The sequence below is a fragment of the Eumetopias jubatus genome, unplaced genomic scaffold (genome assembly GCF_037043125.1).
Source record: "Eumetopias jubatus isolate StellerSeaLion01/CBP00866 unplaced genomic scaffold, mEumJub1_p1.0 scaffold_3, whole genome shotgun sequence".
Classification (NCBI taxonomy): domain Eukaryota; kingdom Metazoa; phylum Chordata; class Mammalia; order Carnivora; family Otariidae; genus Eumetopias; species Eumetopias jubatus.
This window is the reverse complement of record NW_028274809.1, coordinates 34,892,749-34,994,200: the sequence shown is the minus strand read 5'-3', so window position 1 is coordinate 34,994,200 and position 101,452 is coordinate 34,892,749. Positions and strand designations below refer to the sequence as shown.

Here is a 101,452-nt window from a genome sequence, read left to right as displayed (position 1 = left end):
GAGAGCGAGAGCAGGAACACAAGCAGGAGGAATGGGAGAGGGAGAAGCTGGCCTCCCGCTAAGCAGGGAGCCTCCCGATGTGGGGCTCTATCCTAGGACCCCAGGATCATGACCTGAGCAGAAAGTAGACGCTTAACAACTGAGCCACCCAGGTGCCCCAGGAACTTAGATTCTTGTTGGGTAGAAAGAATCAGGTAATTTCATTACAATAAGGTTTAAGTGCAAGGATAGAATTTGCAGAGATCTACTAGGACAATGACCACTTAGTTCAGCTTAGCTAAGCAGAGGAAGGGCAGCAGAGGAAAAGCTTATCCAACTACAGATGATAGAGAATAGGGGTGGAAAAGGGATTTCAGGAAGAGAGTATGGTATTACGAACTGGGTGTGGTAGTACAAAGCAGTTTGGTGTTCATTTAAACCTTAAGTAAAAGTTAAGAATGATAGGAGATGGAATGGGGAAGTCTGAGGCTGAAGAACAGAATTTATCTCTATGATGGAACCATTGAATAATTGTAACCAGGGACTGATGGGTGTTTTATATTAATCACCAATGAAGGTAAATTTGAGAGGAGCAGGGGTCTAGTTAGGAAGCTTTCAAAGCAGTCTGGATATGAAGATGAAGACAGGAGTTTGAACTGTAGTAATAAAACTGGAAAGGAAAGGATGAATTTGAAAAAAAAAAAAGGCAAAGTCAGCAGGATTTGGAAACTGGATATAGAGGTAAGGAAGAAGGAAAATATAAGTCCCAGGTTTCCGGCAAGGTTGTCTGGGTATCAGCTCCCCAGGGTGCTGTGAAAGATTACAGATAGAGGGAAAGAGTTTAGCTTGAGGCATCTTTACTTTGAAATCCCTTTGAAAGAGAGACATCAAATTATCCTGCAAACAGTGGATATAAGAGTTTGAAATTCATTCAAGAGATGGATAGAGATCCAGGGGTCATCAGTGTAGAGATTAAAGCCAAAGGGAGAAAAAAAGAATTTGCCTCAGGATGATGAATAAAATAAGAAATGAAGTGAGTTACCTCATCTTCTGAGACAGGCAGCCAGTAGATGTGCATAGTTGTAGATACAGTTGTTCTTTGAAGTGGGAGAAAACAGGAAATTAAAACCTTCTAGCATTATGGCCTGCCTTTGATGAAGTAAGAGCTGAGGCTCCTGAGAAAGTAGTACTTAAAGTAAAGAAGCTTTGGAACAGAAGCTGAAGGGAATGAGAAAGCAAGCAGGCCAAGAAATAGAAGGACCTCAAAGTGTTGGGGGCTTAAGGTTGGGGCTAGTGAAGTTGTATTGATGCCTATAGTGTTCAGTGAACTGAGTAAGGGAATAGAAAAGGTGGAGTGTAGCATTGATATGGACAAGTTATACACACACACACATTGGATTAATCTCTTTCTTATATTGGCATTTACTGTTTTATATATTTCTCTGGGGGAAAAATTCTTGAGTCAGTGGTTCTGGGTGGAAGAGGAAAGCTTAACTATGAATGCAAATGATTGTTATAGGATTAAAGAGAGTTTTCAGTGCTGATTGCACATGAAAATTACCTGGGGAGGTGGTAAAACTGCTAGATCCCAATCCCAGAGAGCGTGAATGTGGCCTATGAATATGGTCATAAGCAATGTCCCAGATGATTTTAACGTGCAACTAGGGTTGAGAACCACCGAGCTAGGGAGAATGAAAATTTTTGTCAAATGTGAAATCACCTAGATGCTATGCATAAAACACATACTTGCTAAGGGTATGATAGATCTAGAATGGCAGTGGCAAATGCCTCAGCAAATAATATCTGCCCAGAGGTTTTAAGATACCAATTTGATTTCAATCTTGCTCAGGAGAAAGTAATTACTTCTATCTGAACACTTAGGAAAAAAAGAGAATACAGTAGTGAAATCCTATTTTATCTCCAGGATTTTCTCATACCAGGGATGATGAGGCCCTCATAAGGCACAAAGTAGGGGCGCCTGGGTGGCTCAGTCGTTAAGCATCTGCCTTCAGCTCAGGTCATGATCCCAGGGTCCTGGGATCGAGCCCTGCATCGGGCTATCTGCTCAGCGGGAAGCCTGCTTCTCCCTCTCCCACTCCCCCTTATTTATCAAAATAAATAAATAAAATCTTTTTAAAAAAATAAGGCACAAATTAGTAATGAAAGATTTGGCAGCTTCTCCTTAAAAAATACATAATAATTTAAACTTTCGGAAATGAGCCTTAGAATATAATCTGCAATACAGAAAGTTTTGCTGTGTACATAAAGCCATTATTTATAATAGTTGTTAGTAAATTTCTATTGATTTTTTTATTAGATTTTATTTGAGATAGTGAGAGAGAGAGAGAGAGCACAAGCCGGGGGACAGAGGGAGAGGGAGAAGCGGGCTCCCCACTGAGCAGGGAGCCCGACGTGGGGCTTGATCCCAGGACCCTGGGACCACAACCCAAATCAAAGGCAGACGCTCAACTGACTGAGCCACCCAGGTGCCCCAAATTTCTATAGATTTCTTAAAATTGATTTTCTTTGAGGAAATGGGGATATTTCCTGCTGAATATTGATTGGAGAGAATAAAAAATATTTTTGAATTGCTTTTTAAATTATACGATTCAGAACTTAAGCTTGTATTGGGTAGCATGACCTGGCCATAAAATAATTGTTTTCATTCCTAATGTGTATTAAAAAAGCATTGTTAAAGTGCCAAAACTGGTCCTTCAAGAGTTATAGAAGTGAGACCCCCCTTTTTTTTAAGAATTTATTTATTTGACAGAGAGAGACAGTGAGAGAGGGAACACAAGTAGGGAGAGTGGGAGAGGGAGAAGCAGGCTTCCTGCTGAGCAGGGAGCCCGATGCGGGGCTCGATCCCAGGACCCTGGGATCATTACCTGAGCTGAAGGCAGACGTTTAACGACTGAGCCACCCAGGCGCCCCAAGCCCCACCCCTTTATGATGTAACATTTGAAGAAAACTAGGGCTTTAACTTCGGACTATTATCCATCTTATTTGGATTAGGACCCAGGGCCAGATTTAGACCTTTAGAAACCCTAAACACAGACGACTGTATTTGTACCCTCTCCTGTGTTGTTCAAAACAATATTAAATCATAAGTCAGTCCAACAAAATTCTGATTTCCTCCCAAGCTACCTGGCAACATTTTTTGCAGGGGAGGGATGGGGGTAAGGGTCAGTAAAATATTTTTAACTTTTCTGAGAGCTTTCTCTGCTTTACTATACTCTAAACCAGGTTTTCTCAACTTAGGTTCCTCATATAAACCACAGAAAGACTATGTTTTTTCTCTTGAGAATGGTACACAATTAAGGATAGTACACAATTGGAACCATACATGGAGATAATTTATAATTGTGCATTCCTAGGTTATTAGGGCTTATCTTTCATGGGTTTAATTTGCCTATTAGTAATCTAGCTGTACTGAGATCCAATCTCCCCTTCCTTCCCATCCCCTATACTTGGCCTTGTGGGGATAGGACACGTTTACCAGTAGTTGAGAATAATCAATACTGTATGAAACAGCATCTTATGATAGTTGAGTGCACAAGTGCATGAGCCTGAGTGTTTGGTTCAATCCTAGCTGTACCACTTACAGTAAGACAGTTAAGATAATAGCTCTGTGACCTTAGACAGATGAACCTTCCTTTTCTTATAAAAGGAGAATAATGGTACTTATCGGAGACTATTGTATTATTGAACTATTGCATAAAGTGGTTAGAATGGTGCTTGGGATGTCCTAGAACCCAGTAAATGTTATTGTTTAATTCAGATAAAGACGACTCTCTGGACCATAAATTGTGACCTTGACCACAGTTGTATATGTTAGCAGGACAGTGTCTCTACTATCTTAATATTTACTATTTTATTACAATACCTTAAAGTGGATTTTCCCTTTGTATTTGCCCTCTATTTTCTAAGGTTTTCAAAATGAACAAATATTACATTTTTAATAAAAGGAAAAAATGGAAACTTCAAAAAATTCAAACTGGTGAATCTCATCCTAACTAATGCACATCCAGAGTCAAGGCAAAAACAAATTAAGCCAGGCTTCATGAGTTGCCTTAAGCCATTCTCTTCTGGAACTGCTAATCTTTATCAGCAATTTTGGATCAAGACATAATAAAAAGATATTTTAAAAAATGCATGACTCTGAGAAACAAACTGAGGGTTCTAGGGGAGGGGGGTGGGGGGATGGGTTAGCCTGGTGATGGGTATTAAAGAGGACACATATTGAATGGAGCACTGGGTGTTACACGCAAACAATGAATCATGGAACACTACATCAAAAACTAATGATGTAAGGTATGGTGATTAACAACATAATAAAATTTTTTAAAAATGCATTTTATATTGCTTGGATCTGAAATAAAAGGGAGAATAAAGCCTTGGTCCATAAAAAGGAATAATAGCTATGGGGGCGGGGGAAGGCCTGAGACTTTTTTAGAAAGTACATGTAAAGAAAAGAAAAGAGGGCCTGGGGCTACGGTCTTCATTCAACCCATATTCTGAGAGAAGACTAAAGTATATCTTTAGAAAACACAATGTGGGAAAGACCAAAAAGTTTACTGACTAGAGAACTAACTACTGGTAAGAGTACAGGGAAACAGGCACTTTCATCCATTGCTGAAGAGAGTGTAAATGACAGTAGTAATGCTGGCTCCTCTTTATAAGGACCTTAGGAGAGAAAATTTTCTAACATTTCAGTTTTAGAAACAGTTGTGCTTCACCTGAGAAACTGATTTGTTTTATATTAAGGATTCTGAAGGTCATGTAATTAATCTCTTTACATTTGGCTGTTTTAAAGTTCAGAGATAAATTTGTATCTCAACAGTAACATACAGAAACGTATGGCACATATTTTATGTATTAATTTCACTTCTGCCTTCATGTTATTTATTATTTTATGGTAGTATGTGTAATTTTATATACAGCTTTAATTAGTTCTATGATTGCCTTAATAGGGTTCCTGTAAATAAAAAGTTCAGACATACATAAGTAAAATGGCATGCTTTGAAAAAAAAATACAACGAAGGGCTGTATAAAATTTAGGTAAGATATAAAATTAACTGAAGGGAATCCGGTCAAAAGCCAAATAAAGCTGTATTTTTATACTGTACAAAAGAAAATTTACATTCTTAATGTAACTAGATACATCTAGGGGAAAATTACACAACTCTCAAGAAACACAATATTTAACATCTTAGATATGTTTCTGCATTGCAGACTGATAATGAATTTTATACATCTTTATTTACAATAAATTAAAATAGTTTTTCATCTCTGGCAGATATTTACAAGGTCAACAGTGACTATGTTTCACATTTCAACAATCAACAGCATTAACCAATTCAGTAAGACAGTTAAGATAATGGCTTACATGCACCAATAAATATGATCTTAAATGTGCGTTTTTTTCTTCAGCTCTGAAAAAATGAAAGTTTTCACTAGTCCTAAGTTGAAGGGACGTCAGTCAATAGGAATATTTTCTTCATGCCTATCCTATTTCAATTTTCACCAGCACGATTCTCTGAATACTTGGGAAATTTATACCAAGCTGCAGGTTGATGCTGGTCTAAAAAAAAAGAGCTGATCTATACATTCCATATCCTTTTATGAAGCAAACATGTGAAAGTGGGCTATCTCCTGTTTACCTGTAACAGAGATCAGACTACATAATGCTATAACAAAAACCGTCAGAAATTGTAACTAAGAAGAGCCAAATTATTAATGAGAAAAATAATGGGAAAATAATCTTTGCACCAAAAAAAAAGATTTCTCTTAACCAGTTACAATGAATATAAAGTCAGCATAATTTTTAGAATGAGAATCAAAAAGATTCACTGTAAAGTAGCTGAACTTATTACAAATATTTATTTATTCATTTTTTAATAGATTTTAAGTAATCTCTACACCCAACATGGGGTTCGAACTTACAACATACAAGAGTCGCATGCTCTAAGGACCGAGCCAGCCAGGCACCCCACAAATATTTTTAAACAACACATGGAACATTGAGCTTATCTCTCAATTCAGTCTGGATGATAAAACTTAAAAAAAAAAAAAAAATCCAAAACCTACATTAGTTAATTGTTAGCCAATCTTCTCTTTCCAAGATAGCTGATCAATATATTCATTACCTTTTAACTACCACCTGATATGAAAAAAAATACACAAAACCTGTTTGCAACATTAGTTAATATACATTTTGTGTTTTTCCCAAAGAAATCGTTAAAGTAAATCCATTAGATTTTATTGGTCTATACATTTAAAAAATGAGTATTTTAGCTGTTTTCTGCAAAGAAAAAAATACCCAGAGTAATCATGTACATAAATTATATTAAAACATACCATTTTAGCCAATATCATACTTACTGGAAATAATTGCCATTACTTAAGAGGTGCATTTCCATAACACCCCCCTCAATTTTATTTTTTAAAAATCCATGATATCATACAATATACCAATTTTAGGAGTTTCCCCTCTTTTTTATTCAATACTGAGAAGTAGAATCCTTAATTTGAGTTAAGGAGACATGAAAATGTGCCATTAAGGAATAATATTTGGCCTTCTTAACTGGTACTTTTGTTGGAGGTGTAAAATGTTGACATAAGAAAACCTCAAATGGAATCCTGTAGGAACTGTATACCTATGTTGCAGATCAAAGAATCTTATAGTATTTATTTCCCCCAGGGCTAGAAAGCAATTCTTTATGGTAAAGGGACCTCATTCCTTCACAGTTAGGAACTTTAAAAATTCTATTTGGTTGAGACATTTTCTTTGGTAAATTTTATAATCAACAAAGTTGTAAAGAATTTCCTCTGATACAATTAACACTGACCTGTTGACACTCAAATACAGCAAACCAGTTTGATATCAATTCTGTAGTTGCAGATGGATTGTCCAATTCATTTCTCTTTCAAAATAAAAATTTCCTTATTGAACCTACCTCCAGATACACAATTATAAAAAAAAGACTCATATATACTGTAAGCTACACTTAATTCTATCTTTTTGTAAAATCTTTAATAGCATAATAGCAGACATATGAATGTGCCTTAAATTGTAAACATTTTCTCAAGATCCAAAGTAAAACATAGAACCTACATTTCTGTACTATGCTGCCAGTTATTTCACATCATTCCCAGCTTTCTGCTAACTTCTATCTGTTTGCTCTTGTGTATATTTCTCATGTGACTAGTGGTTAAGAAATACTGAAGCGATTGAAGTTTCCAAAAGTCTGTAGTTGTGTGGACAGGTTTAGAAGCAATGTGCCTACACGGGTAGGGGAAGGTTGGGTGATGAGGACTCCTCTAATTCTAATGGCAGGATCACCATACAGATTTCTGGCACTGCCAAAAATCTAATATAGTTTAAGTGCACATTGGTTGACATTATGAATATTACTATCCTATGTATATTCAGTGCCAATATGATATACCCATTAGGTACACACACAATGCAGGTAATACTAAAATCTATGCCTTATAGTATCAACATGACCACCCTGGAAATGGAAAATTGTACCAGTCTGGGGACTCATGACTTTATTAGCACTGTTAACAATTTTACACTGCATTCCATCTTATAACCTGGCAAATATTCTAATTTTTGAGAGTTTATCAATTTCTAGTAGGTTTTCAAATAACTTGTTTCTAGAAAGCACTTTAAAAAAATTAAAGTATTACAAATAAGTGTCTCAACCAACTTAGTGGTTTGAAACATGACAATAATCATTCAATTTCAAAGATAAAAAGTTTCATATTCAGACTTTAATACAGCCATAGTATAGAAAAGTTGCTCTAAAATTCTTAGATTTTCTGACCACTGGTATGACCTATTAAACATTTTTAACCTGAAAAACAAATACATAACTGAAATACTGATTAAAACAAAAACTTACTTTGTAATCCAATATCAGAAATGGAGAGCTCCTCCTTGCCAGTGTTTATATAAACAGTATACTACCCCCTAACAACAGATACTAATTTTTTAAATTTACAAATGAACATGCAGAGAATTAAATAAGACAACTGACTGTCAACTAAAGTACTCAAAAATGGACCCATAGAAACCTCACAAAGTGAGGTAGCAGAAACACCCCACTTCATTAAAATACTCACAAAAATAGTGCAAAAAAAAATTCTGAAAGAAATATTCTCAGTATTCCAGTGTCTAATAAATAGTTACAATTAATTTAAAGCTACTAAGTGGAATTTGAGAATATACATTGGAAATATTGAGCTTATATAGCTGAGACTACCGCATTTAAGACATTTTATATGGTATATACACTTTAAATGACATAATGGTCACCATTCCATTATGGAATCAAAGCTTTACTCTATAAACTGTTATCAACCACATAAGGAAATATTGCTTGTTATCTATCTATTCTAAAGCACAAGTAAGGTTCAATTTTTTTCAACATTAGAAATCAATGGAATAAAATTTATTTAATCTTTACTTTGCAAATACTCCATTGTGCAACACAATTAACTTGCTACCTAGGTGACTGTGAAAGCTGGCGGATTCAGTTACTTTAAAATAGCTAGAAACACTGATCAAAGCCATTTCTTTGGGTTTATTTTTGCATTTAAATAAATCCCCAGAAATATAATCAACTACAAAATGGCAGCATACAACTGTTATGTGGCAGAAAATAGTAAGGCATAAATTAGAATAAGAAAAATGTATCTATCCTTACATCTGTGGTATAGATACCTACATTTCCAACACTTCCCCATCTATGTTTATTACTCTACATTTTTTCTGGATTAAGTACTTTTTTTAATGTGCTGTATTCACCAACTACTAGACCAGAACTGTAAAGAAACTGCAGAAATGGAGAGTGTTACGTACCACATTTACCATAGTATGAGTACAGGGAGGCAGTGGGGTGTTAATATGCATTTGACGGGAGACAGGAGTTATATTCTGGCTCTGCTTCTTAGTTATGTGACTTTGATCATGTCACAACCTTTTGAGCCTCAGTTTCCTGAGGATAGATATTTGGGGAGGGGGCACTGCGTGACTAGCTAGATTATTTATAGGGTCTTGTCTAGCACAAAAATTCTGACTCTATAATAAACAGGCACAGAAGAGTAACTGGGAGAATAAGAGTGGTGGCAGAGGTCAGGATTTTAAATTATACACTTCTCCCTCCAGCTTCTCAAAATATTTTTATATTTAAAAATCTTACTGCTAAGTTAGCTTTTCACACTCTACATTTTAGGTTGATTTCTAGTAACATAATTTAAAATTAATATAACAGAGAAGAGTTACCAAACGCTTCAGATATTTCTTTGTATTTCTTAATCCAACCTGGCATAGATGGCATCAATCCAATTGATTTATTATAGAAAACAAATATTTTCTCTGTAATGAGCTTTTCCAGAGGGAAAGACCTTTTCTTATGAAAGGTAATAAGTATAAAACAACAGGTTGTTAAAGAATAAAGTATGAATATTGCTGGTATATATTTGTAACAGCTGTTGTATATCTGAAAACTATTTTGAATTAAATGACAATAATGCAAATAAATATTAAAAAATCTCTTAGAAAATTTGACTTATGATTTATTAAGCTAAATTTTAATTATATCTTGCACAGGAAATCTGTTCTAAGACCCTGAATGCACAGTTTGAGCTAAATGAAATGTTTCTTCATTAAGGCCAAATCACATAACTTAAAAGAACAAAATGTTACAGGGTTATGAAACATTAATGGGTATGTATACATACAGAATATGTATGTATATACACACAGATAAATGAAATCCTCTAACTTCCAAAACCAACTTTTCAAGATTTTTAACAAAAGGGAGATTTATTATATTTATTACAGCTTTTGCTGTAATTTGGTATTATTTGGGGTTTTTTTTTGGGTTTTGTGTGTGCTTTAACTAAGTCATGCTAGATTTAAATGCCAATAAACACACAACCTGTTGAATTCAAAACAACCTGCCAGCCTCCTAAATGAACCAGGCATTTCTGCCATAAAGTGAATGACCTCCAGCCATGGCCAAGATTTTATCCCTTGGTAAGAACAATGCTCTTTTCTTTTCCTACCTGAAACTTTGCTTTCCTTGGTATGTTATAGATCTCTAGACCTCATTTATTTTGGCGCTTTCAAACTCATTTATCTGACATCCCTTAAATTAAAAGGGACATCTAACATATGTCTTTGTGATATATACATATACACACCACACACGCACACCCAATACATTTCTATTTCTAAACTTTTACTTTTATCCCAGACTTTGGCAATGTTCTAGTAGTGGTACTAGTTGTACCAGTTCAGGTTCTAGTTTTCCATTTTCTATGAGCTGAGAAGTGTTACAGACCACCAAATTCAAACAAGCATCTCATTGTTCTTATAAAGATTCTAAAGAAAATCCCCTCCAAAACAAAACAAACCCTCTTACAATAAAATAAGAGGAGGAGTGGGGAGGTTTTCAGATGTGGAAAAAAACAAGAGGCATTTTTCTGGTTACTTTATTTATCAAAATCTATTGTGATTTTAATTGATAGAGATAATATTTTAAACTTTGTTAATTAGAATACTTGCTTTCTATAAATTCAGTATATTTTTCTTTCACAATAAAATAAAAATGTCTAAATGTACAAAGTACTAATATCTCTGATGTATTTTGTGGAAGGATAACGCATAGCAGTTCAAGTCACAATACACTGATTTCCAAAAACTAATATATTTTCTTTTTTTTCAATCAAGCATTAGAGCCTGAGACCCAAAAGAACTTATACTGAAATCTTACCCAACCAAATCAGAACTAAAAAATTTTTTTTTACTAATAATGCGTTTTTGTAGCCTCTTAGCAGTTACCAAATGCTACTCACATACATTCAACATCTAGCTTACTGGCATGATTTCAGAGTTTTATAAAAATGAGAAACTTTTGCAGATATATGATTAGAAGGTACACAAATTGCATTACATTAAACACAAAGGCAGTGTGGTCCTTGTAGGAGAAATCAAGTCAGTACCCCCTGGTAGAAATGTTCTATAAAAATGTGTCATGTTGAAGCATCAGTGTTTTCAGCCAATTATCTGTCCCTGATGTATTTCCTTGGAGTATATGATCTATCAGGACTTCAGGTTTCTTAATCCAAAATATCTGACTGAATTTAGGTACATCTAGAAAGCAGCTGAAAGGGTTTCTCCAATAGTCTAACATCACAGAAAGTGGGTTGAGAAATCCCTCTCTTTACCTGAAGACGTACTTGTTCTACTTCAGTCATCATCAGCTCACAAAGGAAAAGAAAAAAACCTATCAAAACTTCCCCTCACACACACAGTCCCACACAAGCTAAACAAAAACCGCCCCCTCCCCCCCCACAAAACCCCAGCACCAAAGTGTCGATCATTCCTGGGAAATAGAACATGCCCCTTGGATTCTCTGATTTGTTAGTTGTTTAAACTTTAAGGACAGAAATGACCTATGTCCTTGTGGGGAGGAGGGAAGACATGTTAATAATGACTGTAGAGCCATTGAGAAAGTGCATTATCAATTACACAAACAACTTTGAGCCCTGCCCTCCAAAGGAGGGGGCCACAACTTGATTTAAATGCCTCAGTAACTGAACATTTGTGTCCTTGAAATAAAGGAGATGGGGGGGAAAAGAACCACCCTATTTTAATGGAAAAGTGCAGCAGTCTACCACCTTCCCCCATGCTTCTCAAGAAAATGATTGCACAGACTCAGAGAAGTCCAAAGTCATAGCAGAATCTCTGAGGCACTCCTGGTTAAAAGAGAAAAAAATATGATCCAGTAATCTCCATAGTTCTATAGATTATGAGAACAAACCCGTTTTTTTTTTTTTTTAAAAAAACAAAAGCCAAAGAATCATTTCATAGGGATCATATACACCATTTCCTCTAACATATCCTCAGTCTCACAGTGTTGAAATGGGACCGATCAGCCTACGACGAATTGCACATCACCCAAGGAGAAAGGAAGGCATGGAAAATGCATACATTTTATACTGCTTCACAAACACATTTACAAGGAATAAGGTGAAGAGAAGATATAGGAAGGAGGAAAAAGAAAACCTTATTGCTGTTTCCATACAAAATACAGTATGAAGATACCTAAACTAAATCAAATCTGATTACGATGACCAATATTTTCACAATGTGGGATGAAGTGTCTTCTTATACAATGAAATGTTCAGTTTAAAGGGTAAGCAGAAAGATGAGAGAGGATGTCAGAACTACACCTGGGATATTAGCTGCATATTGAAACTTGGGGATCGAGACTGCTTGGTTAAGGGAGCTCCTGGGCTGAGGAGCTCTTTACCTTCTCCAGCTTGACCTAGCCGGTCTTCCTGTAGACTGATAGTTGAGTATCGATTAACATTGTTAGCTGCTAAATTAGTAACTCCCTCAGTGCCAACCCCAATGCTGGTACTTGCTTGACTGCCATTTACATAGTCAAATGATTTGCTTGAGGAAGCACTGGCTGTCCGGATTAGACTTATACTATTGGTTTTTGGCACCACCTGGCCAGCAGGCAGGCTCAGGTGTTTCTTCATCGGTGTCAGCTCAATTGAATCTACACTAAGATCAGTTGGTTGCTGTACATACTGCCTGCGAATGACTGAATCTCGAGGGCTCTCACTGGATTTGATGACAGAGGCTGTTTCTTTATCCTTAGCTGAACGCCCAGTTGCTACTTTCCTTAAGCTTCCCCTCTGAGAAGAGGAGGATGGTTTGGTCCCAATTGGCTGACTGCTGAGGGAAGCCCCTGATGAAAATCCTTCATCTGCATCATTTAGGTTTACCGACTCTTCTCCATTTACACCCTCAGCACCTAAAAAACAAATCAGACAGACTCAGCAATAGCTAAATTAAAAAAGAAGGAACTGTGAATAAAAACTCAACTGACCTTATCTCTTGGGTAATGTTTGCTGCAGTTTGGCAATGGCCCTGTTGTCAACGCTTCCCCTAAGTAATTTAGGGGAAGAAAGCTTAATCTACACAGAATTCTAATATGTTATTCACTGTGTTCGTTCAGCTTTCATTAGTCCAGCTTCTGTAAGACTATCCACAAACAAACTTAGTATCTCAATATTTAGGCCTATAAAACAACTTTAGGTAAAATACATTTCATTACAAATCTTTATAATATACCCTTGTCTATTTGAGGTGATCATATCTGTTTAAAAAAAAAATCAAAAATTTTTCCTCATATCTTCCTTAGCCCACCATAAAACAGACTGTACAAAAGAGACTCCCTTCTGATTGCAGTCACCCAGAATAATGCCAAATTCATTATCCCTACAAGCCAAACCCTTTTTAAGGGCAGTACAATTTTACATTAACTCAACAGCTAAGTGCTTCTACATGGCTTTAAAACGTTTAACGTGGAATTACTTTATTTTCTTACTCAAAAAACTGTACATTGTTTCCAGTAATTTCATACTTATATTTTGTCTTATGGGGATATCTACTCACTGGTTTCCGTATTTTCTTGACCAATTAATGTGAAGAAAACATTTGATTATCAGAAAGTAACTAGTAGGGATAATTAAGAAGGATTTTTACTCTCTATATTATGTAGCTGTAATAATTTAGATTTTTCATCTTGAGATGTATTATTGTCATAATCACAAAATACTACGATGTCCCATTATGTTTTCTGCAGAAACTGCAGTTAATGAGATAATCCTTATCTTGGGATTTTTGTTAGAAGGGGAAAAGCTTATCTAATATATTCAATTTGAGTTTTCCAGAAAGCCTAATTCTCTTACTGAAAGTATGATCAACTCTCTCGGAAAGTAATATATTTGCTTCTTTTGAAACGAAAGTTTCAAATGAAAGTTTGCTACATTATTATGGATGTTTGCCAGACTGCATGAAAGTTTAATCTGAATCTACATACAGATATCAACATTACAGTTAAGGTAAAATATTAGGAAAGAATTTCTAAACAAATATTACTTTGAGATACAGGTTATCTAAGTAAAATATACATAAAATATTTAAACACAATCTTTATTTGACATAGTACTTGGAAAAATAAAAAATATTTTCTTAGATATATTTTCTCATATGGATTAGTTATTTCCTTGCTTCAAAAGAAGAATGAAATAGGCTATCTTTAAAGCAAAATGCATGTTATTACATCTAGCAGTTTAATAATCTTCAACCATCATGCAAAGCCATATGAAAATGCAGCTGACACCACTTCTCTCAACCCCTTCTTCAAAATAGTATATAATGTAACTCAAAATGAAACTTTAAATTATATTCATATGGTATCATCTTAGCAATTTACAGTTACTATAAAGAACTCCGAAATGCCCAAGAAAAGATATTTACTGGTCCACAATTGGTATCAGTAATATAAAACTGGAGTGAATAGAAATGTATCATCAGATATAGATATATACTGAGGAAAGGAGACTTGAGAGACTTAGTGCTAGTGTCTAAATCTTGCCTCATGCAGGTCTGATGCCCAAGCAATATGGCCATAAAAGAGATGATAACATAAAAGCCACCATGCAAGAGAATCTACTGATATTTTATATACTAAGAAATGTTGTTTCAATACAGTGGGACACTGACTATACTTTAAATACAGGCGATGTCCTCAGGTTAGCAATAATTTTAAATCCAACTTTAAAAGTCACAAACAAGACGTTACTTGACCATCAGGGTAAGGGTAGGTGATGCGCTTATATTCTCCCTTCAATTTCAACATAAAACAAATATAATTTTAACTGTAAACTGATTTAAAACCATCATACTAGAAAATTCTTTTAATAGGCCACATATTAATGTCAATACAAAAGCTCCAGCTGACTTCAGATTTACTAAAACTTTTCATAGGTTTTAGTAATTTCCTTCCTTCTATTTAAAAATCCTTAAGGAATCAACTTTTTTCCTTTCTAATTTTCTCCCTGGGTGATACTACTTCTCATGATCTATAGGGAAGATAACCAAAAAGGATCTTTAATGACCTTACTTTGATTCTTTATAAAGATTTATTTATTTGAGAGAGAGAGAGTGCAAGTGGAGGGAGAGGCAGAAGGAGAGGGAGACAAGCAGACCCCCCACTAAATGGGGAGCCTGATACAGAGCTTGTGCCCAGGACCTTGAGATCATGACCTGAGCCAAAATCAGGAGTCAGGTGCTCAACCGACTGAGCCACCACACACCCCTTTAATGAACTTTTCTATTCAGTCTGCCTTTCCTTATAAATTTGGCTCCTACTAATACTGATTTAATGATACAATTAATCCAGATTAAAAGTCAAAGTAATTTTTGAGAAATTTCAAACACACTGATGGAACTTATTCCTCTTTCCTTGTGGTGATACCCCACGCTCACAAACTGAAATTTTTACCAGTGATAAGAGATATTAAAATGTGATATTTTACTATTAACTTAGATATTTTATTTATTTTTTTAAGGATTTTATTTTTAAGTGATCTCTACACCCAGTGTGGGGCTTGAACTCACAACCCCGAGATCAAGAGTTGCATGCTCTACCAACTGAGACAGCCAGGCACCCCTTAATAGGATATTTTAAAAGAACTACTATTTTGGTTCCTTTTTCAAAGTGTATGACTTCTAATGAACTGGAAGAAGTGTTTCAACCTAATCCCACACTCTAGAATTTTATCAAGTCTTAATTATCATAACACAGTACTACACTTAGCACAAATAATCCAACATTCTAACAGTGGTGGTAGATATATCAAGTGGCTCGTTTAGTCATCAGGAATGTTGAGAAACAGGCTGTTATTCAATTTAGGCCAACTCTGGGTGTGACATCTATTCACATACTTATGTTTTATGCCTTTTAACTATCTCAGGGATAACATAAAGAGATAGACAATGAAAAGCGAAGGCTACATCATTCACAGGATCTCTGTAAAACAGCACCAACTCCTTTGGGTCCCTAGATCATGCACATGCAACATTGATAAATGAAGTTAAGGTCAATGTGAACAAATGGGCAGAAGGTAGATTTAGATTCTTACTGAGCATGCTCAAATTTCTAATGCACCAAAGAGCAAGAGACTTCCTTAAGGTGTAAGGTAACTGCTTCATACATGTTTGGTCTTAAGTAAAAATATATAATCTATTTTAAAACTATTTGCTGTATTTTATTAATTAGTTTAAAGGTTCCACAGTAACAATACATTAAAAAATGAAAAACTATTAGGCTACAGTTCCCTCTTTCACAAAGTCAACTCCTATGGGCATCACATGTAAAAACAGCAAATAAACAGTTTTCTATTGGAGAGAAGTGTTCTTTTACAGGTGGTGGTGGTGGTGGTGGTGGTGGTGATTTGGGGGGTAAAAAAATTCTCATTTTGAGATACCTACATTGTAGAAACAAGGATCTACTAGGATACCTGAACTCTAATACATTTCAACTCTGAGAGCTACAGAAGACAATGATTATTTACAATAAATGATAAAATGTAGTGTGGACCAGTACAGCATATTTATAGAGGAAAGAGGCTAGTAGTTCACTAGTTAGACCCAAGTAACCCAAGATCCAAATATAACCCACAGATTATAAAAAGTGATAAATACTGGTTTACTCTGTCAAAGAGGTAAGAAATACTTGTTAACTGACCAACCTGGAATTAGAGATAAATCGGCCAGCTCCACTTTAATCATATTTCTCAAAGATAACATATTTATGCTTTAAAATTTTCTTCACATATTTTTAAGGAATAAATTATTATATAAATGAAATCAATTTATATTGACTAAAAGGCTCATGTCCATTGGGTGCATTTTTCCTTTCCTAATATTAGAATAAACATGCTCAGTAATGAAAAAATCCCAAGCATTTGCAGACCTTTTGGAGAGAGGCCCCTGCCTTGTTAGTAGCCATGCCAAGCTGTTCTTTGATTACACAGAATGCACACTCTAGGCCAGCACAAATGGTAACTAAAGATTGTACCTGACCTGGTGCTAGGCATATGGGGAGGTGTGCTTTGCAAGGAGGAGCTAATACACCCTGGGATAGTGGAAACACACACTAGAATGAAAAGATGTTCTGCTTGGGGACAGAGAGCCAGGATCCTTCTCCAGCAACTGCCTCACTGACTTCTGCCTCCTCATCTCTGTCCTACCCTCTGTTGTGGCTGCTGCTGAGTTGGGCTCCGGTGAGCCGTGCTCAGGGGTCCTGCGCACCAGCACCTCCCCCTCTTGAACACGTTTGATCCCTAGGTCAGTGGAGCCGTGTTGGATCGGGGAGCCAGGAATACTCGAGTCAGCCTCGTTTGAGAAGTCAAAGCCATCTGGGATTCAACATATAAAATTTTAGTGCTTTTGTGCTGCTCTATTCTTTTCTGAGCATTTTGACCCAGGCAGATAAGAGAATGTATATATGGATATGATAAAAACACAAAGACTATTTATATAGTTACATGTGTGTGCACAGCATCCACACACATAAGGCGGCAGATGAACAATGTGAGGTTTGCAAATGAATAGCACAGGAAAATAGGGATCATTAAAGTGGCAATTAATATATTTCAGGCAAGACAGCTTGACTATTCAAGTACCATATGCCTATGAAATACTGCTGGATTCAGCACCTCCAAAAAAAGGAAAAGCAAAGATAAAAATTGAAAATACAATAATCAACTTTTTTATGGATAGCTTGTATTTCACCATTGGTCAGTTATATAATTTTTTCCCACAGTGCTCATACATGCACCTTTTTTCCCATCCTATTCTTATTACTAGTTCAAAAAAAAGACAAAAATTAACTTGATCTTATTTTTTGCTTTAACATTCATACAGCAGTCTAAATAATATCTTTCTACTTTATAAAAAAATATTTTTATCAAAATAAATTCAGGCATTTAAACATATTTCTAGTGCTATATTTAAAAACTAAATAATTTTAATTATATAGAGTACAAAATATCATGTGTTAACCTAGTCTATAGAAACAGTGATAAATTTGCTAGAATCCATGAATGAGCAATAGGAATTTTATACTCACCTTCTCTCCTCCATCTATGACGACGGATTGAAGCTGTTGTAATCGCTGTCCGAGAAATCCTCGGCACTGTTGGAGTGACTTCCACTTTAAGTACTTTCTGGCCTTCTTGTGAAGAATCAGGAGCATCAAATGGTAATGAGTTTTTCATGGCATTGGCAACCTAAAATGATAATATAAAGTCTACACATATTTACACCGAATATATAATTTATGCTTATTTTACACTTCACATTTCCATAATTTTTTGAATATGTATATGAAGTGGTACTATAAAATATGAAAGTACACAATGTGTCAAAAAAGTTTGTACCTCGGGGTGCCTGGGTGGCTCAGTTCGTTAAGCAACTGCCTTCAGCTCAGGTCATGGTCCTGGAGGCCAGGGATTGAGTCCCGCATCGGGCTCCCTGCTCAGCAGGGAGTCTGCTTCTCCCTCTGACCCTCCCCCCTCTCATGCTCATTCTATCTCATTCTCTCTCTCAAATAAATAAATAAAATCTTAAAAAAAAAAAGTTTGTACCTCCACTGTTCTGTTGGTTTTTTTTAATGGGTGAGCAGAGGGGGAGGAAGAGAGAGAATATTAAGCAGGCTCCATGCCCAGCGTGTGAGCCTGACACAGGGCTCAATCTTACAACCCTGATGCCCTGAGCCAAAATCAAGAATTGGACGCTTAACCAACTGAGCCACCCAGGCACCCCTGTTCTGTATTCCTTTAGGCAGGCTTCTGAAATGAGAATTTACTTTTAAAATGTGAGTTGCATACCCCACAGATTCCTTAAAGTTGTTCACTTTCAAAGAGAAATGGCATTCCAAAGAAAAATTGTCTAACATTTGAACCCTGTTAAAGAAAATTTAGAAGTTTCTGATTCTTCAGATGAAAAATAACATGCAAAATTTCATTTCTCATAAAAAAAAAAAAATTAGCCTTCTTTCCACTCCTTTGTTTTCTTAAGGAGAAATTTTCCCTAAACATGTCTGGCATTTTGTCCCACCACTTTCTGTTCCCTCCACAAAAAGAGGAAAATATCTGGCTGGCGAGTAATTATCAACAACTGGTGCATGTTTCTTAATTGGGTAGTGCTAATCTAGCAAAGATCCTGAGCTGGAGAACTGTCTTTCTCACTTCTTCTCCACTTGGAAAGGACGAGTAAAATGCAGCAACCTGGACAAGTGTGCCAGCTCTGCCAACTCAAACTTCTCCAGGGGGCTGTTCCAACATCTAGACCAAGGGGCGGGGAGGTAAGTCTTTCAATTTAGCTTTTATCAGGAATAAAGATGATGCCTGTTTCTCTACCTGTCAACTGTTCTGTTTATCACCTGGCTCTAGATTTTAATAAAGAAAAGGAGTGTTGTTTGTTGGATCCCTCAAAGACCCTGCACAACAAAAGACTGCTCTAGGCTAGAGATTCTCTTTACCTATATTACCTTGGAAATGCCATCTCTACTTAATTTGTAAAACTGTTAAAAGGAGAAAAGTATGAATTTAAAGAGTCTCACAAATACACAGTATTATTATGATGATGTAATTATTTTATCTTGTTTTCCATTTGTTTTAATATAACCCTTAGAGTAAAATTAGTCATGCTGACATGAGGAGAAAAAATGGAAATTCAAATAGCAAAGAATTACTGTAAATGTTACCTCAATAAATTTATAGTTAGCTTAAAATATAAAATATAATACAAAGAAAATGGCCTTAAAACTTGTACTCTTGGGGCACCTGGGTGGCACAGTCAGTTGAATGCCCGACTCTTGGTTTTAGCTCAGGTTGCAATTTCGGGGTCATGAGATCGAGCCCTACGTTGCACTCTGCACTCAGCACAGAGTCTGCTGAGAATCTATCTCCCTCTCCCTCTGACCCTCCCACTTGTGCTATCTCTTTCTCTCTAAAATAAGTCAATAAATCTTTAAAAAAACTGTAAGCTAATATAATTGCAATTAAAATCTACAATATGAAATACGTATCTGTCAAATAAATCTGATTAAAAAACTGTACTCAAAGTGTTACAAGCAAAAAAACATAAATGTTCTTTTTTTTTTTGACAGAGAAAGAGAGAGATCACAAGTAGGCAGACAGGCAGGCAGAGGGAGAGGGAGAAGCAGGCTCCCTGCTAAGCATGGAGCCCGATGTGGAGCTCGATCCCAGAACCCTGGGATCATGACCTGAGCCAAAGGCAGATGCTCAACCTAATGAGCCACCCAGGCGCCCCAAAAACCAAAAATACTCTTAAAATACCATTATAACACTACAAAAAGCTTAGAAGACATAAAAATTGCAAAGAAAAACCATCCAGTTGAACCACCTAGATAACCATTAGCATTTGTATGTTGCTTCAGTCTTGTCCAGATTAAAAAATAGTTGTATACTGCTTGACCACTTAACATAAGCCAGCATTTTCCTTTAGTATAAATTTTTGAATATATAATTTCATCAAGTAAACATAAACTTAATCATTCTCTGCTGTGAAACACCTTTTGTTTTGATTCCTCTACAATTAGAAATAACACCAATGTTGTGCTTATAATACATTAAAAAAATTCAAAATAATTTTCTGGGATGTGTTGCTACACATGGATGGTGGGTAAAGAAAACAAACACACATTACTGAACTGCTTCTGCAAAAGGATGTTCAGAGTTGTGTTATACTGCTACTAGTAATGGAAAGATTTTTTAGAAATACATTTATTTTTTAGAAATATATTTATTTTGTGGAAGAGTATGAAATCTTTTTATATAGAATAAAATATTAATTGGCTTTCTTGTCATGCCTGTTGAGAATCTTTTTCTCAGTTTGTGCAATACATATTAATTTTGTTTTAAAAAAACCGGAGGTTTAGAATTTAGATACTCATATGGTCAAAAAAAGGAGCCCAACTTTTTTTTAGTGACTTGTCCCATCACTTAAGCTTAGAAAATCCTTCCATCTCTAGAAATCTGAGTAAATGTTTCTAACCTTTTCCTCTTTCTTTAAGGATTTCAAAACATTTAATTATTTATCTGAACTTTATTTTGATATGTGGTAGTAGAGGATCCAAATCAATTTTGTTTTCTCTCCAACAGTTAACCAACTGTTATGGAATAAACCTTTCTTCTTCAATGATTTAGTTTGCCTCATATATTATATACTGAGTATTTTCACTCACTAGTGCCCCTTTCAGGCACAGATATGTTTAATAAAGAATAATAACTTACCAATAGTGGTTGAGAAAAGAGTTCTAGCTGAGCTCTATAAATGATGTCATCAAGGACTTCTTGGCCAAGGTCCCACTGCCCATTATACCTGTGGAGAAGCAGACTGTTAATTATCTCTAGCAAATATTTCTGATCTTTAACAATAACGTTTTTATTGTTCCAAGTCCTACTATTTTGGTTCTAAAACAAGATTTTCACATTTATTTTTGCATCATTTCATTTCTAAACTATCCCACTTTTGGGTAAAAGAACAAAATGAAGAGGGGCACCTGGGTGGCTCTGTCAATTAAAAGTCTGACTCTTGATCTCAGCTCAGGTCTTGATCTCAGGGTCATGAGTTCAAGCCCCACATTGGGCTCCACACTGAGCGTGGAGCATACTTATGAAGATTCCAAATACTAATGTTTAAAATAGTTTACAGATGTCTCCTCACAAATTAGTTTTTATCATGTGTTGATATTTATAGTAATCTATTTAAATGCATTCATGAAAACTTGAGTTATGAACCATGAAGAGAGACAGTTTTCCAGAAAGAAAGCCTGACCAACTTTCAGACTCCAATTTATTCACTAGTTATATTTTGGCTATTTTAAAAAGTACCAAAAGGACTATGAACAGTTATACACCAACAGATTGGACAACATAGAAGAAGGATAAATTCCTAGAAACATACAACCTACCAGGACTGAATCACGAAGAAACAGAAAATCTGAATAGACCAATTACTGGTAAGGAAATTGAAGCACTAATCAAAAATCTGCCAACAAACAGAAGTCCAGAAGACTAGAAGGCTTCACAGGTGAATTCTACCAAACATTTAAAGAAGAATTAGTATCAATCCTTCTCAAACTATTCCAAACAATAGAAGAGGAGGAAATACTTCCATATTCATTTTACAAGGCCAGCATTATCCTGATACCAAAACCAGACAAGAACACTACAAGAAATAAAATTACAGGCCAATATCCCTGATGAACATAGATGCAAAAATCCTCAACAAAATATTAACAAACCAAATTCAACAATAAAAGGATTATACACCATGATCAAGTGGGATTTATCCTTGGGTTCAAGTATGGTTCAAAATCTGCAATTTAATCAACATGATATACCATATTAACAAAATGAAGGATAAAAAGCATATGATCATCTCAATAGATGCAAAAAAAAGTTTTGACAAAATTCAACATCTTGTTCATGATAAAAACTCAGTGAAGTGGGTGTAGAGGGGATATACCTTGACATAATAAAGGCCATATATGACAAGCCCACAGCTAACATCATACTCAATGGTGAAAAGCTGAAAGCTTCTCTAAGATCAGGAACAAGACAGGGATGCTTACTTACTCTCCTACTTTGAAAAATTCAACATAGTACTAGAAATTTTAGCCAGAGCAATTAGGCAAAAAAAAAAAAGGCATCCAAAATCAGAACAGAAAGAGTAAAACTGTCTCTGTTTGCAGATAAGATGATATTTATAGAAAACCCTAACAATGTCACTAAAAAACTGTTAGAACCAATAAATACAGTAAAGTTGCAGGATAGAAAAATCAATATACAAAAATCTGTTGCATTTTTATACAATAAAAATGAATTATCAGAAAGAGAAATTGAGAAAAAATTTCCATTCACAATTGCATTAAAATAATACCTAGGAATAAATTTAAACAAGAAGATGAAAGATCATATACAGTACACCTGAAGTTTTCATAAAGACACTAATGAAAGAAACAGAAAAACACACAAATAAATGGAAAGATACTCTGTACTCATAGATCGGAAGAATATTGTTAAAATGTCCATACTACCCAAAGAATATACAGATTCACTGTAATCCCCATCAAAATTCCAATGGTATTTTTCACAGAAATAGAAATAATCCTAAAATTTGTATGGAACCACATAAGACCCTGAACAGGGAAAATAATCTTGAGGAAAAAGAACACAGCTGGAGGCATCACACTTCCTGATTTCAAACTATATTACAGAGCTATAGTAATCAAAACAGTATAGTACTGGCATATAAAACACACATAGATCAGATGGAACAGAGAAAGCCAAGAAATAAACCCACACATACCTGGTCAATGAATTTACAACAAAGGAGCCAAGATTATACAACCAGGAAAGGAGAGTCTCTTCAATAAATGGTGTTGGGAAAACTGAACAGCTACACACAAAAGAATGAAACTGGACCCCTATCTTGCATCATACACAAAAATCAACCTAACATGGATTAAAAACCTAAATGTGAGACCTGAAACCTTAAAACTCTTAGAAGAAACACAGGGAGTAATTTCTCAGACAGCAGCCTTAGCAACATTTTTTTAGGTATGTCTCCTCAGGCAAGAGAAACAAAAGAAAAAATAAACTACTGGGACTACACCAAAATAAAAAGCTTTTGTATAGCAAAGGAAACCACCAACAAAACGAAAAGGCAATCTACTAATGGGAGATTGCAATGATACATCCAATAATGGGTTAATATCCAAAATATATAAAGAACTTCTATACAACTTAACATTAAAAAATAATCTGATTAAAAAAGTGGGCAGAGGACCTGAATAGACATTTTCCAAAGAACACATACAGATGACCAACAAGTACATGAAAAGGTACTTGACATCATTAATCATCAGGGAAATGCAAAGCAAAAGCACAATGAGATATCATCTCATACCTGTAAGAATGGCTTTTATCAAAAAGACAAGAAATAAGTGTTGCCGAAGATGTGGAGAGAGGAAATCCTGTATACTATTGGTGAAAATGTAAACTGGTACAGACAGTATGGCAAACAGTATGGAGGTCCCTCAAAAAATTAAAAATAAAACTACCATATGATCTAGCAATTCCACTGCTGGTATATATCCAAAGGAAACAAAATCACTAACTCAAAAAGATCTGCACTCCATTCATTGCAACATTATTTACAATAACCAGGACATGGAAACAATCTAAGTATTCACTGACAGATGAATGGGTAAAAAACCCAAATTCACAGATACAGAAAACAGACTGGTGGCTGCCAGAGGTGGGGGGTGGGGGTGGTATAAAGAATGCAAGTGGTGACAAGGTACGAACTTCTAGCTGTAAGATAAATAAGTCTGGGGAGGTATGGTGACTAGAGTTAACCATACTGTATTGTATATTTGAAAGTTGTTAAGACAGTAGATTTTAAAAAGTTTGCATCACATTCATAACTGTATGTAGTGATGGATGTTAACTAAACTCATTGTGGTGATCATTTCACAATATAAAATATATCTAATTATTATGTTGTACACCCAAAATTAACACAATCTTATATGTCAATTATATCTCAATTTCAAAAATTGTCTTTAATCATTATTATACTGCTCTCAAATAACAAATACTGCTCTTGTTATTTGCTTGCTATGTAAGCATAGCAGCATATTTTAATGTATATTCATTAAAAAAATACAAAAAAAATTCATATTAGAAAAAGAAGATAATGGTGCACCATGGAACAAAAGAGTCAGTGTTGTGCACCTGATTAGAAAAAAAGGAAAATATTAAGTTTCCAAACGTTATAAGAATTCACTCAGTTTCACAGTCTATCTACTTACATGGCATAATAAACCCCTGTGAGAAGTTGCACCATGAATTCGGGATCCAATACTATTCGACCACAGAGTTCTTTCCAGTGTTTTTCATGTTGCCGTGGAAACCCACTCACACAAACCCTAGGAAAATACGGCATTTGCCATGTGTGACTTCATGATTCATTAAACATTTTTCCTTTCATAAATTCATTTATTCAGTTATTCATTCCTCATATTTATTAAGTACCTGCTTATGTGCCAGTCACTGTCCCGGGCCTAGGCATACAGTTATGAACAGGCAAAAAGATAACAATAAAATCCATGCCCTCACAAAGCATACACTCTAGAGGACTGTATCAATAAAAGCAGTAACTTTTCTCAAATAGCTATGTCTGTCATCTTCCTCCGTCTTTAGAAAAAAATTGTATAACTTTTACACGTCCCAAATTTTATCGGGATGAATTGGTGGGAGATACAGAAATCTCAAAACAAATAAAAGGACATTTCAAAATACCTGATGTCTATGAGGCCATTTTTTTTTAAGATTTTATTTTTAAGTAATCTCTATACCCAACATAGGGCTTGAACTCACAACCCCAAGATCAAGAGTTGCACGCTCTATCGACTAAGCCAGCCAGGTGCCACTGTGAGGCCATTTTTAAATTAAAGTGCCACAACAATTCTCTGTCTTCATCTCATTAAGAGATGCTTCTAGAAAAGTTATGTTGAGTAATTATCAAAAGTTATAATGTACCTATATTATTTTAACCAATTAATTTGTTAGAATAATTGTAATGGTAAATGAGTCCAAAAGAAATTTTTCAGTGTTTGGTGCATTATGATATCTGAGAATTTTTTTAAAATCTCAATTTACAGGGGCGCCTGGATGGCTCAGTCGATTGGACGTCTGCCTTCGGCTTGGGTCATGATCCCGGGGTCCTGGGATCGAGCCCCTCTGTTGGGCTCCTTGATCGGCGGGGAGCCTGCTTCTCCTCCCACTCCCCAGGGCTTGTGCTCTTTCTCTCTGTCTTACAAATAAATAAATAAAATCTTTAAAAAAGTTTAAAATCTCAATTTACATATATATTTTTGTAGCAGAGATATACAACTAAGAGATCAATAAAAGGACTTGTAAGCATAGCAGCATCTGGCTGGCTCAGTCAGGAGACCATGTGACTCCTGATCTTGGGATTGTGAGTTAGAGCCCCATGTTGAATGTGGAATCTACTTAAAAACAACACCAACTTCAAACCAAACCAAACAACCACAAAAAAACCCAAAAGTACAAAATAAGACCTACAACAATGGTTAAATTAAACAGAAAAAAAAGACTTGTAAGTATAATATGGCATTAGGATAAAATTATGTGAGTAAAGTGGTAGGAAAGATCAATTTCAAGGAGAAAAAGGAATAATATAATGTCAGACTATTAAAAGCCTGTTCATCTATTCTTCATATGGATGATGGTTGGTATTTACATTATACACATTTAAAATACTAACCTAACAATTATTTTATTATGTCAATACTTACATACTAGAAATCATACCATTTGCAACTATTTAAGATAAAATGAAAAATTTTAATGTTAACTTAAAATTTGTGAGAGCTACACAGATTTTTAAAATTCTTTAGGGAATATATGAACAGAAGTGTGAGGATTACTAAACTCTATCATCATTTTTGCTGTTAAGAAAATCTATTTTAGGGGCACCTGGGTGGCTCAGTTGGTTAAGCGACTGACTTCAGCTCGGGTCATGATCCTGGAGTCCCAAGATCGAGTCCCACATTGGGCTCCTTACTCAGTTTCTCCCTTTGACCCTCCCCACCTCTCATGCTCTCTCTCTCGCTCTCATTCTCTCTCAAATAAATAAATAAAAATCTTAAAAAAAAAAAGAAAAGAAAATCTATTTTAGGGGTGCGTGGGTGGCTCAGTCGTTAGGCATCTGCCTTCGGGTCAGGTCATGATCCCAGGGTCCTGGGATCGAGCCTTCACATTGGGCTCCACGGGAAGACTGCTTCTCCCTCTCCCACTCCCCCTGCCTGTGTTCCCTCTCTCGCTGTGTCTCTCTCTGTCAAATAAATAAATAAAATCTTTAAAGAAAAAAAAGGAAAAGAAAATCTATTTTAAAAAAAGTCTACCAAGCGCCACAAAAATTAGAGATTTGGCAGGTTTTGTTTTAACGAATCAACAATAGTTACTTATAGACTTATCTATGGATAGGTAGTAAGTGTTTAAATAGTATACTCTCTTGATAACAGTAATCAGGTTAGAGACAAAAATTTTGTTAGTCATTAATCATGTTATTACAGGCAAGTGAAAATAATATAGCTATATTAAGAGAATCTACAAAATCAAACTTATAGCTAATTTAGATTGGCCTTTCCCCAATTAGCAAAAACAGTTTTGTTATAAATAGAACCTTACTCTCTTCCCAGTAACATAATAGCATGAACTTGAACAAAACATTTGTGGGTGGACAGTCTCTTGAGGGGGGCATGAATCCCCATGATCCCTCTGTCCTGGTATTCACACCCCGTATATCCCCCACTCTTGGGTGTGGGCGGGACCCATGACTTGTTTCCAACCAACAGAATATGGCAAAGATAATGGGATTTCCATGACTACATGTACATGATTATGTGATTATGTTATATAACAAAATTGTACTGCAGGTCTTCCTGGAGTCTCTCACTCTTTCTCTGCTTAAAAGAAGTGAGCTACCATGTTGTAGGCTGCCTATGCTGGGGAGACAAAGAACTGAGGCTGGCCTTCAACAGAGAGCCAATAAGAAACTGAAGCCCTCAGTCCTGCAACTAGAAGAACTGGATTCGGCCAAGAAAAGCGTATAATACCTCAATTAAGCCTCAGATAAAACTGCACCTCTAGCCGACATCTTAATCACAGCTTTATAACACCCTAAGCAGAGGACCCAGCTAACACATGCCTAGACTCCTCACCCAAATTGTGGAAATAATAAATGTGTGCTATTTGGCTGCTAAGTTCATTGTATGTGGCAATTTGTTATGAGGCAACAGAAAACTAATACAGCATTTAACCTTTTTGAGGGGCTCAGTTTCCTCAAGTAAAAATCAGTTGGATGGAATGAACTCAGGGTTCCTTCTATAATGGAAATTCTCTGATTCAAAGGCTACTCTGACTCGAAACTAATTTATATTAAATTTTTTTTCTATACTGGATGTTTAAATTTCAGCTCAGCTCTGTCCGAATTATTAGAAATTCTGATTTAGTAAAGACTAGAACACACAGGGGCGCCTGGGTGGCTCAGTCGTTAAGCGTCTGCCTTGGGCTCAGGTCATGGTCCGAGGGTCCACGGATCGAGCCCCGCATCAGGCTCCCTGCTTCTCCCTCTCCCACTTCCCCTGCTTGTGTTCCTGCTCTTTCTCCCTCTCTGTCAAATAAATAAATAAAATCTTAAAAAAAAAAAAAAAGACTAGAACACACAAATACAAATGAGACATACAGATAATTGGCGCTATTGCTAAACTTATCCAAAGCACAGTTATTTGTGAAATATGTAAATGAAAAAATTCACATTCCTTTAGACTTTTTCCACATATAGGACTATTTATTCAAAGCTCTCAAAGTGATTTACAAAACTTGGCATACAGGCAGTGATTAGGTGTTTCACTAAACCACCCTAAACTTACGACATCTTGGCTTAACTTAATGTTCAGCTAGAAAATAGTTCTTTAATGCTGAAATATTTTCAAAAGTCATGATACATGAGGGATGATAAGGATTCCTATAGGAATGTAAGCTTCCTGAGTTTTGTTTACTGCTCTATTGCAACAAATTAGAACAGCACCTAACCAGAGAATATGTGCTCAATAATATTTGTCAAATAAATGAATGTGAAAGCTAACGATAATTATTCTTCTCACCTGGAACCCATCCGACAAAGAGACTGGTAAGATGAAGCAGGCATATACACAATAGCAGAATTATAACATAACATGAGAAAACTCAGGACTTCAAACCTAGAAAAAATAAAACAAAGGTAAAGGGTTACAAACAATTATTTCTACTGGAGACTATGATTTCTTTGTTGGGTAGTTATAATAAGAATGTATATAATAGTGACTTTCCTGATTTCTCAGATTGCTGTGATATCCTACTCAATGATCTCCATTTTCATTTTCTTTATTAAAGGTCACATCCCTTGCTACCATCTATATTTTTATCAAAAATAAACCATTGTGCTTGAACTGATGACTCCCTATTACATTAATCCACCGTTCCCACTGACTACATGATAAAATCCAAACTCATCATGGCATAAAAGGCCTTTAAAATCCACCCTTGGGGTGCCTGGATGGTTCATTTGTTGGGCGTCCAACTCCTGATTTTGGCTTGGGTCACTGTCTTGGGGTCCCGAGCTTGAGCCCCACATCAGGCTCTGTGTTCAGTGGGGAGTCTGCTTAAGGTTCTCTCTCCCTTGGGGCGCCTGGGTGGCTCAGTTGGTTAAGCGACTGCCTTCGGCTCAGGTCATGATCCTGGAGTCCCGGGATCGAGTCCCGCATCGGGCTCCCTGCTCGGCGGGGAGTCTGCTTCTCCCTCTGACCCTCTTCCCTCTCGTGCGCTCTCATTTTCTCTCTCTCAAATAAATAAATAAAATCTTTAAAAAAAAAAGGTTCTCTCTCCCTTGCCTCTCTTCCCTGTGCTCTAAAAATAAATAAATCTTAAAAAAATAAATAAAATCCATCCTCAACCTACCTCTCCAACCTTACTTCCCTCCACTGCCTACCATATACACCACACTACATCGATCTTCTTACCACTCCATGAGTATATCATAACTTTTCATAACTCCTTGCTTTTATGGAGGCTGCCCTTTCTTACTAGAACATACTTTTTCGCTTGGGAAATTCCTGCTTAGGTTTCAAGTGTTGGCTCAAATTTTTAACTTAGACATAAAACCGTTCTTAATTCTCCCGGCTAAAGGAAAGAGTTCCCTTTGTTGTGTAGCTCTAATACAGCATTTATCCCAGGGAATCATAATTCCTTGTCTTTACCGATGTTTTACCTATTTAATAATAAGCAACTTTACTCATTTATCATCTCTATCTCTAGTGTCCAGCACCGTGTCTAATACATTATAATTGCTCAATAAATTTTTATTGAATGAATAAATGATTTTATTTAATGAGTAAGGATTTCTTTTCTTTCTTTTTTAAACCAGGGATTTTTTTCCTTAGGATTTTATTTGAGAGAGAGAGAGAGTGCACACAAGCAGTGGGAAGGGGCAGAGGCGAGAGGAAGAAGCAGACTTCCCGCTGAGCAGGGAACCTGACGTGGGGCTTGATCCCAGGACCCTGAGATCATGAACTGAGTCGAAGGCAGACGCTTAACGGACTGAGCCACCCAGGCACCCCTGAATAAAGATTTCTTAAGCTATACAGTCTCTAAGGAATGTGGTTCCTTAACCTGGATGCACACTATTTAAGGGCATTCTGGAATGATATATTCCTGTGCTTCAACCCAGACTGACCCAATTAGAATCTAGGAGGGCATGATCCAGGGAAGTTGTTCTTCTAAAAAGCTTCCCATAGGTGGTAAGGAGTATATGGAAACTCTTTGTACTATTTTTGAAACATTTTTTATAAGTCTGAAATTATTTCAAAATAAAAAGTTAAAAACTGACTTGAAAGTCTGACTTGAAAGCAGTCATATCTTCAGATCCCTTCTCCTTCTCTATGCTGTAAGGTTTATTGAAGACTTATTATTTTAAGGATAAAAGAAAATTCTACTTGAGAACCACCAAGCCCAACTGTGGTTTGGAGTGAGGGTTGGAGGGAGAGATACCATACTGAAAACAGGAAAAATAAATATTTCTTACTGGATATTGAAACCTGAAGCTCTCCTTCCCTTCTGGGCCACAAGAATGCTAGGCCACCCCACTAGTTGAGAGACCAGAAGAGCTTTTGATTACCCTAAGAGGAAAGACTTAAGAGGTATAGACTTGGGAAGTTCTCCAACTGAATAGCTCAGTGAAGTTCATAGTCAACTAGCCCTACTCACAAGGTCAGAGCTGTTCATATTTTATTTCCTTTCCTTCGTCTTCCTTAGTATAAGGGGGTGGGGAGGATTATCAGACATCTGAGGAACTCCACTAACGTGAAAATGAGATCAAAATAAAGAAATACAAAAGGGGGGGCACAATTTGGAGGAAACACAGAATATATAAAGAGAAAAAAAACTTTAAACAGGGGCGCCTGGGTGGCTCAGTGGTTAAGCGTCAGCCTTTGGCTCAGGTCATGATCCCAGGGTCCTGGGATCAAGCCCCACATCAGGCTCCGTGCTCAGGGAGAAAAAGAAGTAATCTTTTTTTTTAAAGATTGTATTTATTTATTTGAGAGAGAGAGATACAGCGAGAGAGGGAACACAAGCAGGGGGAGTGGGAGAGGGAGAAACAGGCCTCCCACGGAGCAGGGAGCCCGATGCGGGGCTCGATCCCGGGACCCTGGGACCATGACCTGAGCCAAAGGCAGATGCTTAACGACTGAGCCACTCAGACGCCCCTAAATAAATAAAATCTTAAAAAAGAAACCAAAAACTTTAAACAAGTAAATTATCATTAAAATTCTTAAAAATACAAGAGATGTGGTTTCTAGGGAAAAAAAACACAACCACCAAGATCTATTTAAAAAAAATACTTAGAAAATCAGAAAAGCTAGATATACAAAATATAACGGCAGAAATTAAGAACTCAAGAAAAAGACTGGTGGATGAAGTTGAGGAACTATCACAGAAAGTAAAGCAAAAGGAAAAAGATACGGCAGATGGAGAGAAAAGAGGACCACTCCAAGAGTTCCAACATCTAAATAATAAAACCACCAGAAGACAGATAGTAAAAGACAGATAATAAAAGACAAATAATAAAAGACCAGATAAAATGGAGAGGCTTAACTAATTAACAAAAACAATTCAAGAAAATTTTCCAGTCTAAAGGACATGAGTTTCTAAATCAAAAAAGTCCACCTAGTGCTCAGCACAATGGAGGAAATAAGCCTATACCAAGAAATATCACAGTGGAATTTCAGAATACTAGTAAAAAAGAATGAAGATATAGGTACAGGAAACAGATCCATGCAGGAAAAGGACAAAAGGAATCCCAGGATAAGAGTGAAGGGAGATCCCAAGATAATAAGTGTACACCAGGTAAAGAGGGTGATACAGTCCAGATTGGAGTAAGTCAAAAGGCTCCAGGAACCCCTTTTGTAGAAAAATGAAATTGAGAGATAACTGATATGAATGAAGACTTACAAGGAGATTTAGACAACTGATAGAGAATTTACAGTTGAATTATAAAGCAAATAATAAACAAAGGAAAAAAAGACAATTATGACCTTCAAGTAAATCAAAAAGGTGTGCAGGAAAGGAAAAGGAATCATTTAATCACAAACCTCAGTCATATAAAGGGAAGGAAGCTTCAAATGAATTGTGGTCATTCAGAGTAATAACAAATTTGAAAAATGAGTTTCCCACAGTTACAACAGAGCTACACTGAGAGGACAGGAGAATGAGAGAAATAATGAGCTAAACCCCTATCTTTCAAAGGGATAAGTTGTTAGATAATGTCCGAGACTGAAAAATTAAGAAGCAGCAAGTTCCTCAAAGATGTGGAAGTAAACATTAAGAGAGTCAGTTAAAAGCAAGATTTCTCAACCTTGGCACCATTAGCATTTTGGGCTAGACAAGTGTGGGAGATTTGGCCCAGCACTGCAGGATGAGCAACATCACTGACCTCTACACATGAGATGCCTATAGCAGCCCTCCCTCCCACACCTAGTTGTGACAATCAAACAAATCTCCAGATATTGGCAAATGTTTGCTGAAGGCAGAAATGCCCTGGTTGAGAACCACTAGTTACAAGTTGTTATAATATGTGGGAAAGGAAAAATGGTAGGGGGGAGGGGAAGAGCTGGAGATTGCAGTTTTTCTTAATAAACTGTATAGAATGAATGTACGTTTAAATTTGAAAATATATATCTGCCTGTGCATATGAGTGTATTCCTGATACAGTTGACAAAAAATAAAACATACAGCAAAAACAAAACAGTAGCACAGTGAGATACCACATTTCACAATCAGTATGATGGCTATACTCAAAAAGATGGACGCTGCTTGTGGGAATGTATAATGGTACACTTACTCTAGAAAACATTATGATAGTTCCTCAGAAAGTTAAGCATTGAATTCTCATATGACCTAACTATAATGGAATATTATTCAGTCATACAAAAGAAGTACTGACACACATTACCACATAAATGAATCTTGAAAGTGTGCTAAGAAGCCAGACACATAAGGCCACATATTGTGTAATTCTATTTACATGAAAAGTCTAGAACAGACAGAATTCTACAGACAGAAAAGTGAGATACATGGTGGCCAGGGGCTGGAAAGAAGGAAAGGGGAATTTCTCTGTGGTGTGATAAAAATGTCCTGGAATTAAATAGTGGTAGTGCACAACCTTATAAATATACTAGAAATCACTGAATTGTACACTATAAGGGGTTAATTTTATGGTATACGAATTATACCTCAATTAAAAGTAATTTTAGGGGCACCTGGGTGGCTCAGTCAGTTAAGCATCGGCCTTTGGCTCAGGTCATGATCCCAGGATCCTGGGATTGAGTCCCGTATTGGGTTACATGTTCAGCAGGGAGCCTGCTTCTCCCTCTGCCCCTCCCCCCGCTTGTGAGCACACATGTTCTCTCTCACAAAAATAAATAAAATCTTTTAAAAAATAATAAAAATTTTAAAAGTCAATAATTAACTGAAAATGTGCAAGGTGTAAAACACAGTGCAGTTTTCTTAATATTTTAAAAACTCAGCGGGAAGCCTGCTTCTCCCTCTCCCATGCCCCTTGCTTGTGTTCCTGCTCTCGCTATCTCTCTCTGTCAAATAAATAAAATCTTAAAAAAACAAACAAAAAAAAACCTCTTGGAAATCACTAGGAAAAAATATACAGTTCAATATGAAAAATGGACACAGGACATGAATATACATTTCACAGGTCAGGAAAAATAACTAGTAAATTAATGTACTAAAAGTGTTCATACCTAGTCGTAATTAAGGAAATGTCAAGTAAAACAATGTAACATCAATTTTTAATGATCAGATTGGCAAAGATTAAAAAATTTGAAAATACCCAATATTGGGGATTAGTATAAGGAAATAGGCCTTCTCAAACTACTGGTAGGAGATTCAGTTCATGCAGATGTTCAGGGGAGGGTAATTTGGAAGTATGTACTCAAAGTGAAAAAAGGAGATACTCTTTAGCTTAGCAATTTTTTTTTAAAGATTTTATTTATTTATTCGAGAGAGAGAGAAAATGAGAGATAGAAAGCACGAGAGGGAAGAGGGTCAGAGAGAGAAGCAGACTCCCTGCTGAGCAGGGAGCCCGATGTGGGACTCAATCCAGGGACTCCAGGATCATGACCTGAGCAGAAGGCAGTCGCTCAACCACCTGAGCCACCCAGGCGCCCTAGCTTAGCAATTTCATTGCTAGGAATTTATCTTACGGATTAACTTTGGTGCTCCCATGCAAATATATATACAAAAAAAGTAAAACAAACTGAGTTCCTTGCAATATTGTTTATATTAGCAAAAAATTGCAATCTAAATTTTAGTTGATCTAAAGACTGGCTAAGGATCTAAAGATCTTTAAGACTGGCTAAAAACTGATGGTACATACATAGAATGAAATACTAAGTAGTCATTAAAAAAGAATGTGGAGACCTCTATATGCTGTTAGAAAAGTAAGTCTAAGATTTATTCTTAAAGGGGAAAAAGTTACAGAATCCAGTGTGCATGGGCCTGCATATGCTTAAGATCGAATATATGCTTTTGCATGCATTAAAATTTTCTGAAAAGACACACAGCAAAATAGCTAACAGTTTAACTACTGAGAGTGGAAACGATGGTGAGAGGGAAGAGGACACATACTTTTCTCTTTGTACTCCCATCTATTTTCATCTATTTATATTCTGTTCTATTTAAAATTTACCACAAGTATATAATGTTCTACATTTAAAAATTAAAATTAGAAAACAAAAAGGGAACCAGGTAACCAGATGATTTTTATGCAGTCTGCAGACTATAGTATGAGCCACTCTTTTTTTTAAATATTTATTTGAGAGAGAGAGCGTGTGAGCAGGGGGGGAGGAGCAGAGGGAGAAGAAGACAGAGAATCCTCAAGCAGACTCCCTGCTGAGCACAGAGCCCAATGCAGGGCTCAGTCCCAGGATGCTAAGATCATGACCTGGGCCAAAATCAAGATTCAGATGCCCAACCAATTGAGCCCCCCAGGCACTCCCATGAACCACTTTTTTTTTTTTTAAAGATTTATTGATTTGAGAGACAGAGAGCACAAGCAGGGGAGAGGGGGACTGGAGAGGGGAGGGACAGAGGGGAGGGGCAGAGGGGAGGGGGGAGAGAGAGAGAGAGAGAGAGAGAGAGAGAGAGAGAGAGAGAGAGAGAGCGCGCGCGCACAAGCAGAGGAAGAAGCAGACACCCTGCTGAGCAGGGAGCTCTACATGGGGCTCGATCCCAGGACCCTGAGATCACCACCTGAGCCAAAGGCAGATGCTTAAATGACTGGGCCACCCAAGTGCCCCTCTTTTAATGTGAATTTTATATTGTGAAATGATTTGAATAAACCAATATAACTATATAAAAAAAAAAATTAAACCGTTACTTCAAGTTGGGATAAGGCCTTCTCCAAGTGTTATATAGCACCCTGCTGGCTAATAGAGGATGATCACTAAAGCTGAATTCCAAAACAATGTGTTAGAATGCAAGGAAAGCCAATGCATTTTCTATCACGTGTAATACTGGAAAGACCCATAAAAAGAACCAGAATTCCAGACTGAAGCACGATCAAAGGTCAATGACCATGGAAATTTGCTTGAGTCTATATTCCTTCCATAACTCTAATATTATAACCAACAAGATAAGAATACTATTTTACTACAAACATTATGCAATAATAGTATCACTAACATTTACTATATACCAGGCACTGTCCTAAGCATGTTTCAGATGTCGCCTCATTTATTCCTCACAACAACCATGTATGTTAATATGTGGTAAGGAATTTGGCCTTGCCCAAAGAGAGGTCTGGCCTTTGCCCTCAGCTGCCCTCAACTTCTGGGAAGTAACCCATATCATACCTGACAGCTTTGTTTCAGGTGGGGGCTGGTAACACAGAAACATAAAATAATCCTGAAATTTGAAATACCCATAACATCTTGGGTGATGTAAGAAAAACACAGGCAGTGCCAGAAGAATTCCATAATAAAATGGAAATGGTATGTGCAGAAAAGTGCTACCAGGGAATGCAAAGAGGTGCTCAGAGTACTCATTAACAGGGAGCCTCTTTTTTCCCTAGGGTTAACTCTGGCACTACCCGACAAGCTGCTAGATTCTACTGTCACCTAGACAGAGTGATAGTCACTCACTGACCAACAAAGAGCTATCTGATTTAGGGATGGCAGTTCTAAAATGAATGGACTATATCTTGTTTGGAAGGCTGCCACTCTGATTGAAGAAGGTTAAGAACAAATCAGGTTGGTAGGTGGACTTAACTGCATTCTGTTTACCACAATGAGTTTTTACCAGCTCATGGGTAGTGGCCAATGGCCTCCACATATGGTCCTGCAGGAGGGCAAGGGAAAACTGGCCTATTAAAGGGATGCCTGCAAGGGGAATAACCCTATGGAAATCACCATGGGAATTTGAGGAGTGTATTAAAGTAAGATTATGCCTATACCTATCAGGGGAATCAGAAGGCAACTGGTATCAATGAGTAGACATCCCAGTGTGCTTGAAGTGACCATCTGTGTCCATGAAATGAGTGGACATGGTGGTACTGCAGCGATGCAGAGATGGGCTGAATTCAGACATATTCTTTTTACACCCTGAGGTAAAAGCTGCTGGTAAGAACTGTTGTTTGCCAACAAGAGAGACAAAGACTGCAGATGGCTATGGGGCGGATTACCCTGGGGTAAGGCCCTACACAGCTGACAGCTGGACTGATGCCAGTAGCCCCTGGAAGATACAAATGGGTCCTGACAGGAACAGACACTTACTCTGCACTAAACTTTGCTTATCTGATGGTAGGTCAAATGTTCAGAGTACTATAAAATGACCAGAAGATATTGTACCAATTTGGACTGCTGAGTCACATGTTTTTCAGAGCAAGGAACACACTTTACAGCCCATTAGGTCTAACAATATGTAAAGAGATATCCTAAGCATAATGGTTTGACAGGTAAGTGGAACAAGCAACTGAAACATCTCTCATCTAAAATGGGACAGGGAAAAGGGGGTGGGAATGAAGCACGAAGGGCAGGTTTACACAGGACAGTCACCACTAGACAGATTTCTCTGCTTTTCTGGGGATGTGGGAAGAGGTGGATAGACAATGTTGGTAAGACTTCGCAATTCTTCCTAACATAATGGTATAACTATACTTCTTTCTTCCCCACAACTCAACTTTTCTTTTCCTATCTAAAGCACTGGTCTTGGGGCACCTGGTGGCTCAGTCAGTTAAGCGGCTGCCTTCAGCTTGGGTCATGATCTCAGGGTCCTGGGATCGAGCCCCGCATCGGCTCCCTGCTCAGCGGGGAGCCTGCTTCTCCCTCTGCCTGCTACTCCACCCCAATGTGCTCTCTCTCTCTCAAATAAATAATTAAAAATAATAATAAAGCACTGGTCTAGGACCAGGGCTGTAACTGCAGGTGCCAGAAGCAGAGGATTTCTAAGCAAGAAATAGTAACTGTATCTTTAATTCCCAAGAGCCTGATGGGATGAGTGGTACCTTCATCCCATCTGGCAAAACTGGGGTTGATACTGAGTGCAGATGTATCACCTAGCGGTCAAGAGCTCACTAGTTCTTGGGGCGCCTAGATGGCTCAGTCGGTTAAGCATCTGCCTTCGGCTCAGGTCATGATCTCGGAGTCATGGGATCAAGCCCCGCATCAGGTTCCCTGCTCAGCAGGGAGTCTGCTTGTCCCTCTGCCCACTCCCCTGGTTCATACTCTTTATCTCTTAAATAAATAAAAATAAAATCTTTTTTTTTTTAAGATTTTATTTTTATTTATTTGAGAGGGGGAGAGAGAGGAAACAAAACCACAGAGCAGGGGGAGGAAGCAGCAGACTCCCCGCTGAGCAGGGAGCCTGACGTGGGGCTTGATCCCAGGACTCCAAGATCATGACCTGAGCTGAAGGCAGATGCTTAACCGACTGAGCTACCTGGGCACCCCTACATCAGAGTCTTAAAAGGGTGAAACCATTTGTTGGTGAGACCACTCCTGCTTTTAAACCTGATAAAGTCAAAAAGAAGCCTGCAAACCTGAGTGACATTGTTCTAGGAGACATTTTGGTAATACAGATGATAATGAACTGCAATAATAGTTAATGACTGAGTAAGACTCTAGTAATATGCCAGTATCTTTGACTCATTTTTCAGGTCACACCTACTGGCATTCTGTGTTTTGCTATAACACTGGCATGGTTGTTATTAAGGTTATAATTCTCATATTGAGGTACTGGTAAATTGAGTTAAAGTCTCCTTAGGAAGAATGCTAAGAAAATGACCGGCTTGAGGGAAAAACTGGACCTAGCTAACCATCAGCTAATTTCTATGATCAGTATTTCTGCTCAAGTTTATCATAAGGTACAAACAGTAGATGATGGGGTAGGGTGGGGTGGAAAATAATCAAAAATGGTACAAAAATACAAAAATGTATATAGTGGCTTTGTAGAAGAAATTAATTGTTTCTTCAAATCTATTCCTAACTTACAATGGCTCTTCAAATGTTGGGCATATTCATAAGGATCATATTGATGTCTGTGTCTGTCATATAAATGCTATACTAAAAGTAGATGCCCAGGTAAGCATGACTTTTTGTTTAAAAGAGCCTAGGCCTGGGGCGCCTGGGTGGCTCAATCATTAAGCGTCTGCCTTCGGCTCAGGTCGTGATCCCAGGGTCCTGGGACTGAGCCCTGCATCGGGCTCCCTGCTCAGCAGGAAACCTACTTTTCCCTCTGCCGCTCCCCCTGCTTGTGTTCCCTCTTTCACTGGGTCCCTCTCTGTCAAATAAATAAAATCTTAAAAAAAATAAAAAAATAAAAGAGCCTAGGCCAAAGGCCAGGGCATGGTCTGTGTAGTAAAGAATTTGGCCTTGCCCAAAGAAGTCTGGCCTTTGCCCCTCTGCGAGGAAGTAACCTATGTTATACCTGACAGAAGTGTCTTTGTTTAGGATGGGGACTAGCTACACTAGAAACAGCCACCATGGGTGCCTGGGTGGCTCAGTCAGTTGAGTGACTGAGTGGCCAGCTCTTGATTTTGGCTCAGGGCATGATCTCGGGGTCCTGGAATTGAGCCCAGTGCTCAGCAGAGGAGTCCGCTTGAGGATTCTCTCTCTCTCCTTCTGCCCCTCCCCCTGCTAGTGCTTGCTCGCTTGCTCTAAAATAAATAAATCTTTGAAAGAAAGAAAGAACAAACAAACAACATACCATGTGATTTACGGTGGGGCTTTGGGTCACACAGCCTCAACCAACTGGGAGGCTGAGATCAACCTTGTGAGCAACCAATATAATCAGTCATACTTATAAAAATGGAGCCCAGGGAAAAATGTGGACACTGAACCTGACTCTATGCATACTGTCACACATTAATGCTGGGAGGGTAATGCATCCTGACTCCATGGGTGAGGACAACAGAAGCTTTGCATTTGGAACCCTCCAGATTCTATCCTATGCATCTCTCCCTTTGGCTGACTTTAATCTGTATCCTTCCTTGTAATAAACCTTAACTCTGAATATAACAGCTTTCATTCAGTGAGTTCTGAGTCCTTCTAGTGAGTTATCAAACCTAAGAGTGGTTATAGGAACCCTCCAAACTTGCAGTTGGTGTCAGAAGTGAGGGCAGTCCTGGGGACCATGCATTCAAACTTTGTAGTTCATCTAACTTCAGGAAGGTAAGTACTCTCATTAACCCATTCTGCAATAAAGAAAGCAAAGTGAAGAGAGTAGATAAACTGCCTGAGAGGGCAAGCTTCTAAGTTGTAGTGCTAGAACACAAACCTTGGCTTGGAAGACTTTATGCCCACACTTTTAGTTTTTACATTACTTTAAACAAGATGACCATTCACAGTACCATGCATTAGATGGATAGGTATTTAACCACTATAATGTATTTCACAAGTATGAGATCTTAAACCTTTTGCCTCTTCTCTCATCAAACTTGAACCAAAGTAATTACAGTTAACTATTAAGCACAAATTAATAATTATTACTATCTACAGTTTCAACCATTACCGGTTTTGTGCAGTGAATGTTTCCCTTTGAGGATGAAGATCACTATAAACAACCCTGATGAGATCATGCTGACACAATGCCCCTTCTGTCAAAGCCATGGATCCAATTGTTGAGGGCTACAAAAAAAGATGAAGTATCTTTTAGAGACACTGTATCTCTAAAATGAAGTAAAAATCTGTATCATGTAAGGATATTTAATTTTGTTTTAACATTAAGGCCATTTCTTCTTCTCATTCAAAACCCTTTGCATTTTTCAATTACATACATTCCATACCTCTTTTTGGAAATTATATTTAATATATAAAACTAAAAATGTACTGGTTTATTTTTTGAAAGATTATAGAATGAATCTATATTTAGGACACAGAATAAGAAAAGTTGCTGGAAAGACTAAAGGTTACAAATACACCACTTTCATTATTTTTTATTTTTTTCAAATACATCAATTTTAATTTGTTTGTACCCCAGAGCACACAGCAGTTTTGAGACTGTGCATTTAAATTTTGCAGTTCGTCTAACTTCAGGTAGGTGGATACTCTCATTAACCCCATTTTATAATGAAAAAGAAAGGTGCATGGGTTAAATGGGTGATGGGGATTAAGGAGTACACTTGTCATGATGAGCACGGGATGGAGTATGGAATTGCTGAGTCACTATATTGTGTATCTCAAACTAATAACACTGGATGTTAACTAACTGGAATTAAAATAAAAACTTAAAAGAAAAAAGAAAGGTACAGAGAGTTATGTAATACAAACAATAATGAAGACTATGATCAAATGTTTAATAGTGACATAATTTTATGTTTCTGAAGTTAGAAGCATCCATTCATAAGTGTTCCACTATCCTCCATTTTATTACATAATATGATATACAGAACTTAATTAAAATCTATTACTCAGAAATATTCTATGCTAAAATGAGCCCATTCTATTGCAGGTATTCGATTTCCAGTATAAAACGAAGTCCCAGGGGAATTAATTAAGAAAATAAATAGCTGCATGGAGCTATGAGACAACTGGATACTGTCTGTTGATAAGAAAATGGAATATAATTTTTGGCCTACTGACAAGTTTCTTTAAAGGTTTTCCTTACACTTTATACACTAAAGGTCACTATAGACCAGAAGCTTGATTCATAACATATATCCTTAAATATAAACAATAGTGTTCTCACATTCTTCAACCAAATAAATAAAAGCAAAACTCAGAAGCATAATGTTAATGAATAGCTACAGTGCATCAATTACAGACTCCTTTAAATAGAAATAATTTGTGTTAAAATCCTTCTAAGTAGACATTTTCCTAAAAAATAATAAAAAATTAATCTAACACAAATTTCCAATTATGGGATACTTTAAAAAAATGAAAAAAGATTTTTATGAATTCATAAAAGACTAATAAAAAAGGAGTGAAAATGATAGTGGAGGAATAAGAAAGAAAGAAACAAGAACTAGAGGAAAATTTTCCATTAATTACTTTCTGCCTCTCTTGATAAGAGCTTAGCTTTACATCACTAGTTACAAACACCTACTTTTAAGAAGCATATCAATAAAGATGCGTTAGGAACATTTATCTCGGATAAGAAATTAACTTTCATCTCTTACTCAGTATAATTTTAAATAATTCTACCTTTCTAATCTTACTTACCTCATGGTATATTGAGGGCTTGGATAAGGAAGGGATAGTAAAAGATAGAACTTTATTGTTTCCATCTTTATCAGCAATTTCCTATAGTTAAAAAAAATAATATACAAAGATAAATAACCACAGGACTATATTGTAAGAAATAATTTCTTAATTTACCAAATATATCATTGGCAACTGAGGAAAATTTTTAGAAATAGTAATATATAAAGACTAGGGATGCCTGTGTGGCTCAGTTGGTTAAGCATTTGCCTTTAGCTCCCTCTCCCATTGCCCCTCCCCCCGTCCTCTCTCTCTCAAATAAATAAATAAAATCTTAAAAAATAAAAAAGACCCTCATTTGAGAGGTGCCCCCCGCAGAAGAAAGATGCATCCTTTTCTTTGAAGACTAAGAAACTTTAAAAGGAATCCAAACGGGCCTTATTAAGTTTCTCCCAATTTTACCCTTAGCTCATTCCCTTTAAGTCCTATCATATTTTTCCACAACTTTCCACTCTTCATCAAACCTAGTATAAAAATACTCAGGCTTGGGGTCCCTGGGTGGCTCAGTTGGTTAAGCGTCTGCCTTCAGCTCAGCTCATGATCCCAGGGTCCTGGGATCGAGTCCCGCATCGGGCTCCCTGCTGAGCGGGGAGCCTGCTTCTCCCTCTCCCACTCCCCATTTGTGCTCTCTTTCTCTCTGACAAGTAAATAAAATCTTAAAAAAAAAAAAGAGTATTACTACTCTAGTGTATCTTTTCTAACCAAATTTACAGTTTAGTAGTTGAGTTACCCTTTGAGAGATATGGAACACAATACTATAGCTAAATCAAATGCAATGTGACAGCAAAGACATGAAGCAGGCACACAAATCAATTTTCATGTTAAATATACAGACAGGACAGGGAGATTACAACTGATTATGTCTGAGTCAAAACAGATATGTTTTAGCCAAGAAATACACTTATTTAATAAGAAAAACAACATTTTAACACAGAATGAATCTTGACTAAAAGAAACTATCACAATTATTTAGCAAAAGACTAATGACCTGAATTAAGTTACACGTTAACATAATAAATATTAGTCCATGTGATTAAGTTCATATTTAGGTAATTTCTACTGAACTGCCAGAAAATTCTTTTGTTTTCCCTTAAAAGCATTTTATCTGGGATGCCTGGGTGGCTTAGTCAGTTAAGCGTCTGCCTTTGGCTCAAGTCACAATCCCAGGGTCCTGGGATCAAGTCCAGCATCAGGCTACTTGATCAGCGGGGAGCCTGCTTCTCCCTCTGCCTGCTGCTCTCCCTTCTCTCTCTCTCCCTCTGACAAATAAGTAAAATTAAAAAAAAAAAAAGGCATTTTATTGTTCAATGAAAAGGACAATGGTGTCCTTCATTTCTACAGTCTCTGGCACTTCCACTGTTCCACAGGTATCATTAAAAATCTGCCTATAAACGCTAGCAAACAGAGGGGTGAAATGCTCCTCTGGCATCACTCCTTTTCTCCACTGCCTCATTTTAGTCTGCTTCCTTTACAACTCATATTAGTATACATAACTAGCATAAAACCCAGACAGAGAAGGCTGCCCCCCCTCAGTAGACCTAGCAGAAAGGTCAGAAAGAGACTGAGTAGTTATACAGCACAAAAGGAAGAAACAACAATAAAAACAACTATTGTCAGCAAAACACAAACCCAAAAGAACCTCCCTGTAGGGCTCATTTCTGAGTTTAATATGTCACAGGAGAGTACCAATTATATGTGAACAATGGCCGTAACTCTAATTTTGGCAGGAAAATGGGTTTAAAAATTCCTTATGGAGGTCATTTTACTACTTTACAGTTAAACTAGATACTACCACATTTGGGTCATTATGTGTCAGAGAAAGTCTACAAAAGATGAATGAACCTAATGTAAGTTATAGGCAATAAAACCTTTTTATTCCTAAATTTCAAATTAAACCAAATAACTTTTATTTATATTTGTGTGTATCCCTAAAGAAGGATGTTCTGAAATTTGTTTAAGCTGAGGGCAATATAAACTTCCCCTGGGGCTATCTATGTGAAGCAAGGGAGAAGTTCTGGAGGGGGTGGAGGGGGGAGAGAGAAATAAATATATGAAAGAAACCCAGTGCAGTAAGAAAAATTGAGAGCCACAGAGAAGAGAGAACACAGAATGAAAGGGAATTAGACTGAGGTTACATTTCTGACATATAATTGAGCACTTACCTTATAGTAACTTTCTGAGATGCTAAAAGATAATTAAACCATAGCACCAACAAGTACTGTCAAGAACTTGTCAGTATTCTGCTATAAAAATATTTTGCTTCATTTGTCCCACTACTGAATTTTATTAAACAAAAAGACAGCTTAATTTTCAACTTAATCTAAAACACTAAATTCAATTATTAAATCAACATCTATTAAGTGTGCTAAATACTAGAGAGAGTAATATATGAAACAAATTTCCTGCTTCATAAAGATTTTATTTATTTGACAGACACATACACACACACACACACACGGAACATAAGCAGAGGGAGTGGGAGAGGGAGAAGCAGGCCTCCCACTGAGCAGGGAGCCTGACAGGGCTGGACCCCAGGACCCCGGGATCATGACCCAAGTTGAAGGCAGACGCTTAACAACAGAGCCACCCAGGCGCACCTAAATTTCCTGCTTTAAAAGAAAAAACAATCAGGCAAATTAGCAACACAATTTTATACCTAGACCAGTTTTTATGTAAAAAAAACCTCACCCTTAATTTTGATACTACTACTACTACCGCTAAAGACATTTATTAAACACCTCAGGCAACAAGCAGATTCTCCTAATTGTTTTTAATTCTACTAACAATGTTTTATTTCTCTTTTACAGATGAGGCAACTGAAGTCAATGTATTAAGTAGTGTGCCCAAATTTAAAGCAGCCAATAAATGCCTAGACCTGGTTTTAAACAAAATACAAGTGATTCCAAAGGCCATACTGCTTCCTTCAGATATATGTTCCAGTGGCAGAAATGTTTTCTCATGACTTTTTAAGGGATAATACTTCGAGGACTGAGCAGTGGTACAGAAGAATATTTATTTATACTGAGACTCAATGCTTTGTGAGGTACTTTACTACCTCTCAACTATTAAACTTAATTTTATTATGTGGAGTGCTTATTTACCATGAGTACTGAATACAGAGAACATAAGAATTCAAAGAGCAGGAATTTCAATACCAAGGTTCTATCTAACTGGACACTGTGGGGAAAAAACCCAGAATAATGTTTAAGTTACTTAAGAATCTCTTAGAAAAAGAGTTTCAAACAGTACAGTACCAAAAACAAATTATCAAATGATTATTAAAAATAATTTCAAAAATTTTAAATGTAGCACATTCATAAACATTGGTCAAATAAACTTAAAGTCACAAAATATTAACAATACTATCAATTATAATAGTTTCACCTACTTTATAAAATGCCATTATCAGCAATTACTTATTAAGCCTCTCTATACTCAATTATATTAATTTAAATAAATTATTTGGTAGACCTTTCAATTTTTTTTTCAATAAGTATTCTTTTGTTGTTGTTTTTTTTTAAGAGAGACAGAGAGTGCATGTATGTGAGTGGGGGAGTGAGGGGCAAAGGGAGAGGGAGAGAATCCTACCGACATGTGGCTTGATGTTATGACCCCAGAGATCATGATCTGAGTCCAAATCAAGAGTCGGATGCTCAACACACTGAGCTACCCAGGTGCCCCTAAGTATTAAGTATTACCTCAGAAGACTTTAAATAAAAGATACTTAAAATTTCCCAAACTACCATTTTCAACTTACCAAATTGTATATTCCTAACAGAAGTGCTTCAATGCAACCATTACTCTGTCTGTCTCGGCTAACTGTAAGCCGTAAATAAACCCACATCAATTCTGGCAAGAACTGCAGTGTGAACCTCTTAAGTCGAACTTCAGAGCTACGATAGAGCTCAAAAAGCTGGTGGCAGACAGGCTCCAGAAGCTAAAAGGAAAATAAAGTGCATTAGCTATTTCCATTCTTTTGGCTGTCACTGTGTTTTTTTTAATGCATATGTACTTGTATAATATTTTAAAAATAAAGTCTCAATATTAATTTTTGCATTTTTTATCAATGTGACCCAAACCTTATTCTCTATGTACAGACTACATATTAAACTGACCAATCTACTAACTATAAGAATTTTGCGCCTGTATAATATCAACATATTTTTCAATACACTGTATCATTAAATTTATTAGGTAATTAATTCTTTAACCAATGTACTACATTTGTATTTAGTAAGTTTCCTTTTCTATTATTACTAGCCCTTACTATCCTCCATTTGGAGGATATTCCATATTGGAAGAAAATAACTTCAAATGCTCCTGTTGGAAATAACCTTTAAATCTCAACTTAGACTACGATTTAAATAAAATCAAGAAAGGGATTTTGCAATACATAATATTTGGACATCCAAAATGCTAGCTAATATTTTAAATACATACAAGTAAAACAAATGGATTACTTTTATGTTTTAAGACTCATTTGGATTCTAATTACATTTATTTGAAATATTTTTGAAAAGGAGGCAAGTATACAGAAACAGCTTTTTCAGTGTTTAATTTTTCATATATCCCACAGTATGACTTACGAGGATCTTCATCACCTTGAAAACTAAAGAAAATGAGTAGTTTAAATAAACCTCTCCCTTTTTCTAATCATGTACTACCAAACTAGAATGGTTTTGCTGAAATAACTAGTCTACACAAAACTGGGTATGATTTTAAAATGCAAATAAAACACTGCCAGGAAACTATAAAATCATGTTTAAAATTTAATACTAACTTTTAAAAAAAATGAATCGTTCAGTATTTATATGCTTACCTCTATTCTGAATGATTAAATAATGCATATGCATTTGGAAATCTGCTTGAATGTAGTTATATATGTCTGTAATAACCTAACACTCTAGAATAAGTCACTACTTTCACAACTGTAAATTAAAAGTCAACAAATCCAATATTAATCATACGGTTAATATATTTAGATGAGTTAAGCTTAGCTCTTAAGGAAAACTAAAAAAAATTTACACACACTAAGCCCTTTATTTGAAATCATTACCATAGTATTTTTTTTATTTTATTATGTTATGTTAATCACCATACATCATTAGTTTTTGATGTAGTGTTCCATGATTCATTGTTTGCGTATAACACCTAGCATTCCATTCAATATGTGCCCTCTTTAATACCCATTACCAGGCTAACCCATCCCCCACCAGAACCCTCAGTTTGTTTCTGAGAGTCCATAGTCTCTCATGGTTCATCTCCCCCCCCCAATTTCCCCCCCCTTCATTTTTCCCTTCCTATTATCTTCTTCTTTTTTTTAACATATAATGTATTATTTGTCTCAGAGGTACAGGTCTGTGATTCAACAGTCTTACACAATTCACAGCGCTTCCCATAGTATTTTTTTTAAGAGTTTTTTTTTTTATTTTTAAGTAATCAGTAATCTCTACACCCAACATGGGGCTTAATTATAGCCCCAACATCAAGAGTCACATGCTCTTCTAACTGAGCCAGCCAGGTGCCCCAGTAATATTTAAAATCTTAAAAAAATTCCAATTTTCCCCTTAAGCAGAAATCTAGACCAGACAATTTGCCCAAAGTCACAGAAGTACTGGTGGAAGAAGACACTTAAAATTCAGGTCTTCCAACACCAAGTTGATGCTCCCATTATACCACATTTCTTTTTTGTAATCTTTTATTTTTTTGTTTTTAAAGATTTTATTTATTTGACAGAGAGAGACACAGTGAGAGAGGGAACACAAGCAGGGGGAGTGGGAGAGGGAGAAGCAGGCTTCCCGCTGAGCAGGGAGCCTAATGCAGGGCTCAATCCCAGGGCCCTGGGATCATGACCTGAGCCGAAGGCAGACCCTTAATGACTGAGCCACCCAGGCACCCCATCCACATTTCTTATACTGGAATGAAGGTGGAGGGCAGGAGGTAAGGATTGTTTAATTACAGATACTATATTCCACGTAGTGTCAATAATGAAGTAATAAACTTCTGAAAACAGTCAACTGCTGGCATCTTTTTAAAGTACTGACAAAAACAGTCAGCTCTTTTGGGGAATTAAAGATCACTGCTCTCATAAATGTATTTATTAAAAATACATATCCATGTTTCTTTTTTTTTAAAGATTTTATTTATTTATTTGAGAGAGAGAATGAGAGAGAGCACGAGAGGGAAGAGGGTCAGAGGGAGAAGCAGACTCCCCGCTGAGCAGGGAGCCCGATGTGGAACTCGATCCCGGGACTCCAGGATCATGACCTGAGCTGAAGGCAGTTGCTTAACCAACTGAGCCACCCAGGCGCTGCATATCCATGTTTCAAATCTATTTTTCTCTTTAGTAAAGACTCCAAAACTGCTGTCTCTAAATTTTATTAGCTATGGTACAATTACAATTTGTTTCTTTCTTTTTTTAATTTTTAAGTAAACTCTACACCACACGTGGGGCTCAAACTCACTTTCTTTTTTAAAAAGGAGGAGGAGGAGGAATAGCTGTCAATCCAATAACTTTTGGTCAGAAATCAATGATGAAGGAAAGAGAAGGTATAACTTCAGGAACAATCTTTGAGGTGGCTAGAGAAGATGTGATCCAGGCCTAAGTGGAAGACAGCCTTTGATACAACCTGGGACACTTCATCCACCGCAGCAGAAAAGGCAGGAGAATGTAGGTGGAGAAGCTGGTAAAGTGGTAGGTATGAATGGGAAAATAAGAGAATTCCCAATTATCTTCTTTTTTAATGACATAGAAAGCAAGCTGAAGATGAGGGAAAGGAGGGTTAAGACTAATGAGGAAAGGGAATGTGTAAAATCTACAGTGGGGATAGTGTACCAAGAAAGTAAAGCAAGACTGCAAGACAGTATTATGTGACTGAGATTTTTAGTCCTGCATTTTTTTAAAAAAGATTTATTTTAGAGAGAGGGAAATGGAAAGAGAATCCTCAAGCAGATTCCCCACTCCCCACTGAGCACGGAGCCCAATGTGGGGCTCGATCCTAGCACCCTGAGATCATGACTTCAACCAAAATCAAGAGTTGGGACACTTAACCAATGAGCCACCCAGGCGACCCTGACTTTCTGCACTTTAAATGCAGCACTAGGGGGTGCCTGGGTGGCTCAGTTGGTTAAGCATCTGACTCTTGATTTCAGCTCAGGTCATGAGCCTCGTATCTGCCTTGCGGCAGGCTCCCCGCTGAGCTGGAGTCTGCTTCTGATTCTCTCTCTCTCAAAAATAAATAAATAAAAGATAAAGTGGAGAAAATCAACAAAATTGTTGTTGCAGCTGATTTCTCCAAGTATGTTCAGCTGTTCAGGTACAAGTGTGAAGATGAACAGCAGGGTTTTATCCAGTGTTGAGATTTTCCCAAAGAATTAGAACTAATGGAATGAGAAGCAAAGGAGCTAACAATGTTTGCAAGGAAACAGACTATGATGTACTATGAAAATTTAGCTGGGTAAAGAGAGAAGTGTGATATGTAAGGGAAGAAGGAAAGACAATCAAATCATGAAAAAGTGATAGGATTAATAGACTGGATGGAGAACTGCTTGAAAATGGAAGAACTGCTAGAGTGTCCAAAGGATCTGGAACAAGGGAAAGGAGAAAAATTAAAGCAATATGTTGGTCTAGAGATTAAAACTTCAGCTGCAGTACAGGTTGGCCATAATATGTAATACCAAACCAGGAATACATTTTAAGAACTTTTAAGGTCTTTAAAGCAAAACTGTTCATAAAACTGTCATAAGTTACAACAATACTATATATGGCATGTGACAATTTTCTGAAATAATTTCCTGTTAACTAAATAAAACAGTTGATTGTCTTTCAGAATATAACAAAATCAGGACTACAAGGGGCTTCCTTCTAGGACTAAGGTCCAGAATTGGTTTGAGATGCTATAGAGCTAAACATTCTGCTTTTCTGAAATATGACATGGTTAGAACTTTATGACCTGACAAGAGAAAAGATGGAAAGACAGATCTGCTCTGGCAACTGGATGATTACAATGACTGCTGTTGAGCCTGAATCTCTCAAGCTGTAATTTTTCTCAGTTGTAGTCATGACAAGGTCTCATACATGAGTATTATGAAGTATTACAGTTTAAATAATATGAATAACTTTTTTTTAATGTCATAGCTTCTAAAGTATAAAGGAAAAAAGGAAACTAATCCTTTTTATATACTTGTGACTCCTAATGAAAATGACAGCATTTCAGAGTGTCATTTTGTGTTTTACTGTTCTTCTAATCAATATTTATTAAGTGTTCACCATGTACATGACAAAATATATTCTAGGGAAGTTACAAATATAGAATATATGACCAGTGCCCATGAAGAGCTTACAATCTAAAGAGAAAGCATAAAACAAATTATAATAGGCAAAGCTTAAACGTTAAGACAGAGCAAAACAATGGGTAGGAAATACACATATTCATTATTCAAAGAGAATTTTGAAAACTCCTAACCAAAAAGGATGAGTATATGTACATGTGTATACACACACACACACACACACACACACACACACACACACCTAAAGTTATAAAACATTCATAAATACACAGCAAGAGAAAAAAGAAGCAAATGAATCCTGCAATTGCTGCTACAAACAGCAACAGATGCAAGCCTAACTGATAGCCAATCCAAGTTTAGGAGACAGGAAAGAAAGAGGTCAATAAGCAAGCTTTTAGTGATAGGACAAAAATTAAGATGCACTTTAAATTAAGCTGCTGGTTAGGAGATGATTACCTGAACTTCTTCAAACTCACTCCAGTACACAGCAGAGGCACTCTTGGAGGCTGTATCTGGGAAGATAAGAAGCTACTTTCCTGTGTGTTCCTTTCATTTTCATTTTAAAGCATACACGAATCCAGTGATCATAAAACTGTATGTCATACTATTGTGTTAATGGAAAGATAATGTGTGTATTTTGCATAAATTAACATATAGATACAATAGCTGCATTTTTCCCCCTTCTATCGCAAAGCTGAGTAACAGGAAACTCTTTTTCTAAGTTTATTCATCCTGACTACTTATGCTAAATAGTGCTTTCTCCAATCAGTTCAAGCTAAATTTACTAGAAGCATCATTTCATGTCACCAGTTTGAGTTCACTCATTAGAGAATACACAGTTCTGTATCGTCAATAGAATAACTGCAAACAATACTTAAAATAAAAAAGTCTGAATCAGTGTATGGCTAAAATTTGGATTCCAGAAAAGGAAACATTCCGAACAGGAAACAGAGAAAAGTTTCAAATTAAATAAGTAATCCAATGAGATGATGGTCATTCAAATCAACAATCAAAACATACAGTCCTGAACAGAAACAAATCTGATCAAAACATTTAAAATAAGAGGGAGGGCAAAGGGAAAGCCAAAGCAACTATCAGAATGAAACACAGCAGAAAGACAGTTTTCCAGTCCCATAAAAAGGATTTTTAAAAAGAGAAGGGAAAACTACAAAACTTACATATGTGTTTTAGTACACATATTTCATTTTACTATGTTGAAATTATTTTTCTTATAAACTTTCCTACCTCATTATTCGAATCTTGAATAACTTTATAGAGGGCCGGTACCAGTGATTTTTTCCGGTGTAAAGTTGCTGCATAATTGGTGATCTGAGTGTCAGGTAATGCCTAAAAGAAACATCCAAGGAAATCAAAAGCAAACTTAATATTTGGGAAGTCAGGAAATTTATTTTACCTGAGTTCCTCTTGAAAAGAATTATGAATCAACTAAGAAAAGTAAAAATAATACAATAACCATGAGAGTTAATAAAACAAGTTAAGTTAGAATGTTATAGACAGTTCTTCAAACTACTCAACCATGAAAAATGATTAGAAATCACATACCAAGATCTGCTGCAATAGGTCACCTTAAACTAATCTACTCTAAAAAAATAAGTATAGGATGTATTTTAATTCTTGCATTTTATGTTTACAAAACATTTATTTCTATAGTATTCAGAAATTATATAGTTTTAAATCAAATCAGTGGGTGATTTTTAATTACAGGAAATAAAAATATAAGGCACAAATCCTATGTCCGTGCCTTATTAAAGCTTGGAAGCTTCCCCTTTTATTTAATGTATTTAAAAATTCATATATCCCCTCATCAATCCTAACAACTATTTTCATTTTTACATATTACCTTCTAGTCATTATTCACCTTAGTGCCTTTTTAAAGACTTACATGTATAGAAACACATTATTTCGTATTTTGCCATTTCCACTTCATATCATAACATTTGTTTCAGTTTCTCCAGAGAACACATATTCATTGTCTGTCTGAATTACTGACATATGGAATCATATGACACATTCTTATCCCCAATCCAATTTACCTTGAATTCTGATAACCATTCTTCCACAACACCACGTTCAGATCCCAGCATCTTCTTCTACCCTCTATTCCTCTTTTATCTCTGAAAGAAAAAAGCACTGAACGTGAGGATAGCATTATGTACTTAAACTACCAAAGGTAAATGATGTGCACCTTTCACAAACAAACTAACCCAGTATATGTTTCAAATAAGAAGCCATAGTTTTAGACTAGAGCTCAATTAAATTTATATTTATATTCATATTTAAGAAATAAATTGTTTTTAGTGGTACATTTAAAAACCTATTTCCCTAATACTTTTTATATTTTCCTCAATAATTATATTTCAAAGAGGCAAAAACAAGTTTAGTGAAATCAAACTGCACATTACCCAAGACAAACGAACAGTCTACGCTTAGAGCTTTTACCAAATATACAACTGGAATTAGTTACATATCACAGAACAAACCATGTGACAGATTATAAATGACAAAGACAGAAAAGCTAGAAATCAAGGTGATTAGCAAGTTGTACAATTATGTAAACTATAATTCCATTAAAAAACTATATAAAATATGAAAAAAGCCTGGAAGCACATATATACCAAACTAGAGTGTCTACCTCTGGAATACTGAGGATATTCTAATTATGTAACTTTGAATTATAGAAAAAAAATATAAGCATGTATTATTTTTAAAGTGAGGAAGACAGGGCGCCTGGGTGGCTCAGTTGGTTAAGCGACTGCCTTCGGCTCAGGTCATGATCCTGGAGTCCCTGGATTGAGTCCCGCATCGGGCTCCCTGCTCAGCAGGGAGTCTGCTTCTCCCTCTGACCCTCCCCCCTCTCATGTGCTCTCTCTCTCTCACTCTCTCTCTCAAATAAATAAATAAAATCTTAAAAAAAAGTGAGGAAGACAATTAAAACGTCTTGGGTTTTAATTAGATTTAAAGGCTCAAAAGGTTAAGAACTAGAAGAAATAAAGAACTTCTTCGAGGGGGAAGGAAACATCTTCAAAGCAACTGAAAAATTTCTTTATTAAAAAGATAATTATTTCCTAAGAATGTGTCAAATTTCACACTAAATTTCTACCTACAAAAAGGAATCAGATTTTCTAATTCTTCCCTTCAATTCCAAAAGGATTCTTTAATGTCTCTATATAATGCACTACACCAAATACTATATAAGGAAGGAGTACGAAGAGGAGTAAGACATGTCCCTTATTTTCAAGTAGCAAATGCTGTTAAGATAGACTGATGAATTTAGTCAAAATACATTGCAAAAGAAAAAAGAGATAGTAGGGAAACCTACAGATTAAAAGAGATTAAAAAATCAATAGCCAAAGTATGAATCTCTTTTGGACTCTGATTCAAACAATTAAAAAGAACATTACAAAACTGGAAAGACCTGAACATGACTGGTTATTTGATGATATTAAATTAAGTAATTATTATAGGTTATTTTTATACTTGATAATGGAATTATAGTTAGGCGTTTTTTTTTTAAATAGTGCTTGTCTCTTAGAGTTACATACTGACATATTTACTGGTGAAATAATGTGTGGGATTTGCCTTAAAATAATCAGGGCAGGGGCAGGGGGAACCAAACAAGGCAAGTGAATTAGGTATAGATGAAATACGACTGGACATGAATTGATAACCATTCAAGCTGGTACACAAGTTTCATTACACTATGATCATCACTTTGTTATAAGTTTGAAATATTTCATAATAAACTTTAAGAAAAAAAGGATTAATGAACACTACATGAGAAGAAAAATGCCATAACTACACAAACTAAATTTGGCAAACAATTTCTGGGAGTTCAGACCAACTAAAGCCCATTATTAACAGACATTGATACCCAAGTTACAAACTCTTGCTGAAGAAATGAGACTCTTAAAAATAACTTCACAAAATAGAGCACAACCATACATCCAAATGATAATGCCCTTCAAAGAAGTCATTTTGTAAGGTTCCTACATTTATTACAACGATTGTTGAAATCAATGTCAGAATGCCTTCTTTTCTTTTATACCAATTAAGTGCTACTAAATACTTTCTGTGTTTTTTTTACAGTTTTTTTTTCTTTAATATTTTATTTATTTATTAGACACAGAGAGAGCGAGAGAGAGAGCAAGCACGAGCAGGGGGAATGGCAGGCAGGGGAGAAGCAGGCTCCCTGCTGCGCAAGGAGCCCCATGCAGGACTTCATCCCAGGACCCCCCAGATCATGACCTGAGCCAAAGCAGTCGCTTAACTGACTGAGCCACCCAGGCGCCCTGCTTTTTGAAACCTGTTCTTCACCTAAAAATGCATTCCATGATATAACTATGATTAATGTGCTTCTTACTCTATGCAAATTATACCTCAATAAAAAAATTTTTGTGAACAATTGTCTAAATATCCTAAGGTAGCTGCCTCTGAAAGTTTCTCGGAACCTAAGGAGGCAACTAACTAAAAAGCAAAGGCAAGGTTCAGTCAGAAATTCATTGATCTGTTCCATAAATATTTCTTAAACACCAACTTTAACAGCCATTATGCTAACAGCTGGAAATACAATGATAAAACCAGCTGTAGTTTCACTATATAACAGATCATTTATCTAGTGAAGGAGACTAAACACATTTTTGCAAAGAGATGAGGAATACGAAGAAAAGACACACAAAAGCATAATAAAAGAAACCTAATATTGATGAAGGAATCAAAAAGGACTTCTCTAAGGTAAGCTGAGGTAACAAAGATCAACAGAGTTAAGGAATTAAGAAAAGAACACTCTAGAAAGAGGCAATGGCCTATATACAGGCCCTGTTGCAAGAAGAAGACATAGGAAGTTTGAGAATCTGAAAGAAGATCCAAGTGACCAGGAACACAGAAAGCAAGGGACAAGAGTTGAGGGTAGAATGGTAGGCATGGACCAAATGAATGGTATAAATGGGAATTTTTAGTCTGCATTAAGTATGGAAAGGACAAGCATTTTAAGGAGATGAATAATAAGATTCAAAATCTGAAAAGCTCACCTGGCTACAATGCAGAGAAAGGACTGGTATCTATTTTCAGAGCTAGCTACAAATTTCCCAATAGCATGAGGACTAAAAAAAATTCCAGGGTTGCTACAGCATTTGCTCTGAGAGTTCCTACCAAGTCTCTGGAAATTAAAACACCTGAACAGCTACTGACAATAAAAATGTTTTTTATTTACAAAGTACCTGGAAAATAAGTAAGCTAGGTTACATTTTTATTAAGCTTCAAATAAAGTATAGTAAAGCAAAAACTACATTAGTCTCTCAGGAAATAATTTTTTTTAGGGATAAGTTCTAATATCTTGATCTCCCTAACATCTCCATTCCTCTCAAGTCTCTTATGAAGGTATAAACAAAAGGGGTTGTTCTGTTAACATAATTTATAACACCTCTTCTTTTTATCACTTCATTATTTCTAATGAGCTCAGTGGACCACAAGATTAAGAGGAAAAATAGAATTTTACACTCTTTGAAAAGTGCTCCAGAAAAGGAGGTAAATACTTCTGATAAATTTATTACCATGGAAGGAAGAAAAGCATAATTTCACCATAGTGGTGACAGAAAGGACTTATTTCCAATAAACAAAATGGAACTTAAAAATAAATTCCTATATTTCTATTGTTGGATTTCAATTGATTTTTATTTTTTATTTAATGGACAATTAAAAAGCTTTTTCTGCTCTGTATATCAACTGTTATCTCTATAATTTTACAAATATATTTAGCTACAAATATGAATTAATGGTTGATATTCTATTAAGTGTTAAAATATTGTAAATATATACCTGTTAAAAAAAAAAAAAGGAACTTAGCCCAACTATCTACTGCACCTATGAAGATTAAACAGAGTCAACCATTTGGTATGTATTTTCCTTCCAGATATATATTTATGTACATGCATGTTCATAACTATATACACATACTATATAAACACTATATACATACATATACACATGTGTGTATATAGTTTAAATAGTCATTTGTTCATCATACATAATATTCTTCAACACGTTTTTTTCAATTGCTAAAAATATGAAAGACCTATAGATCTCTTTTTACAGCCGTCGTGTAATTGATCCAAAAACTTATTCGTTTAATAAATTACCAGGATACATAGATTGTTTTCAATTTTCTATATTACAGAAAAAATGCAGCAATGAACATCTTTATACACAGTTAACATTTCTGTTGTTCTTTTCTATAGTATAAATTCTAAAAACTGGATTTGAACTTTTAAAGCCACAGAAATATTATTGATAGCATATCTATATATAAACTCTCAAAACCATAATTCATCATATATTTTCTTTTTTTTTTAAGATTTTATTTATTTATTTGACAGAGAGATAGAGAGCACAAGTAGGCAGAGGGGGAGGGAGAAGCAGGCGTGGGACTCGATCCCAGGACCCTGGGATCATGATCCAAGCCGAAGGCAGCTGCCTAACCGACTGAGCCACCCAGGCGCCCTCCATCATGTATTTTCAAAACATATGACTGTCATATGTACAGAGTAAGTTCTCACTGCTCTACTTATAAAGCTAATACCTCAGCATAAAAATATCTAATCTAAATAAATCTAAAAATAAAACCTTTAGGGCGCCTGGGTGGCTCAGTTGGTTAAGCGACTGCCTTTGGCTCAGGTCATGATCCTGGAGTCCCGGGATTGAGTCCCGCATCGGGCTCCCTGCTGAGCAGGGGTCTGCTTCTCCCTCTGACCCTCTTCCCTCTCGTGCTCTCTGTCTCTCACTCTCTTTCTCAAATAAATAAAATCTTTAAAAAAATAATAATAAAATTAAATTAAATAAAAATAAAACCTGTAATTTTCCTACATTTATTAATATGATGTATCCATGACTTTTAAAACTAGGATCATGAAAATGGTATAAGAATATTCAACTGAGTACCTATTGCCAAAACATTAAAGATTTAATACACAAAATGCTGTGATGTACTTGAAAGAGACATGGCAAAAAGATACCAGAATATATTTTATAGTATTTTAAAAGCCACTCTGCTTATTTAGTTAAGGTGTGAATCTTCTAAAATTAAAAACCACATTTATAGTTTACTCTTTAAACAATCTGGAAGTTATTTTAGAACGTGATATGAGATTAAGATCTAACAATGTTTTTCTCCCAATAGTTCTCAATTGTTCTAATACATTTTATGTCCATTTATTTCCTCAGTAACTTGAAATGCTATTTTATCATTTACTAATAAGTCTTACATACATTTGAAACTATTTCTGAGCTACTCTTCCCATTAATTTTGCACTGGGACTGTTTTAATTACTGTGACAGTAAAAAATATTACAAGTCCTATCATTCACATATATATATATATATATATATAGCATTCACATTCTTTTCATAAAAACATGTTTCACTATTATTGCCTTCTTCATTCTTCCAAATGAATATTACCATTACATTGATGAGTTTCCTTCCTACATTCCATCTTCATGGGAATTAAATTTACAGATTAATTCCAAATGATATCTTCACAACACTGAGTTACCCCATACAGAAGCACAGCATTGCTCTTTATTAAAAATCCTCTTCTAGGAGCACCTGGGTGGCTCAGTCGTTAAGCATCTGCCTTAGGCTCAGGTCATGATCCCAGAGTCCTGGGATCCAGCCCCACACTGGGCTCCCTGTTCGGCGGGAAGCCTGCTTCTCCCTCTCCCACTCCCCCTGCTTGTGTTCCCTCTCTCCTCTCTGTGAAATAAATAAAATCTTAAAAAAAAAAATTCCTCTTCTATATGTCTTAGTATAAATTTTATTTTTTTCTTCATATACATCAACACACTTCAATTAAGTTGATTCCTTCAATTAAGTTAATTCCTATATAGTTTATATTTTCTTGTTGCCACTGTGATTCTTTTTCATTATGTTTTCTCTATATTGTTACATGTTTCTCTGGCTATTGTTACACAAAATAAACACTTTAAAAAATCAAAATGAACAAGTTTTTAATAAATATTTAAAATACTGAAAATGGGGGCGCCTGGGTGGCTCAGTTGGTTAAGCGACTGCCTTCGGCTCAGGTCATGATCCTGGAGTCCCGGGATCGAGTCCCGCATCGGCCTCCCTGCTCGGCAGGGAGTCTGCTTCTCCCTCTGACCCTCTCCCCTCTCATGTGCTCTCTCTCTCTCATTCTTTCTCTCAAATAAATAAATAAAATCTTAAAAAAAATAAAATAAAATAAAATAAAATAAAATACTGAAAATGGTTTAAATCAAAATTTATGTTTTAGGAAAAACTTATGAACTAGTAAGTTCTCTTTTTGCTAACTACAAGGGATAAGAAGATTTTTAAAATGTATACTACTACTTTATAGAAAAGGGAAAGGAAAATAACTACAATTAATATTTTTCCAATTCTCTACAAAGAACTGCTTTTAAAAGAAAAAAGAAATCCAAATATTATTTTCAAAAAGAAACACAAATCTTTTTAATCTAATATATATTGTATCAGAATCCCTATTTGATATGGGGCCTGGAATATATATTTTGAAAAGCACCCCAAGTAATCCTTCAGTTAAAAAAAAAAAAAGTATCACATCCAGGTTACATTTCTTACTTTAAATTCCTGTCTGATCTCTCCTATAACCACAAGTTTGCTCATCAAATCACTTTAGCTTCTACCAATACTATTTTAAAAATGACTGCCTGGAGAATTACAGATCTGTACCCATGAAACAAATAATACATTATATGTTAACTAAAATAAAAAAATAGGGCACCTGGGTGGCTCAGTCGTTAAGCGTCTGTCTTTGGCTCAGGTCATGATCCCGGGGTTCTGGGATCTCAGGTCATGATCCCAGGGTCCTGGGATCGAGCCCCACAGTGTCAGGCTCCCTGCTCAGCAGGAAGCCTGCTTCTCCCTCTTCCACTCCCCCTGCTTGTGTTCCCTCTCTGTCTCTCACTCTGTCAAATAAATAAATAAAATCTTTAAAAAAATAAAAATAAATAAAGACTGTAAGGTAATACCTTTAAATACGGAAAGACAGTGCTGTTAATAATTATAATCAAGCACCACCGTATTTCCTCAACTCTATAATACCAATTTTTTTAAAAGATTTTACTTGAGAGAGAGAGTGAGAGAGAGAGCACAAGAGTGGGGAGGGTCAGAGGGAGAAGCAGACTCCCCGCTAAGCGGGGACCCCGATGCGGGACTCAATCCTGGGACTCCGGGATCATGACCCGAGCTGAAGGCAATCGCTTAACCAACTGAGCCACCCAGGCACCCTACAATACTACTAAAATTTTAAGACTGTAATTTATTAACAAATTTAAGTAGAAAATGAGAAACAAATCTTTATTAATAAAACAAAAAAAGTTTAAGGGACAAAAACATAAGCTTATCCATATAATCATATGACTTTTAATCATCCTTTACATTTCTGGACATCTTTGTTCTTTATACTAGCCATATGGCACACTCTCCCAGGCTCTTTCTATATATGTCTGGATTACACTCAGTTCAAATGTCACCCCCAGAGAAGTCCTCTCTACTTACTATACTTAAAATGGCTCCCCCAAGTTCCTCCTCCTTCCAACCCCTACCATTCTGTCCATTTCCTTCATAGCATTTAGCAAAATCTGTAATTATCTTACTTGTTTATGTAATATTGTCTGTCTTTCCCACCAGAACCTGTCTTCACAGGGACAGGTTTTGTATCTCAAGTACGAGGCACATAACCCGCACTCAAACATCTATTGATTTAGTTGGGCTCATGAACTCAATTATTTAGCACCTTTAACAATGACAGTTTTATTTTCAGTCATAATAAAACCTGAGATTTCTGCCTGCATTTTCCATGTGATTAAGCTTAATAATTTTATTTTCCCAAATTAAATATAGTTGGAGGTTAACAGCTTCTTTAAAAAGCACCTGATTTCAGAAATGTTAAAAGGTGAAAAAAATTACCTTAAAAGTGAGGAAAAAATAAATTATCAGTAAGCCTATCAAGTATAAACATTGTATCAGCTGTTTTCTATATCTTATCTGATTTAATAAGGCAACAGAATCTGGTGGTTTAGAGCAGCAGTTCTCAACTTTTTGTCTCAGAACCCCCTTTCACTCTTACATTTAAAAAGTCTATTAATTCATTTAGGGGCGCCTGGGTGGCTCAGTCGTTAAGCATCTGCCTTTGGCTCGGGCCATGATCCCGGGGTCCTGGGATTGAACCCCACATCGGGCTCCCTGCTCGGTGGGAGGCCTGCTTCTCCCTCTCCCGCTCCCCCCTGCCTGTGTTCCCTCTCTCGCTGTGTCTCTAGAGAGAGTCAAATAAATAATAAAATCTTTTTTAAAAAGTCTATTAATTCATTTAAAAAATAATAAGCCCATTACATGTTAATATAAATAACATTTTTTTACAAAAATGTTTTAAATCAAAATTTTCTTTTTCCATAACAAAAACAAATTTGGTGAGAAAAGTAGTGCATATTGTTTTACATATTTTGCAAATCTCATAATTCTGCATTTAACTAGTTGCTAAGAACCTTCACTCTATATTTATCAGAGAATGACAATGAAGGCAGCAAAGGATCCCCAGGACACACTTTGAGCATGGACTCTGGAACTAGATTGTCTAAGTTTAAGGTCACTTACTACAGCTATGTTTAAGCCCTCTTACCACCCCCTTCCTAGCTATACTTAAACCCTCTGTGCCTCATTTCTCTCATTTCAAAAAGGATAACAGCAGCACAGTAGTAATTTCATACAATTATTGTGTACTTAGGACAGTTCTTATCACAAAGTAACCACTATAAATGTTTGCTACAAATATTATATACTTAATTTTCCTGATACTATATACTATAATATAGCCTCTGTTATTCCCAAATAATAGACAAGAAAATTAAAGGGTAAAGAGGTCGAATGACCCACACAAGGTAACACGGTTTAACTGGTAGAACTCAGAATTTAATGCCTATTCTAAAGTGAACAGTTGAAAAATGAACCTTGGCCCCTTTCGTATGTCCTGGCCATACTCTCCTTTCCATTTTTCCATAGCCTTGTGCACCCCTTCACCCCAGGGATTCTGTATAGACTGTTCCTTCCTAGAATGCTGTCCTACTACTGTTATTTGAATAGCTGGTGGCTTCCAGTCCTTTTAATCTCAGCAGGCCAGTCTTGACCACTTTAACTAATAAACAGCATCCCCTTCTCCCTTCTCTAGTATTTTCCATTCCAACAAATATGTTCATTTCCTTCCTAGTGCTTTGGATTTCGTACCTTGCTTTTTTTTTTTTAATTTTTTTTTTTATCCATTTGTCAGAGAGAGTGAGTGCACAAGCAGGGGGAAGTGGCAGAAGAAGAGGGAGAAGCAGGCTCCCCGCTGAGCAGGGAGCCCGATGAGGGCCAATCACGACCTGGGCCAAAGGCAGATGCTGAACTGACTGAGCCACCCAGGCGCCCCTTGTACCTTGCTTCTTAGATCTTATTACTTATTGTCTATCTTCCCCATCAGACTGTGAGTTACATGAAAACGAAATCCATTTCTGTTTCGCTCACATTTGAATGTTCACTATGTACTCAAAGCTAACAAGCATACTATGGTATCCAGACTTATGGCAGGTACTTATGTGTATTTGTTGAATCAATGAACCACACTGCTTATGTGACCTTGGACAAATCATTTAAACCCTCTGGGCTTCAGTTTTCTACAAGGGTAAGTTACTTACTACATCTAAAATCCTAAAAATAGGGGCGCCTGGGTGGCTCAGTCGTTAAGTATCTGCCTTCGGCTCAGCTCATGATCCCAGGGTCCTAGGATCGAGCCCCGCATCGGGCTCCCTGCTCCACAGGAAGTCTGCTTCTCCCTCTCCCACTCCCCCTGCTTGTGTTCCTTCTCTCGCTGTCAAATAAATAAAATCTTTAAAAAATAAATAAGTAAATAAAATCCTAAAAATATGTTTTAGTACCTATATTTGAAAATAGAATAGTACGGTTACAGAGAAATTTGTAAATATGGATTTCTGAACTATTCCTAGTATCTTAGTATCTAGAGGTAGCTGTGAACATAGTTATAAATGTACGGCCAGTTTTCTTTTTACTTACCCATACAATATATAATTCTGAAGGTTTTTTCTACTACATATTATACCCATCCCATTACCTGGGATATAAAAACTATATTTAAAAGCAAACATCAAGGAGTGCCTGGCTGGCTCAGTAGAGCATGCAACTAGATCTCGGGGTCACGAATTCAAGCCCCATGTTGGGCCTACAGATTACTTAAAAAAAAAAATTAGGGGTGCCTGGGTGGCTCAGTAGTTAAGCGTCTGCATTCGGCTCAGGTCATGATTCCAGGATCCTGGGATCGAGGCCCGCATTGGGCTCCCTGCTCAGCGGGAAGCCTGCTTCTCCCTCTCCCACTCCTCCTGCTTGTGTTCCCTCTCTCACTGTCTCTTTCTCTGTCAAATACAGAAATAAAATCTTAAAAAAAAATTAAAATCTTAAAAGCAAAATTCAAGCCAATATTCCAGCTTGCAGCTCAATTCAGGCCATACTGTCTCACTTTCAGAGTATTTAACAAACTAAAAAAGGTATCACAGAAAATAATTATCTTTTTGGTAACCATGGTAATGGCAACTTTTATTAGCAAGCCCTGAATACAACATAATGAACAAAATAATAAACTGCTGGAACATGATCTGATAGAAGTCAATGATTACTTGCCAGGAAGCAAACTCACAGAACTCATCCAAGTACAATAAGCTTTCCATTGCCTACATGGGTAGAAACTGTGTCTTAGCTGACAGTAAGCATGTATTTTTTCTTTTTTTTTTTGGAAACTGTAGACCAACATTATTGGATAAACAAAGCTATACAATTATCAGGGAATCATACAAAATAGTAAAAAATGGTTTTACTACTGCGAATTTTCAAACTAAGCCAAAAACTATGAAAATATTTCAAGGTATAATTCTGAAATTTAAGCACTCAAGACGTGTGGTTATTAAATACCAACTTCTCTAACAAATAACCTAGAGCTGCACCATTCAGTATGGTAGCCACTAGCTACATGTGGCTATTTTAATTTAAATTCATTAAAATAAAATAAAATTTAAAGATTCAATTCCTCAGTTGCACTAGCTACGTCTCAAGTGCTCTGTAGCTACATGCAGCCATTACCTCCCATACTGGAGAGCACAGACACAGGACGTGGACATCATCAGAGAGATTCCACCACACAGGACTAATCTCAGTGTAGCCACATAATATGATTATGCTGAGCATATCTGACTATTCAATAACTGTAAAGATCAGGCAGCAAGGTTAAAAGGCACAACAATTCAAAAGGAAATACTTTCAAAAGTAAAACTCAAAGGCAATAATTAAGATGTGATTATTTCAAGTCTCTTAGGTAAAATTGCCAAATAAATAGAAGCTACCCACCAAAGATAACCAAAAATTCTAACATGACTAATTGTATGGAAAACTCATTCTTTATCCTTTAAAAAGTTAAGTTCCATAATTTTACCTCTGTTCTAAGATCAGTTTTCTAAAGGAGGAGGTGGTACAGGAATGCGGCAGAATTCAAGTGTGGAATTCATTTGTTGAGACTTAAATATTTTCCAGCTCTATAAAAAATAAAAATTAAAAACTATGAAATACTGAGATAATATTATTAAAATGTAATGAAAAGAACTTTAATAACACATCTATAACACAATCTATTTTTAGAAATAATTAAGAATTAAAAAACTTTCTATAATAACCAGCATATACTTGTGTACCCTCATCAAACCTAATCTAAAAATTTCAGATTTGGGGAATAGGAATCCCACTTTTAGTTTCAAATTTCCCATTAATTATCTGTAAGACCTTGAATAGGTAACTTAAATATTCTGGAGCTTCACTTGAATTATCTATGAAATTAAGTCCTTTTCAATCAAAAATTCTATGAATCCAACTTTTGGAACATGTTACAGTGATATCACTCTCATACACGCATGTGCAAACAATCATTAAAATTTCAATATGCTGTGTAACATCAAACTTAAATAAGAAGTAACAATGGCTATAAAATCATTTTGGTGAGATTCAGAGAACTGAACATTTTATCATTTTTAAAAAGCACACAGAAAATGCTATTATTTGAAATCTGGGTACAAAACATATTAAAAGCTTTTTTGATCAGACAGAACCCTTTTCAGATGGCTAAAAGTATACCTTCCTCATAAAGTAAAAACTATTTTCAAGTAGTTGCTGACCACATTATGCTCTACCATTTTGATTCAAAACTGTATCACAACTTTAAAATCTAAGACCCCCCAAATTAACAATTTTAAATATGTTCATTAACAAAATGTGATTTAAAAAAATACAAATAATACAATAAAATTCTCTTGGAGTTAAGTTACATTATCATTTGCAAAATCTCTGATGTTTTTCAAACTAAAGATATGTTAGGGCCTCCTAATACAACAATAGCAGCTGACTTTTTAGCTCTTATCTACTATCACATGACATTTTCATTTCCTGAGTTATGCAGTGGGTTAAAAAACTTGAAAAGGACTAACATAATATCTCTGGAAAGATACACCAGGAGCTGATCATACTTTGGGAAGGGACATTTGATGTAAAAGAAACTGACTCCCTTTTTTTAATATTTTATTTTTAAGTAATCTCTACACCCAACATGGGGCTCAAACTCAACTCCGAGGATCAAGAGTTGCATGCTCTACCAACCGAGCCAGCTAGGCACCCCAAGGGAACTCTTGTTTTAAACCCTGGGAAATCTGAGCCACCAAGACAATTGCCAGATTTTGAAGCAGTGTAAGCAGGCAGTCTTGAAAGCTATACTGGGAGTCTCTGTAGAGAGGGTCTCCAAAAATCTTTCAGGGTTAACGAAACAGATATTCACTAGGTTCTCAATCTAAGAAAGAGGAAAAAAAAAACCCAACACGGCAAAGGATAGGAAATGGAGATTTATTAAACTTTAACACAGCTCAACTCTTGATAAACTGGAAGAAATAAGCCCCTCAGTCATTTGAGCAACAGAAAAAACATGAGAACCCTGTCAGGAAGGTAACATTGGAGCCTCTATGGTTCTTTCATACACAAGGTCTGGCACAAAATAAAAAATTATTAAATATGCTAAGTGACAAATATATGACCAATAATTAAGAGAAAACTAGACAGAGTCAGATCCACAGATGATCCAATAATAGAGTTCACACACAAGGACAACAATTTTAAATAATTCTGAATAACATACTAAAGAAAACAGAGGGGAAAATGGACAAAATTGTTGAGACGGAGAATTTCACCAATGAATTAGGATCTATAAAAATAATTAAATGTACATTCTAGAACTGAAAAATACAATATATGAAATTAAGAACTCAATATATTGGTTTTATAGCAAACTGGACACAGCAGACCATACAATTAGAAGACTAAGTCAGTAAGAAATACCAAACTATAGCTGGAGAAAGAAAATAGGAAAGAAGACAGAAAGAAGAGTAGAAGGTACAGGAAAAGTTAGAGAAGAGGCTTAAGAGAAATGGAAGACATGCTCAAAATGTCTAGTATACATACAACCAAAGTCCCAGACAAGAGAAGAAAGAGATATAAGCAATATTCAAAGAGAGAATAACAGAGTTTTACAAAACTGTTGAAAGAAATCATTTCAGAGATTCAAGACACTCTGCCAACTCCAAGCAGAATATACTCAAAGAAAACCATGCCCATGATATCATAATCAAACTATGAAAGGAAGGAGTGAAGGAAGAGAAAATTCATAGAAAAAAATTAGCTGACCTTCAAAGAAACAGTATGACTGACAGCAAATTTCTCAATAGAAACAAAAGAAGCCAGGACATAACAGAATGACAGTTAAAAGGACAAAAGAAAATAACTACCAGTCTAGAATATAGTAAATATCCTCTAAATATCCAGCAAAAACATCCTTTAAAAATTTAGGTGGAGGGGTCCTAATCAGAAAAATATGCAGCCAAGAATACTTTATCCAGCAAGGCTGTCATTCAAAACAGAAGAGATAAAAAGCTTCCAGGACAAACAGGAACTAAAAGAATTTGTGATCACTAAACCAGCCCTGCAAGAAATATTAAAGGGGATCCTTTAAGCAAAGAGAGGGCCCAAAAAAGTAACACAGACCAGAAAGGAAAAGAGACAATATACAGAAATGGTGACTTTAAAAGGTAATACAGTGGCACTAAATTCCTATCTTTCTTTTTTTTTTTTTAAGATTTTATTTATTTATTTGACAGAGAGGGATGCAGCAAGACGGGGAATACAAGCAGGGGGAGTGGGAGAGGGAGCGGGAAAAGCAGGCTTCCCGTGGAGCAGGGAGCCCGATGCAGGGACTCAATCCCAGGACCCTGGGATCATGGCCTGTGCCAAAGACAGATGCCCAATGACTGAGCCACCCAGGTGCCTATCTTTCAATAGAAACTCTGAATGTAAATGGGCTAAATGCCCCAATCAAAAGACACAGGGTATCAGACTGGATAAAAAAGCAAGACCCATAGGTATGCTGTCTGCAAGAGTCTCATTTTAGACCCAAAGACACCTCCAGATTGAAAGTGAAGGGGTGGAAAACGATTTATCATGCTAATGGACATTTAAAGAAAGTTGGGGTAGCAATCTTTGTATCAGACAAATTAGACTTTAAACCAAAGACTGTAATAAGAGATGAGAAAGGACATACTATATCATAATTAAAGAACCCTATCCAACAAGAAGATCCAACAACTGTAAATATTTATGCCCTTAACATGGGAGCAGCCAATTATATAAATCAATTAATAACAACTGAAAAAACACATTGATAATAATACAATAATAGGGGACTTTAACACCACCCTCACTGCAATGAACAGATCATCTAAGCAGAAGATCAACAAGGAAACAAGGGCTTTGAATGAAACACTGGACCAGATGGACTTCACAGATATATTCAGAGCATTCCATCAAAAAGCAACAGAATATCCATTTTTCTCAAGTGCACATGGAACATTCGCCAGAACAGATCACACACTGGGTCACGAATCAGGTCTCTATCAGTATAAAAAGACTGGGATCATTCCCTGCATATTTTCAGACCACAATGCTTTGAAACTTGAACTCAGTCACAAGAGGAAATTTGGAAAGAACTCAAATACATGGAGGTTAAAGAGCATCCTACTAAAGAATGAATGTGTCAACCAGAAAGTTAAAACTTTTAAAAATCATGGAAATAAATGAAAATGAAAACACAACTGTTCAAAACCTTTGGGATGCAGCAAAGGCAATGAAAACACAACTGTTCAAAACCTTGGGATGCAGCAAAGGCAGTCCTAAGGGGGAAGTATATAGCAATACAAACATTTCTCAAGAAACAAGAAAGGTCTCAAATACACAACCTAACGCTACACCTAAAGGACCTGGAGAAAGAACAGCAAATAAAGCCTAAAACCAGCAGGAGAAGAGAAGTAATAAGGATTAGAGAAGAAATCAATGAAACAGAAACCAAAAGAACAGTAGAACAGATCAAAGAAATTAGGAGCTGGTTCTTTGAAAAAATTACTAAGATCAATAAACTCCTGCCCAGACTTATCAAGAAGAAAAGAGAAAGGACCCAAATAAATAAAATCATGAATGAAAAGAGGAGAGATCATAATCAACACTGAAGAAATACAAGCAATTATAAGAACATATTATGAGCAAATATGTACCAGCAAATTAGGCCATCTGGAAGAAATAGATGTATTCTTAGACAGATGTATAAACTACCAAAACTGAAAGAGGAAGACATAAAAAACATGAACAGACCCATAACCAGCAAGGAAACTGAAGCAGTAATCAAAAATCTCCCAACAAACAAAAGCCTGGGGCTGGATGGCTTCTCAAGAGAATTCTAACAAACATTTAAAGAAGAATACTTATTCTTCTGAAGCTGTTTCAAAAAAATGGAAGGAAAACTTCCAAACTCTATGAGCCCACCATTATCTTGATTCCAAAACTAGACAAAGACCCCACCAAAAAGGAGAATTAGAGATCAACAGCACTGATGAACATGGATGCAAAAATTCTCACAAGATACTAGCCAAGAGGATTCAACAGTATATTAAAAGGATTATTCACCACCACCAAGTGGGATTTATTCCTGGGCTGCAAGGGTGGTTCAACATCTGCAAATCAATCAACGAGATACACTACGTTAATAAAAGAAAGGACAAGAACCATATGATCCTCTCAATAGATACAGAAAAAGCATTTGACAAAATACAGCATCCTTTCTTGATTAAAACTCTTCACAGTGTAGGGATAAAGGGAACATACCTCAATATCATAAAAGCCATCTACCAAAAGCCCACAGCGTATATCATTCTCAATGGGGAAAAACTGAGAGCTTTTCCCTAAGGTCAGGAACAACGGCAGGGATGTCCACCATCACCACTGCTGTTCAACAGAGTACCAGAACTCCTAGCTTCAGCAACCAGACAACAAAAAGAAATAAAAGGCATCCAAATGGGCAAAGAAGTCAAACTCCCACTCTTTGCAGATGACATGATACTATATGTGGAAAACCCAAAAGACAACACCCCAAAATTGTTAGAACTCATACAGGAATTCAGCAAGTGGCAGGATATTAAGCACACAGAAATCAGTTACATTTCTACACACTAATAATGAGACAGAAGAAAGAGAAATTAAGGAGTTGATCCCATTTACAATTGCACCAAAAACCATAAGATACCTAGGAATAAACCTAACCAAAGAGACAAAGGATCTGTACTCAGAAAACTATGGAACAGTCATGAAAGAAACTGAAGAAGACACAAAGAAAAACATTCCATGCTCGGGCGCCTGGGTGGCTCAGATGGTTAAGTGTCTGCCTTCGGCTCAGGTCATGATCCCAGGGTCCTGGGATCGAGTCCCGCATCGGGCTCCCTGCTCAGTGGGAAGCCTGCTTCTCCCTCTGCCTCTCTCTCTCTCTCTCTCTCTGTCTCTCATGAATAAATAAATTTTAAAAATCTTAAAAAAAAAAAACATTCCATGCTCATGGACTGGAAGAACAAATATTATGAAAATGTCTATGCTACCTAGAGAATCTATACATTCAATGCAATCCCTATCAAAATACCATCCACTTTTTTCACAGAACTGGAACAAATAATCCTAAAATTTGTATGGAACCAGAAAAGACCCTGAATAGCCAAAGGAATGTTGAAAAAGAAAACCAAAGCTGATGGCACCACATTCCCAGACTTCAACCTCTATTACAAAGCTGTAATCATCAAGACAGTATGGTACTGACACAAAAACAGACACATAGATCAATGGAACAGAATAGAGAACTCAGAAATGGACCCTCAACTGTATAGTCAACTAATCTTTGGCAAAGTAGGAAACAATACCCAATGGAACAAAGTCTCTTCAACAAATGGTGTTGGGAAAATTGGACAGCCACATGCAGAAGAATGAAACTGGACCATTTCCTTACACCATACACAAAAATACACTCAATGGATGAAAGACCTAAATGTGAGACAGGAATCCTAGAGGAGAACACAGGCAGCAACTTCTCTGACCTTGGCTGCAGCAACTTCTTGATAGACACATCTTCAAAGACAAGGGAAACAAAGGCAAAGGAAACAAAGGCAAAAATGGACTATTGGGATTTCATCAAGATAAAAAGCTTCTGCACAGCAAAAGAAACAGTCAACAAAATCAACAGACAACCGACAGAATAGGAGAAGATATTTGCAAATGTCTTATCAGATAAAGGGCTGTATAAAGAACTTCTCAAACTCAACATCCAATGAACAAATAATCCAATCAAGAAATGGGCAGAAGACATGAGCAGACATTTCTCCAAAGAAGGCATACAAATAGCCAACAGACACATGAAAAAATGCCCAACATCACTCGGCATCAGGGAAATACAAATCAAAACCACAATGAAATGCCACTTCACACCTGTCAGAACAGCTAAAATTACCAAGTCAGGACATGACAGATGTTGGTAAGGAAGCTGTGAAAGGGGATCCCTCTTACACTGTTGATGGGAATGCAAACTGGTGCAGCCACTCTGGAAAACAGTATGGAGGTTCCTCAAAAAGTTGAAAATAGGGGGGCCTGGGTGGCTCAGTCAGTTAAGCTTCTGCCTTCGACTCAGATCATGATCTCAGGGTCCTGGGATTGAGCCCCGCACTGGGCTCCCTCCTCAGCAGAGAGTCTGCTTCTCCCTCTGTCTCACCCCTATTTGTACTGTCTCAAAAAAAAAAAAAAAAAAGTTGAAAAGAGGGGCACCTGGGTGGCTCAGTCGTTAAGCATCTGCCTCTGGCTCAGGTCATGATCCCAGGGTCCTGGGATCGAGCCCTGCGTTGGGCTCCCTGCTCCGTGGGAAGCCTACGTCTCCTCTCCCACTCCCCCTGCTTGTGTTTCCCTGTTTCTCTCTGTCAAATAAATAGATGGAATCTTTAAAAAAAAAAAAAAAAAATTTAAAATAGAGCTACCCTACAACCCAGCACTTGCAGTACTGGAAATTTACCCCAAAGATACAAATGTAGTGATCTGAAGGGACACCTACACTCCAATGTTTATAGCAGCAGTATCCACAAAGAGCCCAGATGTCCATTGACAGATGAATGGAAAAAGATGTGATATACATACAATGGAATACTACTCAGCCATTAAAAAAAATGAAATCTTGCCATTTGCAATGATATGGATGGAACTAGAGGGTATTATGCTAAGCAAAGTAAGTCAATCAGGGAAAGACAATTATCATATGATCTCACTCATAAGTGGAATTTAAGAAACAAGGCAGAGAATCGTAAGGGAAGAGAGGAAAGAAGAAAACAAGACAAAATCAGAGAGGAAGACAAACCATAAGAGACTCTTCTTTTAATCATAAAAAACAAACTGAGGGCTGCTGGAGGGAAGGGGGTGGGGGGATGGGGTAACTGCGTGATGGACATTAAGGAGGGCACATGATGTAACGAGCACTGGGTATTATATAAGACTGATGAATCACTGACCTCTACCTCTGAAACTAATAATACCTTATATGTTAATTAATTGAATTTAAACTAAAAAAAACATGTTGGTTTGGGGCTTTAGAAATTAAACACCCCTGAATAAAGACAGGTAAAGGTTTTAGATGACTATTTCATTTACCTTCTAAGCACTGAAGAGGTGCTGAGGTTAATTTAATTATGACTTTTCCACTCCTGATATCATAAAAAGATTGTCACGATTGTACAGCAAGGTAATGTACAGTTACCAACCTTGACATTTACTTTGTTGTCAACTGCATAGAAACTAAAAGAATTTGCTTATGTTTTGGAGCACACAATGTACAAAGATACAATCAACAAGTGAAAGGGGTGGGAAACAGACCAGCAGAAATTTTATATGTTATTAAAGTTAGTATAAATTCAAATTAGAGGGGCACCTGGGTGGCTCAGATGGTTAAGTGTCTGCCTTCGGCTCAGGTCATGATCCCAGGGTCCTGGGATCGAGTCCCGCATCGGGCTCCCTGCTAGGCGGGGAGCCTGCTTCCCCCTCTGCCTCTCTCTCTCTTTCTCTCTCTCTAACTCTCATGAATAAATAAACATATTTTAAAAAATTCAAACTACACTGTTAGTACTTTAGAATGTTAAATGCAATCCCCATAGTAACCACACACACACACACACACACACACACACAGCTACAGAATATAAACAAAAGGAAATGAGAAATAAATGTAAACATTTCACTAAAAAAAAATCAACTAAATGCAAAAGTAATGCAGAAATGAGGAACAAAAGAGCAATAAAATATATAGAAAACAAATAGCAAAACTATAGAAATCCTTATCAATAATTACAATGTAAATGGATTAAATTCTTCAAAAAGACAAAACTTTTGCAGAATAAAAACACATGATCCAACAATATGCTGTTTACAAAAGACTCGCTTGAGATCCAAAGACACAGATTGAAAGTAAAAGATTACAAAAAGATAGTCGATGCAAATAGTAACTAAAAGAGATCAAAGATGGCTATACTAATATCTAGTAAAATAACTTTTAATTCAAAAAAAGAGACAAAGGAGGACATATAAAAGGTCAACACAGCAAGAAGACATAACAAACATTTATGCACCTAATGAGAGACCATCCAAATATATGAGGCAAAACACAGAACTAAAGAGAGAAACAGTTCTATAATATTTGGAGACTTCAGTACCCGACAGAAGGAAATGAGGGAAACAGAGGATGTAAACAACACAATAACACAACGAGATGTAACACATGTATACAGAGCACTGTACCCAACAAAAGCAGATACAATCTTCAAGTACAATTGGGTCAGGGCGCCTGGGTGGCTCAGTCGTTAGGCGTCTGCCTTCAGCTCAGGTCATGATCGCAGGGTCCTGGGATCAAGCCCCCACATAGGGCTCCCTGCTCAGCAGGAAGCCTGCTTCTCCCTCTCTCACTCTCCCCCTGCTTGTGTTCCTGCTCTTGCTATCTCTCTCTCTCTCTTTAATAAATAAATAAATCTTAAAAAAAAAAAAAAAGGTACAATTGGGTCATTTTCCAAGATGGATCATATGTTGGGCCACAAATTAAGTCTCAATAGATTTAAGAAAAACGTATCACACATAGTGTTTCCTGTGATCATAATAGGAGGAAGTCAGAAAAGAACAGAAGAAAATGGGAAAATCCACAAAACTGTGAAAATTAAACAACACACTTTAAAACCAAGAGGTCAAAGAAGAAATCACAAAATAAATTACAAAATATTTGAGACAAATGAAAATAAACACACAATATACAAAACTTATGAGATGTAACAAAAGTGGTGCTAAGGAGGAAATTTGGAGTTATAAATGCTTACATTAAAAAAACAAGAGGGTTGCCTGGGTAGCTCAGTCAGTTAAGCACCTGCCTTAGGCTCAGGTCATGATCCCGGGGTCCTCGGATTTAGCTCCACGTTAGGCTCCCTGCTCAGTGGGCAGCCTGCTTTTCCTTCTCGCCCTGCCTCCCCTGCCACTTGTGCTCTCTTACAGTGCTCTCTCTCAAATAAACAGAATTTTAAAAAATATTTTTAAAAAATAACCACAATATCATTACATCTAAGAAATTTTAAAATAATTCTTTAATATAATCAAATATCCAGTTGCTGTTCAAATTTACAATTATGTCAGTTTTTTAAAACACTGAATCAGTATCCAAATGAAGTTTACATATCAGGACTGGAGATGTCTCTTAAATCTCTTTTAATCTATAGGTGTGTATGTGTAGTGTTATCTTGTAATTTATCTGTTGAAGAAAACAGTTATTTACCATTTTCCACATGTCTCAATTTGGCTGATTGCACCCTTATGATGATTTAATATATTCTTCTGCCTTCTGTAGTTTTTATAAAATTGTGGTTGGATATAGCAGTTTGACCAGATTAGGTCTATTTTTCTGGAGGTTCTTATTGTGTTGTTTTGTCTGAAGGTTCATAACATCTGGTTGTCATGTTCTGTGATATTACCAGCTATTGGTGATCAACACCTAAGATCTTTAGGGGTTACCAAATGTTATAAATAATTACCTAATTCTATTATTCTTTCTTCATTTAATTAGTTGGAATATTTCTAGAAAGAGAAACTTCTGTATCTAGTATTTGGTTACTTAGTAATAGCATTTTTACAGGAAAGATGGGATAAATGCTCAACGTTTTTCCCTTTATTTACCAGTTTCCAAAATGAGTTGGTTAACTAGAATCCTCTAATGGTAGCCAATTAGTTTTGCTTTAAGTATCATTATAAACTCAGGGGCTAAATATACTTGATATGTTTCCACCCACTATAATTATTCTTACTAATACTCAAATTATCTCATCTTTGCCTAGTGGAAGCTTTTTAATGCTTGGCTTCTGTGAAGGCAATAGTTTAACTCAGCAAGCCTGGGTTGTTCAAACCTTGCACATTCCCAAGAAGGGTTTGTTATTGTGGCCACTGGCTAGTGTATTATTTTCCTAGGACTGCCATAACACAGTACCACAAACTGCATGGCTTAAAACAGCATAAATTATCTCACAGTTCTGATGGAGGCTAGAAATCTAAAGTCAAGATGTCAGCAGGGCCATACTTCCTCTGAAACTTGCAGAGAATCCTTCCTTGCCTTTTCAGGTTCTGGAGTTGCCAGCAATCCTTGGTATTCCTTGGCTTGTAGATGCATTACTCCAACCACTGCCTCTGTTGTTACATGGCTGTCTTCTTACTATGCTTGTGTTTCCTCTCCTCTTCTCTTCTTATAAAGACACCAGTCATATTGGATTAAAGGTCCACCCTCCTCTGGTATGACTTCATCTTATCTAATTACATTTCCAACGACCCTATTTCCAAATAGGGTCAAATTCTGAGGGAATGGGAGTTAGTCTCCAACAGAACTTTGGGGCAACACGTTCAACTCTAACAACTGGCTCCTGGAAAATGAACTCCGGAAACGTTCTGGTAAGTGTTTTGCATTCTTGGGGCTTGAATCAAACTGTACCAGTTTGCCGAGGTAGTTTGTATAAACAATGTGACTATGGTAAAATCAGCTTTCCTTTAGGAGGTCTGAAACTTCAGTAACTATGGTCTGTATGACTGACCCCCCCCAATAAAAACCCTGGACATCTAGGCTCGAGATCTTCCCTAGTAGGCAACATCTTACACGTTGTCACAACTCATTACTGGAAGAATTAAGCACATCCTGTTCAACTCCACTGGGAAAGGACTCTTGCAAGCCTGCATCTGGTTTCTTCCAGATTTCACCTTATGTGCCTTTTATTTTGCTGATTTTTATCATTTCACAGTAATAAAGTATAACTGAATATAATCACTTATGAGTGATTCTAACAAATTATGAAACTTGGGACTAGTCATGGGAACCCCCAACATAGCTCAAAAGCTCTTTTGACATAAACCTAGTAAATGATTAGAGATAAGTAATCTCTAAATGATCTTCTAACTTCCTGATAGGACTAGAAGTTCCAGGTTCATCTTGTACAGTTCCTGCCCTAGACTTAGGATCAAACATTTCTCCAAGGAACCCTTGTTCCTTTCAGGGGGAACTAATAGAGACCATATTCTGGATGCTAAAGATGGGCACGCCTTAAATACAACTTATTCCAGGCAATTACGCTGAATTTTAGAATAAATCTTTCAAGTACCAAATAAATGTTTAAAGTAGTTGGTATTTAAAGAATCAAGGAAAGCAGTAGTATCTGGGTTTGGTGGCATTCTTAACTCTAAATAATTCTCTTCCTTACCTAGTTAACTGACAAAATTCAGGAGAATCTCTTCCTGAAGAAAAAAAATATTTGAGGGAGAGGCAGGCTCCCCATTGAGCAGGAAGCCCAACATGGGACTCGATCCCAGGACCCTGGGATTAGGACCCTGAGCTGAAGGCTGACACTTAACCAACTGAGCCACCCAGGTGCCCCTTGAGTTAATCATCTTTAACCATAATTCAGAACTACTATTAGGAAAAGAGAAGGCAGGAAATTGGGTAAAAGGGGATAGAGTAGGGGTGGGCATCTAAGTGCCTAAATATTTCTTCCTTTCTTCTTATCATGACCATTATTCCTTTTGGAATACTACTAGAAAACAGATGTACTGCTTCTAATTTTAAATATAATTAAATGTATACAAAGGAGCTTATCTTTAAAATTTAGATTTACAGGGGTACCTGGGTGGCTCAGTTGTTAAGCGTCTGCCTTCGGCTCAGGTCATAGTCCTGGGGTCCTGGGATCGAGCCCTGCATCGGGCTCCCTGCTCGGCAGGAGGCCTGCTTCTCCCTCTCCCACTCCCCCTGTTTGTGTTCCCTCTCTTGCTGTCTCTCTGTGTCAAAAAACAAATAAAATCTTTAAAGAAAAATTTAATTTACAAATTAAGAAAACAGCTAGTCACATCTGTCAATCTTTTTTTTCTTTATAGCATTATGCTTTTTGTTTTTTAATGAATTCCTTGCCTATGCTAAGTTTAAAAACATACCCACCTCAGGGCACCTGGGTGGCTCAGTCACTTTAGCATCTGCCTTCAGCTCAGGTCATGATCCCTGGGTCCTGGGATTGAGTCCTATGTCAGGCTCCCTGCTCAGCAGGAAGTCTGCTTCTCCATCTCCCTCTAGCCCTCCCCCCCTGCTCTCAGGCTGTCTCTCTCGCTTTCTCTCTCAAATAAATAAATAAATAAAATCTTTAAAAAAAATACCCACTTATATTTTCTCCATAAAGATTTTTTTGTATTATTACTAGTATTATTTTATTAGTTAATACTTATATGGCATTTATTATATGTGGAGCACTATTCTAAGCATATTTTTTTTTAAGATTTTATTTGGGGGAGATTTTATTTTTAAGTAATCTCTATACACAATGTGGGGCTCAAACTCACAACCCTGAGATCAAGAGTCACATGCCGTACTGACTGAGCCAGCCAGGCATCCTCTAAGCATTTTTATTTATTTTTTTATTTTTAAAAAGATTGTATTTATTTATTTGACAGAGAGAGAGAGAGAGAGAGAGATCACAAGTAGGCAGGCAGGGAGAGGGAGAAGCAGGCTCCCTGCTGAGCTGGGAGCCTGATGCAGGGCTCAATCCCAGGACCCCGGAATCACAACCCAAGCCAAAGGCAGACGCCTAACCAACTGAGCCACCCAGGCGCCCCGTTCTAAGCATTTTTTAAAAGTTCATCTACTGTTTATAAAAACCCCATATGGCTGGTACTGTCCTTATCCCCATCTTCTAGATGAAGAAGTCACTGATAGGTTAAATCACTTGCGCAAGGTCACATGGCTAGTAAGTGGTGAAACCATGTCTCATCAACCTAGACTACAGGAACTCTGAACATCTCACGAACCCACAGGATATTATACTTGTTCATTACACTGAAAACATCATGCTTATTTTACCTGGGTTAGTAAGATACCTTGGAAAGATACAGGCATGCCAGAGAGTGGAGAATCACACAGTAATTTAGGAACCTGAGACCTTGATGAAGTCCCTAGGGATCTAGTATCTAGAAATGCCAAGACATTCTCTTCAAAAGGACATGCTGCCATGGCTCAACCCATCATCACCAATTAGAAAGAAACATGGTCCTTGGTGGACCTCTTTAAATTCTGGAAACAAAATAAACCATTATTTTAAAGTGCTGCTCAGTCCCATTTCTGGAATAGCCAATAAAGTTGCCAGGTTTTTTCTTTTTAAGATTTTATTTATTTCTTTGACAGAGAGAGGGACAGCGAGAGAGAGAACACAAGCAGAGGGAGTGGGAGAGGGAGAAGCAGGCTTCCCGCTGAGCAGGGAGCCCAATTTGGGGCTCGATCCCAGGACCCTGGGATCATGACCTGAGCCAAAGGCAGATGCTTAATGACTGAGCCACTCAGGCACCCCAAAGCTGTCAGTTTTAAATGGGGCCCAGGACATGACAAGGCAGTGTAGCAGGCCAATGTGGCAGGGCAAGATACTGTTATTTGGGCCTTAGGATCCAGCAAATTCAGTGGTGTTTGAAACGTCTGTGGCAGATACATAAAGCTACCAATAGGCCCTGATAAGAAAATCACAACACAAACCACTAGGCATAAAGCCCCACACAGAGTAGGGTTTTTCAACCTTGGCACAATTAGGAGGCTGGTCACTCCCAACGCTGCAAGGGGCTGTCCTATACATGGTAGGATATTTAGCAGCATCTCTGGCCTTTCCCCCAGTAGATACGAGTAGCACTCCACCCAAGTTGTGACAAAATGTATACAAACATTGCCAAGTATCTTTTGGGAAGCAATATTGCCACTGGTTGAGAATCACTGCTTTAAAAATTTTATTTATTGGGACGCCTGGGTGGTTCAGTTGGTTAAGTGGCTGCCTTCGGCCCGGGTCATGATCCCAGGGTCCTGGGATCGAGTCCCACATTGGGCTACTTGCTCAGCAGGGAGCCTGCTTCTCCCTCTCTCTCCTTCTGCTTGTGCTCTCTCTGTCAGATAAATAAAATCTTTAAAAGAAAATTTTTATTTATTTATTTATTTAGAGAGAGAGAGCAAGAGCAGGTGAAGGAGAATCCCAAGCCAATTCCATGCTGAGTGCAGAGCCTGACAGGGGCTCAATCCCACGACCCTGAGATCATGACCTGAGCCAAAAATTAAGAGTTGGACACTTAAACAACTGAGCAACCCAGGCACCCTGAGAATCACTGCTTTAGAATAAAGCTATGCCCTCTTCTGTAGAGGATTATGCTACTTTTGAGAAAGAGCTCATTGCTTGGCTTTTGGGTTCTGACAGAGAATGACCATGGGGGACCAAAGTGACCATGTGACCTGATCTACCTTGAAGAACTGGGTGTTCTAACCCACCAAGCAAAAAAGTTGAATGTGCTAGCAGCATTCCATCATTAAGTGGAAGTAATACTATACCAGACATTAGTTCTTCCTATCCTTTAGGGCACATGAGATGATAGTTCTCTACCTTCTTTAAGTCAGATGTGACCTCTTGACTTGCTTTGACCAACGAGCAGAAATGATTCTTGTGGAAGCATTTAATTGCCAGTATGTACTCTCCAGCCTGTTCTTCCCTTGCCACTATGAAAACAGAAGCAGGGAAAAATATAAAGATGCACTGCTGACCCATCATATGCCAAACCGCTGCCCTGCAGTCACCCAGACTTTCAACATTTTACATGAGAAAAAACAAATCTTTTTTTTTTTAATTTTAAGCCATTATTTGAAAATCAGTTATTACCACTACATAAGTTGCTGACCCTGACTATAAAAGGTTATATATAAGGTTAGGACAGGCCCTGGAAGCACAAATAAGCCTTAAAAACAAATGGCTCAATAGGAGGGCACGTTCTGCATGGAGCACTGGGTGTTGTGAACAAACAATGAATCATGGGAACAGTACACCAGAACAAATTATGTAATATATGGTGATTAACATAACAATAAAAAATTTAAAAAATGAAAAAAAAAAGAATAAACAGACCTGAACCTTAAAAAAAAAAAAAAAAAATGGCTCAAACACCCATGGCACATACTTCTACTAAATGTCAACATTCCCTTAATCTATGAACTTGCAGAGTTCCATATGATCAAAGAAAGAAAAATTCCGGTCTGGTTTACATATGGTTCCATATGAGATGCGAGCATTACCCTGATACAGAGGTGGCACTGAAACACAGGAGAAATCCTCCCAGTAGGCAGATTTACATGTTCACCATGCCTGAAAAGAAAGATGACCAGAGGTATATATCTAAGGACTGGCTACACAGGGTCTGTCACTGTACTTGCTTAATATGCTCATGAACAAAATGGACCAGTCAGTAGGAACAGAAATTACACCCTGGCTCAACACAGATGTCCCTCATCAATGTTAACCTATAATTCCATGACATGCCAAGCTATCTCACACCTCCATGCATCTTCTTAAGCTACTCTCCTCCTCTCTAGAATGCCTTTCAAATACCCTCTAGCCTAACCACCTTACTCTTTCAAGACTCAGATGAACAGTCACGTCCTCTTTAAAACCTTTTTTAGCATACAAGCCGGTATCCATTCAAAGCCCTTTCTTTCCCCCTCATACACAAATTCTCAACCTAGAGTCCACAGACCCCCCCCAGAATCTGTGAATAAAACTCATAAACTTTGATGGGAAGAAAATTATATCATTCTTTTTATTTTTATTTAATTTTTTTAAGACTTATTTATTTGAGAGAGAGAGAGCATGCACGAGTGGAGGGAGGGGCAGAGGGAGAGAATCTTCAAGGAGACTCCCCACTGAGCATGGAGCCTGATGTGGGGCTCCATCTCACCACCCAAGAGATCATGACCTGAGCCAAAACCAAGAGTTGGATGCTTAACCAACTGTGCCACCCAAGCACCCCTTATCATTCTTTTTTTTAATCTCTAAAATTTATCATTTCATTTGATTATAAATGTAAGCAAAACAACAACAAAAAAATCCACAGTATTTTCTATGTCTTGGGTCACCAACAGATATCACAGGTGGTTTCACATCAAATTACAGTTGTTGCAGACATCAAAACATCATTTATATTCATCACTACTTCATGCCACATATCTCTGGTTGAAGAGCTTCTGCCCCATGCTGGGAGGGAAAAAAAAAGTTTCCAACAACAGTCTCTCTTCTTAAGCATACAAAAGAACACCACAAGTGATTCTTTTAGGACCTCTTTCTCTAGCTTTAGAGAAAGGAAACAGCCTTCATTCCTTCTCCTTAGGAAACAGAGAACAACTGATTTCTTTTCATTAACATTCCTCTTTCAAAGCAATCACCTCTCCCTCTCCATCTTAAGCCACTTGTAAATTGATGAGGTAGGTAGAATCACAGTGGTAACTAGTCCTAAGAGCACACAGTACTTAATACTTTCCATTCCCAGAAAACTGTGTAGAGGCTTATTAGTCCTATTATTAAACCATAGCTTCTCTAGGGCAGGGAATATTCCTCAGTTGTGTTTGCATTTCTAGTTCCTAACAAGGCCTAGCACACAGTACTTAACTCAATTCTATTGGATGAACGCCTTAACAGCAACAACTGGGCAGTCAGCAGCAGACTCAGCAGAGAAAGCAGCAGCAAGTATGACAAAGACTACTAGTTCCCACCCAATACAGATGCCTACCCCCACCCCCACTGATATAGTCTATATGCTCAACTATTTCTCAACCTCACTTATAGCCAAATATGGCCAAATGACTAAGTTCTGGTAAATGAGATCAGAGGAAATACTGTGTAACTCTAGAAAGGTTTCTTAAAAGATGAGAGGTGTGCCCCGTTAGTTCTCTGCCTTTCTTCTTCCTTCCCTTTGCCTAGAACTTGGATATGATGACTGGATATCCAACAACCATTCTGTGACCTTGAGAATAGAAGCCACATGCTAAAAATGGCATAGGAAAAAGACAGGAGGAGCCTGGATCCTTGACAACTCTGGAGTTGCTGTATCAGTCCCAGACTGCCAATTTCTGATTTTTTTTTCACAAGACAAAGAAATGAACTACTATCTTGTTTAAGCAATGGTTATTTCTTATCTCTGCATCTAGCAGCCAAACACAATTCCTCACTGATAAGGTGAAAGAGAGACTCCAGCAACAAATCTGTGGTCTAAGATGCCAACAGCCATCTCAGCTATGCTTCACCTTAATGATGATAAAATGTAAGACATTTCCACTGAAACGGGATAGAGCAGGAAGCAAGACTAAACAAAGAACCTATACTCTGAAGGTACAGCACCATTATAGCTCAGTTGGAGGGGTGTTTATAGTAGTTTGGTACAGTGACAAGATTTCATAATGCAGTACTGTAATTTCTTGCCAACATTTAGGAGTTATGTTCTAGAAAAGTAATGTGGCTTATAAAACTGTGACTGGCAAGACCAAATTATATAAAAATAAGAGGTTAGGAAAAATAAACATTTCGATGAAAGATGTTAAATCAGCTGTTTAAAAGCTGTCCAAATAAAAAAATCAGTAACTTTTCTACAGAATAACCTCCTTCAAGTTTTCAGTAATATTGTTGTATGCATAACAATCAAATAAGGTTGATTTCCCACATATTACAGACTATTCTACTTCATAAAGATTTTGAACCTGCCCCATGTAGCTTGCCATTTAACATCTTTTGTACTTATGTTTTTATTTGTCCTTGGTTAAGTCTCAACAAATATTTCAAATTCTTAGTGAAAGTGTCATTTTTTTGGACTGCTTTTCATCCTTACATTAAGAAAATGGAAAATAATCTGAATGTTTGTGTTTCACCACAATTCATATACTGAAATACTAACCCCCAATATAACAGTATTAGGAGGTGGGGACTTTGGGAGGTGTTTAGGTCATGAGGGTAGAGCTTTCATAAATGGGATGAGTTCTTATAAAAGAGATCCCAGAGAGCTCTCTTAGCCCATTTGCCATCTCGTAACACAATGAGAGGACAGCCATCTCTGAACCAGGATGTGGGCTCTGAGTAGAAAAACAATTTGCTGGCACATTGATCTTGAACTTCCCAGCCTCCATAACTGCTGGAAATAAATTGTTGTTTAAGCCACCTAGTTTATCATACTTTGTTACAGCAGCCCAAACTGACAGAGACAGAGGTCTTTTTCTATTTCTCCATTCCCCTGAATTTAGGCTAGCTTTGCGATTTGCTTTGACAAACAGAAATGTGATGGAAAAGACATTACGTAAGTTCCAAAACCTAAGCCCTAAAGAGGGCATGGAGCCCTGTAGCTTCTCTCTTCACCATTTTAGAATGCTACCATGAAAATGCCATGTAAGGTTGCCAGACTAGCTTACTAGAGAAAGACAAGCTACACTGAGAAGACTGAAGCACTTTAACGGACAGCTAGCACCAACTGCAAACATGTGAGTGAGGACACCCTGGACTTTCCAACTCAGTCAATTCTCCAGGCAGATTCAACTACATGAGAGAGCTAAGTGAAAGCAACAGAGGGACTGCTCAGTCAACCTACAGATGATGAAAAATAATAAATCTCTTTGCCCTAAGTCATTAAGTTTTGGTGTAGTGTGTTAGGCACCAATACCAAAAAAGCCCCCCAAAACTAAAATAAACAAAAAACCCCAACAACTTTAAAATAATAATACTTAATAGTTCCTTAAGATGAGAAAAATCACTCAAGATTTTTCTGTTTTTATCTTTAATTCACCTATTGTAGTATCCTGGAGGTTATGCTGACTCCAATGCTTCATTCCACTATTATTAAAAAAAATGAAATTAATGTATGAAAGTACAACAGGGAGCCATTAAAGTATTCTGCATAAAATAAGTAATATGTGATAGGTACTTCAGGAAGAACACTCTGGTTGCACTACAGAATGGACTGGAGGGAGAAAAAACTGACTCCAGGATGACCCATAAGACTGCTGGAATGGGGCGCCTGGGTGGCTCAGTTGGTTAAGCAACTGCCTTCGGCTTGGGTCGTGGTCCCAGGGTCCTGGGATCAAGTCCCACATTGGGCTTCTCCCGCTCTGCGGGGAGTATGCATCTCCCTCTGCCTCTGCCTTCCAGTCCCTCTGCTTGCGTGCTCTCTGTCAAATAAATAAATAAAATCTTAAAGAAAAAAAAAAAAGACTGTTGGAATGGTCCTAGTGAAAAGCCTAGAAAGAGGCTAGAGGCCTAAACTATCACTGCTGCTGCTGCCACTACTCCTATATTTACTATGTATTTATGATGTATTAAATACCGTAATAAAAACCTTACTTATATTTGCTCATTTAATCTAATTACCCTTTTTTTTTTTTTTTTAATAACAGACTCACAGGAAGTTCCTAAAATATGTGCCAGGAGGTCTCAGGTACCCTTGGTCCAGTTTCCCCCAATGGTAGCATCTTGAACAACTATGGTAAAATATCAAGACCAAGAAATTCACACGGCACAATCCACAGAGGTGATTCAGTTTTCAGCAGTGATATAACCACTCACTTGTCTGCGTGTGTGTTTGTGTAGTTCTATACAATTTTATAACATGTGTGTATTTGTGTAACTACTGCCACAATCAAGATACAGACTGTTCTATCAAGAGGCTCCCCTCTCCCTGATCCTTAACCCCTGGCAACATTAATCTGCTCTTCATCTCTATAATTTTGTTATTTTAAGAACATTATATAAATGGAATCATACAATATGTAACCTTTTGAGAGTGGCTTTTTTTTCACTTAAGACTCTTCCAAGATGTTACATGTATCAACAGTTCATTCTTTTTTATTGCTGCATACCCGTCCATTGTATAAATGTGCCAGTTTGTTTAACCATTCACTTGTTGAAGAACATTTGGGTTGTTTCCAGTTTGGGACTATTAGGAATTAAGTTGCTATGAGCATTCATCTACAGATTTTTATGTGAATATGTTTCAATTTCTCTGGAGTAAATGCCCAAGAATGCAATTGTGCAGTTGTACAACTCTTTTTAATGACAAAGAAATTGAGGCTATAAATGTGGAGCTGGAATTCTAATCCAGACAGTACACCTCCTCTTAACTCTTCATACTTCTAAAGGCTGTAGAAATTGAGAGAAGTAAATGGAATTTAAAAAGTAGCAAGAAGGTAGAGTCAACAGAACCTAGCGTTGTTGAGATGAGGGATATAGGAATAAAGCGTCAAAGGTAATACCAAGTTCTAGCTTCAGCACGTTAAATGACAGAAGATAAAATATGAATTCACTTTTAGACATATTGTATTTGAGGGACCTGCAGGTCATCCTCATCTAGCAGGCAATTAGATTTATAGAATAGGAACCAGAGATCAAGAAAAAGCTCTGGATTAAAGACAGACTTAAGAATCATATTTAGAGGGGTGCCTGGGTGTCTCAGTCACCAAGTGTCCGCCTTCGGCTCAGGCTATGATCCCAGGGTCCTGGGATCAAACCCCGCATCGGGCTTCCTGCTTGGCGGGAAGCCTGCTTCTCCCTCTCCCACTCCCCCTGCTTGTGTTCCCTCTCTCGCTGTGTCTCTCTCTGTCGAATAAATAATTTAAAAAAAACCGACAAAAGCTAAAATTAAAAAAAAAAGAAAATAACTATTTTGTAACCCATGCTTTGCCATTCAATAAACTGGTGTCACTTACCATATTTTATTACTTTTTTTTAGCAGTTATATTTCAAACCTAGAATTATAATTCTATAAATGATCAAAGTCATACCTCTTAATACATTATAATTGTGTTTTTACATCTTTCTCCAAAATTAGTCTACTCATCTACTTTTTCTTATACTTGTCTCCATGGCAGAGACCCAAACAGAAAAGTCTAGACTTCATTAAAGAGGGACCATGAATTTCTAAACAGGGCCCAAAGTCAACACATATGCAGTTTCAAGGGTTTTTTTTTTGTTTTTTGTTTTTAAAGATTTTATTTATTTGACAGAGACAGACACAGCAAGAGAGGGAACACAAGCAGGGGGAGTGGGAGAGAGAGAAACAGGCTTCCCATGGAGCAGGGAGCCCAATGCGGGGCTGGATCCCAGGACCCTGGGATCATGACCTGAGCTGAAGGCAGATGCTTAACGACTGAGCCACCCAGGCGCCCCCAGTTTCAAGTTTTAACATATATTAACATACATATGAGTGAATGTTTACACAGAAGATAAATGTATACCTTCATTATACCACAGCAATATCCCAAAAAGAACTTTAATCAAGAAAACGTCCAATTTTTATTTTCCAGTTCTATTTAATTCTAAAACCAGATGGCTTTCAGAGACATTAAGAAAACAAGATATGACTAAACATCTGTGCAAATTAGCACAGGTCTGAATTGTGGAAGAAATTAGTTTGGTTTATGGAAAGCAGCTAACTGCCAAGTAAAAACTAATCCAAACCAAAACTTACTCAGGACAATTTTTACTTCTGGCAACTTTAGCTGCTGGTTAGAAAATCTAGACCAGCTCTGACATTAAATGGTGAAATTTTATTGGACTATAAAAATATTGGTAGATTTAGCAGCCCTTTCTTTCAAGTGAAAACTACTGTTGCTATTTCATACCACAAGTATGAGAGCCATGAATCAGATCAATAATTCTAAAGTGGAAGCCAGTGATAAACCATGTTACTAGATCTTTTTTCCTTCAAAATAGATCTACCTCCCTTCGCATTCCCCCTAGCACTAGGATTCTGAAGGGAAGTGGAGGTGATATAACAGATATATATGTGTGCCTTTTTTTTTTTAAACTCCTAGATTATTCTGATACATATGTAACTCTCCACCTTCAGGAGAATTTCTGAATTAGGTCCAACTCTATTTTTTAACACTGTATCAATCGCAGGCAAAGGACCAGAGCTAAAAGAGACAAGAGCTTAGCAGAAGGCTCTGCAGGTAAGGGCTATATTCACACCAGTTGTAAGCCACCTTCAGAGCTTTCTGTGTCAGCTCCCTCCAGAATTCATGATGTTATATTTTAGACAATGACAAATATTTAGTTCATCATCCTGAGAAAGGCACATAGTCTACTAGACAGATAAAAATATAAAAAGAAGCTATTTTGGACATCAAAAAAACTAAGAAACCACAGAGAATGAAAGACAAAAATTCCTCTGTTCTTTCATTAAAAGAACAGCAAAGTACTTTTTTTTGGTGCAGCTGATAACTTGTCTAGAGACTTTCTGTCCATATTTTATCATTTTAGTTTTTTATTAGGTAGCATTGGTTTTTCTATTTAAAGCTCAGCAAAGCTGAAAATCTTATTGAATTTAATAAACTATTAAATGCCAGAACTGTGTATTAAAAACAATCAAACAAACCTAAATCCATACTGCATGTCAAGATGGCTTAAGAGTTGGATTTAAAAAGCTTTGAAGGTCCATTTTACAGCAAAAATTATACTTCTTTACAGCCAGTGTTTCAAATTCCTTATAAACAGCTCCGATACTGAAATATGTCAGAAAAGTGGGCTTCTAATGATGTATAAATAATAAGCCAATTATTATTATATTCTAATTCTGACTAGTGTTTCTTAAATCACTTGGTAATTTCCTACTCAATGTTCAACTTTGTTGCATTCTACAATGACACCTACTGGCCATTCAAACTCAGCCCTTAGTTCTCCGAGACAGCTCTCTCTAGTAGGCTGGTTACATAAGAAGATACACACAGAAACACACAGGCACACACTCACACCACCCTGCACAAAAGCAGAGATTTATTTACAGATACTCACACTACAGAATTACACCTAAAATAGAAAGTATTCTTTGCGACTGAGATAGTATTACTCTTGCAAAAAGGTAAAAAGACAAAGAGTGAAACACCCAAGTATCACAATTTTTAACTGAAATCTTAATAAACATCTCAGTACTCTCAACATTTCAGAACAAACTTTAATGATCCACCTCTCTTTGCCAAATGATATTTACAGAAAAAATGAATCTTTTAATTCAGGTTCTGGGATATACTAATATAAATGATCATTAATACAAAAAGGAAAATTATACAGTTGCTCATACATTAATCCTCAGCTAAAGGCTACATTTCAATCAGCTTACATTTTAGCAATTTATAATGCTTCTTTTAAAGTTTTCCAGTGTGCTCTAAAATCTAATTTTTAATGTATTCGTCCTTCCGTAACACATAATGAAATTCCTATTTTATTCTACATTCCATTGTGCAATTATAAAAAACTCAGAAAAAGATAATAATTTACAGTTCATTGTGTCTGTAAATACACTTTACAGTGTATCTCCAACCTCAGTTGGAGAGGTTCAAAGAGCATACTTTCTAAACCTGAGAAATAATTCATAACTAGTTTATCAGACGTAAAAAGCAAATTACTTAAAAGATGACTTCTTCTCCCCTTCAAACCGCCACCTTATTTTCACAGTCCCTAATATCCACCATATGTATGTGTGGGGGAATCTAGCAACTAATTTTCTAGTCATTTTCCAACTCGCACTTACCTCCTACTATAGATTTTTGAGGCTTCCCGCTTTCCTGAAGATAAAAAAAAAAGTATTTATAATCAGTCTTGACCCTCAAAACAAATTCATGAACTACAAAACATGAACCTGGCTGCTCGTCTCAAACTAACATATCTTTCAACCCAAGTCTGTATTTGGGATAAGCTTTTCCCTCGCTATCCTTCAGGTTTCTTCGATAACAGAGCCTGCCGAGGTAGAAAGCACTCAAACCAACGAAAAAAACTATTCTGACACATCAATAGGTTGCAAGACCTCCTCTTCCAAAGCGACAACCTAGTTGTTTGGGTAAATAATAGCCAAGGATTACATAATGTATAGAGTTTGAAGGATCTGACCGCCAGTAAATATGTTTCTTCTCCACACACCCTTCCCACCCCGAGAAATGGCCATAAGAAGCAATTCCTAGGATTTCTCTCCGGTGCCTGCAATGCCACGTCCTTTTCTCTCTTGGAGGTTCGTGCAACAACTCCTCCAGCCCTCACGATATCGTCTTGCTCCCGCCTCTCTCCTCTCTCTGCCACTGCCACCGCAGCCCCCCACACCCTAGGCCCCCACATCGCCCCGCAAGGTTGAGCCTCCACCCGCCTCAGCTGCCTTCTCCTCACAACCCTCCCAAGCTGCTACCAGGTCTACGCGAGGTTCCGGAACCACCAACACTCCAGCTACCGCCTTCCCAGATCACCCTCGTCACATGCCCTCTATAGTTCCCGCAGCCCGAGAAGAAGAAAATCCCTCCTGATCTAGCACTATGCGTCCCCCAAAGACAGCGCCGCCGCCTACCTGTCACCCGGCTACCTCCGGCTTCTTACCGCCACCGCCTCCCGCAGCAGCCTGCCAACTGCAGCGCAACAACCAGCCTTCCCATTGGGTGGTTACACGCTCTAACAACTACCTCACTTATTGGCTGGAGCATGTTCGCGGCCCTCCCCTCTGTGCAGTGTCTAAGGATTCCGGTCTCCAAGCAAGGAAAACATCGCCTCTTCCCTGCTATTCTGTCCTCTACAATTATTCTTACCTCAGTCAGACCACCTATGCACAGATGCGCGGAAAAAATGTCGACTTCCAGCACCCAGGGCCCTTCATGTCCTCTCCACTCGGTCCAGGAATCCGTGACCTAGTGCGGAACGTTAAACGGCTCCTCTGCTTTCCTGCCGTAAGGCACTCCAGGAGACAACTTCCGTTTCCGCTTGGCTCCGGCTGGAGGCTTGACTATTGAGTGTCGTGAGAGGTCAGATTGCTGTCAGGTAAATTAGAGTTGGTGGGAGGCCTCTTAATCAGGAATTAGAGTGAGACTCTTCCGAGGATTGTAGAAAAGGGGAGACTAAATGGAGAATGGTCTTGAGAGTCTATACCTCGAGGGAAGGGGATCGAAGAACTAGCAATAGAGCACGATGAAATCCTGGGATAGTGAGGGGTAGTTTGTAGAAGGATGCGGTGAGAATTACTGTGGTTAAGTCCGTATGCTTTTTCCCTATATCCCACCCGCAAACCCTCGCCCTGTGTCTTGTGGTTTACCTCTGAATTGAATAAAGGCAGAACAGCTCCAACTCGAAGAATTGTAAAATAAGAATATGCAATGCATGCCTCGCAACAATCATGTATCGTTTTAAGTAAGGCTTTCCTGGTGTGAATGTTTTTGATAACGTTAAAGTGAAAAAAGCACGGTACAAAAATCACATCCATTTTTAGAGTGATTACTATTTTTAAATTGCATATAAGTAGGTGCAGGGACTGGAGGGGACACGAAAAGTTCACTTGTCTTTTGTTTTTTAATGTTCTTAGTCACAATTTTAAAAATGAGGGGTAGTTGGGATATATACTTGAAAGTCGTGGATAAACCATAAAATTACATGTACTGTAAGTGGCATTATCCTTTTATTTTCTAGTTAGGGAAAGTATGCCAGCCCCCGCTAGTGGAGGTGGAGTTGATCTCCACCAAAGTAGAGATTCATTCCAAACACAGGTAGCTAGCTTTTTAAAAGTTTCATGATTATATGTTTTTTCTTTGTTGAACTAATAAACTTACTGTTTTTTGTCTGAACAGTTCTGAAACTGAAATGATTATCCAGTGTTGAGTCCTTGGCATAATTTGTCATTTATCTAATTTTAGTTTCTATTGTGAAATATAGCAGAAGGGTGTATAAAATGTAAATATATTTAAAGAACTACAATTAAGCAAACCCTATGTAACCACCCCTCAGTTTAGAAAATAAAACATTGCGGGGACACCTGGGTGGCTCAGTTGTTAAGTGTCTGCCTTCGGCTCAGGTCATGATCCCAGGGTCCTGGAATCGAGCCCCGCATGGGGCTCTTTGCTCAGCAGAAAGCCTGCTTCTCCCTCTCCCACTCCCCTGCTTGTGTTCCCTCTCTCGCTGTCTCTCTCTGTCAAATAAATAAATAAAATCTTAAGAAAAAAAGAAAACATTGCCAATAACTTAGAACTTTGCATTCTCAAGCAGAGGTGATTATCCTTCAAAGTGATGAAAATTGGTTCTTGGAGGAGAGGTGAAAAAAAATCTTAAAGACTACAGTGGTTTGAGGCCTTCCAAAGAGCCATGGTACATTAGCAGATAAATACAGTATGTCCGTGGTATTACAATTTAACTGGGGCAGGGGAGTAGGGATGTGATAAGGAAAAAAAAATCTGAAAAAACTCCTTTTGGGTGCAAGAATTAAGAGTAGATCGAAAAACACTGCCTTAGAAGCTCTCTGTATGAGCTTCTGTGATTCTGTCTCCTCCACCAAGAGGTAACCATTATCCTGACTTCTGATAAACATTCACTTTTTTCGCTTTAATTTTTCCATCTATGGTGCATTTCTAAAAAAAATGAATTATCTGGTTTTTCAGTTTATATAAATGGGATCAAAGTGTATGTATTTTTTAAACTCACCCCTTGTTCATTATTTGTGAGATTTGTTCATACTTTTGCATGTAGTTTTTCGTTGTGTATTCTGTAGTGTGACTTTCGTAAATACCATTATTGTTGTTGGATATTTGGGTTGTTTACAGTTTGGGGCTAGCCACATAAACAATCTGGCTAAAAAGATTCTTATAAAATATATCTATTGTTAAAATATATATATGTATATAGATACACACGTAAGAGTTTTTTTTTTATAATTGTGCTGTCCATTGAAAATATAATGCAAGGCTCATGTTACTTACAATTTTCTAGTAGCCATATTAAAAAGGTAAAAAGAAAGTTAATTTAATTATATATTTTGTCTAACCCAGTATATTCAAAGTATTATTTCAAGATATAATCAGTATTAAAAGTTATTAATGAAATATTTTACATTTTCTTCATACTGTCTCAAAATCGATGTATTTTACACTTAAATATGTTTGTATGGTAAGTTTTCATAAATATAAACACTTGATCTGTGTTTATATTTTGCAAAAATTAAAATTGAAAACGTAGCTCCATATACCTAATTTGTTCCAAACACACTTTAAAAAACACACTCCATATACCTAAATTGTTCCAAACACACTTTAAAATCAGTTCCAATAACTGATTTGAGAATCCAATTTGAAATTTAATTAAAATTAAATAAAAATTCTAGTTCCCCAATTGCACTATTCACACTTCAAGTGCTAGTGAAAACCATATTGAATAGTGCAGATCTAGACCATAAGGTAGTCAAATGTTTGTCATTTCTAGGTCAGACCAGTATTTCACAATGGTTGTGCTAAGTCACATTCTCACCACCTGGGTGTAAAAGTGGAAAACACATCACATTGTGTTTTCCACAAATCTCACAATCTTACAAGGTAGGTTTTATCCTCATGTTATATGAGGAAACAAATTCAGAGAGATTAAATTATTTGCCCAGAAGTTTATAGCTATTAATAGTGCATCCAGGATTAAATCTGTATACACCAAAGTCTGCACTGAAGTAGAATTCCAAACTTCCTTCAAGTGATCATGATATCATTGTTTGATTTATGGCTATTCTGAAGTAGAAATACTTTTAAAAAAGAAAATGAAAAGTTCCCTAGAAGTTGTGTTGTTCAGCTGTTTGAAAAGTCATTGAAATATTCTCTTTAGTAAATGCCTATAAAGGGACACTTTCTGAAATATTTTAATGAAGTAGAAGAGAAAATGCATTGAATTTATTAAAGGAAATTAGGAGAAATTAATATGATACTTTCATGTTTTCTTTCAAAGATCTCCCAAATTACTTAATATTTTGAACATAGTAATATTGTAACTTTGAAACAGTCTTCATATATGGTAATGCTTCCATTTTTCTTTCTTTTTTTTTTTAAGTTGGGGGGGTGCAAAGAGAGAATCTTAAGCAGGCTCCATGCCCAGCGCAGAGCCCGATGCAGGGCTTGATCTAACAACCCTGAGATCCTGACTTGAGCTGAAATCAAGAGTCAGACACTTAACCAACTGAGCCACCCAGGAACCCCTCCATTTTTATTTTCAAAATCAAACTATTTCATCAAAAGATTTTGACATTTGTCTTGTATTCTTTTCCAAGTATGTTGATACTCAATTAGGGTTAATATTCTAGAATTGATATTTGCCAAAATAAGGGTTTGTCTTGCAATCTCTAAAGATTTTTGGAATGAAACATTAAAAAATTTTTTTTTGAAAACATGGTTTGAAGAAACCAAGATATCCTTCTAATTAAACACTTCTTAAAGTATTTCTTTTATAATAATGTATTGAACCTCAAAATCAGCCTGAAATCTGAAACCATAATTTTTTTCTTTTAAGATTTTTATTTATTTATTTGACAGAGAGAGAGACAGCAAGAGAGGGAACACAAGCAGGGGGGAACGGGAGAGGGAGAGAAGCAGGCTCCCGGCTGAGCAGGGAGCCTGATGGGGAGCTTCATCCCAGGACACAGGGATTATGACCCAAGCCGAAGGCAGATGCTTAATGACTGAACCACCCAGGCGCCCCATTTTTTCCTTTATATTATTGAATCCACCAAATAATAATGAAATAATCAAATGTTTCATTTGAAATTGTGAATGTTGTTTTAACTTGTGTTTGGTGGGTATTGGTTTTCATTCTTTTTTTAAATGTAAAAAGCATCAAAATAATGTTTTGTGATTATCTTAATATGTCTAAATATACAGTGTTGGTTAATTTGTCAGAATTACTATGTATAACTACCCCCCCAATATTCTGGGAACTATTGTTTAATGGAATGAACATTTCACATAATGTATCTTTAGTAAATACTATCTAATAATTACCTCTGTCTTCTAAAATGCAGTGTAAGAGCCCTGCCTTATTATTGGGCCTGTTCAGAGTTATAAATGCAGACATAATGGTAGTAATTATTTGGTTTGGTTTTATTTCTGGAGAGCAGTGATTATAGAATTGCTACTGCTAACCTTATACAAAAGGGGCATTAATTCATACCTCCTTAATTTTAAATTCATAGCAATTTAACTCGGGACTGAACTGAAGTTTATTTTTACATTATCTATAAAAATAACACTAGTGGGGTGCCTGACTGGCTCAGTCGGTAGAGCGTGTGACTTGATCCCTGGGTTGTGAGTTCGAGCCCCATGTTGGATGTAGAGATTATTAATAAATAAACTTAAAAAAAAAACACTAGTAAAACTGAAGTCTTATAACCATTACAGGCATATTTTATTTAAGGAGCCTTAGGAGTCCTAAGGTCTCTTGGTGTAGTTCAGGAGTCAGCAAACCACAGCCCGCGGCCAAATCCAACATATTGCCTATTTTTATACTGCCCATGAGCTAAGAATTTTTTTTTTAAGATTTTATTTATTCATTTGACAGAGATAGATACAGCGAGAGAGGGAACACAAGCAGGGGGAGGGGGAGAGGGAGAAGCAGGCTTCCCACAGAGCAGGGAGCCTGATGCAGGACTCGATCCCAGGACCCTGGGATCATGACCTGAGCCGAAGGCAGACGCTTAACGACTGAGCCACCCAGGTGCCCGAGCTAAGAATGTTTTTTACAGATGAACATTTGGAATGAATTTGCTAAGGAACCCTAACTTTGAGCCCCAGTTAAGGAAAATGTTACCCCAAAAAAGGGAATTTCATTTTTTTCATCAGACCTGTATTACAAAAATTGTACTCAGTTATTATTATATCTTGAATTTATCAATACATTTTTTTTCTCTTGTTATATAACTACCTACAAGATATCCTTCATTTTACCTCTTGGTGCACAAAGCCTAAGATATTTACTATCTGGCTCTTTACATAAAAAGTTCATGTGATAATAGATATTTAAACACAGGGGGCGCCTGGGTGGCTCAGTCGGTTAAGCGACTGCCTTCGGCTCAGGTCATGATCCTGGAGTCCCAGGATCGAGTCCCACATTGGGCTTCCTGCTCGGCAGGGAGTCTGCTTCTCCCTCTGACCCTCCTCCCTCTCGTGCTCTCTATCTCTCATTCTCTCTCTCTCAAATAAATAAAATCTTTAAAAAAAAAAAGATATTTAAACACAATAACACTGCATTTTAAAAGAATCTTCTGAACAACATAGGTAACAAAACAATATGTACATTGTTTTTATATAATAATAATACCATTTACAATAGCATAAAATATATAATATTTTATAAATATATAATAGTATAATAATATAAATATACAAATGCATATTTACACATTGTGAAAGGACTAAAAAGAAGGAAACAGTATTGCTTAGAAGTTAGGAGCAGGGGCTCCTGGGTGGCTCAGTGGGTTATACATCTGCTTTCAGCTGAGGTCATGATCTCAGGGTCCTGGGATGGAGCCCCACATCGGGCGCCCTGCTCTGCAGGGAGTCTGCTTCTCCCTCTGCCTCTGCTTGTGTTTGCTTTCTCTCTCTCTCTTTCTCGCTGTCAAATAAATAAATAAATAGTAAATAAATAAATAAATAGAATCTTTGAAAAAAAAGTTAGGAGCAAGGGCTCTGAAACCAAACTGCAAGGTTCAAGACCAATTGTACCGTTTACTGTCTTTGTTACCTTCAGAAAGTTCCTTACCTTGTTGGAGCTTCATTGTCTTCATGTGTAAAATGGTGGTGATAACCGTAATTTAAGTTCAAAGTGTTGTTTTAGGAGTAATGGAATTAATACATGTTAAAGCACTTTGGTACACCTGGTACGTAGGGCACAATAAATGTGAGCTGTTCTTATAATGAAGAAAGGAACAAAATAAGAAATGGTTATCTCTGAGAATCCCACTCTGAGTGGTGGGATTATTTTTTTCCAAAGATTTTATTTATTTATTTGTCAGAGAGAGAAGAGAGAGAGCACACAAGCAGGGGGAGTGGCAGGCAGAGGGAGAAGCAGGCTCCCCGCTGAGCAAGGAGCCCGATGCGGGGCTCGATCCCAGGACCCCAGGATCATGACCTGAGCCAAAGGCAGCTGCTTAACCAACTGAGCCACCCAGGCGTCCCAAGTGGTGGGATTATTGATTTTGTTTCTTTTTTATGTTTTGTATATGTGTATTTCCTAACTGTGAATATACACTAGTTATGTAATAGGATGCTTTTTATAAAACGTGTTACCTCAGAATTTTCAAGTATTTATATTGGCTCTCCTTTTAAAACATTAACAAATGTTTGGGTATTTGATATCTACAATCAGCATAGTTCTCTTTTATGTTAATCTTATCCTTTAGACATGGCCCACGGACATGGGCATGAACACGGCCCTAGTAAACTGGAACTTCCAGATTATAAACAATGGAAGATAGAAGGGACACCATTAGCAGTTGTCCAGGAGAGGCTGGCTGCACGAGGGCTAAGGGATCCATGGGGCCGGTAAGAACAATTAAATAATTTAGATAGAATTTATTCTAGAGAATCAGTATCTATGTTCCTTTTCTTTTTCTTTTTTTAATTGATTTAGCTATCTTTGTATTTACATTTAAATGTTAAAACAAGCTTTTCAGTTTCTACGAAAAAGCTGCTTGAATTTTAATTGGGATCACATTAACTCAGAGCTCAGCTGGGGACAATTGATGTCTTAACAAGTTAAATCACTATATTGTATACCTGAAACTAATATTACACTGTATGTTAACTAACTGGAATTTAAATAAAAACTTAAAAAAATTTATATCTTAACAATATTGAATCTTCCAATCTATGGACAGTTTAGGTTCTGTTTAATTTTCTCAGTGGTGTTTTATTGCTTTAAAAACAAATCTTGTGTATATTTTGTTAAAGTTATCCTGAATTATTCCATGCTTTATGCTATTGTAAATGGTATTGTTAAACTTAAATAGCCAATTTTCTTTGCTAATATGTGAAAATACAGTGGAGTTTTATATATCAACTTTGTATCTTGTTTCTTAGCTATATTCACATTTTTGTTCTAGCAGATTTTTTTTACAAATTTCTTAGAATTTAATAGATGATCATTTTGTCTACAATCAGTGTTACTTCTTCCTTTTCAGTTTGTAAACTTTTTCTTTCTTTCTTGCATTATTACACTGGCTAACACTACTAGTATAATGTTGGATAAAGTGTTGTTAGCTGACATCCATGCCTTGTTCCTTTTTTTTTTAATCTTTTTAAGTAATCTCTGCACAATGTGGGACTGTGAAATCAAGAGTCACATGTTCTACCAGCTGATCCAGCCAGGAGCCCCTGCCTTGTTCCTAATTGGGGGAAAGCATTCAGTCTTTCACCGCTAAGTATATTAGTTGTAGGGTGGTTATAGATGCCCTTCATCAAGTTGTGGAGTTTCTCTTGAGTGTTGAATTTTTTTAAATGCTTTTTCTGCATCTGTTGAGATGCTCATATAGTTTTTTCATTCTGTTAATATGATGAATTACTCTTACTGATTTTAAAATATCAAACCAATCTTGCATTCCTTTTTTTTTAATCTTGCATTCCTGAGGTAAACCCTTCATCATGATATATTATCCTTTCATATATTGCTAGAATAAATTTTCTAAAATTCTGTTGAGAATATTTGCATCTGTGTTCATGAAGGATATTACCCTGTAGTTTTCTTCTAATGTCTTTGTCTGGTTTTGGTATCTGAATCAGATTTGATTAACTCTCATATTTTCTACTAAGTCAGATTTTTAGAGTTAAGTGGGATTTTTTTAATATAACATAATTTTTTCCACTCATTTACCCCTACCTGTGAGAGAAGACTTTTTGTTTTCACTAGAGCTCTCTGAATTCTGTTTACTTCTCTGTTCAAGATAGATACTCAGAAGAATGATGGCCAGAGCAGGAAGTCAGTCCTCTTTTTTTTTTTTAGAAGTCCATATTCTAAAGCTCAGGCAGCTATGACAGGAAAAAGCTCTGATTCTCTGGAAGAAGAATAATATTAGGTGTTACATACTCGCTGTGCCAGAATATATCATAAATTACCCTGTTTAATCTTTATAATAACACCATAAGGTAGGGGCACCTGGGTGGCTCAGTTGGTTAAGCGTCTGCCTTCAGCTCAGGTCATGATTCCAGGGTCCTGGGATCGAGCCCTGCATCGGGCTCCCTGCTCAGCCAGAAGCCTGCTTCTCCCTCTCCCACTCCACCTGCTTGTGTTCCCTCTCACGCTGTCTCTCTCTTTCTCTCTCTCTCTCCCTGTCAATTAAATAAATAAGTAAAATCTTTAAAAAAAAAAGATAACACTATAAGGTAGATAGTGATCACCACTGAGTTAAAGAGGAAGCAGGCCCTAACTTGTCTAGCCTAAAAGGTTGTGAATCTAAGTGACAGAGCAAAGTTTAATACCCAAGTTTCTAACTTCCTCTTTAAATAATGCTGTAATGACTGGTACGGGCAAAACCATACAGCTGACCTCTAATGAACAGGCTGAAGTGAGTCTTGCATTTGGGAATTCTATAAAATCCTAAGTATTAATGACAATGAAATCATCAAGTCTTTTTCTTCTGTTTTATATGTGAAATGTGGGCATACGTATAGACCTAATTATCTTATATCACAGAAAGACTCCTATTGTGATCCACTTACATATCTTATATAAGGTTGCATTTAAGTCTGTTAGGACGAAAATTAAATCTGTTTTAGTGAATGTATATAAGTTGTGTGTGATTATAATTTTCCCTTTTTTTCCTCTAGCAATGAAGCTTGGAGATACATGGGTGGCTTTGCAAACAATGTTTCCTTTGTTGGTGCATTACTAAAAGGATTCAAATGGGGATTTGCAGCATTTGTGGTAGCTGTAGGGGCGGAATATTACCTGGAGTCCAAGAATAAAGATAAGAAGCATCACTGAAGATAATACCTGGAAGTATCTTAAAGGCTTCTTAATTCTCTTATAAAAATAAGATTTCTTCAATGTAGCCTACTCGTCTGTGTGTTTTTCCCTTAAAGAATACTAGTAAGATTCAATAAAGTAAGAATACATACGCTAGTCTGTTTTTATCATTCTTTAAAAAAAAAAATGTTGGGACGCCTGGGTGGCTCAGTCGGTTAAGTGTCTGCCTTCGGCTCAGGTCATGATCCCAGCATCCTGGGATCAAGTCCCGCATCGGGCTCCCTGCTCCACGGGGAGCCTGCTTCTCCCTCTGCTTCTGCCTCTCTCTCTGTCTCTCATGAATAAATAAAATAAAATCTTTAAAAAAAAAAAATGTCTTGGCTCAGTTGGCAGAGCATGCAACTCTTGGTCGTGGGGTCATGGGTTCAAGCCCCATGTTAGCTGTGTAGATTACTTCTTAAAAAGTGTCTCAAGCCATATCAGATTTGGTTTGAAATACGGGGGGGAGACTGAGTACCAGCAGTAGTGCATTCTGCATATGGCACTAAGCCAGCATATATTTGAACAAATGGATATGTTCTAAAAGGTTTTGTTTTTTGTTTTTTCAAGTTTTTTTTAGTGGTAAAATTTGCCATCTTAACTGCTTTTAAGTGTGCAGTCTGTGGTACTAAATACAATCGAAATGTGTAACCATCATCACCATTCATCCCCATAACTCTTTTATCTTTTAAAACTGAAAGTCTATGTCATTAAACAATAAGTCCTCATTCCCCCTTCTCCCAGCCCTTGGCAACCACCATTCTACTTCCTGTCTCTATGATTTTGGCTACTCAAAAGTACCTCATATAAATGGAAGCATACAGTATTTGTCTCTTTCTGACTGGCTTATTTCACTTACCACAATGTCTTCAAGTTTCATCCATACTGTAGCATGGGTTGGAATTTCTTACTAAATCTGAATAGGATTCCATTGTATGTAGATACTACATTTTGCCTTTCCATTCATCCATTGATGGACACTTGGTTTGCTTCCACATTTTAGCTATTGTGAATAATGCTGCTATGAACATGGGTGTACTCTAACAGGGTTTTAAATGGGAATTAGCCTGGCTGTTTTTAGTATCCTCTGAAAGTGCTTTAGATTATACTGTAAAACACTTGCTGCCCGGTTCTGACTGACATATCCAGGTATCATGTTCATTTTTCTTTATTGTGAGATTATCTATTCTTAGTCCTCATTATTCCAACAATTTGAAAAGTTTGACATTTTTTCTGTATTTCTAATAACAAACTACACGTTCTTCCCACACTGAATTTTTAAAATTTTAAAAAAGATTTTTTGTATTTACGAGAGAGTGTGCGAGGACAAGTGCGGGAAGAGCAGAGGGGGAGGGAAAAGCAGGCTCCCCACTGGGACTCTATCCCAGAACCCTGAAATTATGACCTGAGCTGAAGGCTTAATTGTGCCACCCCGTTGCCCCGAATTTTTAAATTTTGATCAATTAAATTTCTACGTTGAGACAAACTCAGCTTCTTGAAGAGGTAGTATTATTGCTTGAATAACAAAGTTAGTATAAAACTCCAGGGTGATTTTTTTTCTTTGTAAATTTCTTATAAACATAAACGAGAAATCACTAAGTACATGAGACAAGAATTCATAATAGTGGTAAATGGAATGTGATAAAGTGGAATAATAAAAAAGACTGCAAAAGATAAGGAAAGTGTTTAACAAGCAACAAATAATAAAAAATACAAATAGCAAGATGGTAGATTTAAATTTGATCATGTGAAAAAATAATTTGATCATATGAATAATTAAATGTAGAATGGTCTAAAATTGAAACTCTAAAATCTTTCAATTAAAACACAGATTGTGGGGCGCCTGGGTGGCTCAGTCAAGCATCTGCCTTCAGCTCAGGTCATGATCCCAGGATTCTGGGATCGAGCCCCACATCAGGCTCCCGGCTCAGCGGGAAGCCTGCTTCTCTCTTTCCCAATCCCCCCTACTTGTGTTCTCTCTCTCACTGTGTCTCTCTCTGTCAAATAAGTAAATAAAATCTTTAAAAAATAAAAAAATAATAAAATAAATAAAATACAGATTGTCAGGCAAAAAAGTAAGACCCAAGTATAAGCTGTTTACATGAAAACTGTAAAACCTAGGGTAAAAGTAGAAAAATAGAAAGCAAACAGTAATGAAAAGAATAGTGATAAATTTCAGAATAAAGCGTATTCTCCATAATAATGGAGGATTCAGTTCATTAAGACATAAAAATGTATGTATATGCACAGAGCTTTATTTTTTTTAATATGTCCAGATTTGTTTATTAGTTATCTGAAACTAGGCCATTACAATAAAGTCTGACAGCTACAGGAATTTTGAAATAAAACGATAAAAGGCGTTCCTGAAGTTGTACAGAACTTTAAATTATATGAAACAAATAGAACTAAAGGGAGAAATAGGCAAATCCACAATTATAGTTGAAGATTTCAACACTCCTTTCTCAGTAATTGATAGAAAAGTAGAAAATTAGCCTATAGAAGACTTGAACAACACTATAGCTTGATGTAGTATTTATAGACCACTCTGCTCCAAAACAGTAGAGCATTCATTGGGCTTTCTATACCCAATGTGGGCCTTAAAAAAACTACTGGCTCAGTCAGTAGAATGTGAGACTCTTGATCTCAGGGTCATGAGTTTAAGTCCCACATTGGGTATAGAACAGTAGAGCATTCTTTTCAAGTGCACATGGACCATTTATCACAACAGACTATATTCTGGGCCATAAAACAATATGTTTAGGAGGACTGAAATTACACAGAACATATTCTCAGATCACAAAGAAATTAGACTAAAAGTAACATATCTGAAAAATCCACCCATATTTGGAAATTAGATGGCATACTTGTAATACCCCCTGCTCAAAAAAGAGGTATAGGGAAATTAGAAATTCTTTTTTTTTCTTTTTTTTTTAAGTTTTTATTTTTTTATTGATTTGAGAGAGAGCAAGAGCACAAGAGCGGAGGGGGAGGGGCAGAGGGAGAAGCCGGCTCCCCATGGAGTAGAAAGCCCAATGTGGGACTCAATCCCAGGACCCTAGGATTATGACCTGAGCCGAAGGCAGACACTTAACCGACTGAGCCACCCAGGTGCCCCGGGGAAATTAGGAATTCTTAACTGAATAAAATGAAAACACAAACACCCAAATTTGTGGGATGCAACTAATAAGACTGATCTCTAGCCAAACTGATAAAAGACACAAATTAATAATATTAGTGATGAAAGCAGAGATATCACTACAGATCCTAGAGACATTAAAACAAAAGCATTTTGCAAACAACTTTATGCTAATAAATCTTGATGAAATTGACAATGGCCTTAAAAAGACAAAACTACCAAAGCTCACTCAAGAAGTAGATAACTTGGGGTGCCTGGCTGGCTCAGTCTGTAGAGTGTGAGACCTTATCTCAGGGTCATGAGTTTAAGTCCCACACTGGGTATAGAACTTACTTTAAAAATTAAACAAAAACAGTAGATACTCTGAATGTCCATGAGTAAACTCATTTGCTGGGTTAGGTGCAGAAAAGATGGAAAGTGCAGTACTTGACATGTTTATAACCGAGAATAACAATAATTTTTCTTTCCTATTTTAGAATATTTATTACCCATCATAATTTTTTCTGGAAGCAAGGAGTAAAGTTTTCCTTATATTTTGTTAATTTGAAAACTATTGCCTG

The 101,452-nt window shown here is 36.8% G+C and overlaps 2 protein-coding genes across 5 annotated transcripts; one reads left to right on the top strand and one right to left on the bottom strand.

Annotated features, from left to right (window-relative positions):
• Window positions 1-9,391: 9,391 nt before the first annotated feature.
• On the bottom strand, window positions 9,392-88,386 carry HYCC2 (hyccin PI4KA lipid kinase complex subunit 2). 4 transcript variants are annotated; one of them, XM_028123039.2, is made up of 16 exons: window positions 88,323-88,386; window positions 87,522-87,555; window positions 79,261-79,330; window positions 78,578-78,690; window positions 63,622-63,721; window positions 52,133-52,213; window positions 51,324-51,425; window positions 45,544-45,723; window positions 41,748-41,828; window positions 40,099-40,214; window positions 28,650-28,745; window positions 24,768-24,884; window positions 21,181-21,268; window positions 17,991-18,150; window positions 17,110-17,277; window positions 9,392-12,821 (listed from the first exon to the last, which is right to left on the bottom strand). In XM_028123039.2, exons 6-16 carry the CDS (start codon window positions 52,181-52,183, stop codon window positions 12,223-12,225), a joined length of 1,758 nt encoding a protein of 585 aa, XP_027978840.1. In that variant the 5' UTR covers window positions 52,184-52,213; window positions 63,622-63,721; window positions 78,578-78,690; window positions 79,261-79,330; window positions 87,522-87,555; window positions 88,323-88,386; the 3' UTR covers window positions 9,392-12,222. The 4 variants fall into 4 exon arrangements, with proteins under 4 accessions (XP_027978840.1, XP_027978838.1, XP_027978831.1 ...); XM_028123037.2 differs by lacking the exon at window positions 79,261-79,330; XM_028123030.2 differs by lacking the exons at window positions 78,578-78,690; window positions 79,261-79,330.
• Window positions 88,387-88,697: 311 nt separating this feature from the next.
• NDUFB3 (NADH:ubiquinone oxidoreductase subunit B3) lies at window positions 88,698-97,873 on the top strand. The gene is made up of 3 exons (XM_028125805.2): window positions 88,698-88,786; window positions 95,157-95,298; window positions 97,579-97,873. The coding sequence occupies exons 2-3, from the start codon at window positions 95,159-95,161 to the stop codon at window positions 97,733-97,735; spliced, it is 297 nt and encodes a 98-aa protein (XP_027981606.1). The 5' UTR covers window positions 88,698-88,786; window positions 95,157-95,158; the 3' UTR covers window positions 97,736-97,873.
• The last annotated feature ends 3,579 nt before the right edge of the window (window positions 97,874-101,452 follow it).

Coding starts and splice junctions, on each gene's coding strand:
- NDUFB3 (XM_028125805.2), top strand. CDS start 95,159: ATGGCCCACGGACATGGGCATGAACACGGCCCTAGTAAACTGGAACTT. Junction 95,299..97,578: donor CTAAGGGATCCATGGGGCCG/GTAAGAACAATT, acceptor TTTTTCCTCTAG/CAATGAAGCTTGGAGATACA.
- HYCC2 (XM_028123039.2), bottom strand. CDS start 52,183: ATGCTGGGATCTGAACGTGGTGTTGTGGAAGAATGGTTATCAGAATTC. Junction 41,829..45,543: donor TGTTAGGAATATACAATTTG/GTAAGTTGAAAA, acceptor TTTTAACTATAG/GAAATTGCTGATAAAGATGG. Junction 24,885..28,649: donor CTTTGTCGGATGGGTTCCAG/GTGAGAAGAATA, acceptor GTATTTTCCTAG/GGTTTGTGTGAGTGGGTTTC.